General features: G+C 42.9%; 6 protein-coding genes and 1 long non-coding RNA gene across 24 annotated transcripts; 4 read left to right on the top strand and 3 right to left on the bottom strand.

Annotated features, from left to right (window-relative positions):
- Window positions 1-1,689: 1,689 nt before the first annotated feature.
- SLC22A17 (solute carrier family 22 member 17) lies at window positions 1,690-8,108 on the top strand (the record flags this gene model as incomplete). Its single annotated transcript, XM_077910893.1, has 10 exons — window positions 1,690-2,010; window positions 2,176-2,685; window positions 2,778-2,881; window positions 5,019-5,173; window positions 5,782-5,947; window positions 6,142-6,287; window positions 6,457-6,562; window positions 6,694-6,911; window positions 7,246-7,357; window positions 7,470-8,108. Coding segments are annotated over 10 exons (2,127 nt in total), but the record flags the coding sequence as incomplete, so codon positions are not given.
- Window positions 8,109-16,309: 8,201 nt separating this feature from the next.
- PABPN1 (poly(A) binding protein nuclear 1) lies at window positions 16,310-23,144 on the bottom strand. Of its 4 annotated transcripts, none has more exons than XM_077908645.1 (7): window positions 23,005-23,144; window positions 20,454-20,568; window positions 19,665-19,732; window positions 19,296-19,402; window positions 18,360-18,447; window positions 18,120-18,271; window positions 16,310-17,225 (listed from the first exon to the last, which is right to left on the bottom strand). In XM_077908645.1, exons 1-7 carry the CDS (start codon window positions 23,074-23,076, stop codon window positions 17,186-17,188), a joined length of 642 nt encoding a protein of 213 aa, XP_077764771.1. In that variant the 5' UTR covers window positions 23,077-23,144; the 3' UTR covers window positions 16,310-17,185. The 4 variants fall into 4 exon arrangements, with proteins under 4 accessions (XP_077764771.1, XP_077764770.1, XP_077764769.1 ...); XM_077908644.1 differs by lacking the exon at window positions 23,005-23,144 and adding an exon at window positions 21,556-22,248; XM_077908643.1 differs by lacking the exon at window positions 23,005-23,144 and adding an exon at window positions 20,918-21,507.
- On the top strand, window positions 20,362-33,298 carry LOC144320307 (uncharacterized). Of its 3 annotated transcripts, none has more exons than XR_013385840.1 (4): window positions 20,362-21,942; window positions 24,239-24,314; window positions 25,668-28,083; window positions 28,299-30,236. It is a non-coding gene; the product is annotated as an uncharacterized LOC144320307 (long non-coding RNA). The 3 variants fall into 3 exon arrangements; XR_013385839.1 differs by lacking the exon at window positions 28,299-30,236 and adding an exon at window positions 31,682-33,298 and having other exon boundaries at window positions 20,363-21,942; XR_013385838.1 differs by having other exon boundaries at window positions 21,246-21,942; window positions 25,668-30,236.
- BCL2L2 (BCL2 like 2) lies at window positions 28,378-33,315 on the bottom strand. Of its 2 annotated transcripts, none has more exons than XM_077908647.1 (4): window positions 33,210-33,315; window positions 32,824-32,911; window positions 31,905-32,344; window positions 28,378-31,308 (listed from the first exon to the last, which is right to left on the bottom strand). In XM_077908647.1, exons 3-4 carry the CDS (start codon window positions 32,334-32,336, stop codon window positions 31,159-31,161), a joined length of 582 nt encoding a protein of 193 aa, XP_077764773.1. In that variant the 5' UTR covers window positions 32,337-32,344; window positions 32,824-32,911; window positions 33,210-33,315; the 3' UTR covers window positions 28,378-31,158. The 2 variants fall into 2 exon arrangements, with proteins under 2 accessions (XP_077764773.1, XP_077764774.1); XM_077908648.1 differs by having other exon boundaries at window positions 33,189-33,313.
- A 4,457-nt stretch (window positions 33,316-37,772) lies between these two features.
- Window positions 37,773-43,528, top strand: PPP1R3E (protein phosphatase 1 regulatory subunit 3E). Of its 5 annotated transcripts, none has more exons than XM_077908640.1 (4): window positions 37,773-38,502; window positions 38,731-39,185; window positions 40,883-40,960; window positions 41,255-43,528. In XM_077908640.1, the coding sequence occupies exons 1-2, from the start codon at window positions 38,086-38,088 to the stop codon at window positions 39,151-39,153; spliced, it is 840 nt and encodes a 279-aa protein (XP_077764766.1). In that variant the 5' UTR covers window positions 37,773-38,085; the 3' UTR covers window positions 39,154-39,185; window positions 40,883-40,960; window positions 41,255-43,528. The 5 variants fall into 5 exon arrangements, with proteins under 5 accessions (XP_077764766.1, XP_077764764.1, XP_077764763.1 ...); XM_077908638.1 differs by having other exon boundaries at window positions 40,825-40,960; XM_077908637.1 differs by having other exon boundaries at window positions 40,822-40,960.
- Window positions 43,529-43,747: 219 nt separating this feature from the next.
- On the top strand, window positions 43,748-57,173 carry HOMEZ (homeobox and leucine zipper encoding). 4 transcript variants are annotated; one of them, XM_077908627.1, is made up of 2 exons: window positions 43,748-44,265; window positions 54,458-57,173. In XM_077908627.1, the coding sequence occupies exons 1-2, from the start codon at window positions 44,178-44,180 to the stop codon at window positions 56,056-56,058; spliced, it is 1,689 nt and encodes a 562-aa protein (XP_077764753.1). In that variant the 5' UTR covers window positions 43,748-44,177; the 3' UTR covers window positions 56,059-57,173. The 4 variants fall into 4 exon arrangements, with proteins under 4 accessions (XP_077764753.1, XP_077764757.1, XP_077764754.1 ...); XM_077908631.1 differs by lacking the exon at window positions 43,748-44,265 and adding an exon at window positions 48,804-48,826; XM_077908628.1 differs by lacking the exon at window positions 43,748-44,265 and adding an exon at window positions 49,104-49,294.
- RNF212B (ring finger protein 212B) lies at window positions 50,021-93,532 on the bottom strand. Of its 5 annotated transcripts, none has more exons than XM_077908635.1 (15): window positions 93,376-93,532; window positions 91,766-91,866; window positions 88,039-88,091; window positions 87,582-87,656; window positions 71,368-71,483; window positions 70,668-70,728; window positions 69,916-69,944; window positions 68,630-68,676; window positions 68,372-68,414; window positions 68,160-68,220; window positions 67,159-67,207; window positions 60,778-60,817; window positions 60,393-60,493; window positions 60,078-60,139; window positions 50,021-52,472 (listed from the first exon to the last, which is right to left on the bottom strand). In XM_077908635.1, the coding sequence occupies exons 2-15, from the start codon at window positions 91,863-91,865 to the stop codon at window positions 52,428-52,430; spliced, it is 882 nt and encodes a 293-aa protein (XP_077764761.1). In that variant the 5' UTR covers window position 91,866; window positions 93,376-93,532; the 3' UTR covers window positions 50,021-52,427. The 5 variants fall into 5 exon arrangements, with proteins under 5 accessions (XP_077764761.1, XP_077764759.1, XP_077764758.1 ...); XM_077908633.1 differs by lacking the exon at window positions 50,021-52,472 and adding an exon at window positions 55,073-58,497 and having other exon boundaries at window positions 93,336-93,532; XM_077908632.1 differs by lacking the exon at window positions 50,021-52,472 and adding an exon at window positions 55,073-58,497.
- Window positions 93,533-120,340: the final 26,808 nt, after the last annotated feature.

The following is a 120,340-nucleotide window of genomic DNA, read 5'->3' as shown; positions in this document are numbered from 1 at the left end:
AAGAGGCAATCGATTTCCCGGGTGAGACTAACAGGACACTCCTTTCTAGTCCTTAACCTTAGACTAGAAAATAGATATTAAATACCTAGTAGATATTAAATCTTTTAGAGAAGTGTGTCTTTAACTTGAATGTACATATACCTAGGGATCTGGTTAAAAGGAAGATTATGATTCAAGGGCTTGGATTCTGCATTTCTAACAAGCTCTTGGATGACATGGGAGCACTGGTCTGTAAATCACTCTGAGTAGCAATTCTAGGGGTTAGGGAAGGCTCCTCTGAGGTGGGTATGCTTGAGCTGAAGGATGAGAACTTGACTAAGGGAGGAGAAACCTTCAAGGCATAAAGACCAAGTTGTGCAAGGGCCCTATGGCATTGGGAAAACTGAATGAAAGAAGGCCAGTGTAATGAGTGCAGTCTGGGGAGAGAAGCAAGGTGGAGCACCAGGGAGTATGGGATCCAGCATGTAGAACCATATGTGAGGCTTCTGGAATATTAGCATTTCCCTTGTTGAAGAGGAGAAGCCATTGAAGTCTGTTAAGCAGAAAAGGGAGGTGAATAGATCTGCATTTTGAAAATCACTCCATCTGCACTAGAAATACAGATGGGGAAGGGGGCGGAAATGAAGCAGATGCAGAACACCAGATAGGAGGCTCAAGAGTCCTGGGCAACAGGTAGCTTGACTAGTGGTGGTAGTGATGTAGAGAAGCAGAGTATCTGAGAACTTGTAGAGAATAAAATGGATTCTGTAAAGGATTTGACATGGGGGTAAGGAGGAGGCATCATAAGGGGTGTCACCTGAGCACCTGGCCACAGTTGAGTGATGAGGGTACCATTCACTGGGGGGAAAGAAGCACTAGAAGACTGCCATGTTACAGGGGGAAGAGTGTAAGTTTGGTCTTGGATATATGGAGTTTGAGGTCCCTGTGAGTCATCCAAAGTTCAGAGATCCTGTGCTCAGAAGAGAGGTGGGAGCTGGAGATCAGATTTGTATCGTTTATATCAGGGGTGAATGAGGCCATGGGCATGGGTGAGATTTCAAGGTGAAATGAAAGGGGGACCCAGGACCAAGCCTCAGGATTGCAGACCCTGAATGATGGTGAAGAGGAGGACGAGCCTGCCGTGGAGAAAAGAGGAGCTAGAGAAACAGAATGAATGTGTGAGATTTAGTAGCCAAAAAAGAAAGTGTTTAGAGGAAAGGGTGGTCAACAGTGCCAAATGAAAAACAAAAACAAACAAACAAAACAGTGCCAAATGATGTTGAGAAATGACAAAGACTCAACCGAGGTGGGGGTAGGGCAGTCTTATTTAGAGAATGGCAGCCAGCGCTGCGTACAGGGCCCAACCCAGCCCTCCGTGTGCATCCCCTGAACTGTAGATGCCAGTACACACAGCTGTCCCCCAAGTAAGCTACTCCAAGGTGGCCTTGTCCATCCTGTCACCCCCCAAAGCCTAGCACAAGGCCAGGCACATAATAGACACTTAATAAATGTTACTGACAATGAGTGGATGGATGGGAAGATGGATGGATGGATGGATGGGGAGGAATTGGAAGCAAAGACGGAATCTCTGGCAACTGCCTGGATAGCTGCTATCCTTCAGCTTTCTTTCCTTTTTACCGCAATGACCTGCAGACCCAGGGAACAGAGACAGAGCCCCTGGGCCCTGGCCCCCCTTCCTGCCTCTGACGAAGAGTCTGGACCGAAGGTTCTGCTGACGTGGGAAGGGGAGGAGAGTCTGGAGGAAGGGGAGGGGAAAGCCGCGCCGAGATCGCAGAGACGAAGGAGGCGCCCGCGGCTGCAGAGCTGCGGAGCCGGGTCTCTCCGGCCGCTGAGTCCGCGCATCCGGCGCCCCACCGGGCCAGAGCGCAGCGCATCCTCTCGGTGAGGGCCGGCGGGGCCCCTGCGGTCGGCAAGCTGGCTCCCCGGGTGGCCACCGGGACCCCCGAGCCCAATGGCGGGGGCGGCAGCAAAATCGACAGCACTGTGGAGATCACCCCCAGCTCCAACGGAGTAAGTGCCCGCGCCCTGGGGGCTACGCCATCATCCCCCCGCGCCCGCGCCTGGCGTCCTGCTCCCGCGCCCCCGCCCCTGACGCCCGCTGCGCGCCCGCCCTCCTCCCTTGCTCTGCGGCTTTCCCCGCTTCTCCGCTTCACCCTTGTGCCCCCCGCCCCCCAGCAGGTCGGGACCCTCGGAGATGCGGTGCCCACGGAGCAGCTGCAGGGTGAGCGCGAGCGCGAGCGCGAGCGGGAGGGGGAGGGCGACGCGGGCGGCGACGGCTTGGGCAGCAGCCTGTCGCTGGCCGTGCCCCCCGGCCCCCTCAGCTTTGAAGCGCTGCTCGCCCAGGTGGGGGCGCTGGGCGGCGGCCAGCAGCTGCAGCTCGGCCTCTGCTGCTTGCCCGTGCTCTTCGTGGCGCTGGGCCTGGCCTCGGACCCCATCTTCACCCTGGCGCCCCCACTGCATTGCCACTACGGGGGCTTTGCCCCCAACGCCTCTGGCTGGGAGCAGACCCCCAACGCCAGCGGCGTCAGCGTCACTAGCGCGGCCCTAGCAGCCAGCGCTGCCAGCCGCGTCGTCACCAGTACGGACCCCTCGTGCAGCGGCTTTGCCCCCCCGGACTTCAACCATTGTCTCAAGGACTGGGACTATAACGGGTTGCCGGTGCTCACCACCAACGCCATCGGCCAGGTGAGGCGGCCTGCCGGGCCGCGGGTCTGGGGGTGGGCCAAGAGAGGGGAGCATAGGGCCTGACGCCGGCTATATCCCTCTCACATCCCCAGTGGGATCTAGTGTGTGACCTGGGCTGGCAGGTGATCCTGGAGCAGATCCTCTTCATCCTGGGCTTTGCCTCCGGCTATCTGTTCCTGGGCTACCCTGCGGACAGGTGAGGGCTGCTGTGGGGACAGGGCGGGTAGAGAGAAGGGGACGCTAGGGTGGCTAGCCCAGGCAGGTGGCCTTAACAGGAGGCCGAAGAGGATTCACTGGACTCTGCAGTCTTCTGGACTTCTTCTGTTTAGTGATCTGCAGCCCCAGCCCTGTCTCACCTTCACTTCACTCCCCATCAAGAAATACTCCTTCCATACCTCTTCTGCACAAGAGAATAATACCACCCATTAGCCATCCCCATATCCATGGATCAGTGGCTCATCTCCAAAGATGATAGCCCCATCCCCACTGACTAAAACTCCTACCTTTACAGATCAAAAGTCCTAGCTCGTCCTCTATTGTCCCTGTCATCACTAACCACCTCCCTCTGTACCCTCATAGATTCATAGACTCATACCCAGTAATAGCCCCATCTACACAATGGGCTTCATCTTAATGGTGTTATTCCTACAGATCAGTATGCTAATTCCTAAATATCAAAAGCCGCATTCCCACTGACCTATATAGTTCAACACTACAAATGACTCCACCCCAAAGACCAATAATCATAATAGTACCCCCCCCCCAGAGATTAATAGTCTCATCCTCATGGTCTTCAATGCTCTTAGATCCTCTCAGATCAAAAGCCCAATTCGCATGAATCAATGGCCTTATCTCAAAGACCAACAACTTATCCCTGCCAACCAGTAGCTCTCCCCTGGGATCAAAACTCCCAATTCCTGTGGTTCCTGATACCATCCACTGACCAGGTGCTCCATCTCCACTGACCATCATCATGGATTATTAGACTCATCTCCATCCATCTACAGTCCCATCCAAATGGATTAATAGCTCAACTCCCATAGGTCAAAGGCAACACAACATTCAGTAATGCCAAAATCAATATGCCCTCACTGCCCAATAGCCACACACCTGTTGGAAAAATGTTCCTAAAACCACACGTCAACAGCCCATTCTCATCATGCATTAGTGGTCTCATTCCCACAGACCAAGAGCATCATTCCTATGGAATAATACCCTCATCCCCAAAAACCAATAATTCAGTCTCCTAAATTCAATAGCCTTAGCTTCATTAACCAATAAGTTCATCTCCATGGAAAAATGACCCCATTGTATTGGGGCAGTAGTTTCACTCTCAAGGATCAGCCCCCCTTCTCAATGATCAGTGACCCCTATCTTCATCCCTACAGATCAGTGGTCCTATTCTCAAAGATCAGTAGCTCAGCCTCCAAGGATCAGTAGCCCTGTCCTCATTGACTCATAGTCAGTAAGCACCATTGCTGACCAATAGTCTCAGCTTCCCTGGTCTCACTGCCAGCTTATTGATTATCCTTGTGGATTTATATCCCCGTAGATTCATTCCTCATTGACCAATAGCTCCATCCACCCAAGAACTAATGTCCCCACTTCATGAATCAATTGCCTTATCCCCAAAGATCATTTGTCCAGTCTTCAAAGATTAATGATCATCCCCATTGATCAATAGTTTTACCCCATGGGTTAACAAATAGTTCTATTCTCATGGATCAGTGGATCTTCTGGCAAGTGACCCCATCCCCACTGACATCTGTATGGATTAAATGACCCATAAACCAACCCATGTAACAATGGCCTCATCCCCCCAAATCAATTATTCAGTCCCTAAGGTCAATAGCTGTGTCTTCACTGACTAATACCATCCCCATGTATAAGTAGCCAATGACCTCGCCTTCCTAGATCTATAGTTCCAACTCCATATATCAATGACTTCATCTCCTCTGACCAGTCTGAGCAAGACAAGTTCTATCTCCAATGGCCAATAGCTCTATCCCCAAGGATCACTGGTTCCATGTCCCCCAAGCAATATCTAATCTCCTTTAATGGCTGGTCTCACTTCCATGCTCTCGTCTCTGACCAACAGCCTCATCCACAAGAGTCAATCCCCTGCATAGCTACAGAGCTACACTCCAGTGCCCAGTAGCCAGACATCAATTACCCATGGTCCCCATCCCTTCCCATCTTCTCCAGCCCCAGTCCAACTTTTTACCCCGGGGCCTCATCCTCATACCTCCAGCTTTGAAGTGGGCAGCTGGGCCCTACCCGGCAACTCCTTTTCCAGGGAGTCTGGGTGACCAGAGGCCCTTCCCACTTTCCAGGTTCGGCCGTCGAGGGATTGTGCTGCTGACTTTGGGGCTGGTGGGGCCCTGTGGAGTGGGAGGGGCTGCTGCAGGCTCCTCCACAGGTGTCATGGCCCTCCGATTCCTCCTGGGCTTTCTGCTTGCTGGAGTTGACCTTGGTGTCTACCTGATGCGTGAGTGGCAACTTCCCAGATGTCCTTCCCTTGAGGCCCATGCCTGCCTGTCTGTATACACAGGCTGTTCCCACTTCCCCCCCTAGAGCCCCCTCAGTCTCTTCTCAGCCCCAAATTTCAGCTGTCCAGGATCTCAGCTATCTTTCTGCCCTAGTCTTTGAAGGATCCAGGGACTTTGCTTCTCTCCACACCCCTCCTCCTGAACCTCCCCCCCCCCCCCATCTTTAAGGCCTTCCTTGCCCTTGACTCACTGTTGTCAGGGAATGGTGCCTCATTTAAAAATGAAATCCTGAGTAGCTGTATGCGGTTGGACAAGCATTGATAATGCAGGTCAGATAAAAAGTCTGATGTGAGAGGGACTGTAAAGTAGGAATGCCGAACACTCACTCACCAGGGACTCTGACCCTTGAGTCCTCCTAGGTTTGAGCAGGAGAAGAGAGAGGACTGAACAGTCTCTCCACTCTTTGCCATTCTGAGGTTAGTCTGTGGGAGGTGATGGCTGCAGCCTCCACTCAGGGTCTGACCTCGCTCTCTGTCCCTCCTTCCCTCTCTCTCCCATCCCTCCTTTCCCCCCTGGCGTCTCCTCCCTGTCCCTGCTGTATCTCTAGGCCTGGAGCTGTGCGACCCAACCCAGAGGCTTCGGGTGGCCCTGGCAGGGGAGTTGGTGGGGGTGGGGGGTCACTTCCTGTTCCTGGGCCTGGCCCTTGTCTCTAAGGACTGGCGATTTCTGCAGCGCATGATCACCGCTCCCTGCATCCTCTTCCTGTTTTATGGGTTAGTATCATCCTCCACCTGTTGTCTGGCCATTCCCACTTCTACCTCCAGCCTGGCTCTAGCCCGGAGACCCTTCCTCCTCTCCACTACCCCTTGTCCCCACCTTTCCCAGCCCCAGCCCCTCAGGGTGGGAGTTTCCCACCCCTGGATCAGGAGATGGAAGACCTGAGAGTGCACCCCTACTCTGTCCCTAGCTGGCCTGGTCTGTTTCTGGAGTCTGCAAGGTGGCTAATAGTGAAGCGACAGATTGAGGAGGCCCAGTCCGTGCTGAGGATCCTGGCTGAGCGGAACCGGCCCCATGGGCAGATGTTGGGAGAGGAGGCCCAGGAGGCCCTACAGGGTAAGAGACAGGGGTCCCTACAGGTGATAGACACCTCACATGCACACATGATAGTACCCTCTCCATAGTTATATCTGTGCCACATCCCAGGGTCCCCACCACCCATGTGGGATGACCCTGGGTTCTCAGCTGTTTCTTCTAACAGACAGCTCCTCTCTCTTTCCCAAAGACCTGGAGAACACCTGCCCTCTCCCTGCAACATCTTCCTTTTCCTTCGCTTCCCTCCTCAACTACCGGAACATCTGGAAAAATCTGCTTATCCTGGGCTTCACCAAGTGAGCCTGGGTGTCTGAGCCAAGGGCCAGGCCAGTAGCTGGAATGGGGGCTGGCTGGGTGGGGAAGGCCTGAGGAAGGCTATGTGGATGGGGATTCAGACACTCCTCTTTGTTTTACCCCCTTCTCACAGTTTTATTGCCCATGCCATCCGCCACTGCTACCAGCCTGTGGGAGGAGGAGGGAGCCCATCGGACTTCTACCTGTGTTCCCTACTAGCCAGCGGCACAGCAGCCCTGGCCTGCGTCTTCCTGGGGGTCACCGTGGACCGATTTGGCCGCCGGGGCATCCTGCTACTCTCGATGACCCTCACTGGCATTGCGTCCCTTGTCCTGCTGGGCCTGTGGGATTGTGAGCATCCTCCCTTCCCCACAGTGTGGGCTGAGCAAAGGAACCCCAGCAGAGGTGCTCCAGACAGAATCAGCCACTGCTCCTGGCATAGGCCTCCCAAGACCAGACCCTGCTCAGATCTTCCACAGTCCACCTTCCCTGCCCCTCACCCCCCACCCCCCAGCCACACAACCCTGTCTGTTCTCCCAATCAATTAGTGGATGCCCAGAGCCCACCTGGCCAGAGCCATGGGACCAGAGAGAGCCATGGGATCAGAGAGCCAAAGGGATGATGCCAGGACCTAGACCGAGCTTGATCTCCTCACCTCTGTTCACATCCTCCCTTGGTCCTCCAGATCTGAACGAGGCTGCCATCACCACCTTCTCTGTCCTTGGCCTCTTCTCCTCCCAAGCTGCTGGCATCCTCAGCACCCTTCTTGCTTCTGAAGTCATCCCTACCACTGTCCGGTGAGAGCAGTGCTGCTCTGGCTGAGGAGGGGCCTAAGGGAGGCAGGGAGGCTGCTGGAGAAGGGTTGGCTAGCCACAGCTAGAGGCTGAGTACCTCCTCCCTCTCTCCCAGGGGCCGAGGCCTGGGTCTGATCATGGCACTGGGGGCTCTTGGAGGGCTAAGTGGCCCAGCTCAGCGCCTCCACATGGGCCATGGAGCCTTCCTGCAGCATGTGGTGCTGGCAGCCTGTGCCCTCCTCTGCATCCTCAGCATCATGCTTCTGCCGGAGACCAAGCGCAAGCTCCTGCCCGAGGTGCTCCGGGATGGGGAGCTGTGCCGCCGGCCTTCCCTGCTGCGGCAGCCACCCCCCAATCGCTGTGACCATGTCCCACTGCTTGCCACCCCCAACCCTGCCCTCTGAGTGGCCTCTGAGCACCCTGGCAGGAGGCTGGCTCATACTGAAAGGTGGCATAAGGCCCTGGCAAACAGATTGGGAGGACTGGTGAGGAAGGCAGGGCTGCCCAGGAGACTGAGAGGCACCTCACGCCAGCCATCAAGGAGGGCTCAGAGGGCTGTCCCCACCCCCATCTCCTCCCTGCTGCTTTGTGTTCACTTCCTTGGCAAGAGTCAGGGGACAGGGAGCGAGCTCCACAGTGTAATCACTAGGTCTGGGCATCATCCTGCGCCCAAAGACATCCTCCCAGACCTCATTCTTTCTTGCTCTATCATTCTGTTTCAATAAAGACATTTTGAATAAATGAGCATACCATAGCCTGGACTTCCCTCCCTTCTGTTGTCCTGTCTCTTGGGGGAAGGTTTCTTTGAGTGGAACTAAAATCAGTAATAATCTCCCTCCCCACCTCCCTGTGCCTTGCCCCGCTGTTAACTTACAGCCACCACCTTTACGGATGACTTGCTATGCTGCTCAAGACTGGGCTAGGCACTTAACAAACTTCACTTAACCATTTAGTCCTTCCAACACCACAAGGTAGGTGTTTGGATCAATTAACAGTTCTTTTGTTATTGCAAGCAATAAAAACTGCCATAATGAAGTTAAAAGGGGGAATTTATTAGAGGTACGTGGTGGGGAGCTCACAAAACAAAGAGAAGCAGAACTAGTCATAAAAGTTCAGGAACCAGAGAGGCCCACTGGTCCAGGGAGTAGGGACTGGGACCTCACCTGGATGAATGACCACCAGTGGGATTCCATCCCACTGAAGATTCACTTCCAAAGAGCAAAAGCCTGGCTAGCTTGAGTAACATACCGCATCCCCACCCATATTACTGAGAACCGGAAAGATGGAACACAACTAAGTGCTGTTAGCAAAGGTAGGACTGGATATTGTGCAGGTAAAAACGACGGATGCCCACTACCGTATTCTTCTTTTACAAATAAAATTGATGCGGACGCCTGGGTGGCTCAGCGGTTTAGTGCCGCCTTTGGCCCAGGGCGTGATCCTGGAGACCTGGGATTGGGTCCCGCATCGGGCTCCCTGCATGGAGCCTGCTTCTCCCTCTGCCTGTGTGTGTCTCTCTCTTTCTCTCTCTCTCATAAATAAATAAAATCTTTTAAAAAATTGATGCTCAGAGATACTCAGTAACCTAGTCAAGGTTACAAAGCTAATGAGTGACAGAGCTGACACATTAGATCCTGGAGTTGGAGCTCTTAATTGGCGCACACTGTGTCCACCTTCCTAACTCCTTCCAATCTTTAGGCACTACCCTTGGAAGCAAGGATTGAGTCTTGAGGCACCCAGGAGTTGGCTATAGGAGACTAGGACTTCCACCTCGATGACAGGGCCTCCCTGCCTCTCAAACTAGCCCTGGCCTGGCTTTACCACTTTGGGCAAATTTCTTCCGGCTTCCTTCAAGGGTTGCTATGAGATTAAACAAGATAATGCATTATAAATGCCTCTTAAATTATCCCACTAAATGGTAAGCTCGTTGAGGACAGGAACTTTGTCTTTCTCAACTTTAAAACACCAAAGCCTGACATGGTAGATGTTTTTTTTTTGTTGTTGTTGTTTTTTAGATTTTATTTATTTATTCATGAGAGACACAGAGAGAGAGAGAGAGAGGCAGAGACACAGAGGAGAAGCAGGCTCCACGCAGGAAGCCCGACGTGGGACTCGATCCCAGGACTCCAGGGTCACACCCTGGGCCGAAGGCAGACACCAAACTGCTGAGCCACCCAGGGATCCCCCCGGGAGAGAATTCTTAAAGAAACTGGCTTCTTGAAGCCAGTCTCTTCCAGAGGAGGGAGGCCCATTCTCCACAGGTTCCTGCAACACCAGTGTTCTCTCTCCTTCCCCTCTGCTGATCCATGTCGACAGCCCAAGGCTCTACACACCAAGCCATGCTGCTGGACTCTCGATACTAACCATGTCACTGGAGAACTCTTAAGAGCCTTTCTCAGTGAATCTTTACAGCCCACAGAAGTGCGTACTGTTATTTTTGTCCTATTTAACTACTGAGGACATGGAAATGAGAAGGCTCTGCCATTAAATGGTAGAGCCAGGACTCCAATTTGGGCCTTCTGGCTGCTCTTTCAACTCTATCAGTTCCTTCACAGTTATGTACTCTGTATCTCACATTCTGTAGAACAATGTCTGTGAACAATGTAACTGATTCCAACGTTCACTGTTGAGCTTGGGATAGACAATGATGAAATGAAATCACACTCCCTACTGTCTCCAGGGATTCAGCGAAAACCAACATGATGGTAGATAAGAAAGCTCTTGTACTTTTTGGACGGGCCCCTGTTAGTTATATGCTAATGACACTGTCCAATACATACTGTGAAGAATGACGTTAAAGGGGCATTCCAGTAAACCCATTCTTTGCACATTACAGGAAGGTTTAGGGAAAAAAAGTAAAAACAAAGAGCAGCTCTTGTAGGAGGATAGGTGAAAGAGAACATGATTATCTGACTTCAACCAAAGAGGTGAAGGCAAAGAAAATGAAAGCATTCAAGAAGCATCAACGAAGCACGGGGGAAGATACAGTCCCTTATCCCTAAGCAATTCATAGGCTAGGTAAAAAGGGTCAGTGTATAGCTAAAACAATTGGCATTTTGTTCTAAACCCACCAATCACTGGACCCTAGTCAATAATCCCATGAGAAACAGGTCTCCTGGGCAGCCCGGGTGGCTGAGCGGTTTAGCATCGCCTTCAGTCCAGGGCCTGATCCTAGAGACCCGGGATCGAGTCCCACGTAAGGCTCCCTGCATGGAGCCTGCTTCTCCCTCTGCCTGTGTCTCTGCCTCTCTCTCTCTCTCTGTGTGTTTCTCATGAATAAATAAATAAAATATTTTTTTAAAAAAGAAAGAAACAGGTCTCCTTTTTAAGGCTTTTACAGATGGGGAGACTGAGGTTTGGAAAGGTAACTTCTTCAAGATTTTGTGACTGTTGACTAATTAGAGTAGCCAGATCTGGAGAACTGAGAACCTGTAATCTTTGTACTGCACACCAGATAGAAAATATTTCTGAACACCATGGAAGTATTACTTATTCTGTAGTCAGTTTGGAAGGTACCTCAGGAACTTGAGATCGTTTTTAGGCAAATAAGGAAATGACTACTTTCATGAACACAAAACAGATTTTAGAAATGTTTTAGTTGGATTCACAACTATGGGCCATAATGGATTCTGAGGGGGAAATTAAAATAATATACAGGGTACATTTCTAAACTTAAGTTACATGAAATGACATGAAGGCCACTCTCATCCCTCTCATTTGGTCAACCTTGCCTGGCCACTATGGAACCGATTTCTACCAATGACCCACTACTGTCTGGTACTGCCTCAGCTCTGGGGGAAGGGACATGGTCCTGCCCTGTGAGTTCCGAATACCGTGCAACTAATACTTAAAATCCTATATGAAAATGCAGAGAAGGGCAGCCCCGGTGGCTCAGCAGTTTAGCGCCGCCTTCAGCCCAGGGCCTGATCCTGGAAACTCGGGATCGAGTCTCACGAGTCTCACGTCAGGCTCCCTGCATGGAGCCTGCTTCTCCTCTGTCTGTGTCTCTGCCAATCTCTCTCCCTCTCTCTCTCTTATGTTTCTCATGAATAAATAAATAAAATCTTAAAAAAAAATAAAATACAGAGAAATATAAAAAGCACTGCAGCAACTCTGTCAAGGGAACGGTCTCCTCTTTGGGAGACAGTCAAGGAAAGCTTCTCAGATATTTGGACTGGAACAATGCAAAGCTCAGGGGCATGACAGAACATGAATGGTGTGCACAGAGAACAGCAAGTGTTCAAAAATCAATGAAATAAAAGGAGACTCTGAAAAACCCACAGCTGATCCTATTTATCACGACCAACTGAGAGCTTTTCCCCAAAGATCAGGAATAAGACAAGGATGTCTGCTCTCACCTTCTATTCAACATTATACTGGAGGTTCAAGCCAGGGAAATGAGGCAAGAAAATGAAAAAAACAAAAACAAAAAAATACTCCTGGAATATAAAGAACAATGTAAAACCCTGTATTTGCAGATGGCATGATCTTGTATATACAGAATCCCAAGGACTATACACACACGAAAACTGTAAGAACTAAACAAACAAGTTCAGTAAGGTTACTAAACTTACAATTAAACTTGTAGGATACAAGATCAATGTACAAAATCAACTATATTTCTATACAATAGCCATGAATAATCTGAAAGTAAATTAAGAAAACTCCACTTAATACAGCAAAAAATACTTAGGAATAAATGTACTAAAAGAAGCATTGACTTGTGCACTGAAAACTATAAAACATTGTTAAAGAAATTAAAGACAAATAAGTAGACATAGTACTTTCATAGTTTGGAAGACTTAATATTGTTACAATGGCAATCCTCCCCAAATTGTTCTACAGATTCAATATAATCCCTATTAAAATCCTGGCTTTCTTTTTTGAAAGCTGACAAGCTGATTCTGAAATTCATATGAAATATACAAGACCCAGAATAGCTAAACAATCTTGAAAAGGAACAAAATTAGAGGTCTCATACTTCGCACTTCTAAAACTTAACTACAAAGGTAAAGTAATGAACACAGTGTAGTACTGGCATAGGACAGCCATATAAATTGATGGAATAGAATTGAGACTCCGGAAATAAACCTATACATTCATGGTTAATTAATTCATTTTCAACAAGGATGCCAACATATTTAATGAGGAAAGAACAGCTTTTTAAACAAATGGTGCAGAGAGAATGCATATCTGCATGCAGAATAATGAAGTGGCCCTCTCCCTCGCACCATACACAAAAGTTCATCCAAAATGGATCAAAGACCTAAATATAAGAGCCAAACTATAAAACTGTTAGGAGAAAACATAGGCATACATCTTCATGACTTTTGTGCTTCAAAGGATACTATCAAGAAAGTGAAAAAGCAACCTACAAAATAGAGGAGAAAATATTTGCAAATCATATATATAAGGGTCTAGTATTCAGCATATAAAGAACTCCTACAACTCATCAATAAAAAGACAAGCCAACTAAAATGTGGGCAAAGGATCCAAACCACAGTTTCTTCAAAGAAGATAAACAAATGGCTAGTAAGCACAAGAAAAGATGTTCAGTATCCTTAGTCATTAGGGAAATGCAAATAAAAAACACAAGATACCACTTCATACCCACTAGGATGGCTATAATCAAAAAGATGGACAGTAATGAATTTGATGAGGATGTGGAGAAATTGGAACCCTACTACACTGCTGGTAGAAAGTTAAAATGCTGCTGCTGCTTTCGAAAACAGCCTGGGCAGTTCCAGCAGTTCCTCAAAAGGTTAAACGTGGTTTATTACCTGATAACCTAGCAACTCCACTTCTAAGAGAAATGAAAAGGTATGTTCGTAGAAAATCATATAGCTTGTAGCAGCACTGTTCCTAACAGTAGAAAAAAAAATGGAAACTGCAAATGTCCATCAATTCACAGATAATCAAAATGTGATCAGTCAACACAAGGAAATACTCAGCTATGAAAAAAAAAAGGAAATACTTAGCTATGAAAAAGAACGAATTATTGATCTATGCTACAACATGGATGAATCTTTAAAACATGATACCAAGTGAAGGAAGTCAGACATAAAAGGCCACATGTTGTATGACCCCATTTATATGAACTATCCAGAACAGGCAAAATCAGAGAAACAATCATTGTTTGTTAGCGGGAGGGAAAATTAAGAATGCTTGCTAATGGGTATAGGGTTCTTTGGGGGATTATGAAAATGCTCTAAAATTAAGTAATGGTGATGGTTAACATAGATGTATGTATAGATGATAACATATATGTATGTTACATAAAATACTACTGTACACTTAAAAGTTAAATTTTTATGGTATGTGAATTATATGTAACAAAATCCATACAACTTTTCAATGGGATGCAATCAGAGGTATGGCAAACCAACATTTGCCTTCAGCAAATAAAATTAAAGTTCTCTTACTAGGTGGATCCCTGGGTGGCTCATTGGTTTAGTGCCTGCCTTCGGCCCAGGGCATAGTCCTGGAGCCCCAGGATCAAGACCCACGTCAAGCTCCCTGCATGGAGTCTGCTTCTCCCTCCTCTGCCTGTGTCTCTGCCTCTCTCTCTTGTGAATAAATAAAATCTTTATTAAAAAGTTCTCTTCCTAAATGATTCTTAACAAATGACATGCAAACAAATAACATCCAAAACAATGCCCAGCACTTGGTAAATACTCAGTAAATGTCTGTTGAACCAATGATTACCACAAGCACAAACAAAGGAAAAGAGATTTGAGAAATTAGCAGAGTTGAAAGATGTTTTAAAATTAGTTGATTTACTAATTTCATTTCAACCATGTAGAAGAGCAACCATTTTGGGAGAAAAAAACCCCACAAAACATCATTTTTCTCTATGCTGATGTCAAGTTGGGCAAATTCTATCTGAAAAGGTTGTGTTGTCTTCATTTGTTTTCTATCACTCAGTCCCTCAGTGTCACTCCAGAGAAATCTTGTAGACAAGCGCCCTTAAATCTTCTAAACACTTCCTTCCCCCATAGTCCCTCCCAGTGAGACTGAGCTCACTCCAATCCCTTGGTTAAGAGGTGGTTCATCAGGAGTGATTGACCAAAAAAAGCAATCCTTCCCAAGGAAAGTAACTTTCCTTCCATGCCACTTCCTTTAAAATTACTAAAAAAAAAAAAAAAAAATTACTAAGATATTGGAAAAATTAGAAGTTCAGATAAGGAGGGAAATCTGATTCTTGTGAGGACAGGAACCAGCAGGTCCCAGATAAAGGGAACCCTCAAGGGGAATTAACATCTGAGTACCTACTAATTTATACAAAGGCACAATCCATGCCCACAAGGAGCTTGCAGTCTAGTGAGGAAACCAAGATATAATTGTTCTAATTATAAAACCATGAAATGCTTCAACAGCGATAGGAACAATTTGCCCTGAGAGCAGAAGTGACTCATTCTGACTAGGGAATGAAGAAAGGTTTCTGGCTGTGGTGTTTGGCTTTATGCCTTGGCTTACACCTTGATTCTGAGAGAGTAAATGGAATGGGCACAGCATGAACAGTACATAAAACTCAACTGGAATGCACAGGGCATCAGATGTAGAGCAAGATGTGGCAGGGAAACTTAACCAGGATCAAACTGGGAAAGGGCTTAGTTCCACACCTAAGTGAATTTGTAATTACTGGTGGTAGAACAAGGGCCCTTCAACGGCAACATGAAGTCTGGAGCCAGACATCTATCAGCAGCCCAATAAGGTAGGGAGTTGCTCAAGAAGTTAAAACAGAACGGAGAATGGGCAGGATGTTAATTGGACATACAAAATTAAAAACAAAGGTTAAAAAAATGACATTCTCCCTAAGATCTCTAACAATTTGTGAACTTTTTAGATGGCCGTTTAGTGCCCTCTGGTGGATAGAAGAGACCTTCCCAGTATTAATGCATTAAGCTTCCCAGCATTAAGTAGTTCCATGCGATTCTAGCCAAGTTGATATTAATATGCTATCCAGATTTTTACCAACCAGCCTTTGCAGAAATCTCCATTCAGATTACAAGGCACTATTCTAGTTGAATCGTTAGAGAACAGACAGACCTCTGAATACTTAAATGATGCAACGGAGGCAATATAATAGATGAGTGAAATGCTAATGTGGTTGATGCTGCCCTGAGAATTCAGAATACATAGCCAGAGAGAGGTGGGTTAAGGCTTCATGGATATATAGGGAACTCATTTCTTTAACCTAAGATTACTGGAGTATGTAGGTCAGAGGCAATCACAAAACACCCTATGAACAGAAGTAAATGGTTCAATAGAACATATAAAGGTTTAGATATTTAGAAATCCTGTAGCAGGGGAAGACTGGAACAGAGTTAGGGGGCGATGTAGCACCCAAAAGTTTTAAGACCAATCTGACTTAAGAATACAAAATGGAGTAATTCAGTTATTAATGAGACCAAGTACAAAACTTAAGGATATAAATCAGTGAAAACCAGTTAAGTCCTAATTAATGGTATGATTCAAAATGAATTCGCTGAACATATATTATGTGGTCAGTGTGGCTACAGAAGATAGCATAAGCTTTGCAACTATCTTTGTTAGCAAACTATTGCCTTTTCCCCTCATTTTTTTGAGCTCACTTTGAGGTAAAGACAAGAAAAGCTACCCAGAACCCAAAGACTCCAGTGCTGCTGGTGTGGATAATTCATTTGCACATTAATCAGGTATGCACACTGATTACTCAATCCGGCCATTCTTTTACATTCCCAGACTCATTCGATAGACCTTTCAAATACCAGGCTACATACTACCCAGAAAACTCATCGTCCCCAACTAAATACACAATGTTCCTGTTGTAATTTTAACCCCCACTCTAATTCGTTAAGTGAGAACTTCCCCTCCACAACACCAGCACTTCCACAAAGAGTATTAACAGCCATCTGGGATCTAAAAGAAAATAGGAAAATAGATAAATAATTCTTACACCCAAAGGCCAAACAATTTTTATTTTCAAAAACAACTTTATTCATGACACATATTAAAAAAAAATCCCACCCCCTGGAAATGAGCTAAAAAAATAAACAAAATCCACCTCCCACCGCCCTGTTCCCACTTCCTCCCATTCCCTCCAAATAAAAGGGAAAAAAAGGCAAAGGAAAACAAAACAAAACAAAAAAACTGAAAAACAAAAAAAAAAAAGTCCCAAAACCCCCCAAAACAAGGTAGTGCATTTCCCCAGGGGGTAGGGGAATTTACACTGGAGCCGCTGGGAGCGGAACGGAGATCTTCCGGCTACAGAAACCTGCAAAGAAAGACACTCAAAACAGAAAAAGAAACACAAAAGGAAACAAAATAGATCACCAGGCAATCTGGAGGGGCAGGGAGCCGGAAAAGAGGGGTGGGGTGGGTGGCAGACCTGGCAGGACAGGAGCAGGTGGAGGGGACTGCGAAAGTTAGGGAGAAGATGGAGGGAAGGTAACAAGCAGAACAGTTTGGTGTCCTTCCAGAGCCCTGGGTAAAAAAACCCCTCCTACCACCCATGCCCACCTACCCTCAAGCAGCCCCCAAAGGGGTGAAGTGGGACAGGGAAACAAGGGGAGCAGCTTGCGCAGTTGAGACGTGTCCATGGCGAATCCCCAGAGTGAATGAGCAGCCCCCTGCCCCGCTCCCTGGGCCTTCCCCTACTTCCCAAAGCAGGTCCCTCCTCAGCAGTTAGTTATGGGATTCTCCCCCCTTCCACAGTATATCTTTTTTTTAAAAAATATTTTTTTTTCCATCAAGGTCATCTTCTGTTTTTCTTTTTTTTTTTTTAATTCTTTTTTTTTTTTTCCTTCTTTCCTCTTTTTTTCCTCTCTCTCCTCCTAATACACACTTTTTTTAGTAAGGGGAATACCATGATGTCGCTCTAGCCCGGCCCCTGGAAGAAAGAAGGAGAGTTAGGTGTTAACATGATCACTTAAGAGTTTAGCACAAGCCCCTCCCCGTGGGCCCTTGCCCCAGTGACAGTGCAGGGAATGGGGGGGAGGGGGGGAGAAGTTTCCAAGTATCCTAAAAGTGACCCCACAATGGTGACACACCTGGCAAACAGGACGGGATAATTTAACAGAATACTTTGCCAGAGGCAAAAAACTACATCTGAGATATAGGGGCAAGAAAATGGACTCATTATCTTTCCAGTTTCAGTTTTCCACAGCTCTTAAACCCCAGGCCTTCACCAACAGATCCTCCCTAATTCCTGGGAGCAGATAAGTATATCTTATAAAAAGCCAAAGTCTATATGCCTATCCTGTCTATTCAAAGGCGGAGAAATGATAGTAAAGCAACAACATGGGCACCACACTAGGCCCAGAGAAAAAGTTAACCTTGCAAAACAGTGGCTCAGTTAAAGAGTAAATATTTCAGTATCCTCCCACACGGCTGTTGAGGAAGATCAACTAGCCTCTGGTATTCTTCCAAGGGAGGTTCAATCTTCAACCCCTCCTTAACTCTGGGAAAAATAGCAAATGTCCAAGCAATGCCTTCACTACCACCAACCCTCAAGGAAAAAAAAAGGCTGGGGTTGAAAGAAGCATCTCTCAGAACAAGAGTAGAGAGATCCAGCCCTTATCACCAATTTCTGCTCCAGAAAACGATGATGAGACTGGCCTCCTGGCCTGGCCTGCAACTACCTTCCTCACCCTGCACAGGCAGGAGACCAAGTCCCTGGAGACCAAGGGGAGGGTAACGTGAGGGAGGTTCCTCAGATCAGGAAAGAAGGAAACATACAGGGCTCATGGGAGGCGGGGGAGAGGAGCAGCCCATCTATCCTGACCTGTAGACGCGACCCCGGGGCCTGCTGTTAAAACCACTGTAGAATCGAGAGCGGGAGCTGTTGTAGTTGGTAGTCCGGGCACGGTATCGGGCTCGTGGGAAACCCCGGTCTGTTGTGCTGATGCCTGGTCTGTTGGTTCGTTTTGGGATCACCTGAAAGTGAGGGATATACAACAGAAAGTCTTAAAATAAGCCTGGAGAGTTTGCACAGAACCAGAACAGCAATGAGTACAGGGCTTACCTTGATTTGTCTTCCTCTAAATAGTGACTCATCTAAGGCCAAGGAAGTCCTCACTGACTCTTTGTCTGAGAACTCTATATACGCAAAACTGAAAAAAATAATTGTCATTTCATTCATCTGAAGTTACAGCAGCTTACACATCAAATCCAACTTGCAGGTATGCCTGAATAACAACAGGGCCACATATTTATTTATTGGTCAATTTTTTTAAAAAAAGATTTTTATTTATTTATTCATTCATGAGAGACACGGCGGGGGCGGGGGGGTGGAGGCAAAGACACAGGCAGAGGGAGAAGGCAGCTCCATGCTGGTAGCCTGAGGTGGAACTTGATCCCAGGTCTCCAGGATCAGGCCCTGGGCTGAAGGCAGCACTAAACCGCTGAGCCACCGGGCTGCCCTGGTCAAATTTTTTTTAAATGGAATACTTCAATCTAAATTTCCACCTACTCTTAAGAAAATTATAAAATAGTATACAAACAGCCTGGATTGCTAAGCAAATGCTGTCCCTCCTTTTTCTTTTTTTTTTTTATAATATTTTTTTTTATTTATTTATGACAATCACACAGAGAGAGAGAGAGAGAGGCAGAGACACAGGCAGAGGGAGAAGCAGGCTCCATGCACCGGGAGCCTGACGTGGGATTCGATCCCGGGTCTCCAGGATCGCGCCCTGGGCCAAAGGCAGGCGCCAAACCGCTGCGCCACCCAGGGATCCCTGTCCCTCCTTTTTCTAGTTCACAATCCCACTCATGCTAACCTTCATCTTTATGTTTGGTCTCTGAAGGCATTTACGTGACCCGATATGTATATGTGACACTAACGCCCTAACCATAAAACAAACACTGCTTATTTTAACAAGTTAACACTGCTCAATACAAAACATTATTTATCTATTTCTAAGATGTGATTAAAACAACCTCATTTTACTTCTCTACTTACCCTTTAGGATGGCCACTAAATTTGTCACAGAGTATGGTAACACGGTTGACTGAACCACAGCCATGAAAGTGTGCTTCCAACTCTTCTGCTGTTGCACCATAGTCCACCTGTGAGGGTAGAGAAGGTTGTATTTCACAGGTACCCTGCCTATCCTCTCCAAAATCACATCAACTCTCGTTCTCTAAGAAGTTAATCTTCTCTTCCCAACCCCAGAGCCTCTGCTGATCTTCATTTCCTTTTACCTCCTCCAAACCCTCTCAATACTCCCCCAACCTACTACCTATCCTTGAAATATTCCTTAAGACTCCTATTAACCAACTCCCCAAACAAGAGCTTTCCCACAACCCCAATCAGGGCCCCAATACATACATTGCCAACATAAATGGAACGGGCATCAGCCTCCATCTTCTCTTCAATGGACATGATCACTGGGCCAGCTTTGAAGAAAAAAGAAAGGGAGGGGGGGGGTGGCAAGAAACTGGTTTTCTATTTGACCAATATATGCATCACTACCACCACCACCACTACAGGGAAGGCAAAGATTTTGGTCTGTTGTGTTCCCTGCTGTACCCCTTACCAAGAATACTGTCTAGCACACAATAGATGCTTGGCTGAACATCTGACTAATCAAGCAACAGATTAACATATCCTTAAAAAAAAATCAGAGAAAACAGTACAGGAATTTCTCTCCTGCTCCCAAATCAAGACCCTATTGAACAGCTTTGACTCAAATCATTTTTAAAGTGAACAAAATCAAGGGAACCCAAACTCAACAGTTCTAGGTTAAAGAGAAAGCCCTCTGCAGTCGAGTAGCTTCTCTTAGGACTCCTAACTAAAGGGTCTCCAACTAAAGGAAGAACTATGAGACTTGAAGGTCAAATGCCAGTTGGCAACGTCCACAAAGAGTAGAGGTAGACTAAAGAACAAAGAACACATTTGTAAAAAGGACAAAGAAAGGCACAAAATTACCATCATCAAAATAGAGATTCTTGCCTCACTAAGGTCAGAAAAAACACACAATGGACTATGACCCCAGCACCTGCCCAGTAATTGCTCCTACAAGCAGCTCCAAGGTCCCGAGCATCTAATCCCACACAACCCGTGCTCGCAGAACCCTTCCGAGGACCCGGGCTCCGCGTGCAACCGCCGGTTACTCACCATTGCCTGGAGGTGGACTCATATTCATCTGTTTCTCTACCTCGTTCTGTAGCTCCTTTAACTTCTCAGCTTCTTCCTCCATCTCCCTGACTCGAGCTTTGATCGCTTCCAGCTCCTGTAATGAGTGGAAAGGGTATGGAGAAGAGCTTAAGAGGAACCAACGCAGGGGCTGCGCCCTGCTCTCCGTCCAAGCGCGGCCCCAGCCATGCTCGGCCATTTCCCTCGCCCCACGCGCGGGTCGCGATGAAAAGAAAAGCAAGCTACCTTCTCTGGAACAACACTAGGCACCCATAACGCCCGAATCAACCCGGCTGGGCCCCTTCTGGACGTCGAGGATCCGCGCCCGGCCCTGCCCCAGCCACGTTATTCCCCGCCCACCCCACCCCCCGCCTGCCTCCCGCTCGCCCGAGCTCTGGGCCTCCCGTGACACGGCCAGGCCTGCTCGCTCGCCCTCCTTCCCTCACCGGGTCCTCAATGGCGCCGTCCCCCGGGTCACCCTCGACCAGTCCCGGCTCCTCCTCCTCCTCCTGGCTGCCGGGGGCTCCCGAGCCAGGCCCAGGGCCCGGAGCTCCCGGGGGGGCGCGGGGCCGGGGCGGCTCCTCTTCGGGCTCGGGCTCCGGCTCGGGCTCCAGCAGCAGCTCCTCAGGCTCCAGTTCCTCAGACTCCAGGCCGTTCCCGTAGTCCCCTGCGCCCCCCGGGGCCCCCTCCCCGGCCTCCCCACCGGCCCCGGGCACAAGATGGCGCCGCCGCCCCGGCCCGGAGCCCCGACCGCCCGCAGCCCCCGCTGCTGCTGCCGCCGCCGCCGCCGCCGCCATCGCCGCTCAGACTGGGGCCCGCCGCCCGGCGATTGGAGAACAGCGCCGGGCACGCCGAGGATTCATTAGTCTAGCAACCTGCCCGTCACCACGAGCTAGGACTCCATTGGGGGATATTACTTGGCAATCAAATAAGACCCCACCCCTAAGGCGGGATATTGCGCCAAATTCTCAAATCCCGGTAGGGGAGCTGGCCTGTCAATCAACATACGCCCCACCTCCTCTCAACCCCTTAGGTAACAATACCGCCACGCTGTGACGACATTCCTGCCTCCCCCCACCCCCACCTCCAGGCGGATCCGCGAGTATATGACGCTCGGTGATTGGCCGCTGGCTAGGGCGAGGAGACAAGGCCAATCTTCCGATCGCCTCGCAGCAATAGCCCTCTCGGATGCCGATTGGCTCGTGAGATTCGAAGGGCTAACATCCGTTTCGTGACAGGTGAACCTTGCCCCGCAACGGACGGCAAGGCTTCCAGCCATGGAAAGCCGAGGTCACATGACTAGTCCTTGGCGGGGGGCCGCCATCTTGACGCTACTGGTCGCCGGCTGGAGAGATGTTAGAAAGCAGTGGCTGGAAACGTTGAGGCGGTTTCTGTAAACTGGTTTGCTAACCAGGAAGCTACCAGTGGATGGAATGTTGCTGGAAATGGAGGTTCTGAATGGAGCTCTCCAGTAAGATGCTTGCTTTCCCCATCCAGGTACCAAAAGGTACCAACACCCATCAGGTCTCCCAAACCAGAAAGCAGGAAGGAATCTTCAGTCCAGAGCTACCAGTCCTGTCTGATCTGTCTTCCTTGTGCAGGCATACTTTCCAAGCCCGCTGCTCATGCCTCAGTTTCAGTTTGTTTCTTGGGCTGTTTGCTAAGCCCCCTAATAGATCTCTCAGCTTCCAGTGTCACTCTTAACAGTCCTCACCGCTACCACAGTGAGCTGGCTCCCCTTTGCTGGCCAGGTAAAAGTAAAACTACCGTGGCCTTAGAGACCTCAGGACCAGCCTACGTCACAAATGTTATTTCTACACTCCTCATTCCAGGGGGTATACCTGCACCCAGCTCTGTGCCTCTGTACATGAAGTCCCTCTTCAACCAGACCACTGCAAACCTAAGCATCACCGCTCGTGCAAAACCTTATGCTAGCCTCCTCTCCTTTCCCATGACTAGCAGGCCTACTACCTCCACTGTGCACGTAATCATTTTGTCCTGCATCCTGAGAATTTGGAGAGGAGAGGCTGGATCCTATTTATATTTGCAGCTCCACTGTAGGGCAATATGCTTGGCACATATTAAGTGTCAATAAATGTTTGCATTGACCGGGAATCTGGGTGCCACCCTCATCTTCAACTCTTTCGCAGCCCCCAAACCTTCCTTCAGACCACAGAGGAATTCCTCCAGGCAGGTTCCCACCACAAGTTTCCACTCTGAGATAACCAATGAGACATCACCCTGGAAAGCAGGGTTGCCATATGTAGTAGTGATACTACACATTTATTTAAAAAGAAGAAACAAAGGTGCAAAGTTTGCAAGAGGGTTATTTGTAGCCGGACGCAGCTAGGGTTTGACAGCCAGATTCAAATGAGCCCAATCAAATTAATCAGACAACCCCAACAGGATGTGTGTGTCTGGGGTGAGGAGATTTGGACAAGAGGAGATCCCTGTTAGCAAACCAAAAAGTCAAAAGCGTCTCAGTATACCCCCACTCTTCCCCTCACCCTCACTTTTCCTCACAAATCCTTACCTCAGGAACAGGGGAATTCAAAGCAGAGTCACAGTCGCTTAAAATTTCACTGAAAATTACTTCAGCAGCCATCTCAGCTCCAGTGGTCTGGGAGAACTAACTTGAGCACGGAAGACAAGTTCTAAAAGACTGTGAGGTCACTGGAAAAAAAAGGTTTTCTACTAATCTTAACCTAATCAAGATTTTCATATTTTATTGGTGCTTGATTTAAACTAATCAAGCTGAGGGCGCCTGGGTGGCTCAGATTGAGCATGGCCTTTAGTGCTCATGGTCCTATAGTCCTGGGATGGAGGATCTACACTCAGCGGAGACCCTGCTTCTCCCTCTCCCAGTGCCCCTCCCTACTCTTTGGCATGTGCTGTCTCTCAAATAAATAAACAAAATCTTGATAAATTAACTAATCAAGCTGATCAAGGGAAATGCGATTTTTTTATAAGGACTTTCGAATCCTAATTTTGTTGAGCACTTGATTTTGTAACAGGCACAATCCTGGACTCCTTATTATATTATCTCATTGAATTCTCACAACTTTATAAAGCAAATATTTCCAAAACTATAGCCTTTTGGGGGGACGAAGAAAGAGTGAAGTAACTTGCCCAAGTCATGGAACTAATAATTAAAAGTGAGCAGGGGAGAAAAAAAGTTAGCAGGGAATTCAGAGCTAGCTTTCAAAGCTTAGATCAAAATTACCATAAAGTCTGCCTTAATACACAAAGATTATATTATGTATGATATTGAAATTGGAAAAAGACTAAATTTCAACAATAGACATATGTTTAGGCAAGCTGTAATTATATCCAAAGATTATTATGCACCTATTAAAAGGGTTACACAAAACATGTAATAAAATCCAAAAATAATTCTTGCTAGGTCAAAGAAGTAGAATGTAAAAGTGTATATAAAGCACGATTATGATTTTTTTTTTTTAACAACTTGGACTTTGGGGAAAAAAGGGAGCAAGAACCAGTTCTATCTTTTCTTTGGTAATATGTACTAAAAGCTTTAAAACTGTTGAGATTCTTTTTATTTTTTTATTTTTAAAATTTATTTATTCGTGAGAGACACACAGAGAGAGGTAAAGATACAGGCAGAGGGAGAAGCAGGCTCCCTGCAGGGAGCCCGATGTGGGACCTGATCCCGGGACTCCAGGATCACGCCCTGAGCCAAAGGCAGATGCTCAACCACTGAGCCACCCAAGCGTCCCCCCCTTTTTTTTTCTCTAATTTTTTAACAGTTGAGATTCTTGACCTGGTGATTTTATTTATCATCTGCACATTTAGGAATAAAGACCTTCATCAAAGTGAAAAAAGGTAAGCAACTTGAATGTCCAAATAGGCACATTCAGGAGAATTATTATACACACATAGATTTAATTTTATATAGTCATTTTGCCTTCAAAACACTTTTAATGACAAGGAAAAACTGTGCAATATAATGGTAAGCAGAACTGTAATATAAGAAATTGTATATACAGTATGATCATAAAATATAAGCACAGATAAAAGATGGGAAAGAAATATGCCAAAATGTTAACAGTGGTACTTTCTGAGTAGTAGGATTATAATTGATTTATCATTTTCTGCGTTATATGAACGATTTTCCCCACAATATCATGTTATTTTTTTATCATGTTATTTTTATTTAAAATTTTAAAAACCCTCCAACTTCCAAACTTACTCTAGTAAGAATGATTACTTTTTCAGACATTTAAAAAGATATTTGAATGACATGTAAAGTGAGATACTTCCCTATTAGAGGGTAAACTGTAAAAGGCAGGGACATCATCTTAATTATATTTGTATTCCCATTGCCCATCACTGTGTGCTCAATAAATGCTAACTGAATGAATGATCTTCCATAATAATTTAAAATCTTACCCATTGTTGATGCATAGAGAACATCAAAGAGATAAGTTTCTAAGAATGAATTTGTAAGAAATTCATACGTAATGATGTGAAATTTACCCATTATGAGTATAATTTTCCTTCAGTAATAACCTTTCCATAGAGGCTATGGAGTTTTGGGAAAAATAAAACTCAGTGATGCTGTGCTCTAGAAGGAAAAATGTGTCAATAGAAGTGGCTAGTGGACTTAAGGAGAATTAAATCAGTAAAAAATGGATGAGGGCATCTCCAGTTCTGTCCAAAAGGGAAAAGCTGTCTCACTAAACTATATAAACACATGGCTTTGTGGTAGTTTCATTCCTATTTTTAACTCTTGTTTTTTTTTTCTTTTTTGCCTGCTATAATAATTCTCTATAATCTAAAACTACATTGTTTAATATGATACCCACTACTCGCACATGCCTTGAGCACTTGGAATGTGAGTAGTCTGACTTGAGATATACTGAAAATGTCAAATATTCACCAAATTTCAAAGACAATAGGAAAAAGAGACTATAAAACAAATTAATAACTGTTATATTAATTATAGGTTGCAATTGTAATAATTTTTATATACTGGGCTAAGTAAAATATTATTAAAATTAGTTTTATACCTGTACCTTTTTGCTTTTTTAATGAGGCTTCCAGAAAATTGAAACTACATATATGATTTGCATTATATTTCTGTTAGTGCTGACATAAAACCTTGAAGCCTTGATCATTTACTTACCTCTACTATGGAACAGACTCCAATTATTTTCTTTGTTGTTTTCTTTTCAGGCTGAGCCCCAACACAGGGCTTGAACTCACAACCCTAAGATGGAGACTTGAGCTGAGATCAAGAGTTGGATGTCCAACCAACTGAGCCACCCAGGTGCCCCAACTCCAATTATTCTCTAATGCAAAGTCTAGGCTCGCCTATCTTAACTCCCTAGGTCTGTCCTTGCAGGGAAGTGAGGTGTCCATTTAAATGAGAAAGAATCTACATGGGCTGCTTATTTCCTATTCTGCTTGGTTAACTTTTAAAAAATGTTGTACCTGGAAAACTTGTTTTAATATATTGTATCATATATATGTGTTCTTTATGAAAAGATCAGAAAATACGGATAGTAAAAAGAACAAAATAAAATCACCAGTAAAATCCAACACCCAGAGATAATCACTAGTGATATTTTGGCATATCCCCTTCCTGAAATTTTCAAAACATATATACATATAGAGGCACACATGCACACACACACACATTTATATATTTATTTTGGCAAACTGGGATCATACTGTATATATTATTTTCTACTTCCTTCTTTACCAAGTTAGAAATGTCTTTCCATATCAATAAAAATATTTTTCCAATTTCATTTTCCATGATTTTACTCAAAAAAAGTCACCTTAGAAATGAGGGCTTCCCTGACTATTCTATTTAACATTGAAATCTATACTTAAACACTTTCCCAATTCCATGCCAATGAATTATTTTTCTTCACAGCATTTATCACCTTGAAACATGAAATGTTATGTTAATGAATATTGTGAAATGAATTTATTTAGTTTTTGTTTGTTTCCCTTAGTAGAATGTAAGTAATATGTAATATGAGGGCAGAAATTTGTGCCTGTGCACTCAGTGTCTAGAACTGTGCTTAGTACATAGAAGATGCTTGAATATTTGTTGCATGAATCAATGATTGAATCAGTAAAAAAAACTACATAGCTTTCCATTATATTACATTTTCTAGTTGATTTTTAAAATATTGTTAATTTTGGGCGCTTGAGTGGCCCAGTGGTAGAGCATCTGCCTTGGCTCAGGTCATGATCTCTGAGTCTCGGGATGGAGTCCCGCATTGGGCTCCCCTGCAGGGAACCTGCTTCTCCCTCCGCCTGTGTCTCTGCCTCTCTCTCTCTCTCTCTCTCTCATATAGTTTATGTCACACCTATATCCACATTTAAGGAACATTTTAAAGTTTTCAAAGAATCTGCTCTTAAGTAAAAACACAGAATGTCTACAATCCATTTGCTAGAAACTGTAACTAAATGTTGCCCAAATTTTATCGAAAGTACCATATGGAGAAATGACATTCATGGAGAAATGTCTAAAAGATTAAAAAATCCATCTATCCATTTAGATGGTCTGCAATTTAGCCCTATAATAAACCGCCATAGGGTATATTTGGGCTAAATTGTGATGAGCCTGATAGAACAAGCTTAGGATCTACTGAATTCCCATTTGGTGTTTATTGGTGCAAAACTCAACATCCTATTTACTGTCAGATGTTACAGAGGGTGATAGCCTCTATATGACCCCAGAAGAGCCACAAAAGTCTTTGCCCATCTTAAGGAACCGACAGACTTTTCTAAATCCCAAGAGGAAAGTGAATCTTGTTTTGTTTTCCAATTTGCCTTAGAAATTGGAAAGCTCAAGGCCGAATTTATAGCTTAGCTTCAGTATTCGGAAATACTGCTTATAGAATGCTTTTCTGTACATTAATTTTCCTTTTGCTGTCATCTTATTTTAATATTTCAACTTATCCTTTACTTCTACTTTATTTTTTATTTTATTTTTTTTTCTTTACCTCTACTTTAAAAATCCATATTCTCCTATTGTTTTGTATAGCAAGATGTTGCAAATGCTTTTTGGAAGGAATTAGTCAAATACAAATCAACCGATCATTAAATCAATCACACTGGAGTGGAGATAAATGCTCTCATAGCCTGACAATATTAACTATTAAGAGCATCTAATTCCCCTTTCCTTAATTCCATGTTCACCAAGCCACTCTCAGATTTTCATATGGCTTGCCCTGTTGATTTCCTATAGAGAGGATGGAAACTCTCCTCTGAGCAGTATATCTCTAACTACAATCTAACACATATATACCCAAATGTAATTTAATTGCACCAGATTATAGAAAGACTAGAAATTCTTATAATTTGAAATTAGTATCGCTCTTCCTGTCAGGCAGGATTCTGATGTTGTTCTCAATTAGGACAGAAGGATGGGCTGAATAATTCCTGTAGATTCCATCCACTTCAGCTGTTTGCATTAAAATGGCTGAAATCAAGTATCTCAAGGTGCCAGGAAAGGAAGCAGGGGCTCCATTTTTGCAAGAAGTAAGCAGCAGGATACTGGGAAGAAATGCTCATCATCACTGGAGGCTGAACCACAACTGGGGACTTGATTAACATCACAAAAAGATTTGGGGTAAGATTTTCTTTGTTTTGGTTGTTTGTTTGTGGCCATTCCAAAGTACTGTATACACACACCTCTTAAGATTTGGTTTGGCACAGATGGAGCTCTTGGCTTTGGGCATTTGGCAGGGGTTGGGAGATGGGGGGAACAACTCTGATTTTCTTTTCTTTTTTTTATCTCAACACTTTCCGAAATCCCTGTTACTCTAATTCTTGCACTTTAACAAGGTCATGAAGAGATGATTAGATCAAGAAATGTCCTGACACCAGGCTACAGAGTGTAAAAGTCACAAACCCTGCTCAGTCCTTCTCATTAAACTTCTGGGCTTTATTTTTTTTTTAATACGACCATTACATATTACACAAAAATAAAAGTCAAATGAACTTGATATTTATAAATTATTAAATAAAAATACAGGAATATATATTTATATTTATAGAGCTTTTTCTTTTCTTCTAAACTAACCAAATCTGTTCTCCCGCCATTTTATGATTTAAAAAAGTAAAATAGTATATACCCTAGGATAAATGGGGAGTGGGATTAATAATTGCAGGACCTAGTTGCCCTACTTCTCCTTCCTTGGCCTAAGCAAAGTCCCTATTTGTCCCTTTGGGCTCTGGAAAGCAAGAAATGCCCTCTCCACCTCTTTAATCTCTGAAAAAATGGCATTTAGATTTATTTCCCTTTTTTTTTTTTTTTTTAATGAAATAGATTTAAAAGTTGGGAGCCATACTCAGCCTTCCTGGCCAAGAGCTAATCCCAAGGAACTATATGGCTCTAGAAGAGAGTCTCTAGTTTTCCCTGACAGAAGAGTCTCTGGGGTTTCCATTGCCCCTCAAGCTATAAAGGACAGGACAGATCAAAACTGCCCACTATGACCCCAAGTAAGCTATGCTTCTGGGAATCCAAGCCCTTTACCCTTTCAGAAAACAATGTCTACTTCCACCCAGGTGTGAAGGCCTCAGCACAGGGCATTTCAGTTACCTGACCATGGTCCCTGCTGCTCTGGTTTGCTAAAGGCCCCCAGGAAAGCTAGCAGGGTCAGGGGTCCTGTGGTAGAAGGGAAGGTGAAGAGTCTGCCCCAAACTTGGGGGAGAGTGGGCTCCAATTTGGAGCTGATGGTCTAGTCAGTGGTTTTCCAACTTTTTTTTCAGCAGCAAACCCCTTAATGTAAATTAAATCTACCCTGAACCCCGATATGTAAGACAGCCACCAGGGGAGCTATTCTGTTTGAGGACATGTAGCCCAGCCTGCTTAGCACCCCCTCTTCATCTCCCCAAGGACTCCTGAGGCAACTCCTACAAAACTTCAGGGTTCTGCCAAGCAGTCTGAAAACCACTGGTCTAGTTTGTCCTGAGCAAGTCAGAGACCCCCCACCCCCACCCCAACTGCCTGCCACAGACCAGCTCTGAGTTTCTGGTATCAGCATACTCACAACAGACCAAGTGGTGCATGCAGTCTACCACTTCCCCTATAAATACCGTTTAAAAAGTGCAGCCCTCTCTCAAAAGCAGAAGTCTGGGCTAAACACCTGAGGCCAATTTTGGTCCCACATTCTCGCGAGTACAACTATGTTGCCACATTCTGGGACCAAATGAAAATCTCTAAGAAGAGTCAACCATGGTCTAGCTAAGCTGATCAGTGCTCAGGATCAAGGGCAGGGTTCTAGAGCACTGTGTCTGAAGTCAGCATTGGAGAGCAGCAATTTTAGCACCTTGGGAAGTGCAGCAGTGAGGTCTGGCTCAGGACATATATCTGGAGTGAAATAATTTCTCTCTCAAAAGAAAATGCTATAATCTGAGTCCATTCTAGAGGACTGTGAGCTCTAAAGTTAGTGTCCTCAGACTCTGAGGTACAGACAAGTAATACCCATGCAAACAGTGTGGCTTCAAAGAAAGAAATGCTTCTAGGTCGTAGGTACTCTAGAACCCATACACCTGGCCCTTGATAAAGCAGCACCAAAGCCCACTACATGGAATAGGCCAGTCACGGACTACAGGTCACCCTCACACCCATGGGGTTCAGAGCTGGAATGTTCCTCTCAAGGCATCAGCAGTCTCACTGAGACACAGTGCAGGACCCAGACCATACTCTAGATCAACATTTACCTCCACACACTCCAAAGGAAAATTAGAGTCCCAATTTAGAGTTAAGCTTGGGTACAGTCCCAGAGACAGGGAACACCTGAGGCACCAGTGTGCCCCAGTGGGAAAGGAGGGTGGCAGGTAGGTCCAGACCCCCCAACCCCACCCCCACCCACCCCCTGCAGGCTTGGCAGCCTGTTCTCCTGTTTTCAGTCAGAGTCCAGGAGGCAGCAGCAAGTAAGTGATGTACAGGGAATGGGGATGGCAAAGCAACAGGGCAAGCTACAGAACTTCTCTTCTCCCTCAAGCCTGCTGATGACTTTCTGCCAGAAAGTGCCCAAAGCCCTCTACTGGATACAGTGTTTCTCCCACAGCCTTGAGGCATCAGGACAAGGGGGGAGTGGGGGGGAGGGGCAGAGAACTGCCCCTTGTTCCTGCCACTCCAACAGGGAGCTCTTCTCAAGTACAGCCACCAACAGGTTAGACAAGCAGCCCGGCATGCACACAAGCATGCGTACACATGCACACGCATGTCCAAGCAGCCCACCATCACAGCCATCTCTCTCTATCACCAGAGAACCTCAAGCTTCCATTTCAAAGGAATGTGCCCTCTGTTTCCCCCCCACACTCTCACTCATCCAATGGAGACACAACCCCTCCTGCAAGTCGACCTTCCTCAGGGCTACAAGCTAAGTTCTAGGTATAGTTTTGTGTGCCTACACCTATAGACATGATCTCTCCCACCTCCTCCTGACCTTGGAATGACTTTATCTCCTGCCCGCCCCCCGCCCCCGACTTTCCAAATACATTCCCTAATGTCTCCCAGCTCATCCTTCCAACTGCCTGCCTGGCAAACACAGCTCCTTCACACAGTACCCTGCCCTTTCCGATCCCCATTCCGTGCCCATCCATTCACCCCACTTCTTCCAAGGGCATTTCTCCTGTTCTGTTCTTGCTCTCCTGTCCCCTAGCCACACCTAGCCCCGCCTGGCCCTGGACTTGCTCACTTGCTCGCAAAAAAGGCCCCTACGGTGACCAGGGCCCCCAGTGCCACGGCCCCCGTCAGCACTGTCCTCACTGAGGCCCAGTTCCCCTCCCGCAGACGCCGCGCCTCCTCCAGGGCCCCGTCCCCGTATAGAGCTGTGAACTCCGCCTGTGGGAGAGAAGGGAAGTAGGAGAGAAAGAAGGAGAAAGGGAGATCAGGAGAGGAAAGAGTGGAGGAAAGAGGAGAGGAAGAGTTCCAGTTCCATCCACTGCAAGCACTACCCCATACCCAGCTCCTCGCCAGCCAAAGCTCTACTGGCTGCAAGGCCCCATCATCCCCCATGAGCGCCTGGCTCATTTGCCCTCTCTACCTCAAGTGAATCCCAGCCTCTCCTTGGCCAAAAATTGTGCTCTGAACTGACATCCTTTGCCAAGGCTTTCCTAACTACCACCCCATCCCTGACACCCCATCCCCACCACCGCCCATGTCACCGTACTCTGGTGTAAAAAGTTCCTGACAGCTGGATGCCATTTCCCTGCAGGCACTGTGTAGTCTGTCCTCTGCTTTGGACCATGAACCCATCCAGTGATGACTGCATGGCAGCCCTGGAGTGCAGAGTCTAGCGAGATACCCATAGTGAAGGCATCTGATTCCACCCAAATAGGGCGACTCCGCCCCTAGCCTCCAGCCAGAGCCCCCATCTTCCCTCTGGAGACAAGCTTTTTCGGAGGGGTGTGCAGAGCAGCAATTGAGAAGCTTCTTACCCAGCCCCCACTGCTGTGGATCCAGTCGGCCAGCCGTGTCTCCAGGTAGGCCACCATCCACTCTTGCACTTGTCCCACAAGTGGCTCCATCTCTTTGTTGACACTCTCAGCACACAGTGCAGCTCCAAAGACAAAGAAGGCCACAAGACGGCCCCAGTTGGGGCCCCCTTGGAAGAGTTCGTCAGAGACCTGGGTGAAGCGTTGCTGGGCTGAGCCTGGGGTCACATGCAGCTGGGCTGCCAAATCAGAGAAGGTGCGCCGGAAGCGGGTCTCAAACTCATCTCCAGCTGCCCGCATGGCTTGGTGCAGTGGATCAGCTGCTGGGCCCTCTCCAGGGCCAGCTCCACAAACATAACCCTTCTGCCTCAGCTTATAGCCTACAAAGTCTGCCACTAGAGCCCGTGTGTCTGGGGCTGAGGCTGGGGTCGCCATCCGGGCGGCTGTAAGAGTCAAGGATGAAAGACTGGCATGAATATATGGTCAGAGAGCCAGAAGGGGTACTTCAGGCTTGGCCAACCCAGTGAGACAGGGAGAGAGGTGGGAGGAAATGCTCAGAGACCACTGGGCAGGGAAGGGCAAGAACACAAGAGTTAAGTCAAGGTGAGCGGTCAGGGCATGAGGGGCTGGCCATTAAATTCATAATATGCCACATTAAATGCAAAACAAGTAAATTTTATTTTTAAAATACTTTAGATTTTTTTCCACAATAGGAGAATACCAGCTCTGCAACACCCCTGCAAACCACCCCCCCCTTCCACAGTACACACCTTTTTGGCTAAAGGAAGGGGCCTAGTACTTCCCCAGAGGGAAGATGTGAAGATGCTGGCAGAGGCACACAATGGGGGAGGAGACAGGGGCTGAAGGGAAAGGTGGAAGAAGCAAAGGGCTGCCTGGGACAGAAAAGAAAGGGGACACTCACCTAGCCTGGATGGCAGCTCTTAGGACCCAGCGCTGGTGGCAAGGAGCCCCCAGCTGGGGCCTTTCATCCTCCTGGCCAGCGTGGAGCCCTGGGAAGGGGAGGGGGAGAGCAGAGCTAGGTGGGGAAGGCCAGCGATCAGAGTCTGGACTAAGAAGGCTGGGGTTGCAGCTTCCTGGACCGGCCCCTGCCCCCAACATTCTACCAGCTGTGTGGCCGAATCCATGTTTAACGACTGTCCTCCCGGGAAACCCAGGGCCAAGGGCTTCCTGCCTTCACCATCTCTACTCCCGGCTCCCCCCCAGTGCAGTCCAACAGCCCAGCTCCTCCTTCACCCCCACCCTCAGCAAGTCTCCAACCCCGCCTGCCTGCCAGGTTAGGGATCTCACGGGTCAGGCCGCTGCCAGGATCCAGGCCGTTTCCTGGTGCAGGAGCTGGGAGGGAGGGAGAGAGGGAGGAAGGGAGGGAAGGAAGGAGGGAGGAGAAAGGGGGGGCGGGAGGGAGGGCCCGGCGCCGGGTGATGATGGGGCCCAGAGATGCGTCCAGAGAGAGAGGGGCGGGGCTGGGAGCAAGCTTGGGAAGGGCCACAACTCCGGAAGAGAGAGGCCCGCTGGAGGCCAAGAGGAGTAGGGCTGGGAGGATACCGAGGGCCAGTCTGGGCTCCTGAGACTGAAGGCTGCCCAGAGAAGCCGGCTAGGCCTCAGGAAACCTCGGAGTAAATTCACCATTTCCCAGAAGGTCTCTGATGTTCCATGCACTTGTTGAATTTTTCCTGCCCAGGAGCGGATGCCTGGATTAGGGGAGCAGTTCCCACTAGAATGGGAACTGCTGACCAGGTGCCTTCCTTGCCTTGCGGGACTGGCAGACACGACATGGACACTGAACATTTCACTTCCTCTTCTCTCCAGGACCTCTAATCTAGTAGTCTCTTCATGGGCTGAAGCTTTAGCCAGGCATCAAGACTTGGATCGCCAAGTAGTTTCTGCAGGTAACTTTTCTTTACCTTCCTTTCTTTCTTCTTTCTTTCTCTTTCTTTCTTTCTTTCTTTCTTTCTTTCTTTCTTTCTTTCTTTCTTTCTTTCTTTTTCTTCTTTTTGTTTTGTAATCAGATTGGTTTTCATTCTAATTCTTTTTACTCAACACATGAATTCTCATGACAAGTTCAAACAACATAAAGGTATAAGGGGGAAAAATATGAGTCCTTAATCTCCCCCCCCCTTCCACCTCTTGCCCAATTCCACCTCCCTTCATGGAAGTTGCTAATGACAAGGTTGATGTTTACTCTTTCAGATTACATATATATATATATAATATATATACAATTATATGTATAGACACACACATATATATGTATACTTATTATTTATACAAGGCAGTATATTTATACAGGGCAGTTCACAGAATATTAAGCAGTCTGTCTACAGGTGATCCTCAGGAATGTTCTCTCAGGCATTCTGACTGGGCCCCACTGGCTCTTGCTCTGGCACGTCCTTCGGCTCCATTTGAAGGGATCTCCAGCCAAAGGCTAGAAAGCGGCAACCCACTTTTCCTTTCCTGCTGGTTCCCTTTACTTCTACCTCTACTTCAAGCCTTGATATTCTGACCTGGCCCTACAGTCACAGGAGAAGAAAGGTTTCTGTAACAATAATAGTAACAACAAATACATTTTGATGAGTTATTAGGTGCTATGTGCTTTCGTTACATGTATGATAGTTATCCTCACACCAATCCCTATGCTTTATTCTCATTCTATAGATGAAGAGAGTGAGGCTTGGAGACGGTAAGTAATTTGGCTGAAATCATATACTTAGAAACTGTTACTCAATTTTGTCTGACTTTAAAGTTTGTCTTTAAGTGCATTGCTGTAAGATCATCTCTTCTGCTTTGGGTAATCTATGTTGTTACAACTCCATTTTCAAGTCCAAACTCAGGGCAGCCCCAGTGGTGTAGCGGTTTAGCGCCGCAGCCCAGGGCGTGATCCTGGAGACCCGGGATTGAGTCCCACGTCGGGCTCCCAGCATGGAGCCTGCTTCCTCCTCTGCCTGTGTCTCTGCCTCTCTCTCGCTCTGTATCTCTCATGAGTAAATAAAATAAAATTAAAAAAGAAAAAAGAATCAAGTCCAAACTCAGTTATCCCCTCCATTCTGAATGCACAGCAGATTTCACACCTTTATGACTGTATCCTTTCAATCACCCTCCTCACTTCTTTGCTCTTGGGCTGATCACTCCAGCTGCCACCAGCAAGGCTGCCTTCTTTAGAGAATAATCCAGTCCAGTCCTTCATTTGCAATCCTGATTTCTTCTAAGACACTTACTTGAAATAAAAACACTTTTAGGTTTCAGGATCCAAATGTTTCTGTCTGCCCTCCCATTTATTCATAAACCCTGTGAGAGGAAGAATGGGATTATATTCACTGCTATGTTCTTCAGGCCTAATAGACACTCAGTAAATGTTGACTGAACAAATCATTCAACACCCTTGGTCAGTTATTTGAGCAGGCCCACTCTGATGTTTGAAGATAACTGTAGTGGCTGTTAAAGAACCAAAGACTCAACTGTGAAGAGGGAAAAAAGAAAAAGAAACAAAAATTGATTTGGAATAAAGGTTCAATATCAGTCTTAGGGGCACCTGGGTGGCTCAGTGGTTGAGTGTCTGCCTTCAGCTCAGGGTGTGATCCTGGAGTCTCTGGATTGAGTCCCACTTTGGGCTTGTGGGAAGCCTGCTTCTCCCTCTGCCTGTGTCTCTGACTCTGTCTCTGTGTCTGTCATGAATAAATAAATATCTTTTTTTAAAAAAAATGTCAGTCTGAGCAGCCAGAACAACACAAATTAAACCTGGTCCAAAGCTGCATACCTCAAGGATCTTCTCAGACCAACACCACAGAGCCAAGGAATAACAGTGAAACTATAGACAAAGCATAAATGTTTTTATCAGGACATCTCAGACCACAGGCCCACTTTGAACCTTATCTATTCTTTCAATGATATAGATATACATATCTAAAGATTTTATTTATTCATTTATTTATTTATTTATTTACTTATTTATTTATTTGAGAGAGAAATAGAAGGAGAGAGAGCATGAGTAGGGGAGGGACAGAGGGAGAAGCAGACTCCCTACCAAACAGGGAGCTTGACCTGGGCTGCATCCCAGTATCCCGAAGATGATGACCTGAGCTGAAGGCAGACACTTAACCAACTGAGCCACCCTGGTGACCCCCTCAATGATATATTTTACAAGAGCAAGGAAGAAAGTTTTAAAATGCTTGACTATAACACAAATTAGTGTAACATTATTTTACACCCTAAAATAGGAAAAGAATATGTCCTGAATTATATATGTATGCATAAAATCAGAAAATAAAACTCAGGGATGCCTGGGTGGCTCAGTGGTTGAGCATCTGCCTTTGGTTCTGGTCAGGATCCCGGGGTCCTGGGATCCAGTTTCCCATCAGGCTCCCTGCAGGGAGCCTGCTTCTCCCTCTGCCTATGTCTCTGCCTCTCTCTCTGTCTGTCATTAACAAATAAATAAAATCTTAAAAAAAAATGTATCACTTTAAAAATGATTCCTGGCTAATTAGCATTGCTAAGGTTAATATTGGAGTAAAAATGCAAACAGGAATGACTTGTATGACAAGATAGTATGTGTCTCACTGTTTATTTCCAACTTAGTTACTTGTGATTTTTACAGTTAAACTATTGTGTAAATGTAGAGATTCCATTTCTACTCTAACATTCCTCATTACAGTACTCTAATGTCAACTATTATCACTAAATGTTTTAAGCTTATATAACCAAATGTATAAGAGAGTGGGCTCTAGCACAGACTGCTGATGTTCCAATTCCAGCTCCTCAATCATTACCTATGTGACCCTGGGCAAGAGTCCTATCCCCTCTCTCCCTCAAATTTCTCACTTATAGGATATCTATAAAATATTTATAGGAGTGAGGATCCCTGGGTGGCTCAGCGGTTTAGCGCCTGCCTTGGGCTCAGGGTGTGATCCTGGAGTCCCGGGATCAAGTCCCACATCAGGCTCCCTGCATGGATGGAGCCTGTCTCTGCCTCTCTCTGTGTCTCTCATGAATAAGTAAAATATTTTTAAAAAGGAGTTAATATTTGTAAAACTCGTGCAAGCATACCCAGTACATTTTAAGTGTTACACAAGATCAGTAGGAAATTCAGAGAAAAAAATACACAAAATACTTTTTTTTTTCTTTCACTAATGTACAACAAAATGAAGGAGAAAAAAGCCAGCTCTGTGCCCCTGTTAGAAGCTCCCACTAGAGCTAGAAATCCAGTCCCAACTCCCAGAGAGTTGTGTTCACTCACTCAGTAATTTGAGAGCCTACTATATGCTGAAACTGACCGTGAATCAGACAGTTTCTGCCTTCAAAGTACATGCAGTGGTGTTGGAGATCAGAATGCTCATCGACTTTCTCACAGATGAGAAAATTGATGTCCAGAGAAGTTATGCCTTGCTCAAGGTCACACAGCAAAATGCCACCAGAGGTGAGACCAGAGCTGTCTTCCCACAACTCAATTCAGAACACTTTTTTCCAATGGACCACCCACCCTTTTGAGGGCCACGTCTCAGCTTCTATTTGAGACATTACCTAGTTTTCATGACCTTCCCTTCTGTGCTCCCTCCGCCACCCCACTCCAAAACCTGGAGCCTAGGGTTTGGAAAAGAAAACGGTGAAACTCTAAAGAGAAAGTCACACACTGGGTATTTTGAACCAGTCTGCAAGACCGGGAAAGGTTACTCTGTCCTCTGCATTAACCCTTCCGGTGCTGGAGAGGTTGAAGTTATTAGAAAAAAAAAAAGAAAAAAAAAAGCCCGAGTGGTCTCACTCATCAAGACCGGAAGGGGGATCCCCGCCCCCGGTACATGCGAAGACTGACAGGGAGCCCCATATCAGCGGACTGTGGGCGGGGGCGGGGGCGGGGGCGGGGGCCGGGGCGAGAGGGCCGAGGCACCGGAGGGCGAGCGCCGCCGAGCGCACGCTCAGAGCAGACAGCCCGCAGGAGGCAGGAGATGATGGTCTACAACCCGGGGAGCTGGCAGCCAGAGCGGGGGGAAAGGTAGTCTCGGAGGGGAGACAGAGCCACAGGACGTGGAGATCCTGGAGGTGACAGCAAGGAGAGGACGCCGCGGCAGCGGCAGCGGCGAGGGGCGGCTTCTGCGCGGACGCCGGGCGGTCGGGGGAGAGGAGAGCAGGGCAACGCGGCGGCGCTGCAGGAGGGCCCGGCCGGGGCGGGGGGGCCATGTCTCGAGAGCGGCCCCCCCGCACCGACATCCCCCGCAACCTGAGCTTCATAGCCGCGCTGACAGAGCGTGCCTACTACCGCAGCCAGCGGCCCAGCCTCGAGGAGGAGCCGGAGGTGGAGCCCGGCGAGGGCGGGACGCGCCTTGGGGCCCGATCCCGCGCTCACGCCCCGAGTCGGGGTCGCCGGGCTCTTTCTGCTCCCGCCGGAGGCGGCGGCGTCCGGGCGCCCCGCAGCCGCAGCCCCGACACCCGCAAGAGAGTGCGTTTCGCCGACGCGCTTGGGCTGGAGCTGGCCGCGGTGCGCCGCTTCCGCCCCGGAGAGCTGCCCCGGGTGCCTCGCCACGTGCAAGCGCAGCTGCAAAGGGACGCCCTCCGCCACTTCGCGCCGTGCAGGCCTCGCGCCCGCGGCCTCCAGGTAGGCGGGCGGCGGCGCCACGCCCCTTTCCCGGGACCTCCCCGACCCGGCCGCCGTGGGCGTGTGGGAGAGGATTTATGGAGGGACCCCCACGTCCACTCCCAACCCGAGGCTTGCGGCTCTTTCCTTTCGGGGCCACGCTCTCCGCGGGGCTCCACTCCCGACTCGGATTGGGCCGGTGCCTCGCCTGACCCCGCCCCCGTCTCTCCTTCCTCCCCCCTCCCCCAGGAGGCGCGCGCCGCCCTGGAGCCGGCCAGTGAGCCCGGCTTCGCCGCCCGCTTGCAGGCGCAGCGCATCTGCCTGGAACGCGCCGAGGCGGGCCCGTTGGGCGTGGCCGGGAGCGCGCGCGTGCTGGACCTGGCCTACGAGAAGCGCGTGAGCGTGCGCTGGAGCGCCGACGGCTGGCGGAGCCAACGCGAAGCGCCCGCCGCCTACGCCGGCCCGGCCCCGCCCCCGCCGCGCGCCGACCGCTTTGCCTTCCGCCTGCCCGCGCCGCCCATCGGGGGCGCCCTGCTTTTCGCCTTGCGCTACCGCGTGACCGGCCACGAGTTCTGGGACAACAACGGCGGCCGCGACTATGCGCTACGTGGGCCCGAGCACCCCGGGAGCGGCGGAGCCCCGGAGCCCCAGGGCTGGATCCACTTTATCTGAGCCACCTGCGGCCGACGGCGGGCAAACCAAAGGCACCCAGGGGCTGGGGGAGCCCGAAGATTTGGCGGGGAGGAATGAGAGAAACCGAGATTGGCTGGGAGCTGTCCGAGAGAGTCCACTGGGGAGGGAGAAATCAAAGGGGTGTGGGCAGTGGGCGGAAACCAGCAAGGTCGGGGACATGGGGATGGGAAGACAGGAGCTGGATGTGATAGGAACCCAAGGCATTAGAGGGATTAGGAACAAAGCAAAAGATTGATGTGATGTCCTATACCGTGAGCTAGTACTGGGAGAAAGGGAGTGGATTCGTCAGGCCTAGGCAGTGAAGGTTAGCCACCTCCTTGGGATCGAGTAGGAGCCCACCTGACCAAAGTCATTTGGATTGCTCATTCCTCTTCTAACCCGCCAATTGCCACCTCGGGTCCCGCAGTCCTGCCCATCCTAGCTTTAAACTCAGCCATAATTGCCTTGCTTAAGTCCCAGGAACTTGGCCATTGCTCCTCAGTCCCAGGCGTTATGACACGATTCCTTGGTTATCCCTGACGTTCCCGGGCTTAATTGACCCCTGCCTGGCCTGGGGAGTGATGGCACACGGCAATCAGAGCTCCTTCGCCCTCCTCCAGGCAGCCCTGGGGATTAAAATGAAGGCGAAACCAACTCCAGGCCTGACCTTGTAGCCAAATAATGCCGTGCCTGAAGAGTTGGTACACTCAGGGACTTCCAGAAAAATGCCAGCCTTATACCTTCCTAGGGTGCCTTTTAATGACCTCTAAGCACTTTATGCACTGTATTTGTCATGGAATAGTGAATCACAAGAATCCCTCTCATGATTCTGCCTCAGAAAGACTCACTGACTAGCCGTATTACTTTGGGCAAAGTTAACTTTACCTTTGTGGGCCCCAGTTTTCATCTTGGAAAATTAGATCTTGGCGAGGTGATCTCACAGTCTATTCTTGCTTTGATATTTTATGATTTATGAGTGGCAGAGTGTAGATTAGAAGCCCCAATCTCCAACCTAAACAGTTGGAGTGCTACAGTTCAGAACACACAGCACTTTCAGCATTTGGGTAGGGCTGAGGATGAATATTTGACACAAATATTCAGAGCCCAGGAAGCATCTCATAACCAGACTTCAGCCTGATGGTATTCCAGGGCTTCTTCCAAACTGCAGTTCATCCTCTGCCCCGTGGTTTTTGCTCTTGACCCCCACAGACTTCCAGTTTAGGTCCTTTGAGACAGTTTTGGGCAGCTGCATCTCTGTTGGGGAAAATAATGTTTGGGAGCCCCAGAGATGAAACCCTGTGAGGCTCTCTTTAGGATAAAGGATTATGGATATGAGAAATGGGAAACATTTCAAATCAAGAATCAAAGCCAATTAAGTGGCACCAGAAGATGGCCAGAAGATGGTCTGTTCCATACCCTGAGCAAGTAAAGTGGGAAAGCTGGACTCTTCTATCACAGTCATGCCTTAGGTCTCCCCTCCTGGCTAACCTCTGCTAGTAGTTTTTCCTTTCCTTTCTTGCCCTATTCCTAAGCTTTTTCCTTTCCTTGTCCCTCTCTCTCATCACTTTAATTTTCCTTTTAGCATACAGGGTATTCACCTTCGTTTTCTCTTTTCCATTTGCCTCCATCTTCGTCCTTGTTGATCTCTGCTATTCCTTCTCCCTCCAGAAGGGGTGGAGAACCTTCTTCCTTTCTCCAAGACCATGGTTGATCCACCTTCCTTCCTCAGGCTCCTTCTTGACAGTCGTCTAGAAGGGAGAAGAGGGAAAAGAAGCAGTTCCTGATGCAGATGAACAGCTGCTCCCAGGTAACCAGTTCCCCACACCCTTTTCTATCTGTTACTACTTTCTTAAAAATTTCTGAATCCCCCTCTTCCTTATTACCAAGTCAGAGAGTGCATGCACATGGGCCCATACATGCATTCAGAACAGAGTATGGGGCTTGTTACCATGCCCCTCCTATCCAAAGCCTTAGTCTTTTGAAGGAAGATGGCCAAAAAAGAGGAATCTTGAGTCACTCCTCAAAGAAATGCCGGTTTAAACATCATCCTTACCTGATGAAGAAAACAAAAAATTTCATGCATCTTGTGGATCATCTTCAGGTCAAAGTTCCAGCAGAGTGAAGAAAGAAATTCCTGGAAGCCACCAAACAATGTGCTTTTTAGTCATCGATGAAGAGCCCAAGGGAGGATGATGGAGAAGGAAGAGCCTGGGTTGAGGCTCAGTGTATAATAATCTCTTGCCTAATGTGTATGCATTATTGTCATGTTGTATTAACAATCATAATAGCTCACCTTTACTTAGCAACTAAAATCTGGTGTCTTGCATGCATTATAATCCTCAGAGCAACTCTAACAGTTGAGAAATATTATCCCTGTTTCAGAGATGAGAAAACAGGTCAGAAAAGCTAAGTAATTTGTTCCAAGCTCACGTCTCTAGTAAATGGCATAGTTCGGATCTCCAGTGTTTCTATGCATAGCCATGTTACTGTATTTTTTACTTTAAACAAAACTGAAAACTTTGCCATATATAATCTTTTATTGGGAAAAGAACACCATTTCCAATTGCTCTGCCTTCCCATCCTCCCAGTCTTCCAATCTGGCTCAGAGAAGGCATAGTACTGAGGGTCCCAAGCTCCATGCAGGAGCTTGCTGCTCTCTCCTGTACCAGTGTCCTGGCTCTCCAGAATCAGCAAGGTACCACACTGCCTGCCTGCTAGAGAACTTGGGAACCCATTTGAACTCCAGCTTTTCTGTACATTGATTGGGATTCTCTCCTGGCTGTAACCAACCCACACTTGTTGGTGTGACACCCTTTTCCACTCCCCGGACTAGTCTGGAACTGACCAGTCCCTAAAGTTTCCACTAAAAGGTATCCCTGACTTGGACAACTGCCAAATGGTCTGTGCTTGGGCCCTTTCTGCAAGCCTGGGTATTATTTTTTTTAATATTTTATTTATTTATTCACGAGAAACAGAGGCAGAGGCACAGGCAGAGGGAGAAGCAGGCTCCACGCAGGGAGCCCGATGTGGGACTCGATCCCAGGACCCCAGGGTCACGACCTGCGCCAAAGGCAAGTGCTAAACCGCTGAGCCACCCAGGTGCCCAAGCCTGGGTATTATTGAGTGGAAATGTAAACTGGTTGGAGACAAGGAACCAAGGATAATCCATTTTTCCCTGAGCTCTCTCTGTAGGAAGTACCATGGCTCACCCACCCCCCATTCTCAGCTTTAGAGAGCCAACACCTGAATCTTCTAGTTCTTCCCAAATAGAGCTGCCCCAGGGCCTGGGGGTAAGCTGGTGGTCTAATCTGGAATGGGAAATACTAGAAGTTTGAAGCAATCTTTAGAGATGTGTTACATATTAGGCATTGGGATGAGTCCTTTCCCCTAAAGGCTGGTGACTATATGAACAGGAACAATTTAACATATAATACGTCAGCTGTGGACGAGACAGCACTGTAAGAGAAAACATTACCCTGGTTAGGGGCTTGAACCCTTGAAGCAACACAGCTGGAACATTGCCCATTTCTCTCATCTAGACCTCAGATGTTTCCCTACACCAACCTGTCTTAACACCTACGAGCCTTCTTCTTGTACCTTGTTTCTCTTTATGAATGCAGCTCATTATTTCTCTTCATAGTAAGTCCTAACCCCTGAACTTTTCAGTCTAACACCCGCCTTCCCTTCTAACACCTGTGTTTGTCTGGAGCTCCTCTGGATCCCTGCAATCTGCAAGTCATATAATCAGAGACCTGGAAAAGCTTATCTTTAGAGATCACTGGGGTCCCTGCTTCAGTACAGATGAGAACACAGGTCCGGAGATGGAGTGACTTCAGCAAGGCCAGAGAATTTGTTAGTGCAGCTGGAGATGGGGCTTAACCCCAGCCTTCCTGACCATATCCCACTCCCAGGCTAGAAAACAGGCTGCTGCACAATCAGACCTGGGGTTTTTCATGGCAAGGATAATATCACAAATGTTTCATTTTCTGCTGCTAGTTTCCACTCCCTTTTCTATACCCTCATAAAAAGAAACAAAAGGCACTTGTAGTTTTCTCTGTTCTCCCAAGCCTTGGCACTTTGGGTGATATTGCTAAGGAACAGTGAAGTTGCTAAAAAAAAAAAAAAAAAAAAGACTGAATAACTCACCCATTGACTAGCTAACCTGGAGAGGAATTGCATGTTTGCTATGTGAATCCCCCCAAACCACAGTTCTCATCAGGCCGTCCCAGAGTGTCCTCATCCCCTTCACAGCGCAGCCCTGTTCTCTGGGCCCCAATCCCACTAGCGCTGAGCCTCACTTCAGCTTCCTCATGCAACTGCCCTCCCTTCTGGTTAAGAGGCCTCATGTTTGAAATAAAGGTAAAATATGAAAGTATATTATAAGATACTGAGATAAATTGATTTTTTCGGGGGGGGGGAGGGTGGCAAGAGACCCAGCGGCAAGATTCCTCTTCCCTATTTCCCATTTCTTGGTCATCTCATTTCCTAAAAGCCCTGTCCATTGGTGTCCTATTGCTACACAAAAGTTGGATGGGCAGAAGATACAGAGGAGCTGGGCAGCACTGGTATAAGACACCCCAATAGAATCCCACCATTTGGGTAGTGGTAGGAAAGTTATCAGGGGGCCCAGCTCTAGTTCCCTAGCACCCAGCACCAATTCCTGGTACAGTTAAAGGATAAAATCCCCGAGTTTCCCCTTGTGTCGGGGGACCATCTAAGTTACATTTTTCTTAAGCACTGAAGGGCAGAGCAAAGCCCTTTTCTCTATCAAGGGCAACCCTAAAGTAAAGCACAAGAAATATGAAGAGGAAAAGCAAAGACCTCTGTCTAATCCAGAGTGGAACAATAAATATTAAAGTGAGGCATCCTTGAAAAAGATCAGGTTCTAACATAATTTTGACTTCCACATCACCTGAACAATGAGAGAATTCAGTTACCCACAAATGAGACAATGTTTCTAATAGGAAAGCCCTAACCTGAGAATAATCAGATTCTCCTAATTTCATCATAATGGCCAAGTTGTGATGTCACTACAGAGCACCCACACTTACGTTGTGAAGCTAGATATGCTGAAGGGTAGAGTCAGCATGAGGAGCAGACACCCAAAGAGAGGTAAGTGGGGGGCTTCCCAGGGTTTTTCTCTGTGGCTTATTGCCTAAAGTCCCTCCGTGGCCCTAATGTCTTTCCTGGCTTCTCACAGTTTAGTGCTACGTCTGTCTGAAATTCTTCCACAAATTCCTTCACTGCAGCTTTAGCTATCCCAAATCTTTTAATAGTTGCAGTTCTGATTGGTCAGCCCTCAGCTTTTGGATTTCTTAGGAGACCGGGCACAAAATGGTGGAGCATGTTTCCCCTAAGTGAGGCAGAAATTCCCCATATCCATTTGGGTTGTCCCAGGGGTAGATGCTAGTTTTGGGGTGCCTGAAGCACAATTTTTGGGGCTTTTTAAAAAACTTATTCATGAGACACAGAGGCTGAGACATAGGCAGAGGGAGAAACAGGCTCCCCATGGGGAGTCCAATGCAGGACTCTATCCCAGGACCCTGAGATCACACCCTGAGCCAAAGGCAGATGCTCAACCGCTGAGCCACCCAGATGCCCCTTTTTGGAGACTTTTAAAAGAAAAACACATTAGTCACAAAAGTGAAAATAGTTTAGAATGAGAAAAGATAAAAATTTTAAAGAGCTGACAAATACAATATCATAAAATCAAGAAAAATAAAATTTTAAAACCTACTTGACAAGCATTTTTTTTTTTTTACAATTTTATTTCTGAGTGCATGCTCTTGATAGCTTCTATGATGAGTATGTTTTCTCTAAGGAGTATAGAAAAGTCTTCTACATGACACTTTTTTTTATTCTTAGTGATTTAGAAAATTTTCACCTTCACACTTTATAAGTGATAAGAATATCACAATTTTGGGCAGCCCTGGTGGCGCAGCGGTTTAGCGCCGCCTGCAACCCAGGGCGTGATCCTGGAGACCCTGGATCGAGACCCTGGATCGAGACCCTGGATCGAGTCCCACGTCAGGCTCTCTGTATGATGCCTGCTTCTCCCTCTGTCTGTGTCTCTGCCTCTCTCTCTCTCTGTATCTATGAATAAATAAAATCTTAAAAAAAAATTTAAAAAAATATCACAATTTTTTTCAGATTTTTATCAAACTTGAAAAAAACACTATCAAATTTCCTTGATGTATGTGATATAAAATTTCAGAGCATTTCAAATTTGTAATGACTAATATGCTCTGGATCGTTGACATTCGTATTAATGTAGATGTATTAGTCAGCTAGAGCTGCCATACAAAAATACAACAGACTGGGTGGCTTTAGCCAGAAATTCCCTTACAATTGTAGAGGGTAGAAGTCTGAGGTCAAGGTATCCACAGGGTTGACTTCATTCTGAGGTTCCTCTCCTTGGCTTATAGATACCCATCTCCCTATGTGTTCCCATGGTCGTTCCTATGTTCGTGTCTGTGTCCAAATTTCCTATTCTAAAGATACCAGTCATATTGGATTAGGACTCACCCTGAAGACCTCAGTTTAACTTAACTACCTCTTTATAGACCTTGTTTCCAAATACAGTTATATTCCAAGGTATCGAGACTTAGTACTTCACAGTAAGAATATGGAGTGTGTGTGTGTGGGGGGGGGGGGGGGGGTGGACAACACAGTTCAGCCCCTAACACTATGCTTACTATTAAACTATTTACAGAAGTAACTGCAAACCACAGTGATAGACCTACTCAACCCAAAGCAAATGTATCCCCAACTTAATTTCCTTAACCAATCCCAAAATGCCTATGGCCCCTCCACTGCCACTTGACAAAAGAAGTATAATGGAGGGGAAGTCAGAAAGGAAAGAGACATCAATCTTAGTCAATTGCAGTTGAAATATTTTTTTCAAGTTTTACAAAAAACTATGACCATGTTAACATGTTCTTGGGGCTCCTTCAGTGCTTTGGAAGAGGTCTGTGCAAGAGATGGCCCTGAAACTTCAGCTTCTTTAGCTATAGGGTAAATGTGCCTCTTGGTTAATCCTGCTAATATCTAAGTCATGCAAAGGAAGAGAGAACTTCCACCAATATGGGGGATTAACATCTCTATATTGAGGATGGCATGATGAGTCCCCATTCTTCAGCACTAGTCCCTGGAAGAGCTGGGAAGGTTCGTTATCTTGCTAAAGGTGGGGCCCTCCCATCTCGGATAGCCTGGATCTCTTCCTCTCTTCCAATCCCCATACAGTCTACTCCATCTTCTTTTTTTTTTTTTTTAAAGTTGTTTTTTTTTTGTTTTTTTTTGTTTTTTTTTTAATTTTTATTTATTTATGATAGTCACAGAGAGAGAGAGAGAGAGAGAGGCAGAGACTCAGGCAGAGGGAGAAGCAGGCTCCATGCACTGGGAGCCCGATGTGGGATTCGATCCCGGGTCTCCAGGATCGCGCCCTGGGCCAAAGGCAGGCGCCAAACCGCTGCGCCACCCAGGGATCCCTCTACTCCATCTTCTAAAGTTTTAGAGTGAAATCCACATAAGAGGGAGTCTTCAGCACACACTCTAGAATAGGGGCAGGTGGATTTCTTCTATCCTTGGATTTTTCCTCTCCTAAACCTGTCCAGTTCTGCTCCCTATTCTGGAGTCTCAGGAGTGAGTGTCTTTTTTTTTTAAATTTATTTAAAGATTTTATTTATTTATTCCTGAGAGACACACACACAGAGAGGCAGAGACATAGGCAGAGAGAGAAGCAGGCTCCATGCAGGGAGCCTGATGTGGACCCGATCCCAGGACTCCAGGATCACACCCTGAGCCAAAGGCAGGGGCTCAACTGCTGAGCCACCTAGGTGTCCCAGGAGTGAGTGTCTTAATGAGCAGAGTTGTCCACCTTTCAGATTTCCAAGCCTATGATCAGTGTTGCCAGAGAGCCAAACTGAATCCTCTAGGGGCAGGCACTAAGTTCCCACAGACATTGCCTGCCTGGCTTTCCAGCTTGATAAGCATGAGTTCTTCCCGGTCAACCGGGAAGTTATTTTTTATTTGTCTTGTTATTTGTTTGGATTATGAGAGAACAACATCTCCACTCAAAACTGAGGCTGCTGCTGCCTAAAATGTTTCACTTTTCCCTTCATCGTGTAACAAACCACTGGGGCATGGGGATAGTCATGATTTAGGACAAAGTCTGCATACCACCAGTCCAGGCTTAAACCCTGAGGAATCAGAAGTTTCTTTTTTTTTTTTTTTTTGAATCAGAAGTTTCTAACTTTAAAGCTGAGTATATATGTTGTGCCCAAGATTGTGAATCCAAGAAACCACCAAGGAGCCGACACCGATGCAAGCACATGAGGGTTTATTAGGAAGCTCAAGCTTGGGTCCAAGTACACCCGACACAGCAGAGCAGGGGCTTGGACCCCGAAGTGGGTTCCAGCTAGGTTTTTATGGGCTGGTCTAGATGACCTCCAGAAGGGGTGGAGGAATTTCTCCATTCCAATATGGGGGAAAGGGTGGGGGAGTTTCTTAAGCTCTGTTTTCATTCCGATATGGGACTTTCTGTCAAGGGCATTCTGTCAAGGGCGTTCTGCGGTTTTTCCTGTAACTGAAGTAGGGTAAAGTTCAGCTCTTGTTCACAGGGGCCTGAGATGGCTGCCGAAGCTAAGATGGCTGTACTTGGGCTAACGCTAAACTTGAGGTGCAATGGCCTTAATTTTCTCGGCCTCCACATATATATCTTTCCCTTGTTTATGATGTTTTTGCTGGATACACAGTTGTAAGATTGTGGGCCTGGCTCTTAAAAGGCTGAAATTTTTACTGAATGTAATGGGGCTAGGAGGTGTGCAGGGAGAAATACAGGGATAATACCATAAATAAAATAGGGCTCAGTGCTTAAGCTTATTTCTGATGTCTGACAACTATGACAGCATTCTAGACCTTAAATTGGAGGAACAAAGAATCCATAATGGGGGCTGATTTTGGAGGGAGTATACGGGGAGAGGTGGTGTCTGGAATACAGAGCGACGTCTGAAATTGTTTTATAAATTACTGTAGTTACGTAAACTATTAAGTGACCGAAATGGGCAAGAAGAGGCTTTTTTGAGGACCAGCATGAGAACAAAAGAATCACTTCAGAAAGGACTGTTCCCAAGTTTAGTCTGAAGACTAAGAATCCAAAATATAAAAACTTTCAGCCCACAACTTAAGAGTGTGTGGCGACTTTGGCGAAACACCCACTTTACTGCCATCCCTTTCTTGACAGCAAAAACTAAGGTTCCTAAGTACAAGTGGGAGTTCCAGGTCCTCCTCACTGGGACGGAGAGGGGGCCTAGGGGTCTGGTGGGTCCCAAACAGGTGCTCCTTCCGGCACTAGTCTTTGGGAACACTCGTCCGCTGTTCCGAGGGTGCCGGGCTCCTGGGACCCTCGTCTTGCAGGCGGCGGGACATCTGATCCGCCCGGAGAGCAAGTTCCCGTTCGCTGTAGGCGCTGCGTTTCACAGTGACGCTGCTGCCGGCTGGGCAGGCGCGGATCGGCTCCACTTGTGCGCACGGCTGGCAAGGAGGTGCTGAAAAAGTCTCCCTTCAGGAGGAAGGAACGGGGAGTAGTCGCAAGGGAGTCCTGGACAATCCAACGAAGTGCGGCGGGGTCCTGGGGGACGCCTCCGGGAGGACCAGCGCTCAGCCTGCTCCGAAGGTCCGGCGCGTAAAGGTCGGGGGCGAGGGAGGGGGTATCAGTCGCAGCACCCTGGCCCCGGGGGACATCTTCCCTGCCCCAAGCAGCCAATCGCCACCCAGCGGAGGCCCACGCAGCCAATAACCGACTTCAGCCGAGATTCACGCAGCCAATGGCCGCCCGGTGCACCGCGCCGGTGCCCGCCCGCCGCCTCCGCCAATCGGGACTCGGGCCACCTTGGCGCCGCCCCCGCGGCCCGCCCCACCCGGCCGCCCCGCCTCCAACTCGCTCGAGCAGGGTTGGGCTAGACGGGCGCGCTCTCGGGGACAGGGGGGGCAGTCCCGGTCCCGGCCCTCCGCGCGGGTGGGCTTGGAGCAGGCCGCACCGGGCGGGAACCCCAGTCCCACCCCGGAGGCCCCCTGCCCTTTCTCCCCCTTTCCCCCCGGCCCATGGTGCGAGGCTGGGAGCCGCCGCCCGGGCCGGACCGCGGTGAGTGATCCCCAGCCCCTTCGACTTCCCCTCCCAGCCCCTGTGTGATCTCCGACCTCCGGAGCCCCATCCCCAGGCTCGGGGGGGAGGAGAATTCTAGGCTCGAAGTCGCCCGGTTCTCCCTCCTTTCTCCTCTGGACTTTTCGGTTCCCCGTTGTAACTGGGGGAGGGTGAGTGGGTGTGTAGGGAGGAGAGGGCTGGGTTGGGACGCCCTCCGCGAGGGGAGGATTGAAATTCGTCTGCTCCCTGGGGCTCGTCGCCCCAAGTGCAGCAACTTTTTGTTCTCTGACCCAGTTTGGAGCCTTGTAGACTGCCTGCGAAATGGAGGATAGGAGAAATGTTTCCTTCCCAGGCCTCTCCTCCCCCCACGACTACCTTCTGGCGACCTCAGCACACGTACAGAAATCTGGCCTTACTTCTGGGGAGCAGTGGTCTTTGGGAATGAAAGGTTTGGGAGAAACTGCCCTTTCTGACCCCCTACCCAGCCGTACTCCAAACAAACCGGGAAAGTGAGACCCCGAATCCTCAGAGGTTCCTGGTTTTGCGTCCTAATCTGAGACTTCTAAACTGAAAGAAGACTCAAGCCGAGACGTGTTTGGTAATGTGGGCCCAGATCAGATCTTTTACATATGAACCTCCTCACCATACATTTGAAGCTCTTTTATATTATAGGATTAGAACAGGTAAATGGCAATGATCGAAAAAACAAAAAACAAAAAAAGCCAGTTAGACTTGGGAATTTTTTTAATGATTCATACGTATCTTTAATCGTTGTCATTAAAAGTATGTTCATTTCACCAATCTTTTGGGGTAGTGTCCAGGCGTTTTCTTTGTGTAAGTCTGATGATTGGAGTTCCCAATTGCCTTCTAGTATAAACTACACAAGCAAATCTCAAATCTGCTGGCACCCTGAGAACCTTTTAAAGTACTGATGCCTGGGCCCCAGTCCAGACTAAGTCAAAATAAGGAGGGTTCCCTGGTTTACGTTTCCCAGGTAATTCTGATGTGTCACCACCTCTCATCTATGATTTCTAGGTTTGGGGTTCTTTTTAATGCAGTGAAAATTTGAACACTTTTGAAGCAATCTGAATGCAGAAAACTTTTGAGATTTTTAAGTCCCCTGCCCTTCCAGTCTTTTATAGTTGCCTACTACTCCCAACTCAACAATTGTACACTCCTTTGTATTGTCTTTCCAAAACATTTGCCTTTGTTTTCATAGAAACAACTTTTAGTGCACTAATTTTTCAAAGGTTTTTGTGCTATTTAATGACATTATTATATGAATAAAAAAATATGGGCATAAACAGGTTGGGAATCACACACAACTGGTCCAAGCACACAGGGCAGCTGAAGAAAGATGGTTTTGGCACACTAGAGAATAGGCCACCAGCCTCTAGTATGCAGTTCACTGTAAGGTGTTGGTCATATAATCCAGTGGGTCAGTTAAGCCAGGCTCCTGGTCCAATTGAACACCTCTCCCTTCCACTCTCTCCAATTAATATCACCAATACCCAGTACCTTCTAGATTCTCTTGAGTCTTCCATCCACTCTTTCGATTCATTCACATCAAGCTGTATTTCCTCTTTAAGCAGTTACCATAGAAAACTGCTTTTCTAAAACATACCATAAAAAAACTGCTTTTTTTTTTTTATTAAGTTGGGAGGACATAATTCAGAGGTTCTTAACTGGGGCTTCTGAGATTATATATATAATGTGTGAGTTTGGATGTTTATGGAGGGGGGGTAGTCATAACTTTCTGAGGGAGAGTCCATACCTTTATCTGATTCTCAAAGAGGTTCATGATCCAAAAAGTTGAGAAGCAGCACATAAGTTGAATACCACTAAAAATTCTCTAAGGTCCTTAAAACTATCACCAAAACACATTTCAGGGAGTATTTCAATTCTTTGAATAAAGATAGAGAGTAACTTTGCAGGATCATTAGTTTTTCATTTGAACTGTCTTCTGCTTTAACCATAAGTTTAGGCTCAAGCCTAAAGTTGTGAACACCTCTTTTCCTAGACTTGTATGGACACCTAGACTGGAAGTTTAAGGTAGCCCATTCTTTTCTGCTGCCTGTCCATGGGTATGGAAAGCCCAAAGGGAAAGAAGGGTGTTGTTATTCTCTCTATATATGTTTTTCTCATATTTTTTTATTAGCTGCTTGATGTAGCAGTAGGGCATATCCAGCATATTTAATAAGGGTACAAATTTAGTAATTATTCAGAATTGATAATCCCACCATCACTATCATCTCTGCCCATAGGAGTCCTTATTTCCCCAGTTTTGATTCCCTTCTTTTTCTTCCCCTTCCAGCTGGAGGCGCAAGAACACAAGACACCATAGTGTCTTCACTGTGGTTTTGACTACTGTGAGGTCTACCCTCCTCGTTATAGTTCTCATGAGCCACACTCTGGTTGTAGTTTCTTCCTATGTCAAAGGCAGATTCTTCCAGGGAGGTACCAGGTAGCTATACAGCTGTGCCTTGATTTAAGTCACCATTCTATATCAGGAAATCTTCCGCAATTTGTTTTGTGTAATTAGAAAACTGGATGCATACAGTACACCAAATTTGGTATTTGCATTACTGTATATTATACTGAAACATCAAACTGATACCATGGGAATCTGGAGGATAGCACACCACATGAACGAAAGCAAAATGCTTCCTTGTAAGGCTTATAGCTGTGCCTGCCTTATTTCCTGTCCGGCAGTCTTCATCCTTACACTGGACTGCTTTATTCCTTATGGTACAGTTTTCTCTTATCTAAAGTGTAATTGTGTCCTTAAAAAAAAGGACACAAATAAGGTTAAGTAGATGTCAAGTGTTGCAGTCATAAAGTATTCTCCACCTTAGGTTTGGTGGTGGTCTTAACGGGCCACAGTGTCTAAATGGTGGCTTAGCACCTGGCTGTGCAAACAATTGCTCACAGGCCACTCAGCTGTGTCTGGGATAAACCTGGAGACTAAAAGTAGAGCTACTACTACATTGGCAATTCATCTGGCAATCAAAAAGGATTTATGTCCAAATTATGGATTCAATTCTAAAGCTGTGATTTTCATCCTTTTTTTTGTTTTAACAGCATAATCCATTCTGGAATTATTTCCAACTCCCAAAATATAAAAAGCATAAAATCATGGATATCCTGGTTTCCTCCACTGCTCATTAGAATTAGGACCCTGCAAAAACAGATTGAAAACCATGATTTTAAAGAATGTAGCCTTTGTTTCACTTCCCTCCTTGTCTAGGAGGAGCATTCCCTTATATCAGAATCACCCTGTGAGGCTGAAGTAATGAGAAAAGCTGTGCTTTATTGAGCCTTTACTTTGTCCTAGGCATCATGTCAACTGCATTTTTTCTTTTGGCCATAAACTTGTGAGGAAGGTGCTGTTTTGACTGCCTTTCTTTTCTAATAGGAAACTAAGGCTTAGTGAGGTTAAATAATTTGTCCAAGGACTGGCAGGACTCTAGGAAGAGTTAGAGCTGCAACTGATCTCAACTCTGCCTCACCCCAGACCTCCACCCCAACAGCTGCTTTAGGTCTTGCTTACACATGACACCTAGCATATAGTAGGTACTTGGTAAAAATATGTAACTTTACCAGACAGCACTGTGTGCATTTTTTACACATGAAGAAACTAAAGCTCATTTAAATTCAGGAACTTACCCAAGATCACATAGCTGGTAAGTGGCAGAGATGGGATTCAAACTGCAGGCTGGCCTTACTCAAGAATCATATTTCTACCTACTGTGCCATGCTGCCTCCATTTACCCTCTTAAGGTTCTCTTCGAGCTGTATAGACTTTAGGATCGGATTTGCCTTTGGTTCATTAGATCCACTTGTTAAAAGGAAACCATGACACATTAAAATGCTTCCAACTTTTTCTAATCGTCACATAAAGTCCCTTGATAACCACACTGTACTATAACTTCCTGGACTTGAGATTTTCTGTTCATCATATAGCATTTACATAGGAATCCTATCCCATCCTTAACCTACCAAAAGTAAATATTTATAAACTCAGATGGGATTCCTCTAGAATTAAGGGTGACAGATGTGTCAGGGAGTTACTAGTGCCCAGACAGGGAGCTGAGTGAAAATTTGGTCAACAGACCTTTCTGGGAAATAACCTGAGCAGGTATTTCAGGAATGATGCAGAGTCAAGGGCTCTCCCTGCAGCCTCCATACCCACAGTCCTGGGAGCAGTGGTGCTGCTGGGGAGCTTGCAGGACCTGGCTGCAATTCATAGTGAATTTGCCCACCTGGCCCTGAGAAGAAAGCTGGGCTGCAAAGATAAGAGCGGCAGGCCTTCCACCCTGTGTGGAGGGGCTGTTACATTCTGAGGGAGCTCTCCAGGCTCCCCGGAGAGAGACTGAGCTGTTGGAAGAGACAAAGGCTGGGGGGAGGGGCTAACCTTTGTTCCAAGGATGACTTGGTGGAAACAGTTCCCTCTCTCTACCCCCACAGGACCCCAAAACCAGGAGGAGTAAGCGCCATTTATTCTAGATATCTGACTGCTTATCCTACAGAGAGAAAAAGCTTAGAGGGGTTTGGGTTTAGGGCTTACTTAAAGGCACCATCATTCCCCTCCCCAAAGGACTCCACCACCCAGAAAGGAAGAGGAAAGGGGCTGGGGGCTGGGCAGAGGAACAGTGCTGTCCTTTCTAGATATTCCTCTTGTATTCCTCATTCGTCTTCACATTTTAGAGGTAATCCTAAATTGTCAGGAGCTAAAGCATTTGCATCAGTTCTGAGATTACTGCACCTCATGGTTTTTGTGGTTGAGTTTTCATTTTGTGACTCTTGTGAACTTTGAGGGTGAAGTGAGTTTGAATTAGAAAAATAAAGGCAATATAAGGATGAATTTTCCTCCTTAACCTCTAAAGACAGAGTTTTGTCCTGGTGACAATATACACCAGTCGTGTCACTTGGGGTTAAATTAACTTCTATGGGACTTTGGTTTTTTCCATACATATGACAGGAATTATAACAGGCTCATAAAGTTAGGAAAATTAAATGAGAAATTATTAAAGCACTGTAAAGGCAATTCAACACGGTACACATAGACGATTGAATTGGAGTCCAACATTTTGTTTGGCAGAAATTGAACAATGGGCTGAAAGAGGAGCCCCAGTGATTGAGCTGTTTCTCTTCTTATTACAGCTATCTCTGAAGGGCACAAATCAGAAAACACCATGCCTCCTAATAAAGAGGCCAGCAGTCTTAATAGCTCCCCGGCGGGGCTCATCTGCCTCCCTCCAATCTCCGAGGAGCTACAGCTTGTGTGGACCCAAGCAGCCCAGACCAGTGAGCTGGATGGCAATGAACACTTGCTACAAACCTTCAGCTACTTTCCCTATCCCAGTCTAGCAGACATTGCCCTTCTCTGCTTACGCTATGGGCTGCAGATGGAGAAAGTCAAGACTTGGTTCATGGCCCAGCGCCTCCGCTGTGGCATTAGCTGGTCATCTGAAGAAATAGAAGAGACTCGAGCCCGAGTGGTCTACCATCGGGACCAGCTCCATTTCAAATCCCTTCTGTCTTTTACTCATCATGCAGGGCGGCCCCCAGAGGAGGTGCCTTCTTCTCCAATGCCACCTCCAGAACAAATGGGTCTTGGAATAGTGCCCCTGACTCTTAGTGAGCCCACTCAGATGAAAGGATTGAAGGTAGAGCCTGAGGAGTCCTCAGAGCTGCTGAGTCAGCAGAAGGCAAAGGAACCCCTGCTTGCACCTGGCAGTGGGGCATTCCCCCACCAATCAGATTTTTGGCAGAATCTTCAAAGCAGTGGCCTCTCTAAGGGGCAGTCAGGCAGGGGTCCCAACCAGTCACATGGGCTAGATTCTGCTTCCTGGAACCACTCCACAGCTGTCCACCAGCCATGTGCTCGGGAAAAGCCCCCCCCAATCTCACTACTTACTAGTAGTTGTAAGCAGGAGTCAGTATCTAATATGACTCCTTCTTCTTCCTCTACCTCTTCTTCCACTTTCCCGGTACTGGCTAATGGAGCTACTGCCACCTCTAAACCCCTCCAGTCACTGGGCTGTATCTCACAGCCACTGTCACCCAATGAACAGGCACTGCCCCCACATCTGGAGCCAGCCTGGCCTCAGGGGCTAAGACATAACTCAGTACCAGGTAGGGTTGGCCCTGCAGAGTACCTTTCCCCAGATATGCAACGCCAGCGAAAGACCAAACGCAAAACCAAAGAGCAGCTGGCTATCCTCAAATCCTTTTTTTTACAGTGCCAGTGGGCACGGCGTGAGGATTACCATAAATTAGAACAGATCACTGGTTTACCTCGGCCTGAGATTATTCAGTGGTTTGGTGACACACGCTATGCCTTGAAGCATGGGCAACTAAAATGGTTTCGGGACAATGCAGTACCTGGTGTCCCTAGTTTCCAGGACCCAGCAATTCCCACACCCCCACCTTCAACCCGCTCCTTGAATGAATGGGCTGAGACACCACCTCTGCCAAACCCCCCACCCCCACCGGATATACGACCCTTGGAGAGGTACTGGGCAGCCCACCAACAGCTACGGGAAAGTGATATCCCTCAACTGAGTCAGGCATCAAGGCTTAGCACCCAGCAGGTACTGGATTGGTTTGACTCTCGATTACCTGAGCCAGCTGAGGTGGTGGTTTGTCTAGATGAAGAGGAGGAAGAGGAGGAGGAAGAACTGCCAGAAGATGATGAGGATGAAGAGGAGGAGGAGGAGGAAGATGACGATGACGATGATGATGTGATCATACAGGACTGAGTCGAGGGGACTAGGGGAGGGAAGGTCTGTTACTAAAAGATGAACCAACTTAGTAACTGTTTAAAGAAACCACATTTTTTAAATTACCTTGTGGCAAAGAACTGAAAAGCTTTGTGTTCTTGAGGTTGGGGGATTGGGAATGTAGTGAGGGTGGACCAGGGACGATGACCATAGGACCCAAAGAGAAAGGTGGGGATTGGATGGGCAGAAATCAGGGTTCTAGTCTCAATGAAGACAGTGCTAAGGATCTGGTCCATGAGCTGGGAAAAGACTTTTGGTCTCTTCAAGTCTGCTGTTCTTTTCCCTTAGTGTACTATGGAGAGGCCAGACCTTGGCCCCACATCTATAGGAGGATTGGAAAGGAGGAGTAAAGAATTTTGATTCAGTTGATGATTACAGTGCATCCCCCAATCCCACCATTTTCCCTAGAATGTAAGGCTGCTTCGCACCTCTTCTCTCTGAGCACAAGTCCATGCCATAATACAGCTATGAGTCTTAGTATGTCCCAGTCTCATCACAAGTATTTCCTTAACGCACACCAACTTGACTGTATCTTTTACCTTCCTCGTTACTGAGTTGCACAGGTAGCAGAAAGTTTTCATTTTTGATACTGGGACCATCTTGCCTTGTACTTCTTAAATCTTTTTCCAAAATCCCCATTCTGTTCACTATTTGTCTCAGGGTAAATCTTCCCCATGGAGCTTGTGAAAAGTTTAATAATTGGGTGGAGAGTAATTTAGATTGGATATTTATTGGATGTGGGAATTAGGGGGAATGTCCTTTTAAAAAGTAGAATTAGGTTATGGAGAGATAGAGAAGAGGGATAGTTTCTACTGTTCAGAAGGTGGGTGCAGGTAGGTTCCAGGTTTGGTTTTACAAACCTGAGACTCCCTCCTGCCTAGCTTGACAGAGACTAATTTTTCATCTTTTTGGTGTTGGTTCAATTTGTGTCTGTAATTGAGACTTTTCCCTCTCTTTATAGGATCTGTCTTGGGGACAGAGGGACCCTGGTCTTTAACTGACTTGATTATTGATATCAACGGGTAACCATCTAGAAATAAAAGTGGAAGCCCCAAATTGCTAGAATAATAATAAAAAGGCCAAAAATAAAATTATTTCTCTCTCCTCCACTTTGCCACTTCCATGGTTTAGAGATTAATGGAGCCAAATCCATTAACATTCTGATTTAGTATACTCCTTTTTTTTTTTTTTTTTTTTTGTAAAGCAGCAGGATATACTGAGGTAGATTAAAAAAAACAAAAACTTGGAGTGCCTGGATGACTCAGTCGGTTAGGTGTCCGATTCTTGGTTCCCGCTCAGGTTATGATCTCATGGGTTGTGAGATCAGGCTCCATACTCAGTAGGGCCTCTCCATGAGGATTCTCTCCTCCTCTCCCTTCCCCGCTCACATGCACACATGTGCTTGCTCTCTAAAATAAATACACCTTTAAAAAAATTTAAAAACAAAAACTTTAAAAGGCAGCACATTAGTATCTATCACTGGGCGGATCTGTTGCCTGTACCTGTATAGCACAGGCTCTTGCCCAGAAGAGGTGTCTAGAAGTGCCCTTAAAAAAATTCAGAGCTCCAGAAAGAATAGGCAATCCTGGTTCAGCTTCAAGGTCATCCCCAGGACCTAATTTATTGCTGAGAGATGTTTGCTATCTTTATTCTTTTTCGATATTTTTGCTTATGGTCTGCCTGCAGGTGGCCGACCTATTTAATTCTGTTTCTATTTAGTATCTAAAGAATACATGTTTCATCTCAGTGGTGGTGGTCTTTGCCCATTCCACCATTCTAGAGCTTGTGATATAATACCAATAGAGCTGCAATAACAATAAAAGGACATCTTTATTTTATCTATATACTTTAGTAAGCTGAAAGTCTGGGTCTCCAACTGTAATCCAACAGAAAGGAAAATCAACATAGTTAACTAGGCATAGACAAAACTACATGCAAACAGAAGAGGTATAATAAATTAGGACAAGGAACAGAGCTGTTGCTTATTAACACTGGCAATGGAAGAATATATTCAAAGCTAAAAGAATGAAATCTAGAAATGAACCAGACTTAATGAGTATATTACCTTCCATCCTTACTGATGCCAAGAATTGTTTTTACAACTTTTAAGTTGTAGGAAACAAAAGAGTTACATGAGTGTGGGAGAGATCTAAACCCTCCTGAAGTACTAGCCTTATATAATGCCTGACCATTTTTCCAGGAGGTAATACAGGGTGTATATGGTAAAGATCAGGAGAGGTAAGGATACACAATGAAATGAGGAAACATTTTCCAAGGCTATCACACTTAATGGGTATTGGATCTTATAGGCCTTCCTTAAGCAATATGAAGAGATCAGACCTTGAAGATGATCTATCTGGAAGTAGTCCATGCTTCTCTTGACCTGGCTAACCCCATCTGTCTCTGTTCATAGAGAGTCTGCAGCAGAAGGCAGGAAGGCAGATATGGGCGATTTATAACAAGGTAATTAAGGCCCTCTCAAACCATTACGTGAAATTTATCAAGACAGCAAACCACTGCTGTTATTTCTCTATAGTTTTCTCTTACTGTGTGATAACTAACTTTTCCAAACTAAGGCTTGATACATCTAGTATGACAAAGGCTTTGTTGCTAATTATGAAACTCTCTAGAACATTTTAGTGGCTTATGGTAATAATAGGGCAGACTATTTTAAAAACTATTTTGGAAGACCTAGAATATCTGACTACTATGCTCAGAGACGATTACCAGGGAGGCAGGATTCTTATGCCTCTGGGGAGGTGGCACTTCCTTTAATAGCTTCTTTTTGATTTTACTATTGAAATTTTCAAAAAATACAAAATTAGAGTGGTATAATGAACTGATGAGTACCCATCACCCAACTTCAACAAATAACTATGGCCATTTTTTTTTCCATTTCTACTTTCTCTCTGTCCCATGTCCACTAGATTATATTAAAGCAAAATCTAGAAAGTCGTTTAACTTCCTATCTCTAAAAATTTTAGTGTGTATCTCCAAAAGATAGACTATTTTAAAAACCTTAACCACAATAGCATTATGCCTACCAAAAAAAACAAAAAAAAAAACAAAAAAACAAACACCCAAACAAAACTATTAACAATTCTTTAATATCAAGTGTCCAATAGGTACTCAGTTTTCAATTTTCTCATAAATGTTTTTGTTTTTTTGTCCTCGTTTTTGTTTTTTTACACTTTGTTTCAATCAGAATCTAATTAGGGGCCATATATTTGTAGATGGTTTATATGTCTCAGGTATTTTTTCATCTGTAGGTTAATCCCTCCATTTGTGAGGATCTCAGGGATGCTATTTCCCCAGTGTTGCCTCTTAAGGCTTAGACCCTAATTTCTTACCAATGAAAGTAAAGGGCACTTGGAATATGAGAGCAAAATACTACCTCCCATAGTATGTCCTTGGGGTCACCAGGAGGTTGGCACGGAAAAAGGGCCTAAATATCCTCAAAACTTGAGCCATAAAAGTTAAAAGGCAAGATTGGCCTTTTCATGTTGAGCTCCTTATAAACCTCTCTTCTCGTTCATGCCCTTTTCCTCTGTTGCCTACATCATATCATAGTCCCATAAATGTATAAAGCATTATCCTAACCATCTCTAGACAAGTGCACATGGCTTTTCCTTGTTCAAGCAGTATCTCTACCCAAAAGATATATTCCATTGAAATACTTTTTGGTGGAACTTTTGGGAATGTTAGTTGTGTCTACACACTTAGTTCACGCTGGCCAAGACCTCTCACTTTAAAGCCATTCACTACCATTGTGACCTAATTTTTAAACCCCTAACCAGGAAGTTAATCTGATAGTAGGATAGAATCTTTAAAATTGAGACCATCCTGGAAAATTGTGAATACATGATTACCACATTTGAAACCCATGTCATTCTCCACTGGTTACATTCTACCACCTTAACAGGAAACCAATAAGGTATTTCATGTGCGGGCCTAACCGCGTTTTCATATGCAGGCAAGTTAGACTAGCTAGGGCTCACCTGTTGGACTGGTAGCTGGAAACCAGGAAGACTCTCTAGTGGGGTTCTGCTTTCCCTCTGACCTGGAGGATAAAATTGGCATGGTGAAAGATAACTTCCTTGGACAATTCTTTGGCAGTGTTACTTATGGGTCAGGGTAAATAGGTAGGTCTTAATCTGTAGAACACTACTCAGAAGGGAAAAGACTTAGCTAAGCAATTTAAGAGGCACATTATAAAGACCATTCTTTTCCTAACTTCTTTTTACCTTGAAAATCTTCATTTTAGTATATATGTCAATGGTTGAAGCTCCATTCCTTTGGGAATGTTAACATACCTGAATTGTTGGGTGTGAGGACTCTTGTGTGGCCTGAATCACTACCATTTATGGATGGTCTGAAAGAAAAAATCCCCTGTCCAGAAGAGGCAGGTGAAGGCCTAAGGAGGGGAAAGAGAAGCATTAGCAGAGAAAAGGAAGGTAAAGGTAAAGAGCATGTGTAAAGGGAGAGCCTATTTATTTAGATACAACAGGAAAAAATACCCTGCTTGCGATTAGAAATAATTTGGACATAAAGACATGATGATATTCAATGCTCTCTTGTTTACAAGGTAGATTTAGAAACTTCAGTGTTATGTATAAGCCAGCAGAGAAGTAGCCCCAGGGCTGCTGGCAGAGTGTCAGTGTGAACAGATTCCAAGTGAAAGGAAGCATAATTACTTACCTATAAGATAGGCTATGAGTAGAAGCTGGTGAAGGGGTTTCTGGAAAACATAAAAATGAGCCTGTGAAATAACCCATGAACTGGAAAAGAGATTCATTCAGGTATACTTGGGACCAGGACAAAGAAATGGGACCCAAGATTTTCAGTATATATATTAGGGGCTAAGAGCAAGTGAAAAAGCTCACAAATCACCTAGCAGTGTCTCCTAAAGGTGCTTTTCTCTCCGTTTCATGAATCTGTGGGCCAAGATCCATTACTGCCTTGATGTGCTCTAATGTATCTGTGCCTTGGTTCCCCCTCTAAGATGGGGATTACCAGAAAGAATGGCTAAAGACAAAGGTTCATTACATTGGTTTAGAATGACCGCAAAAATGGTGGCATAAAGACCGCCAGAAGTTCTCTGTAAAAGGAATGAGAAAATTGACAAAAATTGTCAGAATCAACTTTTTCAGAGCTCTGTAAAGTAAAGGGCAATAAGCAATCTGGGGAATGCTTATTCCAGAAAAATAGTCAAATAAGGTTAAGAACAGTGAACTTTGTGGCATTTTAACTTGCCCTATTCCCATTTCTCCTCTAGCTCTGTGGTAGCCTTGAAAACCAACATTTTGGTAGTCTTCGTGGGGGTTGGAACTCTTTCAAAGCCCATTCCCAGAGACTAATCATTTGACCTGTCCAGTGGTTCACTGGAAGACTCCACTTACTTGCAAGGCTGCTTTTATTTGACCTGACCTGGAGCACAAACTCATCAGGATTTGGAGCTTAGAGCTTACCACGTGTGAAAAACCTTTTCCCCAGGAGTGTTTGTTGTAAATAATTAGAAGCACTTGTTTGGGCTGCCTGAGGATGTGAATATCAAGTGGGGCAAAAAAAAAAAGGCTAACAGCACAGATGAATGAGTTGCTGGTGTGGACTCTGAAAACATGACATTCCTGGGATCTAGACCATATGCATATACATATGCAGGACTGTAAGCATGCTCAGAAAAGACCTGAAAAGGCCCCAGTCTCTTACCTTGAGGTCATACAAGCAGGATGAAGGCTAAGCACAGTTGTCAATTGCCTGGCTGAGTGGTGAAAGTGAACCCCAACGCACACACAGAATCCCTCAGTAAAGACAGAGACTCACTGGTTCCAGGTGTTTAAGGGAATCTGTCCAATCATTAGCTAACCACTAATCTAACTGAATAGAGACTTTGGTGGCCCCACATGACACAGTACAGATTTTACAGAATTATTTTTAAAAAGTCACTAAACAACAATAAACAGCAAGAACAAAAAACTCTGGCAAGGAGGGAAGAATCTGAGTCCTAGAATTGCCATGTTGTGTTACTTTAAATGTCCAATTTCCAACAAAAAATGAGGTATACAAAGAAGCAACAGTTTCAATAGAAACTGTCCTTGAGGAAGCCCAGACATTGGACAAAGCCCAGCCTAGACTTTGTCTAGACAAAGACTTTAAATCAGGTATTTTATTTTTTTTATTTTTTATTTTTTTAGGTATTTTATTTTTTTAAAAAATATTTTATTTATTAGAGAGAGACAGAGATAGCAAAGAGAGCACGAGCAGGGAGGAAAAGGAAAAGCAGGCTCCGAGCCTGAGGCAGAGCTCGATTCCAAGACCCCAAGATCCTAACCTAAGCCAAAGGCAGACACTTAACTGACTGGGCCATCCAGGCACCCTAAATCATGTATTTAAATATGCTCAAATATCTTTGGAAACTATGTCTAAAGCACTAAAAGTAAGTATGAATATGGTATCTCAACAAATAGAGAATACTAATACAGAAAAATATATTTAAAAGAACCAAATTATAATAACAAAATGAAAACTTCACTAGAGGAGCTCATCAGCACAAACAGAGGAAAAAATCAGCAAATTTGAAGTCCACTAAAACTATCCAATGTGAGGAAAAGAAAAAATGAAGAAAAATGAACAGAGCCTCAGAGACTATGCTGGAACACCATCAAGTATATCAACAAATACATAAAGGGATTTCTAGAAGAAAAGAGAGGAACAAGGGCAGAAAGAATATTTGAAGAAATAATGGCTGATCATTTCCTGAATTAGGTTAAAAAAAAAATGAATCTACACATCCAAGAAGCTCAACTAACTCCAAACAGGATAAACTTAAAGATATCCACACCTAGTCTACGGCCATACCACCCTGAACGCGCCCGATCTCGTCTAAAGATATCCACACCTAGACATATCACAAACTATTGAAAGCCAAAAAACAAAACAAAACCCTCAAAAGAAGTCACGTATCACATGCAAGGCATTCTGAGTAAAATTAGCACTGATTTCTTCTTAGAAACCAGGGAGGCAAGAATACAGGGGTATAACATTCAGAATGCTAGAAGACTATCAACCAAAAATTAAATCTAGCAAAAGTATCCTTCAAAGATGAAGGAGAAATTAAAACATTCCCAGATGAACAAAAACTAAGAGAATTCATCACTATCAAACCTGCCTTATAGGAAACATTAAAGAGTCCTTCAGGCTTAACTGAAAGGACATTGGACAGTAACTCAGATCTACATGAAGAAATAATAAAGAGGTAAAGGTAATTACATAGGTAAACATAAAGTGTAAGTGGATTTTGTTTGTAACTCTTTTCTCCTATATGATTTATTTATTTACTTTTTAAAAATATTTTATTTATTTATTCATGAGAGACACAGAGAGAGGCAGAGACATAGGCAGAGGGAGAAGCAGGCTCCCTCTGGGGAGCCTGATGTGGGACTCAATCCCAGGACCCATGATCATGACCTGAGCCAAAGGCAAATGCTCAATCACTTAGCCACCCAGGTGCCCCTATTTATTCCCTTTTAAAAAAATATTTTATTTATTTACTTGAGAGAGAGAGAGAAAGCACATAGAGGGAGAGGGAGAGGTGGACCCCTCCTGAGCAGGGAGCCTGATGTGGAGCTTGATTCCCAGACTCTGGGATTATGACCTGAGCCGAAGGCAGACGCTTTACTAACTGAGCCACCCAGGTGCCCCTCTCCTATCTGATCTAAATGACAACTGTATAAAACTGTAATTCTGTGTTATGAGTACACAATTTATAAAGATATCATTTATGTGGTAACAGCACAATGAAGTGAAAAGAATGATACTATATAGAAGTGTACTTTTTGTATGCTGTTGAAATTGTTTAGCATTAATCTGTACTATATTGCTATTAATTATGATGTTAATTTAATCATGATGCTTATTTTCAGAAAATAACTCAAAAATAGTAAATGGTACAAGGGAACTAAAATGGTACACTAGAAAATATTTAACACAAAAGAAGGGATAATGGAGGAAGTAAGGAACAAAACAGACATAAGACATATAGAAAACTAGCAAATGTCAGAAATCTTTCCTTAACAATTATTACATTAAATATAAATGTACTAAACTCTCTAATTAAAAGGCAGAAACTGGCAGAATGAAGAACAAAAAGATCCAACTATACACTATCTACAAAAGACTCATTTTAGGGATCCCTGGGTGGCGCAGCGGTTTGGCGCCTGCCTTTGGCCCAGGGCGCGATCCTGGAGACCCGGGATCGAATCCCATGTTGGGCTCCCGGTGCATGGAGCCTGCTTCTCCCTCTGCCTATGTCTCTGCCTCTCTGTGTGTGTGTGTGTGTGTGTGTGTGTGTGACTATCATAAATAAATAAAAATTAAAAAAAAAAAAAGACTCACTTTAAATTCAAAGACACTTATAGGTTGAAAGTAAAAAAAAAAAAAAAAGGAAAAAATATTCCATGTAAACAAGTAAACAAAAGAGAGTGGACTAATGTCAGACAAATGCACTTTAAGACAAAATCATTACTAGAGACAAAGGTCAAAATGATAAAATGGTCAAGCCATCAAGAGGATATTACACTTATATATGCACCTAATAACAAAGTCCTAAAATACATGAAGCAAAAACTAACAGAATTGAAGAGAAATGGAGGGAAACTATTGGACTTCAATACCCTACTTTCAATAATGAATGGAACAACTAGGCAGAAGATCAGCAATGGAATAGAAGATTTGAACAACATTATACACCAACTAAATCTAACAGACTTCTTTAGAACAGTCCAAACAACAACAGCAGAACACAGTTTCTTAAGTGTACATGGAGCATTCCCCAAGATAAACCATCTGTTAGGCCATACATTTCAAAGTATCTAAATTATACAAAGTATTTTATCCAACTGCAATGAAATGAAATAAAAAATAACAGGAGGAAATTGGGGAAAATTCAATATATTTTGATATTAAACAACACTGGTTCAAAGAAAAAAATCATAAAAGACATTAGAAAATACCTTGAACAAATGAAAACAAAGCTAGAAAATACTTAACCAGGGATCCCTGGGTGGCTCAGTGGTTTGGCGCTGGCCTTTGGCCCAGAGCGTGATCTTGGAGTCCTGGGATCGAGTCCCACATCAGGTTCCCTGCATGGAGCCTCTTTCTCCCTCTGCCTGTGTCTCTGCACCCCCACCCCCCGTGTGTGTTTGTCTTTCATGAATAAATAAAATCTAAAAAGAAAATACTTAACCTTATAGGACACAATGAAAGAAGCACTTAGAGTGAAATTTATAACTGAAAAGGTCTACATCAAAAACGCAGATCTCAGGCGGCCCCAGTGGCGCAGCGGTTTAGCACCGCCTGCAGCCCAGGGTGTGATCCTGGGGACCCTGGATCAAGTCCTGCTTAGGGCTCCCTGCATGGAGCCTGCTTCTCCCTCTCCCTCTCCCTCTGCCTGTGCCTCTGCCCCCGTCTCTGTGTCTCTATGAATAAATAAATAAAATCTTTAAAAAAAATGCAGATCTCTAATCAATAATCCAACCTTTTGTCTTAAGAAACTAAAACTAAGCCCAAAAGAAGCAGAAGGAAATAAATGAAAGGTAGAGCAGAAATAAATGGAATAGAGAACAGGGCAGCCGGGGTGGCTCAGCGGTTTAGCGCCACCTTCAGCCCAGGGTGTGGTCCTGGAGACCGCGGATCAAGTCCCACGTCAGGCTCCCTGCATAGAGCCTGTTTCTCCCTCTGCCTGTGTCTGTGCCTCTCTCTGTGTCTCTCACGAATAAATTAATTAAATCTTAAAAAAAAAAAAAAAAAAAGAAATAGAGAACAACAACAACAAACAGAGAAAATCAACAAAACCAAAAGCAGGTTCTTTTAAATGTTCAACTAGATTGGCTAGTCTTCAGCCAGGCTGTTCAAGAAAAAAAAAAAAATAAAAGCTTCAAATAACTAAAATCAGAAATAAAAGAATATTACAATTAACCTGATAAATTCTCTAGAACTTCTACATTTTTCAAAAGGTGAATATGAAAGAATTGGAGGGAAAATATTGGTGATTTTCAAAAATGGTTATCCAGAAAGAAATGTGTAAATTTCACAACTGCCTCTTGTGAAAGAAAGGGAAATCTTCTCTGATTAAGCATTCTCTATGGATTGGCAAATACCCTCCCTTGAAAAAAGTAATAACAAAAATAGTTCTAAGAGAAAAGAGACAAGAAATTAAGTGGGTATTCTTCACAGGATATTCTTCAATGAATATTTTTCATTCTTCAATGAATATTTTTAAGTTTAATACACACTGAAGCCTGATACCCTTCAGGCTAATAACACAAGTGGCGTCTAGTAAACCTTCCTTTTAGACCTAACTTCTACTGCCATCTTGTGGTAATTTTAAAAATCCAAATTTATTTTACTCAAGTCCTCCATCTCTTGACCAAGGGTTTCCAATGACTTTCTATTGCTCAAAAAAAGTTTTTCCTTATCAGTTTTTTTTTAATTTTATTTTATTTATTTATGATAGGTACACAGTGAGAGAGAGAGAGAGGCAGAGACACAAGCAGAGGGAGAAGCAGGCTCCATGCACCAGGAGCCTGACGTGGGATTCGATCCCGGGTCTCCAGGATCGCGCCCTGGGCCAAAGGCAGGTGCTAAACCGCTGCGCCACCCAGGGATCCCTCCTTATCAGTTTGAGAACAGGAATATCATTATTGAAAAGCAGTAATATGGGACACTTGGGTGGCTCAGTGGCTGAAGCATCTGCCTTTGGCTTGGGTTGTGATCCCGGGGTCCTGGGATTGAGTCTCACATTGGGCTCCCTACATGGAGCCTGCTTCTCCCTCTGCCGGTGTCTCTGTCTCTCTCTCTCTCTCTCTTTGTGTGTGTCTCTCATGAATAAATAAATAAAATCCTTTAAAAAATGAAAAGTAGTAATATATCTCTGGATACCTGGAATCAGTGTCTGGAAAAAATGGCATTATATTATGCATAAAAAAATGCATAATAGCATTATATTTGCAGAGAAAACCAGAAATCTGATGGCATTTGCACAGAATATATTGGTTTCTGACCCTTTTATCCCCTTCTCACCAATATAAGAGTCCCTGGGAGTGCTTCTTCCCTGCAGGCCTCTGGCTCCCTGATGGACAAATAACAAATACCAATTAATAAATATATCCCATTCTCGGCTTCCATATTCTTTTTTTTTTTTTTAGATTTTATTTATCTATTCATGAGAGACACAGAGAGAGAGAGGCGCAGACACAGGCAGGGGGAGAAGCAGGCTCCATGCAGGGAGCCCCATGCACGGACCCTATCCCAGGTCTCCAGAATCACACCCTGGGCCGAAGGTGGCGCTAAACCGCTGAGCCACCCAGGCGTCCCTGGCTTCCATATTCTTTTTCTATATCTACACATTGAAGCGTATGTTGTTCTGCCAGAATAGGCATGCTCATCCAAGAAGGATACTTTATTACTTCCAAAATGAATTTTTAATAATATTTTATTTTATTTGAGAGAGAGTGAGAGGAAAAAGTAGAGAATATCTGAAGCAGCCTCCACATTGAGTACAGGACCATACGTGGGGCTTGATCCCACAACCAGGAGATCATGATCCAAGCCGAAACCAAGAGTTGGACGCTCAACCGAGCCACCGATGCGAGCCCCCAAGATGAATTATCACTGTTAATTCAGTCACTGAACATTTCTACTACTTTCCCATTTATTCTGTGTTAGCTTTTTTTTTTTAAAGACTTACTTATTTGAAAGAGAGAGAGTGGGGGGAGGGGCAGAGGGAGGGAATCTTTAAAGCACACTCCCTGCTGAGCGTGGAGTGCAATGCAGGGCTCAATCCCATGACCCGTGAGATCGTGAGATCATGAGTTGAGTTCAACCGACTGAGCCACTGAGGCACCCCTCTCCGTGTTAGCTTCTAACATCAGGTCTTCATTGCCAAAAGAAAAGACAGTCCAGGCACGGCATTGGATAATTTATACCAAAACCAATATAGACATAATATTCTTGCCTGACATCTTTGCCTTCAATTAACATTAGAAATCTTAATCTGGGAAGAGAAGGTAAATATTACTTACTGCTCCCAAGCTACTGAAGCCAGATACTCTGTAAGGGATAGACTCCGCTGAGGAGGATCGACTGTATAAGGGAGACAAAAGAAAAACAAACCTGATGTGAAACTTGACATAGACCTAAAGTCTCCTCAATCCCTACTTCTGCCGTATCTAGGTATTTATTTATCTTCCAATTTTTGCCAGTTTTCATGTGGGTGTATAGGCTTCCTACTCACCTGACCACCTGGCTGCTATGCTGAGAACTGGGTCGTGGAGTGACTGAAAGAGAATCAAGGGAGCAATGAAGAGCTGCCATCCATGTCATGGCCCCGCCTTGCCTAGCCAATCAGTCACGTGTGGACATCTGGCTGTATGATCTTCTCATATCATATACATAGGAAAATCACATTACAGTCTTTGAGAGGAAACTATCTTCTATATGGTAAAAGGAAATTTATCTCACACAGATATTTGGGGGAGAAAATGTTCTCTACCTGACTGTGATGGAGAAGTAATGCCCACTGGTCGAGGTGTGGCTGACCTGTAAGAGAAAAAAAAAAGTGGCAGCTCTAAGCAGAAGTTAAGTGCCCCTGAGAGAATCAACAGACCACTGTGGGGTTTTGTTTGTTTGTTTGTTTTTAAGATTTTATTTATTTATTCAAGAGAGGCACAAAGAGAGAGGCAGAGACATGCCCTGAGCCAAAGGCAGATGCCCAACCACTGAGCCACCCAGGCATCCCAACAGACCACTGTTTAAAGAAGTAACAGCTTACTCTCTGAGCACAAATTGCTTACTATCAAGTATGACCCCAAAATATGGAGGCAAATGTGAGACTCCTTGGCTCTTTAACTTCCTAAGTGAAACCTTCTCTTCTGCCTATAAGTACTCTCAATTTTACATGTATCTATCCATTTATTCATACACTCATAAATCTATCATTCCCTCCTGCCATCCTCTCATCCATCTCTCCAACAAGCATTTATTTAGTGTTTATATATCCTAGATCCTGAGATTACAAAGGTAACTAGAATATAGTTTCTATCTTCGAAAGGTTCACAGGCTAGTGGGAGAGACAAAAGTAAAAGCAACGTTTAAGTGTTAATGGGTATATCAGAAGTACGGAAGTATGAAAGGCCACCAGACTGTAACTTCTTTGAGTGCAGGAGCCATGTCTCTTTTTTTTTTTTTTTTAAAGATTTATTTATTTATTCATGATAGAGAGAGAGAAAGAGGCAGAGACACAGGAGGAGGGAGAAGCAGGCTCCATGCACCGGGAGCCTGACGTGGGATTCGATCCCGGGTCTCCAGGATCGCGCCCTGGGCCAAAGGCAGGCGCCAAACCGCTGCGCCACCCAGGGATCCCAGGAGCCATGTCTCTTAACCCACCAACACAGAGCTGAAGTAAAAAACATTTAATAGTTGGTAGGGTGCAGACTAACTGGTGATGTACACTCAACATGTAGCATGGTACCTGATAAACAATAGGCATTTAATATTTGCCAAATAAATGAATGATAGAACATCAAACTCTGCCTAATGATGTCTTGATGGAGGAAATGACACGTGAATTGAATTCTGAAGGGTGAGTTAGGATTTCATAAGAATGAGCACTACATTCAAGATTTCACTTCCACACTTTTCAGTGAGTAACTGGAGAAGTAAAAGATACATTCATCAACCATTTCTTTCACCTTAGAGCCCACACAGGTGTTGCAGCCAAGAGCCAAGAGAGAACAGTAATTTTCAAACAGCACTAGTATGGGGCCTGATAAAACTGACCTGCTTCCTTGGTACCAATTTGGAGATTCCTGTAGGTGAGAAAAATGGAAATGAAGGAAACTGCAGCTAGGATTAGGGTTCTAAACAATGAGTGTTACTTGCTAGATAACTAAGCTACAATGTCCTCTAGCTACAGTTGCTAAGATTCTCAGTAGGAGAAAAACTAGCAGCAATGATTCTCTAGGAAATTATTAGCTTTGATGTAATAAAAATTCCGTTCTTCATAAAAACACATTGGGAATCCTGAAGACTGACTTATGTGGGAAAATATGGAGAGTCTATAGGGGAAAGAAAGGAAAATGATAGGATAAAATGTGCTAAAATACTTACAGCAGGAGGATCAGTAAGAATGTCATATAAAGACAAAGAACATTCTTAAAAAGAAAGATAGATCTAGGAAATGGAGTTAGACTGGAGGAAGAAGAAGGGTCCTGAGGAGTCCTGGGACACTTGAAGAGAAATTTTAAGCTACAACAGATGTCTCTTCAATAAGAGAGTTTCTTCCCAAATGGTATGTCATGACTCACTGATATTCAAGAATGGGTTACCAGTGTGCTACATATTGATCATTTCAGTCCTCCTAGGTCTTTTGTGGCCTCGACCACTTATGACAGTGCACTTGTATAAATATTATCAGTTATTTATTCCACGTGTGGAAAAGGTTAGGAAACATTGTTCTATACAGTGTCTAGTCAGTTAGATGGGAACAGTAGGAGAGAAAATAATAGTAAGGAAAACGTGTTTCAATTCACCTTTAGAATGGCAAGACATTTCTTCAGTTCTGCATTCTCCTTCTTTAAGACTGACAGTTCTCTAGGCAAAAGATAGAAATAATCATCTCCAGCAGGTCAATGGGATACAAACTGATTTTTATTGTTGCTGATATCTGGTTAATGCTTACAAAGAGAGCTTGCCACTATACAAGGTATTTCTATCAGAGATCTAGGGATTCAGGAGATAGGGGTAGAGTTTGATGGCCAGAAGAATCAGATGGACAAAATAAGCCGTCACTAGGTATAATTTCAGAGAAGTTTACAAAGAGTTCTATTTCCTCTCCACACCCATCCCTGGCCTGCAGCTGTCTGGAAACATCCATCAAGGATTCCATCTTTTGGCTGAAGATTTCCAAAATATACCCTCCTAGAGGTAACATTTCAAATGCTATCTCTCATCTTTATCACTCAAAAGCTATGCCTAGTTTCTCCAAAGAAGCAGTTTTTGACAGAAAAGTAGGAAAGCCATAAAGTGAGGTGGGCCCCTAGAGGGAAGAAAGAGAAAAACAAAATGGGGATTTTGTCCCCCTAGAGGGGACCAATAATTCTGTACCTGATTTACCCAAGACAAACATAAACACACATGCAGCAATGTTCAGGCTTTGCAACCATAAGGAAATAAGAACTACAGCTTCTCTGAAAGAAAAAAAGCTCTCTGGCAATTGAATTTGTCACTTACTTTTCCTGGCTGGTCACTGTCTGCTGTGCCTCCTGCATGGCTGCTTCTAACTTTGTAATTCTATGCTTATAAAAGGCGATGAGGAGATCTGTTTGTTTCTTCTGGAAACGCCACACCTACCAGGGAAAAATAGTTGTTTGACATACACCCCCATAACTCCTCTCCCCTTTTAGTGACAAAGGGAAACCGTCAATTCATCTTTTAGTACTGATCATGTTCTTCCAAAGCATCTGGCCTAATTCAGGACTCCCCAAAACTAGAGGATATGGCACTAGAGAAAACCAAAGTTTCTCATTTCCAGGACAATTACTTTTTAATATTTTAATGAGAATATTCTGGCATGGTAGAATGGCCCTTTAAAAACATCATCTTTGGGGCACCTGGGTGGCTCAGTTGGTTGAGTGTCTGCCTTCGGCTCAGGTCATGATCCTAGGGTCATAGGATCGAGCCTCATGAGCCCCAAATCAGGTTCCCTGCTCAGCAGGGAGCCTGCTTTTCCCTCTCCCACTTCCCCCTGGGTTGTATTTTCTCCCCCTGTTAAACAAACAAACAAACAAACAAACAAACAAACAAACATCATCTTTCATCTTGAGCAAGGAGAGTTATACCAAAAAATTTTTTCAAACTTAGAATTGGTTCTGACCTAACTTGTCTACTAGTAGTCTGGACTTGAAATTCCACACTCCTAGCTAGTACAGAGCACTGGTAACCAGTGAGACACTCACACAGGAGCACTTGTAGGCTGTTTATGCCATTTCAGAAAAGGGCAGAGAAGCACGGAAGGAGATTACCTATTTCTGAATTTTATTTCTGGGCATGGGCAAATAATTTTATCTTTTGCTTTGCTTTACCATTTGATACACTGATGTGCCTTTCAGGGCATTACTGAATCAGAGCAGAAGTTAATATTTAGAAAGTGTTTTAGCTTTGTCAGGCTCTACTTTTGAGTACCCAGCAGTATTTATGTCTCATCTGCTTCCTCCCTACTCAGACTGTAAACCTTTTGTCTAAGGTCCTTCCCAGATCTTGGTACTTGTGTCATAAACTTTTTGTTCTCACCTAATTTGCAAGTTGCTTTTGCCACATTACTATAGAATTGTACTTAAAAGTTTAGATAGCTTCTAGTCTCTTTCCTTTTTACTCAAAAGCAAACTCACTAATTCTAGTTCCATAAGATTTCATTATAGTCTTTAGTTTTTTTTTTTAGATTTTATTTATTTATTCATGACAGACACGGGGGGGGGGGGGGGCGGGCACAGACACAGGCAGAGGGAGAAGCAAGCTCCATGCAGGGAGCCCGACATGGGATTCGATCCTGGGTCTCCAGGATCACGCTCTGGGCCTAAGGTGGTGCTAAGCTGCTGAGCCACCCGGGCTGCCCCTTCTTTAGTTTTTTTAAAAAGTGTTTGTTTTCATAAAAATAAAACGTACTCATTTAAAAAAATCTGAACAGCGCAGCTACAGAAAAAGTTACTCAGAATCCCAGGAGTTACATAAAGTGGCAAGGGACTGGCGAGCAGTAGATGCAATGTTTAGCCAAGAGACAGTATCCAAACACCTTACCCCATTCTTGGGAGCAGTTTGCAGTGGAATTAAATTAGGATTAGGCTTGTGCCAAGAAAACCCAAATCCTTAGAGACCTGCCAAAGGTCCACTGTCTCATTAAAAAATTGATCTTTTTAACTTACTGAACTCAGACCTCAAAAAGGATAAGGAAAAGATAAAGGGCAATCAGCAATCTCCTCTCGGAGCTAGAACACACGACAGATGGCCATTTAGAAGGAACTAAACTTAAGAGAAAAAGAATTCCCCTTTTAAGTTCCTCCCTTTCCTATCTCAATAAAACCAATTTAAACTACTCTCCTATCTCAATAAAACCAATTTAAACTACTCTCCTAATTAGAGCACCCATGAGTACACATTACTGCCTTCTTTCTAGATCCTTTAGGAGGAAGAATTTACCCAATTTCTACTTAATTCAAATCAATTGCAAATTTGTCTAATTTCCAAATTTCCCCCACACCTCCAACTCCACCACCATGTGTTTTTTTGTCAGAGCTAAAATATCTTTTTTTAGATTTTAAAAATTTATTTATTTATTTATTTATTTATTTATTTATTTATTTATTTATGAGAGACACAGAAAGGCAGAGACATAGAAGAAGAAGTAGGCTCCTCTCAGGGGGCCCAATGTGGGTCACCAAAGGCAGACACTCAATTGCTGAGCCACCAAGGTGGCCCGAGCCAAAAGAACTTTGATCTGTTTTTTTCTTTTATTGACTGAGAACTTCTTTTGCCTGTTCCTCTCCCAGACTTCTGCATACCTCACCCACCATGTGCACAGAAAACAGATCCCCCTCTGGAACTCCACAGATACAAAAGAGATTTTGAAGGGCCTTTTGCCTAGACCTAGGCAGGCTTACTTACCTAAAAACTCAAATCCAAATCCTAGATCTGACCATTCCAAGAAGAGGAAAGAAAACAACCATTAGCAAGAAGCAGTGTTATAGGAGAGGAACAAGTGCTTTTGAAGATTGTATTTATTTATTCATGAGAGACACAGAGAGAGAGAGAGAGAGGTAGAGACATACGCAGAGAGAGAAGCAGGCTCCATTCAGGGAGCCGGATGTGGGACTCCCAGGACTCCAGGATCAAACCCTGAGCCAAAGGCAGACGCTCAATCACTGCGCCACCCAGGCGTCCCGAACAAGTGCTTTTGTCTGATGCTAGAGTACACGTTTAGCCTGTTTCAAATACATCCATCAAAGAAGATTCTAAAAACCTAATGCACTAATGAAATTCAGTATTTTAAAAATCTTGATTGTTAGCAAACTCATTATTCTGTTTCATTCAAATTCTTTAGTCTCATAAAAAAAAAGTTGGCTTCTTTGTTTTTCCTAAAGAAGGACAAATTTTGCTTTTTTTTTTTTTTAAGATTTTATTTATTTATTCATGAGAGACACAGAGAGAGAGAGGCAGAGACACAGGCAGAGGGAGAAGCAGACTTCCTGCAAGGAGATTTCCTCAATCCCGGATTCTGGGATCATGCCCTGAGCTGAAGGCAGATACCCAACTGCTGAGCCACCCAGGCGTCCCTTGCTCACTTTTCTTTTTTAAGAACTGGGATTATTTTGTAAATATAATAGCACAAAGCAGATGATAATGAAAGAAGTTCTGTTGATAATGAATGCTGTCTGGATGATGCCAAGTATTAAATATTTATTTTATTGGAACAATGTATAAAACTACCTACTTCTAGATCCAGATTCCTTTCCTATATCTTCATACCAGGACCCGGTAAGGGTATCATGGTCCTCATGCTCTATAGATTCCCACTCCTTTTAGAACTGGTAACATGGAACATAACTATTTGCTGAAGACAGTATTTTAAAACTTCGGTTCTAAAATAGGCCCACTTAACAACAAAAGCCTGGAGATAGGGAGAAACCACTGAAAGATATTGAGAGAATCAGAATGGAAGGAAAAGAGGAGCTCAGTAGTTTATTATGGTAAGACATAGATATTTTGGCCCAATATGGAGTGTGCATTTTTCTGCCTTATTTTTTTCTGCTTTATTTTTTAAAAAAGGTTCTTGTTTATAAAAATTGATGTATACTGTGGAAATGAATATTAGCTTAAGAAACTTTTTTGGATTTCCTAAGTCTTATTTTTAAATGTCAGAGGAGTTTTTTAGTTGAAGATTTATATTCCCATGCATTTTTTTATTCCCATGCAATTTTAATGTTTTGAACATTTGTAAAGAGGTTGCTAAGTTTAGAAATTTACTTCAAAGGTATTGGTAAACTCATTATCTACCTTTGACTCTACAAACTTACTGGTTTGTCTTATCTATCTTTTTTTGGTCTTCTTTATCTTTTATGAAACTGACTCCCTCATTTCATAATATCTAAAGGTCTTAGTATTTTAAATTATATCTCAAGGTAATCATATAGTTGAGAAAAGGAAGTTTCTCTTTGTAGACGTATTCCACCTAAAAAAAATGAGATAGGAATGATAGAATTAAATAGCACTTTGCAGCTCCTAATGAATTAATGGGTCCATGTAAAAGTTCATCATTGGCTACCATCACACAAAACAAGAGATGGAAGACTGTTATGTATCTCTTGGTCGAGCACAACACTGCTATAAAATAGGCTTGACTCTCACCCACCCTCAATCAAATGATCTGATTAAGGAAATACAAAGCACAGACAAGTATTATTATCAAATGACTTGGGTACAATGAACAAAATCCACACCGGGAACAATGCTATAGGACAAAAGACCATTTTCTTCAATAACAATAAAAAAAGGGGGACACCTGTGTGGCTCAGTTGGTTAAGCATCTGACTCTTGATTTCGGCTCAGGTCATGATCTCAAGTTCCTGAGATGGAGCCCTGCATTGGGCTCCGCACTAAGGGAGGAGCCTGCTTGAGATTCTCCCACTCCCTTTGCACATACTCTTTGCACATCTCTCTCAAACATATAAATAAATCTTTTTAAAAATAGTAAAAAAGAAATGAGAGGAAACTTACAGTTAAATAGAAATTTAAGAGATATTAACCAAGTGAACTCTATGGACCTTACTGAAACCAAATTCAAACAAAGTTTTAAAATAATTATGAAACAGCTGCAGAATTGTGAATGCTGGTTGATTACTTGATAAGATTGGGGGTTGTTATTTTAGTATGACATGGTTTTATTTAAGAAAAGAGTTCTCATCTTTTAGAGACACATTCTGAAATATTTATAGATTAAAATAATATAACATCTAGTTTTGGCTTCAAAATAGTCTGGAGTGGCTGGAAGTGTAGTAAATGAAGATTGGTTACAAGCTGATAATTGGTGAAGTGGGGTGACAGGTATACTGAAGCAGAAACACTAAGATGGGTAGTATGGGTTCTTGTCCTTTTGTCCTTTAGTAATTCATCACCATACAGTACAAGACATTCAGACACGTGAAACAATAAATAAAACGCAAAGTGATATGCAGAACAGAAGAAATATGTGTAAAGTATAGAAATAATGACTAAGAGTTAACTATTCGGGGGGCATCTGGGTGGCTCAGGTGGTTAAGTGTCCGACTCTTCATTTCAGCTCAGGTCATGATCTCAGAGTGGTAGGATGCCCCTTGTCGGGTTCCACACTTAGAGGGGATTCTGTTTGAGGATTCTCTCCCTCTACCCCTCATCCCTCTCATTCTCTCTCTCTCTCTCTCCCTCTTTCTCTCAAATAAATAAATCTTTAAATTAAATGAGTTAACTATTCAGTCTTCAGAGTGTGGAAGTGAGACATCCCAGGCACAGAGGTATGAAACTATATGCATAAAAGAACTGCAAAAAAGTAAATCTTCCTTATAGATTAGGTAATAAATAGCCTACATAAGAATTGATGTTGGTATATAAGATGTGAGGCGGTCATTGTGAATGTGACTGGGGAAGTTAGGAGAAACCAGACCATTAGGAGAAGTAGGTGTGACTGAAAAATCTGAAACATAGCTGATAAAAAGCCACCAAAGGGTCTTGAAAAGACAGTTACATGTTCAGAAATACCATTCTGGATAGGAAAGCCACAGCAGCCCACCTGGTGGGAAGTTAAGTTGTGAGTTGCACAATTTGTTTTTTTTTTTTAATTTGTTTTAAGATTTTATTCATCCATCCAAGAGAGTAGAGAAGAGAGAGGAAAGAGAGAAAGAGAGAGAGCATGAGCAGGATAGGGAGGGGCAGAAGGAGAAGCAGACACCCCACTGAGCAAGGATGCCAATACAGGGCTCGATCCCAAGATCATAACCTGAGCCAAAGGCAGAGGCTTAACTGACTGAGCCACCCAGGTGCTCCTTGAGTTGCACAATTTGTGATCAAAGCGATATTACCTCTCATACCACAACGCCTTGCTCAGTAGTCATAAAAAACAAAAACAAAAAAAAAAAACCCTCAGGTATACTGATTCAGAAGTCCTAAATATTGACAGATTACCTTCTACTTTTCAGGTAAAATAATCTTAGACCAAGTAAACCTTTCTTCAAAGGTATCACTGATTATCTCAGTTGTTCAATTTTTAATTTCAAGTAAGAGATGAAGAACTGGTCTGGTCTGTTGATGAGATCAGGCTTTGATCTGATTTTACTCAAATGGCATATGTGGTAGTTACGTATATGTTAGCAAAACAGATGACTTTAAAGTCAGCAAACTACTGACCATGGCCAGCTGCCTGTTTTTGTATATAAAGTTTACTGGAACACCATACCTGTTTGTTTACATACTGCCTATTGCTGTTTCTATACTAGCATAGCAGAGTTGAGTAGTTGCAACAGAGACTGTATGGCCTGCAAAGCCTGAAATATTTACTGGCCTTTTAAGAAAAAGTTTATCATGGTGCCTGGTGGCTCAGTTGATTGAGCATTCAACTCTTGATTTTGACTCAGGTCAAGATCTTAAGGCCTTAATCTCATGGGTTGTGAGATTGAGTCCCACATCAGGCTCTGCACTCTGCTGGGAATCTGTTTGAGGATTCTCTCCCTCTGCCCCTTCCCTCACTTGTGCATGCTCGAGCGCACTCTATCTGTAAAGTAAATAAATCTTTTTTTTTTTTTAAAGAAAAAGTTTAACAATCCTAACACTAAATTTATGAGAGTCTTTCTCTGTATACCATTTATGTCTTTTTCTCTGTATTTGTCTTTCTTTGTGGATCAATATCTTTCCCTCCTTTTCTATCAATCTCTATTTCTGACTTTTTAAAAATTTATTTATTTATTTATGATAGTCACAGAGAGAATGAGAGAGAGAGAGAGAGAGAGAGAGAGAGAGAGGCAGAGACACAGGCAGAGGGAGAAGCAGGCTCCATGCACCGGGAGCCCGATGTGGGATTTGATCCCGGGTTTCCAGGATCACGCCCTGGGCCAAAGGCAGGCGCTAAACCGCTGCGCCACCCAGGGATTCCTCTATTTCTGACTTTATTCAATGTCCTCTTTTGTCTGTTCTTCCTATTTATATTTATTTAATGGACATCTGGGTTATTTGTTCTTAATTTTAAAAAGGATGGGCCCAGGGATGGATGGGTGGCTCAGCAGTTGAGCGTCTGGGAATTAGGTTGAACACTTGCCTTCAGCTCAGGGCATGATCCCCAAGTTCTGGGATCAAGTCCCACATCTGGCTCCCTGCAGGGAGCCTGCTTCTCCTTCTGCCTATGTCTCTGCCTTCTCTCTGTGTCTCTCACAAATAAATAAATAAAATATTTAAAAATAATAAAAAATAAAAAGGATGGGCCCAAAGAATGGGAGAAAATGTATACAAAATATATATCTGGTAAGAGACTTGTACCTAGAACACATAAAGAACTCTTACAACTAATAATATAAAGGTAACCCAATTTAAAATGGGCAAAGGATCTAAATAGACATTACTTTAAGGAAGATATATAAATGGCCAGTAAGCACATGAAAAGATGCTCAACATCATTTGTCATCAGAGAAATCCAAATCAAAACCACAATAAGATATCACTTCACACCATTAGGATGGTTATAATCAAAAAGACAAATAAAAACAACAGTTGGTGAAGATGTGGAGATATCAAAACCCTCATAACGCTGCAGGTAAGAATGTAAAATATTGCAGGCATTTGAGAAAATAGTTTGGCATTTCCTCAAAAAGTTAAACATAGAGTTACCGTTTGACCCAGTAATTCAACTTCCACATATATATCCAAGAAAAATGAAAATATATGCCCAAACAAAAACTTATACACAAATATTAATAGCAGAATTATTCAGAATAGGCAAAAAGTGGAAACAGCCTAAATATCTCTCAACTGATGAATGAATACATGAAATGTATACACATCTATATAATGCAATACTACTTGGTCATAAAAATGAGTGAAGTACTAATGAAATCTTTTTTTTTTCATTTTAAGTTTTTATTTATTTTTATTTATTTTTTTTTGTAATATTTGTATATTTTGTTTTATTTATTTTAGCATATATTTATCTATATTTATATATTTATTTCTTTCCCCCTGGCTTGCTCTTATGGTTAGCACCTCTTGTGCAGTGTTTTTTTTTTTTTTTTTTTTTTTTTTAATTGGTGTTCAATTTACTAACATACAGAATAACACCCAGTGCCCGTCACTTAAGTTTTTATTTAATGAAATCTTAATACATGCTACAACATGGACAAACCTTAGAAACATTATGATTAGGTGAAAGCAGTCACAACAGATCACACATTGTAAAATTTCATATTTATTCCCAAACAGGCAAACCTATAGGGATAGAAAGTAAATTAGTGATTGCCTAGGGCTGGGGAAGGTGGAGAAGATTTGGGAAGTGCCTGCTAATGAATATAGAGTTTTTTCTGGGGTAAAAAAAACTGTTCTAAAATTAGGTTGTAGTGACTGCATAATTATGTGAATATACTAAAAATGCTGAAATGCATACTTCAAAAGGGTGAAATTGGTATGTAAAGTATATGTCTATAAAGTTGTTATTTAAAAAGATAGGCAGGGGACACCTGGGTGTTCAGTGGTTGAGTGTCTGCCTTTGGCTCAGGGCATGATCCCAGAGTTCCAGGATCGAGTCCCACATTGGGCTCCCTGTGTGGAGCCTACTTCTCCCTCTCCCTGTGTCTCTGCCTCTCTCTCTGTATCTCTCATGAATAAATAAATAAAATCTTTAAAAAAATAAAAATAAAGCTAAGCAAGTATTTTATACTTCCCTTTGGAAACAATTTAAAAATACAAACTTTTTACTTATATGATCTTTAACTATTTTCCTGCAGGTTTGTGACCTTCCATAATCTATTATGAGTTTTCCACATTATTCTTTAAACTAATATAGTACTTTACAGCTTTCAGAATGCTTTCATAGCATTATTTCATTGGATCTTTATAAGAATTAAGATGAGTATTATTGTTTCACATTACATGTGAAGGAGTATGAATGATTCAAAGAAAGTTACAAGCTAGCAAGCAGATTTACTTTCGATATTTCTACTTCAATAATTTTCCCAGTATTACTGCTTTACTATATCCCCTTATACTATATTATGGGAAAACCTCAACAGGAAAGATTATTTTATTCATTCTTTCAAAAAATACTTATTGAATCCTACTATGTTCCTGGTACCATGTCAGGAGTCTATATAGAAGATGAATAAAATTAATACTGCCCCTATTCTCATGTGATGACGCAGATGAGCAAACAAAATTTTAATATAATATGGCAATATGATGTTGTATTCTAAGTACTGTGTGTACTTATCCCTGTATATGTTTGGGGACAAGAATGTTCTAGACAGATGGAACAGCATGTACAAAAGTCCAGAAACAACAGAGGAAACTATTTATATAAACAATTAAAACAAATTCAGTGTGTCTGTATTATAGTTGGGGGTTGAGGGAGAGGATAAGAGGTGAGACTGAAGGGATAAGCAGGGACTAAAGCAGGTCTGGCCTCTGGGCCATGTTAAAGGTTGGCTTTTATTCTCAGAGCAACAGTTGTATTGAATGGTTTTATTTTTTATTTTTATTTTTTATTTTTTGGTTTATTTTTTATTTTTAAGATTTTATTTATTTATTCATGAGAGACTGAGAGAGAGACAGGCAGAGGCACAGGCAGAGGGAGAAGCAAGCTCCATGCAGGGAGCCTGATGCCGGACTCAATCCCAGGACTCCAGGATCACGCCCTGGGCCGAAGTCAGGCGCTGAACCACTGAGCCACCCAGGGATCCCCTGTATTAAATGGTTTTAAATAGGGAAATGAACTGATCATATCTATATATTTTTTAAGGATTTAACTTATTTGTTTTATTTTTTTAAAGGTTTTATTTATTTATTTGTGAGAGATGCAGAGAGAGAGGCAGAAACACAGGCAAAGGAAGAAGCAGGCTCCATGCAGGGAGCCCAGTGTGAGACTCGATCCCGGATCCCGGGATCACGCCCTGAGATGAAGGCAGTAGCTTAACCACTGAACTACCCAAGTGTCCCTCACTTATTTATTTTAGAGATAGAGAGAGAACATGAACAGGAGAGGCAGAGGGAAAGGGATACTCAAGCACATTCAGGGCTGATCATGGAGCCTGACACAGGGCTCAATCTCACGACCCTGAGATCACCAGACCAGTAGAAACCAAGAGTCAGTCAGTTAACCAACTGTGCCACCCAGGCACCCCCTAATCATACCTATATTTAGGTGATTTCCTGGCTTCAACATGGAGAATTGGTAGGAAAAGAAAAGATCAGTTAAGAAGTTACTGCAATAATCCAGGAGAGAAACAATGATGGACTGAACTAGAAGGCTGGAGATAAAATAGAAAAATTCAAGTATTTTAGAGAGATTTAATGATGGATTAGATATGCAAAGAAGGAATCAAGAGGGACTCAGATTTTTGGTTTGGATGTGGATGGTAGTTATCATTTACAATAGAAACAGGAAGAGTTGGGATCCCTGGATGGCTCAGTGATTGAGTGCCTGCCTTTGGCCCAGGGTGTGATCCTGGAGACCTGGGATCGAGTCCCACATCAGGCTTCCTGCATGGAGCCTGCTTCTCTCTCTGCCTATGTCTCTGCTCTCTCATGAATAAATAAATAAAAAAAAAAAAAAAAAAAAAAAAGAAACAGGAAGAGTAGCCTGTTCTCCTGTGTGTATATAAAGAGTGGGCTGGGTTGAGGGTTATTAAGAATACTGAGTTCGGTTTAGTACATATGGAATTAGTGAAAATATCCAGTTAGCAAATGGATATATGCCTAAAGTGCAGGGTGTGTGCGGTGTGTATGCAGGGAGTACTCATTCATTCAGCAAAGATTTACTGAATGCCTCCTATGCAATAAAATTGTCATCTTTGCATGGGATACAACAATGAATAAAACAAAGCTAGTCTCTGCCTCAGTGGAGCTTATAGTCTATGGAGCATACAATAAACACCACCAAAATTATAAATTATCCAAGTGTTATTAAGGAAACAAAAAAGTTTCTAGGACAGGGGTACCTGTGGCTTAGTTGGTTAAGCAACTAATTCTTGATTTCTGCTCAGATCATGATCTCAGGGTCCTGGGATCAATCACTGCTTCAGGCTCACTGCTCAGCAGTGAGTCTGCTTTTCTCCCTCTTCCATTTCCCCTCCCTCTGCTCTCTAAAATAAATATATCAATCTTGAGCAGGGGGAAGGACCTATTTTATTTTATTTTTATTTTTATTTTTTTTTAGGGCCCATTTTAAATATAGTAGTCAGAGAAGGTGCCTCTGAGGTGACATTTAAACTGAGATCTTTACTGGACATAATAGAACTAGAAATGATCCCTAAATCCATGATAACTGAAGCATGGGAATGGATGAGATTATCCATTGAGAGTGTAAGTGTCTAGTATAGAACCTGAGAAATAGAACTGTTCAAGAGATGGACAGATGAAGATAAACACAAAAGGGAGAAAGAAGTTGGTTATGGTAGCCATGAAAGAGTATTTTAAGGAGGCAAGAGTAGGCCTAGGTTGCTGCTGAGAAATCAAATACAAAAACAACAAAGTATCCACTGGATTTGATAACAAGAAAGCTGTTAATATCCTTAGCAAGAACAATTTCAGTGAGATGGTCTAAATGAAGCCAAACTGCAGAGGGTTCAATAAGAGGTTTGGGAGGTGAAGCAGCAGACAGAATGTAAACATACACCCACCAAAACACTACAATGTGTTTTCCTTTCTCAAGACTCTGTTCAATATGCTTTTGTGTCATCAATTACCTTCATGTTGCCAAATCCAGTCCTCCCTCCTTTGCCCTCATCTTCATGTCTCAACAGTATTTGACCAAGCTGGTTACTTCTTCCTTTATTTTATTTTATTTTATTTTATTTTATTTTATTTTATTTTATTTTATTTTATTTTATTATTATTTTTTATTTATTATTATTATTTTTTTACTTCTTCCTTCTTGAAATATTTCTCTTTCTTAGTTTCTGTGATATCACACTTTCCTTGCTTCTACTCACTTATCGCCACTCTTCCTTAACTTCTCTTCTCACCTATCTAATCCCTAGATGTTGAAGGGGCTCCTTCTCTGGATGATCGCATCCAATCTCAAGACTTTAAAAACTACCTATATCCTAATGAGTTCCATATTTATAGCTCTATCCTTGACCTATGTCCTGAGCTTCAGAACATTTATGGGGCAGCCCGGGTAGCTCAGTGGTTTAGCGCCGCCTTCAGCCCAGGGCCTGATCCTGGAGACCCAGGATCGCGTCCCATGTCAGGCTCCCGGCATGGAGCCTGCTTCTCCCTCTGCCTGTGTCTCTGCCTCTCTCTCTCTCTCTGTGTCTCTCATGAATAAATAAATAAAATCTTAAAAAAAAAATTAAAAAGACAGACTGTGTTAAAAAAAAAAAAAAGAATAGTACATTTATTCCCCTTTGTGATTTCTCCTCCTGGAGCTCTAAAAAGCATCTGTAACTTAGTATGTCCAAAATGGTATTTTCCCTCAAGTGGTCTTCTCAATATAATCATCCCATATATTTGTCTTATTTTGCTCAAGACAAAAACCCAGATGTCTTCCTCTATTCCTCTCTTTTTCTCACCTCCCACATCCAAACCAACAATGGTTCTACCCAGTTCTTCCTAGAAAACATCTCAGATTTGACTACCCCTCTCCATTTCTTTTTTTTTTTTTTAAGATTTTATTTATTTATGATAGAGAGAGAGAGAGAGAGGCAGAGACACAGGCAGAGGGAGAAACAGGCTCCATGCCAGGAGCCCGATGCAGGACTCGATCCTGGGACTCCAGGATCACGCCCTGGGCCAAAGGCAGGTGCTAAACCGCTGAGCCACCCAGGGATTCCCCCCCTCCTCCATTTCTATTGCTACCACTTTAACTCAAGAAGTCTTGCTTAGATTATTCCATTAGCCTCTTACATGTTCTCTCTGCTTCTGATCTTAACTTCTCCAAGGCCCATTCTTCATTCAGCAGCCAGATTCCCTTTTAATATTATACATCAGATAATGCCATTTCTGTGCTTAAAACTCTTCAATGGTGTCCATTGCCACTTAGAAGAAAATCTAAATTCCTTACCACGGCTTATAAGTCCCTATATGTTCAAGCCTCTCTCTCTGACCTTATCTTGAACCATTCCCACCTCCCTCTCAGCCTTGATGTGCATTTATTCATTTGACAAACACTTCTTATTCACTTAATTTGTGCCAAGTACCTATTAGCCATTGGGCAATACAAAGTTCATACCTGCCTTTTTAAAGTTTCAGTTTAGTGAGAAAAATAGCCCTATGAACAAATAAATTAAAACACTTTTGCAGAGGTAAGAGCAATGGTGTTCTAGGATTACAAAGAACAGGGCAAAAATCTGCCTACAGGAATCAGGGAAGGCTTTACCCAAGAAGAAACATTACTGGCACAGGTATCGATACTAGTTATCAATAGGGTGTAATCTATGACCTGGGATTAGAAGAAAGCTCACAGGTCTATAGGAGGCTCTCCAATCCCCAAAGATACTTAGATATTTTATCTAGAGGTGAGTAAAGATTTTAAAACAGGAAGTTCTAACTACTGGCCATGGAGTAGTATAGCAGAAAAATGCCCTTGACCAGTCAATACAGAAATCTGGGATGATTAAAACATAAATAGATATTTAGATCAATATGCCATTCATTTAAATGATTCATAAATCATTCATTTAACAATTTTTAAAACTTCTACTACATATTAAGAACTATCCAAAGAGCTTGCCATATAACGACAAACAAAACCTACCAAATCTCTAAATTTATGGAGCCTACACTCCAGTGCAGGATTTAGACAATAAATAAGTATATGATGTTAGAGATATGATGGAAAATAAAACAGGGTAAGAAGTAGACAGTGCTGGGGCTACCATTTGATATATGAGAGTCAGTAAAGTCTGACTGAGAAAGACAAACTTTAGCAAGAGGCCTGAATGAGGCAATCTAGATATTATTTGGATCAGTTATTCAACTTCACAGACTAGGAAAACACATTTTCAGACATTGCTGACTTCACCAAACTGGTCCTTGACCAAAGTGATGATTAACTGACCCTTTCCGTTTATTTTATCTTGATTATTTGACCATGTGTAATTGGTGCCTTGATTAGGCAGGTTAGAATTCAGACTACATATAATTTCTCTACTGATCATTAGCTAATCCTGAGTTTAATTATTAACCAAAGGTCTGCTTTTTCTCTTGTTCATGTGACCTTGTTTACATTTCTCCTTAAGTCTCAGGGAGATTTTATCTCCTCATAATGTTAAATAGTATCTCAAATATGATGGCTCACCCAAGCAACTAAAAGCAGAACGCAGTGAAAGCTTTAATTCCCCTTCCTCTACTTCCAGAGTTAGGATTGAGGGGTGAAACACCAACAAAAAATTATTTTTTAAAAAGATTTTATTTATTTATTCATGAGAGACACACAGAGAGAGAGAGAGACAGAGCAGAAAGAGAGACACAGAGAGGCAGAGGGAGAAGCAGCCTCCATGCAGGGAGCCTGACATGGGACTCAATCCCAGGACTCCAAGATCAGGCCCTGGGCTGAAGGCGGTAATAAACCGCTGAGCCACCTGGGCTGCCCCACCAACAAAAAATTAAATCTACTAACTTCAGCCAGAACATGACAAAGGATCATCTTCACATTTTGGAAAGGACTACTCTCCTGAGAATGAGAAGTAAGAGTACAGAAGAAAAACAGTGATAGGGAGGCCTGGGTGGCTCAGCAGTTGAGAATCTGCCTTTGGCTCAGGGCATGATCCCGGGGTCCTGGGATCGAGTACCACATCGGGCTCCCTGCAGGGAGCCTGCTTCTCCCTCTGCCTATGTCTCTGCCCCCCTCCCATCCGTGTCTTCAATGAATAAATAAATAAAATCTTAAAAAAAAGAAAAACAGTGATAAAATCTCAGGAAACATGCCAAGATAGAAATTCCACTAGGCCATAAAATAATGAGTGGAGACTGGAGAGTGGAAGGGGAAAACCAAAGTTTTTACAATTTGGGAACTCTTAAATGGTTATTCTATCTTTTCTCCTCTTCCTACCGCATTCCTATTGCTTTTTTTTTTTTTTTTAAGATTACTTATTTTCTTATTCCTGAGAGACACACACAGAGAGAGAGGGACAGAGACATAAGCAGAGGGAGAAGCAGGCCTCCCACGATGAGTCTAACATGGGACTTGATCCCAGGACCTGGGATCACACCCTGAGCCGAAGGCAGATGCTCAACTGCTGAGCCACCCAGGCATCCCCATTCCTAGTGCTCTTGATCAAGTCAACAGTATGCAAATATATGATGCATCAGGAAAGAAAAATATTTTCTAAAATTGAGGCAACAAATTATAAACACTAAATAAAGAATTAAATATATATGCATTACTAAAAAGGGTTACTGAAAAATGGAAATGAAGAACAAGAAATCCTTTCTTGAACACAGGTCTTTAAGCAAAAGTTTGAGAACTAGCCCATTAGTCCCCTGACTACAGGGTCAGGCCTATATATCCAAAGCAATTTTTAGAAGATTCATTAGTCTGCACAGAAAGATGATAAAACTTCTAGAATCTTCTTTATTCTTTTTCTAGAGGGAGAAGGGGAGAGAGAGAATCTTTGCTTAAGATTAAGGCTCCATGCCCAGTGTGGAGCCAAATGCAAGACTTGATCTTACAATCTTGAGATCATGACCTGAGTCATTATCATGAGTGGGACACTTAACCAAATGAGCCACCCAGGTACCCCTAGAGCCTTCTTTATTCTTAAAAATTACTTAATAGAACCAGGAAGTATAAGGTAGGATGTCAGCTACATAGTGGGGTTTATTTTTTAGATTTTTTAATTTATTTATTCATGAGAAACGCAGAAAGAGAGACAGAGAGAGAGGCACAGACACAGGCAGAGGGTTAGAAGCAGGCTCCATACAGGGAGCCCAATGTGGGAATCAATCCCGGAACTCCAGGATCAAGCCCTGGGCCGAAGGCAGGTGCTAAACCGCTGAGCCACCCAGGGATCCCCACATACTGGTTTTTACAGTCTATCACAGGTTTGGGGTCAGTAAATAAGTTTACTGTTGAGATTTGTATCATCAGGGAAGAAAGCAGACAAACAGCCAATTCCCTCCATTTGTGTATAAATGCAGTCTAAAGAGAATCTTTGATTTTTTAAAAAAGACGCAATGAGAATTTGCCTGGTGAATCTGATTTTCTTTACTTTTGCTTCTCATACCTGAGAGATGTGACTAAAATACTGCAGGGCTGTCTCCACAGGGCTTTTGAAGTATATCTTCTCCTGAGGTTTCAGCTATGAAGAGAGTGAGACAAACATTGAGCATATCCACAAGGGAATGAAATAAGATACTGGAAAATATGGCAAAGGATATACCTACCACCTTCCCTAAAGCACCTGGTATTATTTCACTATTCTAAGTATAAGGAAGCTCACCACTACCCTATGTAATATAGATTATATGTTCTAATCCTCCTTACCTCATGCTTCTATAGCAACAGCCACAAATAATTCTTCTGTTGTTTACCACCTCCCTTTTTTAAAAAAATTGCTACCTGTGAGTTTTGTTTCTTTTCCTTCTTTTTTAAAAACTTCAGTGCTTAGTCATGCATCAACTGTACTTCCTACAGACCAGGAATGGGAGAAGATGGTTTGTGGCAAGGGGAGAAAAACTTACATTACCAGAAAGAGCCAGATGCTTGCAAGCAGTTCCACAAAGAGTACATTTTTCTAAGGGAGAAAGGGAAAAATAAGTTTGGTTCTTGTGGGCAAGGAGTAAGATCTTCCTAAAGTACATGGTCAAGTAGGCTAGTAAGAAACAGGTTCTCACTGAATTTAGAATATTTTTATGCTATAAAAGGACATCATCTTGAGCTCTGTTCTCAAAATCAGTATTTCCAAACTTGTATGTTGATGACAAGTAAGGCTTTCACACTGTGTAGCTCTATCCATCTCTCTTTTTTTTATTTTTATTTATTTTTTAAAAGATTTTATTTATTTATTCATGAGAGACACAGAGAGAGATAGAGAGAGGCAGAGACACAGGCAGAGGGAGAAGCAGGCTCCACGCAGGGAGCCGGATGCGGGACTTGATCCCGGGACTCCAGGATCACACCCTAGGCGGAAGGCAGGCACTAAACCACTGAGCCACCCAGGGATCCCCTCCTCTTTATTTTTATTTTTTATTTTTATTTTTTTAAAGATGTATTTATTTATTTATGATAGACATAGAGAGAGAGGCAGAGACACAGGAGGAGGGAGAAGCAGGCTCCAAGCCGGGAGCCTGACGTGGGACTCGATCCCGGGACTCCAGGATTGTGCCCTGGACCAAAAAGGCAGGCGCTAAACCACCCAGGGATCCCCCTTCCTCTTTTTTGTTAAAAAAAGGATTGATTATTTTGAGAGAGAGAGAGACTGTATGTGTATAAGTGGAAAGAGGGGCCGAGGGAGAGAAGGGGGGGAGAGAGAATCTCCAGCAGACTCCCTACTGATCTGGGAGCCTCATGGGGCTTGATCTCAAGATCCTAAGATTATGACCAGAGCCAACTGACTGAGCCACCCAGGCGCCCCTATCTATCTCCTCTTTACGAATTTCCAGTTTTCTTCTGCGGATGGGGGGGGGGCAGTTCTAACCCTCCAGCAAGAGTACTAGAGTACATTTATGAGAATACTAGGAAGAACACAAGAGTACCAAAGATTTCAACTGTAGGTTGCTCTTTTTTCCCCCCATCTACCTAACAGCAGGCACACTATAGCTACTGTAAGAAACTCCCCAGGGCAGCCCCAGTGGCACAGCGGTTTAGCACTGCCTGCAGCCCAGGGTGTGATCCTGGAGACCCTGGATCGAGTCCCACATCGGGCTCTCTGCATGGAGCCTGCTTCTCCCTCTGCCTGTGTCTCTGCCTCTCTCTCTCTGTGTCTCTATGAATACATAAATAAAATCTTTAAAAAACATATTAAAAAAAAAAAAGAAACTCCCCAATTATTCCTGCTCTGTTCTCACTTTGCTAATATTCCTGGAACTTGCTTTGAAGCTCTCCTGTTTGCATTCTCTAATTAACCCAAACTAAAAGATATAAAAATTAAAAGTCTTAGTCTTTCTTTTAAGTTAAAATTTTAGTAGTTGTGCTAGTTATTAAGACAAAGGCCACAACAAGCGAAAACATCACATGACATATGCTTCACTGAGACAAACCTCTCCAAGGTAAGCTGCTGTTACCATAGTAAACAGTTCTGTTACTTTAGCAGATAAATTAAAAGGGTCATGAGATCCATATAGAGAAAAAAAAGCTTCTCCAGATGCTAGTAACCTCACTCTTTCTTGAGGACTAAAGATTTTTCCCTGTCTTCCCTCCATATTGCTGCCAGAGTGAACTAGCACGTACAAAACACAAAACAAACTATCCCAGCTCTCTACCACCTGCAGGATAAAGTTCAGGCTCTTCAGTCTTGTTTATAGAACCTTCCATTATCTGGCCATTACCTACCTCTCTAGCCTTATCTCTTTTTTTTTTTTTAATTTTTATTTATTTACATTTATTTATGATAGTCACACACACACAGAGAGAGAGGCAGAGACATAGGCAGAGGGAGAAGCAGGCTCCATGCACCGGGAGCCCGACGTGGGATTCGATCCCGGGTCTCCAGGATCGCGCCCTGGGCTAAAGGCAGGCACCAAACCGCTGCGCCACCCAGGGATCCCTCTAGCCTTATCTCTTAACCATTTCTTTATTCTCTATGCTCTACCAATCCTAACCATGTGCAGCCCCCTGCACTATGAGTTTGTAATGTAGTATGCCTTTATACATACTGTTCTCTTAAACGAGAATGATCTTCCCTGCCTTATCCACTTGGCAACTCCAGTTTACTATTCAAAACCTGCCTGGGTGGCTCAGTGGTTGAGCATCTGCCTTCGGCTCAGGTCATGATCTCGAGGTCCTGGGATGGAGTCCCACATCGGGCTTCCTGTTTGAAGCCTGCTTCTCCCTCTGCCTGTGTCTCTGCCTGTCTCTGTGTCTCTCGTGAATAAATAAATAAAATCTTAAAAAAAAAAAAAAACTCTACTGAAGCAAGAGCTCTTCTATGAAATCTTCCTTGATCAAAGCACCCTATCCTACGTCCCTCTTCTGGGCTATTTCTATACCTTATAAGCATGTTGGTGTGAAAAAAGACCCCTTAGATTCATATCTCATTTCTAAGACTTTAGCTATAAGAAGTTGGTCAAAACATTTATCCTTTCTGAACCAGTTCCTCATTTGTAAAATAAGTCTACTAATAATTACCTCTGGAGTTATGATAAGGATACATAAAATTCTTACATGTGGAAAATACTTTTTGTTTTTTTTTAAAAAGATTTATTTATTTTAGAAACAGAGAGAAAGCACAAGTGGGAGCAGGAGCAGAGGGAGAGAGAGACAAGCAGACTCCTTGCTGAGCATGGAGCCCGATTTGGGGCTCAATCCCAGGACCCTGAAATCATGACCTAAACCAAAATCAAGAGTCTGATGCTCAACTGACTAAACCACCCAGGAACTCCTGGAAAATACTTAAAAAAACAAAAAAGATTTTATTCATTTATTCATGAGAGACACAGGGAGAAAGAGAGGCAGAGACACTGACAGGGGGAGAAGCAGGCTCCATGCAGGAAGCCCAATGTGGGACTCGATCCCGGGTCCCCAGGATCAGGTCCCGGGCTGAAGGCAGCGCCAAACCACTGAGCCACCCGGGCTGCCTGGGAAAATACTTTTTTTTAAAAAAAATATTTTTCTATTTCAGAGAGAGAGAAAGAAAGAGAGGGCATGGTGGGAGGCAGAAGGAGAGAAACTTCCAGCAGACTCCCCACTGAGCACGGAGCCTGATGGGGCTCCATCCCATGACCCAGAAGATCACAACCTGAGCCAAAACGGAGTCCAACGCCTAACGAACTGAGTCACCCAGGCACCTCTGGAAATACTTTTTAAATTGCAAATATATCACTACTATCACCACGACCATTATCATCTTATTCATCATCATCAACATTTCTATCAATTTGAAATGGGGCTAGACCACTTCCCATTAGAAATGACTCTTGTTATTAACCAAACTTTCCCCAATTACTATTCATTACTCTTATTTTTTCTTATTTCTCTAATTAGTCTGATAACCATGTGGCTTTCCCTGGCACAGACTTCAAAACACTGACAAGTAACTTTTGGTGTTCAAGTATTAGATATTCAATTTGCTAAATCATTCTTTATTAATGGATGCCTCAAATTTCCATAATCAACAGTTTCCTACTATATCTATACCAGCTTTGGCCCAATATGTGATTTTTATCCCAAGTCACACAGAGAAATGGTTAATCATTATTTCTAGGTTAAAAACATTTTTTGCCTGAATCTGAAAACAGTTAAGACACTCACCCAGAGTCACACACTTTTTACAGAAAATATGCCCACAGCTGGTGACAAAGAAATGGTCCCCATCTTTTCGGAAACACTGGTTACAGTGAAACCAATCCATTCTGGAACAAAGAGAAAGAGGAAAATAACCTGGAGCGTAATATAATTGTAGCTGTGCCAAAACGTATGGAACAATATTTGCTTAGCTTCTGTTATCTTTTTGGGATGCAGGCACTATTATTGTGGGTATTCTAGTTGGTTGTCAGGAAGAACCTATACCTCTCAAGTGAAAAAAAGCAGACCACAAACTATATTTACCATTTTTAAAAGAGAAAAAAAATGTATATATTTAGAAAAATAATGGGACAATGAGATTTCTTTGAATGGTAAGATTATGGATATTTGTGTGTGTGTGTGTGTTTGACCTTTACACTTTTTTGTTTTCAAGTTTTCTGGATTAGTTCATGCACCAATTTGTAATCAGAAAAAACAATCTTTTAAAAAATCAATTTCTTTCCTAATAGTTCCCTGTGGTACAGTGAGATGGCGTAAGGAGAAGCAGTGGATCAAATAATAGAAGATGTTTTATTAGCCACTTGGGACATATTTTATCTAAGGGAAACCTGGCTCATTAATGATACTGTCTCAGCTTGCACACTTTCCCTTCTAGTCTACAGACAGTCATAGATCTAGAAGGGGCTTCAAAAATCATTTAACATTTTGTCCATTCCCAACACTGTGCAAAAGTTATACCTTATGTTCACTGAAATTCAATGACTTGTCCAAAGTTCCATCTTTAATGTCAACTCTAGGATTAGAATTCAAGTCTTCTTTCTTACTCCCGGTGTCAAGTTCTTGCTACCACATCGAATAAACCTTTCTGTTAGATATGGCAACTACACATCCTATATTTTCTGTCAATACTAATTCTATCCACATAACTGGTGAAATACGTAATTTTGTAAATGTGACTCTAAGATTTTTAAACGAAGAAACTATTAAAAATACAGAAGTGAGCTGATACATATTGAACTGTAATTAGTCATATGTTTAATGAAGTCATATGTTTAATTCCATGAATATGTTGTCGAAGAATATAATATTTATTAGTTTGATTTCCTTTAAATTTACATTAGGAAAATAACCACAATGGAAGGTAACATTTTTTGCCCCCTAAGTCTTTTGTTTAAAAACAGTTTGTAAGTAGCTTACGGAGAGATTTGCTAAAAGAATGATGACTAGTTTGCACCACACTTCAACATTTTTGTCACAAAAGAAAAGATTCGCGATAAAAACGTGCTGAATAATCAGTTCAATGCAAAGGCATCATACAGAGCCATGAGCTTTAGATTTCCTGCTCACAATACACTAACTTCTGCCAGGAGGCGAGTCTGCAGAACTACTGAAAAGGCCCTACTATATGTATCCTGCTTTGTGTAAGCACAGCAACAACAATTAGTGGGCTAATTAAACAGGTCGTACAGAGGATCCCCTTCCCAGAAGGGCAGTTAAGGGGCTGTGAGGGCGAGGCGTGCCGGATTTCTAGAGGTGATGGCAATTTAGTAGTCTCTTTTCTAGTTACATTCCCTACCCGCTTGGCCGCCATGGTCTCAGAAGCCCTGGGGTCTCACCGAAATCATCCAGTTCTCCTCACCAAGAGCTGGAAATGGCGGGAAAATACACAGCAAGCCCGGCACCTGGCAGAGGCAAGAGGCTGGGCGGGGCCGCGACGGCTTGTGCGAGGCGTGGGCAGAGCTCCCGGCGGCGGGCTGAAGGGGAGGGCCCCGCGGCGCGCGCGCGCGGCGTGGGCCGGGCGGGGCGGGGGCGGGGCGGGGGCGGGGCGGGGGCGCCGGGGCAGTGGGCGGGGCCGGGCCGGGGCGCCGAGTCGGTGGGCGGGGCCTGGGGGACCGCAAGCGGCGTGGGCAGAGCCCACGCCAAGTACTGGGCGGGAAAGTGGGGTTGGCGGTAGCTGGCACCAAGGGTGCCTCTTCTTGGTAGTTGAGGAAAATTTACCTCATTTAAGAATGGCAACAAAGAGGAATGCGGCCTAATCCCTTACAAATTATTGTGGAAACAGGTAAGAGTGAACCTGATAATGTTCCTATAAATAATAATACTGAAAAACTGTGGTCACAAAGCAGATGAATATTTCAACCATTTTTTTAAAGATTTCATTTACTCTTGAGAGACACAGAGAGAGGCAGAGGCACAGGCAGAGGGAGAAAGAGGCTCCCTCTGGGGAGCCCGATGTGGGACCGGATCCCGAGACCGTGATCATGCTCTGAGCTGAAGGCAGATGCTCAACCGCTGAGCCACCCAGGCATCCCGTAATTTTTTTTTTAAAGGATATTTTGAAAGAATAGCATAAATCAGGGACGCCTGGGTGACTCAGTGGCTGAGCGTCTGCCTTACACACAGGGTGTGATCCTGGGGTCCTGGGATCGAGTCCTGCATAGGGCTCCCCACAGGTAACCTGCTTCTCCCTCTGCCTGTGTCTCTGCCTCTCTCTGTGTCTCACGAATGAATAAATGAATAAATAAATAAATAAATAAATAAATCTTAAAAAAAAATAGCATAAATCAGAAAAGCTAAAAAGCAACCTGGATAGAGAACATAATAAATAAGAACTAACAAATATCAGAAAAAAAAATTTATAACTTTTTTTCAGAAATGAAAGAAAGAAAGCACAATTAATGGCTGACAGGAGAGTTGTTTTTCTTAAAAAAAAAAAAGAAAAGTTTTTAAGAGAAAGTGATAGATACAGAAAATAAGCAAAAGAGGTTTTACATGCAAACACATTTATTCCTCCAAGAAAAACCAGAGAACAATGTATTAACAAATATTTAAAACTTGGAACAAATTTTCCTGAAATAATATAAGTCTTGGAATGCCTGGGTGGCTCAGCGGCTGAGCACCTGCCTTAGGCCTGGGGTGTGATCCTGGAGACCCCGGATCGAGTCCCATGTCAGGCTCCCTGCATGGAGCCTGCTCCCCACTCTGCCTGTGTCTCTGCCTCTCTCTGTGTGTCTCTCATGAATAAATAAATAAAATCTTAAAAAAAAAAAAAAGTCTTAAGTCTACCTATTGAAAGGGCATACTGTATATAGGAGAAAACTGATCCAGGACAATCAAAACCAAAACATTTTCTAATAAAACAATTAGTCTTACAGATAAAGAAAAACCCTTCTGAACATCCAGTTGAAAAAGTACTAGTCATTTATAAGGCAAAGAAAAATATATTGGCATCAGACTTTTCTACAGCATCAGACTTCTCTACAGCAGCATTTTATGCTAGAAACAATGTGACAGCATTTTCAAGATTTTCAAAAAGAAAATATGATCCAAGAACTTTATTTCTCCCCACATTGTGTTCAGGTATAAAAGGCTGCCGACCAAAAATGTAAACATGAGCTTTCCCTGAGGAATCCACTAAGCAGTGGTTCTCAAACTTTTTGGCCTTAGTACTCTTTTACATTTTATTTATTTATTTTATTTTATTTTATTTTTAAAAGGTTTTATTTATTCATGAAAGACACAGAGAAAGAGAGGCAGAGACATAGGCAGAGGGAAAAGCAGGCTCCCTGAGGGAAGCCCAATGTGGGACTCAATCCCAGGACTCCATGATCATGCTCTGAGTGGAAGGCAGACGCTCAACCACTGAGCCACCCAGATGCCCCCTCCTTTACATTTTAAAAATTACTGAAAACTCTCTTCCCAAAAAACTTTTGTTTATGTGGATAGTATCTATCATATGTATGGTATCAGCAATTAAAAAATATTTTAATTAATTAATTTGTTTGAAAACAACAATAATAAACCCATTAAATAGTAATATAACCTATGAAAAATAGTTATATCTTTCAAAATAAAACAATTTAGTGTGAAGAGTAGCGTTTTATGATCTCTTACTATCTGACTTTATAGAAAGCAGCTGTGTTTGTGCATTTCCTGCTACATTCATTCTATTGCGGCAGATTGTTTCAGTTGAAATGTGTGAAGAAGATCTGGACTTACCCAAATATGTAGGTAGAAAAGTCAGTAGTATTTTAATAGCTTCTTCAGGTAATTGTGAAAATTTTTCTTTGACACTCCACCAAAATGATGGGAGTTTGTTAAAAGCTAGTTGTGATGTGGAATGTAGCACTATATTAATGAATGTGTAACATCTTATGTTTAGACCAAATGAGTCATTTGGAAAATATTGGTTCACTGAGTTATATACATTTACATATTTCATTATGTAATGTTAATTATTGACACATTTTATTTTATAATTTTAAAAATCATTTTTGTTGATATTACTACCTGTTTCATCAGAAAAATCTTCGAATATTGGAAAGTTGTCAGGCTCACAGTTACAGATACAAGTTTTCCAAAATTCTAATTTTTCTCTGAAATCTTTAATTTTGGGAATCCTGGCTGGCTCAGCAGTTGAGTGTCTGCCTTCGGCTCAGGGCATGGTCCCAGGGTCCTGGGATCGAGTCCCACATCGAGCTCCTTGTGGGGAGCCTGCTTCTCCCTCTTCCTGTGTCTCTGCCTCTCTCTCTGTCTCTCATGAATAAATAAATAAAATCTTTTAGAAAAAAGAAATCTTAAATTTTATCATTGGCAACAAATACTGTCACTGTTTTCCTTGACGTGACAAACTCATTTTGTTTATTTTTGAGAAAATGTCTACCAAATATCCAGGTCAGAGTAACTATAGTTTTTTAGTTGTTCTTTCAAGTAAAAATGGTGTTCCGTAATATGAGTGATTAGTTCAGCTCACAACTCAAACCATCACATAAATGGCTTTTCTAAATATAATCTTAATTCTATTTAAATATTCTGGCCATAGAAAAAAGAGATTTAAAAAAATTTATGAAATGAACATTGACGGGAAAAAACGAAAAAGATTGCATACATACATAAAACAATAGAATAGGCCCACTTGAAAACATTGATGCAGAGAACATTTTTTTAAGATTTTATTTATTCATGAGAGACACAGAGAGAGAGTCAGAGACACAGGCAGAGAGAGAAGCAGGCTCCACACAGGGAGCCCGATGTGGGACTTGATCCCAGGACCCCAGGATCATGCCCTGGGTGAAGGGAGGCGCTCAACCACTGAGCCACTCAGGCGTCCCAACGCAGAGATCTTTAAATAAGATATTAGCAAATAGAATCCAACAACACATTTTTAAAGATATACATTATGGCCAAGTGATATTCACTACAGGAATGAAATAATTCCAATATTAGGAAATCCATTAATGTAATTGATTGTATTTCTAAGAAGAAATATCATGATCATCTCCACAGTTGCCAGTAAAACATTTGCCGTAATTCACACCCATTTTTGTTTTTTATTTTTTAAGAGATTTTATTTATTCACGAGAGACACAGAGAGGCAAAGACAGAAGCAGGCTCCTCACGGGGAGCCCAATGCGGGACTCGATCCCAAAACTCCGAGACCACTCCCTGAACCTAAGGCTCAACCACTGAGACACCTGGGTGTCCTCAGACCCATTTCTGATTTAAAAATCTTATTGAGGGGATCCCTGGGTGGCTCAACGGTTTAGCGCCTGCCTTTGGCCCAGGGCGCGATCCTGGAGTCCCGGTATCGAGTCCCACATCAGGCTCCTGGAATGGAGCCTGCTTCTCCCTCTTCCTGTGTCTCTGCCTCTCTCTCTCTCTTTCTATGTCTATCATAAATCAATCAATCTTAAAAAAAAAATCTCCCTTTAAATAAATAAATAAATAAATAAATAAATAAATAAATAAATAAATAATAAAAATAAAAATCTTATTGAAAGGACGCCTGGGTGGCTTAGTAGGTTTGGCGCCTGATTTCGGCCCAGGGTGTGATCCTGGAGTTCCAGGATTGAGTCCCTCATCGGGCTCCCTGCATGGAGCCTGTTTCTCCCTGTGCCTCTGCCTCTCTCTGTGTGTCTCTCATGAATGAATAAATAACATCTTAAAAAAATAAAATAAAATCTTATTGAAGTAGAAATCAGTGGACATTTCCTTAACATGATTTAAAAATGTGTGTGTGCATGTGCACATATGTGCACAAAAACTAGCATGCTTTTGTTTTTTAAAGTTTTATTTATTAATTTGTTTAAGAGAAAGCATGTACCAGTGTGGACCAGCACGTGAGTGGGGGTAGGAGAGAGACAAGCAGCCTCTGCTCTGCGTGCTGGGCTGGGCTTGCGGCTCCTGGCTCCGTGAGGCGCTCCACCCCCCCACGCTGGAATAGTGACCTAGCCAAAATCAAGAGCCGGCTGCCCAGTGGACTGAGCCACCCAGGTGCCCAAAAGCTGGAATGTTTTTTAATGAAGAAACACTTGAGGCATTCTTGTTACTTAGGAATAAGGAAAAGAATGCCACTACCACTAAACAAGGTATCAATATTAATTAAAAAGTGTAAAATAAAAACATCTTTTCTTAGAAGATTCTATCATGTTTATCTGAAAAATGGAAGAGAATCAATAGGAAAATGTAAATAATAAGAAAATTTAGTAGAGTAAGATGTTATAAAATTAACAAAGGAAATATAGTAACCTTTCTATGTTCAAATAATAATCAGAAGATGTAATAGGAAAGAAAAGTCTTTAAAATAACAACAAAGCATGGGATGTCTGGGTGGCTCAGTTGGTAGGCAGCTGTCTCTTGATTTTGGCTCAAGTCGTGATCTCAGGGTCCTGGGATCAGTCCCCGTCAGACCCTGTGCTTGGTGGGAGTCTCCTTCTCTCTCTCTCTTCCTCTCTGCACCTACCCCTGCTTGCACTCTCTGTCTTTCTGAAGTAAATAAATCGTAGGGAAGAAAACTAAAAAGAAAATATCCACAAGCAGTTAAAATGCTTAGACAATAATTTAACAGAAATATACATATGCAAATGTATATGAAGAAAACTTTAAAATATTACTAAAAGAGACAAAAATCAACATAAACAAATGGAAAAATAAGTCCTGTTTTTATTTATCTATTTATTTATTAAGATTTTATTTATTTATTTATTCATGAGAAACACAGAAAGAGAGAGAAAGAGAGGCAGAGACACAAGCGGGCTGCCTGCAGGGAGCCCGATGTGGCACTTGATCCTGGACTCTGGGATCATGCCCTGAGCCAAAGGCAGACACTCAACCACTGAGCCACCCAGGCTTCCCAAGTCTTGTTTTTAGATAGGAAAAGTCAACATCCTAATGATGTCAATTCTAAGTTAATTTATAAATGTAACATGATCCCAATGGAAAAATACCAACAGGTTGTCTCCTGGAATTAAACAAATTGATCATAAAGTTCTCATGGAAAATGACTAAACAAACAAACAAGAGTATCCAGGAAAACCCTGAAAATGTTCAGTGTCCTATGAGATGGATAGCTAGCTGCACCTAATATTAAAATGTATTATAAAACCTCTGTAGGGATACCGGGTGGCTCATTCGGTTAAACATCTGCCTTCAGCTCAGGTCATGATCCCAGGGTCCTAGAATCAAGCCTCGAGTCAGGCTTCCTACTTAGTGGGAAGTCTGCTTCTCCCTCTCCCTCGGCCTCTACCCTGGCTTGTGCTCTTTCTTGCTTACTCACTCTCTCTCTCAAATAAATAAATAAAATATTTTTTTTAATATTCTATCTATTTATTCATGAGAGACACACACACACAGAGAGAGAGAGAGAGAGGCAGAGATACAGGCAGAGGGAGAAGCAGGCTCCACACAGGGAGCCTGATGCGGGACTCGATCCCGGGACTCCAGGATCACGCCCTGAACCAAAGGCAGGCGCCAAACCACTGAGCCACCCAGGGATCCCCCTAAATAAATAAAATCTTAAAAAAATAAAGCCTCTGTAATTTAAAAAGTATAATATTGGCATATGGATGAACATCTAGACCAGTACAATAAACTAGAAAGTCCAGAAATAGAACCATGTACATTTGGAAAATTTATGATAAATGTGGGGAATTCACTTTGGGGGGGATTGAGTTTTTAATAAACAGAATTGGGACAACTGTATAGCCATTTGGAAAAAAAATAAAATTAGGTCTATATCTTACATCATTCATTCATCAGGGTAAATTTCAAATGGGTCAGAAATCTAAATATAAAGATGAAATGTACAAGTACTGGCAGAAGACATTAATGAATACTTATAACCAAGAAGTGGGAAGCTTTTCTATGATTCAGAAATCTAGAAGCAATAATGGAAAAGAATGATAAGTTTGACTAAAAGAAGACCTTTTGGGGATCCCTGGGTGGCGCAGCGGTTTGGCGCCTGCCTTTGGCCCAGGGCGCGATCCTGGAGACCCGGGATCGAATCCCACGTCGGGGTCCGGGTGCATGGAGCCTGCTTCTCCCTCTGCCTGTGTCTCTGCCTCTCTCTTTCTCTCTGTGTGACTATCATAAATAAATAAAAATTAAAAAAAAAAAAGAAGACCTTTTGTATGGTCAAATTCAAACACACACACACACGCGCACACACACATACAAACACACGCTCCATCATAGGTAAAGTGACAAATTGGGAAATAATATCTTCCACTTAAATCACAAAGTACTAATGCCTTTAATGTACAAAGAATGTTTTTTTTTAAAACCCAGTGACACCAAAAAAAAAAAAAAAACCCAGTGACAATAGAAATTTGAGCAAGAGATATTTAGCCTCACTTTTAGTTAGAATTTAATTAGGATTAAGTTGATAAATAATTAATTCTGTATTGTCACCTCTAAGATGTTTCCTGCCTACCTCTTTAACCATTTTTAGTAATTTGTTTTATCTTCTAGTGTTTCTGAAATTAAAATTTTAGAATTTAACTTGTTATATAATTTCATCTTTTGGAAATATAATTGTTTTATGTACATATTAAAAATATAATTTAAAAGCAATTCTGAGCAGCCTGGGTGGCTCAGCGGTTTAGCACTGCTTTCAGCCCTGGAGTCCTGGGATCGAGTCCCACGTCGATCCTGCATGGAGCTTCCTGCATGGAGCCTGCTTCTCCCTCTGCCTGTGTCTCTGCCTGTCTCTCTCTCTCTCTTTCTCTCTGTGTCTCTCATGAATAAAACAAAACAAAACAAAACAAAAAAACCTGAATGTCTTTTTAAAAAATAAAAGCAATTCTTAAAAATTGGAAGGGGAGGGACTGAAACAAATTTAGCTGTATATCAGATTGGTGACTTTTTAAACAAGTTTATTGAGATAGAATTGCAATGCAATCAATTGTATATATTAAAAATGTACGATTTGATAAGTTTTGACACCTATACCCTTGAAACTATTACTACAATAAAGATAGTGAAGATATCCATCATCCCCAAAATTTCCTCATGCTTCTTTGTAAACCATTCTTCCCAACCCTCCCAACACTTCAATCCTCAGGTAACCCAGGTACTTTCTTCACCACAGATCAGTTTGCATTGTCTAGAGTTTTATATACATAGAATCATATGTACTCTTTTTTGTCTGGTTTCTTTCATTCAGCCTAACAGTTTCTTTTTTCTTTTTTCTTTTTTTTAAGATTCTACTTATCCGTTCATGAGAGATGCAGAGAGAGGCAGAGACACAGGCAGAGGGAGAAGCAGGCTTCCTGCAGAGAGCCTGATGCAGGACTCTCCCCAGTTGGGGATCATGCCCTGAGCCGAAGGCAGACGTTCAACCGCTGAGCCACCCAGGCATCCCTCAGCTTAACAGTTTTGAGACTCATCCATGTTGTTCCATGTATTGATAGTTCCCTTTTTTTTTTTTTTAAGATTTTACATATTCATTTGAGAGAGCACAAGAGCGAGAGAGTGAGAGCGCAGCAGGAGGGGGGGCAAAGGGAGAAGGAGAAGCAGATTCTCCACTGAACAGGTGCCTGACCTGGGATCATGACCTGAGTGGAAGGCAGATGCTTAACTGACTCAGCCCACCCAGGCGCCCCTTGATAGTTCTTGACTAGTATTTCACTTTACTTCATTTCACGTTTCACTTAGTAGTGAGTAGTATGTATATACCACAATTTGTTTATCCATTTTTCTGTTGATGAACATTTGGTTGTTTCCAGTTGGGAGCTATTACAAATAAAGCTGCATTAAGTGTTCATGCACAAATCATTGCATCTATGCTCTCTTATCTCTTGGGTAATTTCCTAGAAGCTGAATGGCTAGATCATATAGTAGGTATAGTAAGTATATGTTTAACTTTTGAAGAAACTGCTGAACTTCTCCAAAGAGATTGTACCATTTTACATTCCCACCAGCAATGTATGAGAATTTCATGTTTTCCACATTATTGCTCACACTTAGTATGTTCACTCTTTTTAATTTTAATGATTCTAATAGGTATGTAGTAGTACCTTATTGTGGTTTAACTTGTGTTTTCCTCATGACTAATGATGGGGAACATCTTTTTATCTTTTCATGTGCTTATTTGCCATCTATGTGTATATTTTTGGTGAAGTTTCCAAATCTTTTGCCCATTTTAAATTGGGTTGTTTATTTTCTTATTGTTGACTTTGAGAATTCTTACATGCTGAAGAAACTCCTTCATCAACTATATGCCCAGTTTGTGGCTTGTCTTTTTAGTCTCCTAATAATAGTTTCTGAAAAGTAGGTTTTATTTTTTATAAAGTCCAGTTTATCAAATTGTTCTTTAATGGAGCATTTTTGGTATAATATCTAAGATATCTTTGCCTAACCCAATGCACAAAGATTTTCCCATGTTTTCTTCTAGAAATTCTAGAAATCTAAACTATATAGTTTTGAATTTATAGTTAGGAATATGATTCATTTTGAGTTACATTTTTATGTGGTATGAGGTGCAGATTAAAGTTCTTTCATGGGGGGCAGCCCGGGTGGCTCAGCAGTTTAGCGCCTTCAGCTCAGGGCGTGATCCTAGACATCCGGGATGGAGTCCCATGTCAGGCTCCCTGCTTGGGGCCTGCTTCTCCCTCTGCCTGTGTCTCTGCCTCCTTCTCTCTACTCTCTGTCTCTCATGAATAAACAAATAATATCTTTAAAAAAAAAAGTTCTTTCATGTGGGGCACCTGGGTGGCTCAGTGGTTGAGTGTCTGCCTTTAGCTCAGGTCATGATTCCGGGGTCCTGGGATTGAGTCCCACAGCAGACTCCCCACGGGAGCCTATATCTTCCTCTGCCTATATTTCTGTGTCTCTCATGAATGAACAAATAAAATCTTTAAAAACAAATAAAGTTCTTTCATGTGTATGTGTGTGTTGTTTTGTTTTTGTTTTCTGCATATGGACATCCAATTATTCCAGCATCATCTGTTGAAAAGATGATCTTTTCTCACCTAAATTGCCTTTGTCAAAAACTTAGTTGTCCATAAAAAAAATCCATTTATAATAGGATCAAAAAGAATAAAATACTTAGTAATAAACTTAACCAAGAAGGTGCAAGACTTGTACATGGAAAACTACTTAACATTGTTGATAATTCTACCCAGGATGATACACAGATTCAATATAATCCCTATCAAAATGCCAATAGTATTTTTGCAGAAATTGAAAAACCCATCCTAAAATTCATATGGAATTTCAAAGGATCCAGAATAACCAAAACAATCTTGAAAAAGAGGAAATGTGGGGGATCCCTGGGTGGCTCAGCAGTTTGGCACCTGCCTTTGACCCTGGGGGGTGATCCTGGAGTCACGTCGGCCTCCTTGCATGAAGCCTGCTTCTCCCTGCCCATATCCCTGCCTCTCTCTCTCTCTCTCTCTCATTAATAAATGAATACAATCTTAAAAAAAAAAAAGGTGAAGAACTCACATTTCCCAATTTCCAAACTTACTACAAATGTAGTGTAGTCAAAAAATTGTGGTGCTAGCATAAGGGTAAACATATAAACCATGGAATAGAATTCAGAATCAGGAAATAAACTCTCACATCAATAATCAATTGATTTTCAACAAGGATGCCAAGACCAATCGGGGGAAAGAATAATCCCTTCAGTAAATAGTGCTGGGAAAACTGAATACCCACATGAAAAAGAATAATTGGACCCTTACCTTATGCTATATACAAAAATTAACTAAAAATTGATCAAAGAGGGGTCCCTGGGTGGCGTAGTGGTTTAGCGCCTGCCTTTGGCCCAGGGCGCGATCCTGGAGACCCGGGATCAAATCCCACGTCAGGCTCCCGGTGCATGGAGCCTGCTTCTCCCTCTGCCTGTCTCTGCCTCTCTCTCTCTCTCTCTGTGACTATCATAAATAAATAAAAAAAATTTAAAAATTGATCAAAGATATAAATGTTATAGCAAAAACCATGAAACTCCTTGAAGAAAATACAAGGGCAAATCTTCATAGCCTTGAATCTGGCAATGGTTTCTAAATATGATGAATGCACAAGCAACAAAAGAAAAAAATGGATACATAGTACTTTATTAAAATTAAAAACTCCTGTATATCAAAGAACACTATCAAGAGAGCAAAAAGCCAATCCACAGAATGGGAGAAAATATTTGCAAGTGATATATTTGATAAAAGTTCAATACCCAGAATATATAAAGAACTTCTACAACAACTAAAAGACAATTCAAAAATAGAGCAAGGGCGCCTGGGTGGCTCAGTTACTTAAGCATCCAACTCTTGATTTCAGTGCAGGTCATGACCTCAGAGTCATAAGATTGGGCCCCACATCGGGCACTGTGCTTATTGTGGAATCTGCTTAGGATTCTGCTTGGGATTCTCTCTTCCTCACCCTCTGCCTTGCCCTCCTTCCCACCTCCTCATGCATTCAATAAATAAATAAATAAATCTTAAAAAAAAAACAACACATAGATGCCAAGTGCGGTTCTCGTCACATCAGGGGGTTCATAATATCAACATGACAAAATGCTGATGTTAAATTTCATGATTTGATTAAGGTAACATCTGCTAGATTTCTGCAAAGTTCAAATATTACTCCCTTTCTATATTCCTTGGAAGCAAGAATACAAGTCCAGCCCACGCTCAAAGTGGGGAAGTGTTTAACCACCACTTTCTATTAAGGAAAAATATCTGCATACATAATTTAAAGTTCTTTTGTAAAGATTTATTCCTACTCTACCATTCAGTTATGTTTTCAATCATTTATTTTTTTTAAAAGATTTTATTTATTTATTCATGAGAGACACACAGAGAGAGAAAGGCAGAGACACAGGCAGAGAGAGAAGCAGGCTCCACACAGGGAGCCCGACGTGAGACTCCATCCCGGGTCTCCAGGATCATGCCCTGGGCTGAAGGTAGCACTAAACCACTGAGCCACCCGGGGTTCCCTCAATTATTTATTTATTTATTTATTTATTTATTTATTTATTTATTTATTTAAAAATATTTTATTTACTTATTTATTCATGAGAGACACAGATTGAGAGAGAGAGAGGCAGAGACACAGGCAGAAAGAGAAACAGGCTCCATGCAGGGTGTCCAATATGGGACTCTATCCCGTATCCTGGGATCCCACCCTGGGCCGAAGGCCGATCCTCAACTGCTGAGCCATCCAGGCGTCCCTGGAGTGCTTTTATTTAAGCAGACTGAGAACCTACTATGGACCAATGGGTTGGAGATACAGAGTGGAACACAAATGAGATAGTCAGCCCATATGGATTCTATGTGTGGGGTGAAGGAGGGATGCAGAACATAGGCAGGCACAGAGTGTTGCCTGTGCTAGAGGAAGATAATCAATCCAACTTCAGGGTCTGGGGAAGTTTCAGGAACTTGGTGAGCTCTAGAGGGCCATCAAAATTGGCAGGTAAAGGTGGAAAGGCAGCAGACTCTTGGAGGCAGTGAGTGGGAAGAGCATGTGCAAAATCTTGCAGGTGAAAGAAGGTGGTATTTTCAGAAGAATTTGATTCCATCTGGCTAAAAGTGTTAGAGGTCCGGAAAGGGGTGAGCGCAGGACAAGGCCTCAGGTCCCTATGAGCCAGTCTGACACATCAGGACTGTCATCCCAGGTCAAGGATGAGCCAGAGCCCTAGTGAAATCTGTTAGCATTCTAGTCACTGTCAATGAACTGATTGGGGTGGGCAGTGACGGGGTGAGGGGTCTGGCTATGAGGCTGTGAACAAAATCAGGCAGGAGAGGATGGTGGCCATAGGGAGGAGGAGAAATGAGAAAAGCTTGCTATATAACACAGAGGGCCCACATAACAGATGATCACTGAACATTAGCTCCCTTCTATTGTTATGCTAGGAATTAGGAGTCTGAAGCACCGGATTCTGGTCCTGTCTGCAAGCCACTTCTCCCTGCTTGTGACCACAACTTCACAAACTTCTGATACAGCAAGTTGGGCTTGGGATGATTACGACGGCCTGTCTCCTTCGAAAGACGCTTTATCCGTACTCCATCCTGCCCAGCTTCCACAACCAGGCTGGCCGCAGTCCTGTTGAAAAGCTCATCCCACCAGTGGTCCGTGAACTCCTTGGCAGGGTCATGTCCCACCCCGTGAGTGTCCTGCTTCAGTGTCACCCTTAGGGCTTGGGTGATGCCGTTCTCGTTCCGGCCTAAGCCTTTGCCTTGCGTCCGTCCATGCTTTAGCAGCTGTTCCTCAGCAAACTTCATCCCATGACTCTTGATCTCTGGGGTGGCACTCATGGTGAGAGAAGAGTCACTATCCTCAGGCCCTCACCAGAGAAGAAGCCACTATCATCCTGTCACCGCAGGGCCCTCTCTGCATGAACACATGCGTTGCCCATCACAATCATTTATTTATATCAATATAGACACATCTGTATTTATTTTACACTTTGGATTTTAACCTAATATTATAATATTTTATTGCTCAAATTATTCCATTTGGCTACTGGGGAACACTTTTAGATTGACTCCTCTAACCCTTTGAAATTTTTTTCCTTTTTGGTATGACAAGATGCTCTAGACTTATTTTGTATTTTCCTTTTCCCAGTTCTAAAATCAGATGGTTCTCCGAGGATTCTTGGTTGCTTTTATTGGAGAATGGTATTTTGAAACCAAAAGCTAGGCACAAAATGTGACCATTCCTACAAGGATGTCATTGCTAGGCCCTCTCAGTGGACAGCCCTAGGTAATATACGTATACTAATTCATGTATACATACATTTCTATCATTTTTTTAAAATCTATATTGAATTAAGTTAAACACGAGTTCATACTGATGTCTCCAATTCTAATCCATTACTACAGGATTCATTCTAGCCTTTACTTCTTGCCTTTTCTCCTGTCTTCTTTCTGACAGTGAGAACCCTGGCTCCCAACATCCATTATACATTTATTTATTAAATCAACCCCAGTATACATGTAAAGCAGTTTCAAAATTGTTAATCTGTAACCTATAAGAAGTAAATTTACCAGCTAGAGTGAAGTGTTTATATATAGTATGTGGGCCTTTCTTGACACACTGGAAATTGGATTATGGACTGGATATTAGTTGATAATAAAGAATTATTGTTAATTTTTTAGCTATGATAATGGCCTTGTGATCATGTAAGAAAATGCCCACATTTTTAAGGGATGCTTCCTGAGATATGTAGGGATGGAATGATGTCTGGAATTTTCTTTAAAATATTTCAGCAAAGGTGGACCTGGTGGCTTAGTTGGTTAAGCATCTGACTTGATCACAGCTCAGTTTTCATCTCAGGGATGTGAGTTCAAGCCCCACATTGGGCTCCATACTGGGCATGGAACCACATAAATAAATAAATAAATAAATTTCAGGAAAAAAGATAAATAGAATGGGAAAGAATAAATAAAGCAATATGACAAATAATCTTAATCAAATTATCAAATTATCTTAATTATCTTAATAATTGTAAAATTGGGGTAATGATTCTGGGATATAGGAGTTCATTATATTCCTATTTTTGAGTATATTTGAAATTCTTCATTTTATAAAATCTTCTATTATTGTAAATTACATTTATTTTTGGTAGGCGAATTACTTAGTAAAAGCTCAAAAGTTATCAAAGGATATGCAATGAAAAATTAGTCTTCCTTTTTCCTCAGTTCCTAGCCACAAAATCCTCATTTCCAAAGGCATTAATAGTGCTGATTCCTGTATATCTTCCCACAGATAATTTATATATTTACAAATATATGTATACATTCCACTTTCATACACACATAAATAGTAGCATACTTTATATTCTGTTCTATACCTTTTTATTTTTCTATTTTTTAAGAATTTATTTATTCATGAGAGACACAGAGAGAGGCAGAGACATAGGAAGAGGGAGGAGAAGCAGGGTCCATGCAGAGAGCCCAATGCAGGACTCGATTCCGGGACTCCAGGATCATGCCCTGAGCCAAAGGCAGACTCTCAACCGCTGGGCCACACAGGCGTCCCTGTTCTATACCTTTTTAAAAAGAATCGTTAGGGGTACCTCGGTGGCTCAGGGGATCACAACCTGAGCCAAAGGCAGGCACTCAACCACTGAGCCACCGAGGTACCCCTAACGATTCTTTTTAAAAAGGTATAGAACAGGGACGCCTGTGTGGCCCAGCGGTTGAGAGTCTGCCTTTGGCTCAGGGCATGATCCTGGAGTCCCGGAATCGAGTCCTGCATTGGGCTCTCTGCATGGACCCTGATTGTGATCCCCGGGTCCTGGCATCAAGGTCCCACATCAGGCTCTTCCTGCTTCTCCCTCTGCCTATGTCTCTGCCTCTCTCTCTGTCTCTCATGAATGAATAAATAAAAATTTTAAAAAATAAATAAAAAACATTTTAATAATTTCAGACTTACAGAAAAGTACATAGAATTTCTATTTACTTTGATCCAGATTCTCCAAATGTTAGCATTGACCACATTTGCTTTGTTAGTCTCTATTACTATTTTTTCTCTTCCATTTGAGAATTTGTAGGCATAATACCTCATTACTTCTAAGTGTATATTTCCATAAACAAGGATATTTTCTCCCATAAACACAGTGCCATTATCAAAATTAAGAAACTAACATTGATATGATACATTATCTAATCTAGAAACCTTATTCACATTTCATCAATTGTCCCACAAATATCCTTATAGAAAATATTTTTCTATCCAGAATCACATATTGCATTTAAAAAATAATTGTCCATTAAAAAATTAACACAAGTTTATAAATTGGGAAGTGAAAGCCTATTACCCTTGATCATATTCCCGAAAGACAAACATGGTTGATAGCTTCTATATAAATCCTTCTATTTTTTTTTACAATTTTATTTATTTATTTTTGAGGGGGATAGAGAACACAGAAGAAGAATGAGAAGCAGACTCGCCGCTGAGCAGAGAGCCCAATGTGGGACTCGATCCCAGGACCCTGAGATCATGGCCTGAGCTGAAGGCAAATGCTTAAACTGACTGAGCCACCCAGACACCCCTATATAAATCCTTCTAGAATTTCTTTTATTGCATATACCAACACACATACATGTTGTACACCCTTAAACAAAAATATGGTATACATAATATCTACAATTTGTTTCTGGTTAATATTTCATTTTTTATGCATCATTCTTTTTATTTATTTATTTTTTACATCATTCTTTCTAAAGGTTGCATGTTTTGATTAATTATACCCTATTTAATTAATAAATCCCATATTGATGCACACATAGTGTTTCCAGATTGTAACGATTGCAAAAACAGCTGTAATGAACATCTTCATGTCATCTATCTTTGGGCATCCATGCAATTATTTCTAAAAGTAATATTCTAAATTTAACAATTATTCATCAATTTTATACATTTTATAAATACATCTTGAATCCAGTGTCTACATTTTTACCACTCTTGCATTTTTTTTTTTAAGAGGGAGGAGGACAGATGGAATCTTTTTAAATTTTTTTAAGATTCTGTTATTGGAGATGCCTGGGTGGCTCAGTTGGTTAAACATCTGCCCTCAGCTCAGGTCATGATCCCAGGGTTCTGAGATCAAGCCCTAACAGGCTCCCTGTTCAGCAGGGAACTTGCTTCTCCCTCTTCTACCTCCCTTGCTTGTGTGCTCTTTCTCTCTGTCAAATAAATAAATAAAATATTTAAAAAATGTTTTAAGTTTTTTAAAAAAGATTTAATTATTTATTTATTTGAGAAAGGAAGAGAGAGCGTAAGTGGTGGAGGGGGGAGGTGGAAAGCAGACTACACTCAGCACAGAGCCTGATGTGGGGCTCTATCTCATGACTCTAAGGTCATGACTTGAGCTAAAATCAAGAGTGGGACATTTAACAACTGAGCCACCCAAGCACCCCTACCACTCTTGCTTTCTTTTAGTCCCTCTTTATTACCTGCTTTGATTACTTGCCTCCTAACTGCTCCCTGCCTCTAGATTTGCCCAACTCCATTCCATCCTACCACTGTTGCCAGATCCAAACACTCTTCTGCTTAAAACTGCCCAACACTTTCAAGACCATTTATTAGGCATACACTCTTCATGATTTACATTTCTCTTTGTATCTCTCAATGTTCAATCACCATGCACTTCAGTCTCATTGAACTTAAGTCACACTCTCTCACCTGTGTGCCTTTGTGCAAACTGTTTCCTTTGCTTGCCATATCATCCTCATTAACTTTTATTCATCCTTCCAGACTTAGCTCAGAAATCACTTTCTCTGGATGCCTACTCTGGCCTGCCCACAGAGTGGAGCTCCCAGATCATCCTTTGTGGATCTCTATCATGGCCCTTGTTATAATTATCCACTTCTTTCTCTTTTTCCAGATTATATATATATATATATATATATATATATATATATATATATTTTCATTTTGGGATTACTGTTCTAGCCACTGAGGATATAATAAGGAATAAGATAAAGTTCTGGCTCTCATGGAGTTTTTGTTCCCTGGGGTCCTAGTAGGGCAGTTGTATCTAAGCTCCTACTGTATTCCAAGCACAGAGCTACATGGGACAGGGGGAGGTACAAAGACTTAAAAGATATTATCTATCCCTTTAAAAATGCACCTAACAAGGGAATCCAAATGTATATATAACTATACACACTACAAAGCAGAATATATGATCATTTCAGAAACATTATTTCACCCAGTCAACAAATAATTGAATACCAACTGTATATGGTAACAGATATGGCTCTTGCCATCAAGTCACTTCCAATAGAGTAGAAGAAAAAGACATTTTTTAAAAATCTCACAAATAAACATATAACCATAACTAAATATTTAAAAGACAAAACACCAGGAACTATAAGAGCATGTAATTCAGGAAGGCTTCCCTGAGGGAGTATGGAGTACTATGGGAATGCAAAGAAAAGAGAGGCCAAGCTAATTCAGACAGATTTCCAGATACACAGATATTTGAATGAGTCTAAAACAATGTTAAAGTTTCATCCTGCAGAGGTGGAGGGAAGGGGATTTCCAGGCAGAGAGAAAGCATCAGTAAAGTCATTAATACGGGAAAGTATAGGGTGGTCCAGTGTGATTGAAGGGAAAGAGTGAATGGGACATAAAGAGAGATGGTGAGGAAAAGAGAGATTATGAGGAAAACCTGGAGAGATGGACTGAAGCTTCTATACAAGAGTTCAGACTTTATTTTACAAGCTAGTAGTTCCCTCAAGCAATAAGGAGATCCACTGAATTAGAATCTCAGAATTTGATGGGTGAAATGAAGATAGTTCCATTGCATGAAGTTGCCACCAGAGGGTACCATAGGAGAAGGTCTATCTGAGAAATTATTGAGCATCTCCCCTGTGCCAAATATATATTTCCTTGGGTAATTGTAGTGCTCCCTCAGCCAGCTATAGGGAACCCTGCTTTATACAATGGAGAACCAGCAGAGGCTTTTGGGCAGGAGAGAAACATGATAAATATGATATTTTATAATACTGGGGACAGAATGAAGGGATGGAAGGTCACAGGCAGGAAGATTAGTTGGTAGCCTATTGAAGTGCGCCAGAAGAGAGAAAAGAGTTTCTGGAATAGGGCAACAGCAATGGGATAAGGAAACAGTTGTGAAACAATTTTCAGAGGTGGAATCAACAGGGCTTGGTGACCAATTGGATATGGGGCTACAAAAAGAGAGGGAGGGAAAAAGATGAAGGTCTTAGGCCTGAGTGATTAAGACCATGGTGCTATGATAGTAAGATACTCAGGCCATGACTGCAAGCAGGAAGACAGGAAAGAAGAGCAGCTTTGTCCGGAGAGCTGAAAGGAATTTGGTTTTGAAACCAATGACCTAATGGGGGTTCAGAGCTGGGTCCTCTATTCTCGCTCTAAGCACCCTTTTGAGTATATGAATTGTAATTTTTTGGAAGTCTTCTTCTGCTCCTTGCATCATCCATGTTTTTTAGTCTATGGCTTTCATGCTAGAGCTTTCCTCAAATGTCCAATGATCCTATTTTGGAGAGTCCAAGTAACTAAGCTGTGGACTTCAGGAGGAAAGAGAAACAACTAAGCCATCTGTATCTAAGATCCTTGTATTATGCAAGGTTCTGCAGAGAAACAGAACCAGTAGGGGAAAATGGATGGATGGATGGTTGGATGGAGACAGAGGCATACCTAGTTTTGTTGCACTTTGCTTTATTGCACTTCACAGATACTGCATTTTTTTACAAATTGAAATTTGTGGCAACTCTGGTGTCATTTTTTCTAACAGCATTTACTCACTTGGTGTCTCTGTGTCACATTTTGGTAATTCAGTACTCCAGCTTTTTCATTATTATTATATCTGCTACAGTGATCTGATTCCATGATCTTTAATATTACTATTGTAATTGTTTGGGGATGTTACAAACAGCCCCCACATAAAATCGCAAACTTAATTATTAAATGTTACATGTTTTCTCACTGCTCTACTTATCAGCCATTCCTTCATCTCCCTACCTTTCCTTGGGCCTCCCTATTCCTTGAGATACAATAGTTTTGTTTTTTTTTTTAAGATTTTATTTATTTATTCATGAGAGAGACAGAGAGGGAGAGAAAGAGGCAAAGACACAGGCAGAGGGAGAAGCAGGCCCCATGCAAGGAGCCCGACGTGGGACTCGATCCTGGGTCTCCAGGATCACACCCTGGGCTGAAGGCTGCCCTGAACCCCTGAGCGACCTGGGCTGCCCCGAGATACAATAGTATTGAAATAAAGCCAATTAATGACCTTACAATGCCCTCTAAATGTTCAAGTGAAAGCAAGAGTTGCACATCTCTCACTTTTTTAAAAAAAAGATTTTATTTATTTATCTGGCAGAGAGAGAGAAAGCACAAACAAGGGGAGTGGCAGGCAGAGGGAGAGGGAGAAGTAGGCTCCCCACAGAGCAGGGAGCCTGATGCAGGACTCGATCCCAGGACCCTGGGATCATGACCTGAGCCAAAAGCAGATACTTAACTGACTGAGTCAGCCAGGTGCCTTCCCCCTGCCTTTTTTTTTTTTTTAGCAGAAGAGAGTGGGAAGCAGGGCAGAGGGAGAATCTTAAGCAGGTTCTATGCCCAGCGTGGAGCCTGACATAGAGCTCGATCTCATGACCCTGAGATTATGACCTGAGCTAAAAGCAAGAGTCAGATACTTAACCGACTAAGCCACCCAGATGTCCCAAACATAGCTCTCACTTTGAATCAAAAGCTAAAAATGATTAAGCGTAAATGGGGAACACATGTCAAAAGGTGAGATAGGCTGAAAGGTAGGCCTCTTATGCCAAACAGCCAAGTTATGAATTCAAGGTAGAGTTCTTAAAATAAAAAGTGCTACTCCAGCGAACATGGAAATGGTAAGAAAGCAAAATAGCTTTATTGCTGATATGGAGAAAGTGTTAGTGGTCCAGATAGATCAAACCAGTCACAACATTCCCACAAATCAAAGCCTAATCCGGAGCAAGGCCCTGACTCTCCTCAATCTTTGAAGGCTGAGAGAGGTGAGGAAGCTGCAAAGGAAAAATTCACAGCTAGAAAAAGTTGGTTAATGAGGTTTAAGGAAGCCATCTCAATAACATAAAAGTGCAAGGTGAAGCAGCAAGTGCTGTTGTAGAAGCTGCAGTAAGTTATTCAGAAGATCTAGCTAGGATAAAATAGGTAGCTACCCTAAAGAACAAATTTTCAATGTAGGTAAAACAGCCTTATATTGGGTGAAGATGTCATCTAGGACTTTCATAAGAGAGAGCATCATATGCTACAGAGAAATCCTTTGTGAAAAGATGAGTCAATAAATGTGGCACACTTCATTGTTGTCTTATTTTATGAAATTGCCACAGCCACCGCAGCCTTCAGCAACCATGACCCTGATCAGTCAGCAGCCATCAACATCAAGGTAAGACCCACCACCAACAACGGATTATGACTTGCTGAAAGCTCAGATAATAGTTAGATTTTTTTTTTTTTAGCAATAAAGTATTTTATAATTAAGGTATGTAGGGATGCCTGGGTGGCTCAGTGGTTAAGCGTCTGCTTTCAGCTCAGGGCGTGATCCTGGAGTCCCGGGATCGAGTCCCACATCGGGCTCCCTGCATGGAGCCTGCTTCTCTCTCTGCTTGCGTCTCTGCCTCTCTCTCTTTCTCTCTCTCTCTCTGTGTGTCTCATGAATAAATAAAATCTTTTTTAAAAGATTTACCTAAAAAAAGGTATGTACATTGTTTTTTTAAAGACATTATGCTATTGCACATAGTAGACTACAATATAGTTTAAATGTAACTTTTATATCCACTGAGAAATCAAAAAAATCATTTGACTTGCTTTATTGCAGTATTTGCTTTACTGGAACCAACCTGCAATATCTCCAAGGTATATGCCTGTATAAGTACAGGTAGAGGTCAAAATAAGATGGAGATGGAGATAGAGATTTATTATGATAAATTAGCTCATGTAATTATGGAGGCTGAGAAATTCCACAATCTCCTATCTGCAAAACTGGAGCCCCGAGCAAGCTGGTAGTGTAATTCACTGAGTCCAAAGACCAGAGAATCATGGGAGGCAACAGTTAAAATCCCTATCCAAAGGGTAGAGAAGATGAGAAGATGAGATGTTTCAACTCCTTCAGGCAGATTTAAAACAGAGGAACAGGGACAAATCCCTTTTTTCTCTGCCTTTTGACCTATTCAGGCTCCCAACAGATTGCATGATAATCACTCACATTGGGGAGAGCAATTTACTTTACTGAGTTTACTGATTCAAATGCTAGTCTCATTCAGAAACACCCTCACAAACACACCCATAAATAATATTTAATCTAGGCACCCTGTGGCCAGTTAAGTTGACACATAAAATTAATCATTACAAAAAAAAAAAAAATTAATCATTACAGTGCATGAGGTCCTTGAAGGCAGGTCTTTGTTCACCGTTAAATTCCTAGTATCTAGCACAGTAAACAGTTGATCAGATTGGCTGAATATGTTAATGAAATTAATTACACCCAGTTATGTATAATCCAATTTCTATTAGAATTTCTTTCCCTATTAGTCTAATAAATTGTGTAGTATTGGAAATTTCCTAAAAATACATTTTCTTTTATGGATATTATATTCAATATCAGTGATCTCCACACTGTAGCCTGGCAAAAGTTGCAAATGATTGGATCCATAAATTTTCACCCACCTAGACTTTTGTATTTCCTTCCCAACTGTCCTATACATTTTTAGTATAAGAGATCACAGTTAATTATCATGATTTGGTGAGAAAGAGGAAAGAAAAAAATTAAGCTATATTTTTTAATTGGTCTTTTTAAAAATTTTTACTTAGTTATTCATGAGAGACAGAGAGAGAGGCAGAGACATAGGCAGAGGGAGAAGCAGGCTCCTCACAGGGAGCGCGACTCAATCCCAGAATCCCAGGATCACATCCTGACCCAAAGACAGATGCTCAACCACTGAGCCACCCAGGTGTCCCTAAAAATTGGTCTTAAGGAGAACAATTAAAAGCATATCTATCACCAAATTAGCTGCTATAGTTTTGGGCATCCCCACAATTAGGACATTCTTGGATTCAGGGTCCAAGAAGGGAATACTCTTTGTAAAATCCTCCTTTGGAATTTAGAATTTAGATTTTCAACAATTGGCTGTAAATGATTAAAATTTATTTTGGAAAATATACCTTTATGCTTCTGATTCATTATGTAATGATGATTGAATGAATATGTATTTATGAATTTGTTAAAAAGCAAAATTCAACTAAGTAAATTTGAAGATCTAGTTGGCTTTATTTAGCAATTCATGAATCAGGCAGCATTCTATATTGAGAATGGAAAGAGACTCCATGGAGCTGTACAAAATGGAAGTCTTTTATAGGCAGATGGAGGCAGAAAAAGGAATTTTCTAACAGAGTAAATTATTTCAGGGGAGGTCACCTTCCTTTGGGGAAAAGGCAGCAGGTCTATCAGGAAGATTACCTCACTAGTGTTGATCAAGTAATACCAGATTGATTAAAGGTCATATTTCTGGGAGAGGCTGAAAATGCAATTAGATTAGATGTAAAGCCTTGGTTTGCTGACATAGGTTTTAGCACAAGTGACTCCATTTTGAGCCTGTTGTCTCTCTTTTTTTATCTTTAATAAATTCCTCTTATATGCCAAGAACTGCTTTAGGCATTAGAAACAAGCCAAGTGGGACACCTGGGTGGCTCAGTGGTTCAGCATCTGCCTTTGGCTCAGGGCGTGATCATGGAGTCCTGGGACTGAGTCCCATAACAAGCTTCCCAATGGAGCCTGCTTCTCCCTCTGCCTATGTCTCTCCCTCTCTCCCTCTCTGGGTCTCTCATGAATAAATCAATAAAATCTTTTTTAAAAAAGAAAAGAAAAAAGAAGAAATAAGCCAAATTTTATTTGTCTGAAGGAATAAATTTAAAAATATATAAGCCAAGTGGGACACCTGGGTGGCTCAGTGGTTGAGCACCTGCCTTCGGCTCAGGGTGTAATCCTTGGGTTCGGGATCAAGTCCCACATTGGGCTCCCTGAGAGGAGCCTGCTTCTCCCTCTGCCTATGTCTCTGATCTCTCTCTTTGTGTCTCTCATAAATGAATAAATAAATCTTAAAAAATATATATATATATATATAATATATATCAAGTGACTCATATATATAAGCCAAGTGACTCCTATCTATCCACCATCCATCTTAAATAATATCAATTCATAGTTAATCTTTCTTTAATAACCTACCTTTCTGTCCCCCCTCTATATTATTTTGAAGCAAATCCAGGATGACACATTATTTCATCCATAAACATATTGGCATATATCTCTAAAAGAGAAGTATTCTTTAACCATAATCATAACCCACCTAAAAAAACAAAAATTCAATAATCTGAAGCTTACGTTCTAATAGGAGAGACAAAGAACAAACAAACAAATGAGATTAAGCTGTGATGATCAAAATGAGATCCACTGGGTAGTCAGAGCAACCCTCTGTGAGGAGGCAACAGTTTACTGAGGAACATGTATAACATGATGAAACAAAGTGTATGACTGTCTAGAGAAAGTGTTCCTGAGAGGCCCTAGCTAGTGCAAAGGCCTGAGGCAGAGCTCAGTGTTCAAAGAATAGTAAGAAGGCCTGTAAGTCTGGTAGGACTAAGTGGAAGGAAGAACAGAAGAATATAAATTTGGAGTGACCACTGGGAGCATGATAAAGATGATTTCTGATCTGGCTCTTAGTATGATGGGCAGCCACTGAAGGGTTTTGAGCAGGGAGTGACATGGCCTGATTTATGATTATAAAGGATCATCCTGGATACTGTGCTGAGAACAGTATAGAGGAGGACATTTGTTGCAGAATAAGTATGGAAGTGGGGAGACCAATTAGAAAGCTATTTCAATAGTCCAGGGAATTGCTGAGGGTGAGGTGGTGATAAACTAGGGTGGTAGCACTGGAGATGTTAAGAAGTGATTCATTTCTAAATAAGAGTAAATCTACAGCTAACAGGATTGGCTGACAAGACAAACGTAGGGTACGTTAGAGAGACCCAAGTCAGGTTGACTTCAAGATATTTGGCCTGACCAACTAGTGCCATTTCCTAAAGTGGGGAATACTGGAAGAATAGCAGGTTTGGAGGTGCATGGAGACACTAGATATATTAAATTTGAGGTGCCTATTCAGAGACATCAATTAGATAGCTAACTCTAGAGTTTGAGAGAGAGAAGAGGGCTGGATCTAAATATTTGGGAAATATCAGTGTATAAATGTTTTTGAAAGCCATAGGACTGGATGAGATCACCCAGTTAGGGAGGTTACAGAAGAAGAGAGTTTGGGAAGAAGACAAATCCAGTCAAGAAGCCTGAGAAGAGGCCAGTGAGAAAAGGGAAAGCCAGGGACACCTGGGTGGCTCAGCGGCTGAGCATCTGCCTTGGGCTCAGGGCATGATCCCAAGTCCGGGGATTAAGTCCCACATTGGGCTCCCTGCGGGGAGCCTGCTTCTCCCTCTCCCTATCTCTCTGCCTCTCTGTGTGTATCTCTCATGAATAAATAAATAAAATCTTTAAAAAAAGAGAGAGAGAAAGCCAGGAGAGTAGATGTCCAGGAGCTATGCTGCAGTGACACCGATAAAATGAAGATTAAGAAATGGTCAGAAGATTGGATTATGTGGTGGCTATTGGTGACTTGACAAGAATGGAGTCAGTGGAGTGATGGGGATGAGAGCTTAAGTGTAGTGGGTTCAAGCATGAATAGAGGTGCAGAAGTAAAAACAAGGGATCAAAGAAGTTAGGTGGCATTTGAAAAGGAATGTAAAGCAAAGGGTTTCTCTCTTTCTTTCTTTCTTTCTTTCTTTCTTCCTTCCTTCCTTCCTTCCTTCCTTCCTTCCTTCCTTCCTTCCTTTTTTCTTTCTTTCATTCATTCATTCATTCATTCATTCTTCCTTTCTTTCAAGTATTACAGCATGTTTGCTTATAGGAATAATCTCCTAGGGAGTGAAAAACTGATGATGCAGGAGAGAGAGGAATAATTGTAGAGCAAAGTCCCTGAGTAGGTGAACCAGGTCTGGGAAGCTGGTGCACAAGTCAGGGAGATACATAGGAGCAGGCACAGCACATCTATTTCTACAGGGGAGAAGACAGAGTATGTGGGTGCAGCTTCAGGCAGACTGGCAGAGTTAGTGGCCGGAGGATGTGGCATTTCTCTTTGCCTTTCTATTTTCTCCATGAAATAGGCAAGGACATCAATTGGAAGTAAGGATTGGGGGATGGTGTTTGCAAAGAAGAAAATGAAAATAAGTGGAAGATTCAGTTGACTGCAGGACAGTGGTAGGAATGCCAGGCATTGTTGGGGGCCTGGTTGAGATCTATGTTCCATATGAAATGATCTTCAAAGTGAAACCTTTGATTGTGTTTTTCTCCTCCATCTACAGTCCAGCTCCTCTCTAAGCACTGAGAACTATATCTGCTACTGTTAATCCACACATCAGTCTGTCAGCTATTATTTAATTTATTTTTTAGACCTTAATGTACATTACAATTCATTCATTCATTCATTCATTCAATCATATTTATTGAGTTCCAGGCACCATTTTTGGTACTGGGTTGACAGCAATGAACCAAACAAATCTGTCGGGATCCCTGGGTGGCGCAGCGGTTTGGCGCCTGCCTTTGGCCCAGGGCGCGATCCTGGATACCCGGGATCGAATCCCATGTCGGGTTCCCGGTGCATGGAGCCTGCTTCTCCCTCTGCCTGTGTCTCTGCCTCCTCTCTCTCTCTGTGACTATCATAAATAAATAAATAAAAAAATAAAAAATAAACAAATCTGTCATTTCAGGGAACTTATTTTCCATATCCTAAAAGACATGAGTCTTCATCTTTGGTAAACAATTCCTGAGTGAAAACCAATTAGGAACTGGAAGTTTCCACATTTAGGTACTCAGAATTTGAGTCACTTAAACGTTTAGAAAGAATACCAAGGTCCTGAGACAGATTTGGCCCAGCAAAGGAATTAAGGACATGGGGCTGCCACAGGGAATGTACCTTTATTTCTTTCCCACTAGTGCTGGACTAGCTCCCTGGAATCCAGCCAAGTGCAGCAGACAGAAGAGTAATCTGCTGGAATTTTTGTCTCTAGTGTCAGTGCAAGGATTCATCATTATCTCCAGAAGAGCATGAATTAATTGATTATCATAACAGAACAGAATCTGCTCCATCCAGATTCTCAGGACTGCATAAACCCTAGAAGATACAACTTCCTTTGAACTTAAGAATATGTCCAAAATGCAAACGGAGCATACACTAAAAAGGGCTTAATAACTAACTACATCTCTTCCTTTCATCTTCCTTTCTTTCTGACCTATTCTGGCTTTTCCTCTTTTATTTCTTTCCCCTTTGCTCACTTATTTTCCTCTGCTTTCCATTTTGGATAAAATAAAGGGTCCTAGAACCACCAGCTCAGGAAACCACTGTTTGACCATAGGCAGTGGTCACTTAAATTTTAGGAAGAAAGCTGGCTTTAACTGGAACCAGGGTTTCCTCTGACTCTGGACATGTAGGTGCAAAGCAGAAGAATAGAGAGTAGGAGCATGGACCATGAGTTTCCTCCAGGAAGAGATTTGGGTCCTCTCTTTGCAATCCCAGACTTCATAGCTCTGTTAGAAAGAACAAGAAGAAAGTGTTTGTCTATAGGGTCCAGAAGGAAACAAAAAGAAAGAAAAACAGAAAGAATGGTGTAATGACCTTTGTGTTCTACTCCTCACATTAACAGATACTTCTTAGCTATTGTTTCAAAAAGGGAACATGGGAACATGACTGTTTTTGTTCACTATACACAAGTAGCATGTTCCTCTGCCAT

The sequence above is a fragment of the Canis aureus genome, chromosome 9 (assembly GCF_053574225.1).
Source record: "Canis aureus isolate CA01 chromosome 9, VMU_Caureus_v.1.0, whole genome shotgun sequence".
In the NCBI taxonomy this organism is placed as follows: domain Eukaryota; kingdom Metazoa; phylum Chordata; class Mammalia; order Carnivora; family Canidae; genus Canis; species Canis aureus.
The sequence above is the reverse complement of the archived record's forward strand: the minus strand, read 5'-3'. Positions and strand labels throughout refer to the sequence as shown.

Coding starts and splice junctions, on each gene's coding strand:
- BCL2L2 (XM_077908647.1), bottom strand. CDS start 32,336: ATGGCGACCCCAGCCTCAGCCCCAGACACACGGGCTCTAGTGGCAGAC. Junction 31,309..31,904: donor TCCACAGCAGTGGGGGCTGG/GTAAGAAGCTTC, acceptor TCTCTCCCACAG/GCGGAGTTCACAGCTCTATA.
- RNF212B (XM_077908633.1), bottom strand. CDS start 91,865: ATGGATTGGTTTCACTGTAACCAGTGTTTCCGAAAAGATGGGGACCAT. Junction 87,657..88,038: donor ATCTGGCTCTTTCTGGTAAT/GTAAGTTTTTCT, acceptor CTCTCTTCATAG/CTGAAACCTCAGGAGAAGAT. Junction 67,208..68,159: donor GCTTCAGTAGCTTGGGAGCA/GTAAGTAATATT, acceptor TTTGTCCATCAG/GGAGCCAGAGGCCTGCAGGG.
- PPP1R3E (XM_077908640.1), top strand. CDS start 38,086: ATGTCTCGAGAGCGGCCCCCCCGCACCGACATCCCCCGCAACCTGAGC. Junction 38,503..38,730: donor CTCGCGCCCGCGGCCTCCAG/GTAGGCGGGCGG, acceptor CCCCTCCCCCAG/GAGGCGCGCGCCGCCCTGGA.
- HOMEZ (XM_077908627.1), top strand. CDS start 44,178: ATGTCACTACAGAGCACCCACACTTACGTTGTGAAGCTAGATATGCTG. Junction 44,266..54,457: donor GAGCAGACACCCAAAGAGAG/GTAAGTGGGGGG, acceptor TTCTTATTACAG/CTATCTCTGAAGGGCACAAA.
- PABPN1 (XM_077908643.1), bottom strand. CDS start 21,268: ATGGCGGCGGCGGCGGCGGCGGCAGCAGCAGCGGGGGCTGCGGGCGGT. Junction 20,569..20,917: donor ACGGCGCCATTGAGGACCCG/GTGAGGGAAGGA, acceptor CACTCATTACAG/GAGCTGGAAGCGATCAAAGC. Junction 17,226..18,119: donor CCCCGGGGTCGCGTCTACAG/GTCAGGATAGAT, acceptor TCTTTCTTCCAG/GGGCCGGGCTAGAGCGACAT.